General features: G+C 41.0%; 7 protein-coding genes across 16 annotated transcripts; 3 read left to right on the top strand and 4 right to left on the bottom strand.

Annotated features, from left to right (window-relative positions):
- Positions 1-1707: 1707 nt before the first annotated feature.
- LOC109998514 (short coiled-coil protein B) lies at positions 1708-6413 on the bottom strand. Its single transcript, XM_020653394.3, has 4 exons — positions 6296-6413; positions 5603-5671; positions 5439-5519; positions 1708-4994 (listed from the first exon to the last, which is right to left on the bottom strand). Exons 2-4 carry the CDS (start codon positions 5616-5618, stop codon positions 4852-4854), a joined length of 240 nt encoding a protein of 79 aa, XP_020509050.1. The 5' UTR covers positions 5619-5671; positions 6296-6413; the 3' UTR covers positions 1708-4851.
- Positions 6414-28615: 22202 nt separating this feature from the next.
- On the top strand, positions 28616-36027 carry ctsf (cathepsin F). 2 transcript variants are annotated; one of them, XM_020653393.3, is made up of 14 exons: positions 28616-29015; positions 29516-29626; positions 30120-30201; positions 30775-30836; positions 30980-31052; positions 31523-31636; positions 31792-31940; positions 32952-33048; positions 33199-33279; positions 33423-33542; positions 34675-34739; positions 34827-34917; positions 35095-35153; positions 35418-36027. In XM_020653393.3, exons 1-14 carry the CDS (start codon positions 28770-28772, stop codon positions 35490-35492), a joined length of 1425 nt encoding a protein of 474 aa, XP_020509049.2. In that variant the 5' UTR covers positions 28616-28769; the 3' UTR covers positions 35493-36027. The 2 variants fall into 2 exon arrangements, with proteins under 2 accessions (XP_020509049.2, XP_020509048.2); XM_020653392.3 differs by having other exon boundaries at positions 30977-31052.
- Positions 36028-37566: 1539 nt separating this feature from the next.
- Positions 37567-41961, top strand: eif1ad (eukaryotic translation initiation factor 1A domain containing). Of its 2 annotated transcripts, none has more exons than XM_020653368.3 (5): positions 37567-37721; positions 38024-38145; positions 38230-38338; positions 39928-40036; positions 40152-41961. In XM_020653368.3, the coding sequence occupies exons 2-5, from the start codon at positions 38059-38061 to the stop codon at positions 40387-40389; spliced, it is 543 nt and encodes a 180-aa protein (XP_020509024.1). In that variant the 5' UTR covers positions 37567-37721; positions 38024-38058; the 3' UTR covers positions 40390-41961. The 2 variants fall into 2 exon arrangements, with proteins under 2 accessions (XP_020509024.1, XP_029136920.1); XM_029281087.2 differs by having other exon boundaries at positions 37571-37772.
- A 530-nt stretch (positions 41962-42491) lies between these two features.
- On the bottom strand, positions 42492-47771 carry LOC109998506 (N-acetyllactosaminide beta-1,3-N-acetylglucosaminyltransferase 2-like). The gene is made up of 2 exons (XM_065958949.1): positions 45992-47771; positions 42492-44136 (listed from the first exon to the last, which is right to left on the bottom strand). The coding sequence occupies exon 2, from the start codon at positions 44130-44132 to the stop codon at positions 42729-42731; it is 1404 nt and encodes a 467-aa protein (XP_065815021.1). The 5' UTR covers positions 44133-44136; positions 45992-47771; the 3' UTR covers positions 42492-42728.
- A 148-nt stretch (positions 47772-47919) lies between these two features.
- LOC109998515 (pro-neuregulin-2, membrane-bound isoform) lies at positions 47920-97379 on the bottom strand. Of its 3 annotated transcripts, none has more exons than XM_065958945.1 (12): positions 95994-97379; positions 70296-70458; positions 68563-68681; positions 67416-67539; positions 63234-63292; positions 59635-59658; positions 56205-56307; positions 55415-55544; positions 53726-53853; positions 52795-53010; positions 51383-51566; positions 47920-51197 (listed from the first exon to the last, which is right to left on the bottom strand). In XM_065958945.1, exons 1-12 carry the CDS (start codon positions 96403-96405, stop codon positions 50706-50708), a joined length of 2154 nt encoding a protein of 717 aa, XP_065815017.1. In that variant the 5' UTR covers positions 96406-97379; the 3' UTR covers positions 47920-50705. The 3 variants fall into 3 exon arrangements, with proteins under 3 accessions (XP_065815017.1, XP_065815016.1, XP_020509053.1); XM_065958944.1 differs by lacking the exon at positions 59635-59658 and adding an exon at positions 59261-59284 and having other exon boundaries at positions 95994-97378; XM_020653397.3 differs by lacking the exon at positions 59635-59658 and having other exon boundaries at positions 95994-97376.
- Positions 97380-98842: 1463 nt separating this feature from the next.
- purab (purine-rich element binding protein Ab) lies at positions 98843-107221 on the top strand. Of its 5 annotated transcripts, none has more exons than XM_029281085.2 (4): positions 98843-98989; positions 99531-99603; positions 99917-101044; positions 106950-107221. In XM_029281085.2, the coding sequence occupies exon 3, from the start codon at positions 99998-100000 to the stop codon at positions 100841-100843; it is 846 nt and encodes a 281-aa protein (XP_029136918.1). In that variant the 5' UTR covers positions 98843-98989; positions 99531-99603; positions 99917-99997; the 3' UTR covers positions 100844-101044; positions 106950-107221. The 5 variants fall into 5 exon arrangements, with proteins under 5 accessions (XP_029136918.1, XP_029136917.1, XP_020509031.1 ...); XM_029281084.2 differs by having other exon boundaries at positions 106031-107221; XM_020653375.3 differs by having other exon boundaries at positions 99917-101072.
- Positions 107222-110323: 3102 nt separating this feature from the next.
- Positions 110324-139816, bottom strand: psd2 (pleckstrin and Sec7 domain containing 2). Of its 2 annotated transcripts, none has more exons than XM_020653378.3 (15): positions 139245-139816; positions 132230-132773; positions 130610-131362; positions 121150-121347; positions 119703-119783; positions 118580-118692; positions 118187-118245; positions 116284-116373; positions 116031-116074; positions 115734-115924; positions 115546-115616; positions 114206-114363; positions 113720-113864; positions 113310-113453; positions 110324-112949 (listed from the first exon to the last, which is right to left on the bottom strand). In XM_020653378.3, exons 2-15 carry the CDS (start codon positions 132718-132720, stop codon positions 112728-112730), a joined length of 2760 nt encoding a protein of 919 aa, XP_020509034.1. In that variant the 5' UTR covers positions 132721-132773; positions 139245-139816; the 3' UTR covers positions 110324-112727. The 2 variants fall into 2 exon arrangements, with proteins under 2 accessions (XP_020509034.1, XP_020509033.1); XM_020653377.3 differs by having other exon boundaries at positions 118556-118692; positions 139245-139815.
- Between the last annotated feature and the right edge of the window lie 1743 nt (positions 139817-141559).

The following is a 141559-nucleotide window of genomic DNA, read 5'->3' as shown; positions in this document are numbered from 1 at the left end:
TGATCAGACATTAAGGAAACTATATTGAAGCTTCTCTGTCAACAATGCAGCAGCCAGTATGTCCTCCTTCTTAGATTAGATTCTGGTCCTGAATGCTGTTTTTGTTTGGACCAGAGAAGATAGGCAGTTTGAAGTTACCCCCACACAGCAAAACAGCAAACCAACAGCTGATGCAGCAAACTGGTTCAGGTAGAAGTGATTGTACCCGACCTAAAAAGCCTCTGCATGTTTCTAATAAGCTCCACGTGCAGAAACGTGCTCAAACTAAGATCAATATTGGAGATGCTTTTGAAAAATGGAGAGAGGTTAGAACGCAGAAAGTTTTTCTGTTTTACAACGGATGCAAATGCTCAAAATGTTTTAGATTTCCATGTTTTATCATCCAACAGAAGGAGTTTGTACTTATGGTCCTGTGTATAAACATGTTGATGTTAAGATGTTTCTGAGAAACTCGAGCATGAACGAGTTACATCTAGAGAGCCTAATGCTAGTTTGGATTCATCCAAACAGTTTAACTAGAACATAAACACCTACACCGAGTAAGAAATGAGAGGAATAGAACATTGTCCAAAAAGGATGTTTAGTACATTAAAACCAAGACCCTATTTTATTCTGTCCAGTTGACAAATGAATTTGTAGGATTTCTTCAGTAGAGTGCTTTAGTCCACTAAGACGTAGTCCACACGTAGGTGGGTATTTTGAAAAGTAGCTTTTTCTGTGCTTTTTGGCCTTTTGTACACACAAACTGCGTTTTAGGTCACTGAAATGCACCTTTTGAAAAACTCCAATCCAGGGTGAAGATTTTCAGAAACTCCTTAAGGTGTTCATGGGTAGACGGGGAAACTGAGTTTTGGGCTAAATCCACTCTGATCCTGTATTTGATCATGCCTAAAAGGTTTCTCGTCTGTTTGAAGTCATTGTGCGATGCTGTCACTTTTGTTGACATGAGATCAGTGTGAAAGCAGGCAGGCATAACTGAACTAGTGTTGGTTTTTATGTTGCTAACTGGACTTTTTACATGTTGAAATAAACATAACCAGTTACTCTCCCTCTATGATGACAAGCAGAGGCCCCTGAATGGACAATTATGTAAATGATACGGTCAGAGGAATAGCGAGGAATAAGTTTGCATATGCCTCGGTGTGGACTAGGCCTAAAAGTTATTTTTTCTTCTACTATACCTCCCAGTCTACTGGTCACCACCTGTCATGTTTTGTTTTTGATCCAACACAGAAAAGCAGCATTTAATGATTTTAAAAAGCATCTTAGTTTTTAATAAAAATCTCTGTATGAATCTTTCTTGTACTGAGTAAACGCTTTGTATTGAAAAACAATCTGAGCCTCACTTTAAGTGGACTTTTTTTGATTGGCTGCATTTCCTCTAAAAGCTTTCGTAGTAGACGTTACAGCCTGTTTGGTTTCTGCCGGCTCAAACAGTCTCCTGGAGAAATCTTCAACTTTTTAACTGATTTAGTCATTCAGCTTTAAGTCTCCTCAAAAGGAAGGAACACCCAGATTAAAGCATTTTATACAATCTTCTTCTTTTACTATAATAAAGCTTTTCCTTTCATTTGTCACCCGCTATTTAATACCATTAAAAAAAATCAAAGCAGTGTGTCACTTGTCCTTGCGAGCACCCTTAGTGACTCTGTGAGCGTGAGAAATATGAAACAGAGGATTAGCTCAGAAAACATCCCAGACAAACGCTTCATCAAAAAGGATCAAACTTTATTCAAACAAAGTCAGTTAAAATGAGCAACAAACAAATAAACAAACAGTAAAATGTAAACAGAGGGTTGTTATTCTTCCCCAACATGTCATATTTGTCACTGGTTAATGGAGAGGCGAAGCTAGGCTCTGCCACTGTAACAGTTAGCACATACACATGATTGATCACCACCTGATCTTATTTGACACATGGTTTTAGCTTTAAAGGTCACATATTATACTCCTTTTCAACCAGTTTAAATAAGTCTCAGAGCTCCAAAAAACATGTCTGTGAAGTTTCTTGTTCTAAATCCACTCTGATTCTGTATTTGATCATGTCTATAAACCCCTGTATTTCAGCCCTGCTCAGAACAGGCTGTTTCTGTGTCTGTACCTTTAAATACAAATGAGCTGTGTCTGACCACGCCCATTTCTGGAGGGACTAGTGTGGCTTGGGCTTTCTCTCTCCATGATTGATTGTTTACGGTTAGAAGGCAGACTCAGAGGCCAGAACAAACACCTAGATTTGGGAGTGTCACATACCTGGGGGAGGGGTTACTGCCCTTTGTGATGTCATGAAGGGAGAATCTCCAAACAGCATGTTTGAGCACACATTTTCTAGAAAGTGGAGCAGGCAAAAGACGGAGGGGATGGACTCTCATCCTTTGGGGGTTTGTAAACAGGCTAAGGACACATGTTGGTGAAAAACATGGTCAAGTGTATTTTGCATAATATGTGACCTGCTGACCCAGCTGCTAAGGTGGGGCCATTTACTCCCATAGTGCAATAAGCAGCAACAAAACGTGACATCATATTCAAATAAAGAATTCTAAAACGGGGCCTTTGGACCCTCCTCTCTTCAGAGAGGTTTCAGCAGTAACAATACAACATGAAATCAGATCTACTGTGCTCATGGCAACTAATGCAATACTGAATAATAAATATCAAAAAAATAAAGTTAAGAAGCCAAATTCTCTTGAAGCCTTCTCCTTGTATCAGTTTATTCACTAAAGGACAAAGACTGAATTACTGGAGCTTCTAAGGACCAGGAGAAAATTGGTTTAACGTAAACATTTTAACTCTATAAAAATCTGAGCAGGGTTTTATCAGTATGGGGGGGGGGGGGGGGGGGGGGCAGTATCATCACCAGTTCTGAACATCTCTTTGAGGCAGTGAACATCTAAGAACCTAAGAGTAAAGGAGTCTGTTGATCTGTTGTTGTTTGAGTGGACTTTATGTCTCCCAAACTAAAATTGAAATGGATCAAATATTTTCACAGGGAGAAAATCTTTAGCATAGGGTACAGAATTAGCTGTTAGCATGTAGGTGTCTGGTCAGAGCGCAGGGTTAGAATAACTTCCACCAGATGCATATACGCTGTGTCAGCTCTGCTCCGGTACAGAGCAGCACCGCTCGACAGCCGGAGTCATGACTCCAAGCAGTTTCCAAGGAATGAAAACAGAAACGAGACATTCATTCAAAAATGTCTCGTCTCGCGTTGCGTGCTGTTAGGACATGCTGTTGAAGACATTTCTATAATAATCACTTCTGTTCAGTTTCTGTTTTTACTTCCTTCACTGCAATCTCTCTAATCTGATCGATGCTATGATTTAAGCACCAGTCCAGTTTTTAGCCAACAAGCACACAACAAGAGCACGTAACTATGTGAACATTTCAGGCTGTCGTCTATTCCATTGATTAATTTATAAAGTTTTGTTTTCTGTTCACCCACCTCACAGCTGTATGTTTAGAACTGGTGAATTATTTAAGGATTAGATAACTGCACATCTCTGAACCCCAGGTCCTGAAACATGGACATGTGATGAAGCCGATATTCTAATCTGGGTTGTAAATGTTCTCACGGTTCTCATATTGTGTTACATTTTTATAACATGTCTGTTGATATCTTAGCTGAAAGGTTTAGCTTAAATGTGGGTCTTTCACGTTCTGACAGATCTTTCAGAATGAAAAAAGGTTTCATTGAGATAAATTCAACACTGCCAACTAGTGGACAACTTCTCTAATGAGATTTGCAGACTGAGAAACATCTTTGAGGCTTACACCTTATTTACACCTGCTTCAAACTTCTGATCACAAGTGGACATGTTACAAGTACAGGTGTGGATGCTCCTACGACTCTTTAAGAGATGAGAGCTCAGACCAGGAGAGCTAAGCTGAAGAGCATAGAAGGATTTGTAAGTGTGTGAAACAAACACTTGCAGTCTACCCTTTGAATACTTATTGATGAAACTGTCTGTAACGTCTTTCTATTCTGGACAGCATGTATCACGGTGCATTGAGGTTCATTACAACCTGTCGTTTTATTACAAACCTTCAGTTCATATTTGACGCTGAATTGGCCGGCTTTAAGTACACGCCCACTCTCGGACATCGCAAGGTTTTAGTTTAATGAGCCATTTTTTAACGAACTTGCATGTTGTTCTAAAAAAAAGTTTCGTTTTTCTGCACCTATCACATTCACAATCTTTCAATCTTATAACCCTGAGTGTTTTAAAAAGCCGTATTAAATATTTTAGGTCAACACTGTCTGTGTGTAGATATTTGATCTGATTGTTTTTATGTTACTCTTCCTATTTGTTTGCTTTTTTATAGTTGGAATTAAGTGATTAGCAGTTTGTAACTTGAAAATTAAGGTTATCATCATGCCCTTTTTTGGCCCAGGTTTTCCTTTTTAAAGATATCTCATCTTAAAAAAAAAAAAGCTCCAGTCTGCATCACAGGTCTCACACATCACTGTACTGCATCACACTCTTATAAAATGAGTTCATTCTTTCTTAATTGAAAAGAATAAAAAGTTTATATGAATATAGAACGAGGAAATGGGATCCAATCAGAAGAGAAGTCTGATTACAGGTGTGAAGTGAGCTGTCCACCTGTGATCAGACCAGCCATGATGCATGTTAACTTGAGGTGTTTGAGGCAGCTCTAAAGGGTGCATGACGTAGATGTTCAGAATCCATCCTCCATGGCGTTGTGGGTTCAGGTTTTGGAATGTGTGTCAGCATGCGTGTGTGTGTGCGTGTGTGTGTGTGTGCGTGTGTGTGTGCGTGTGTGTGCGTGTGTGTGTGAGTGTGTTTGTGTGTGGGGGGAGCAGGGTCAAGGGTCAGACTCTCCATGTTCTCCTTACTTTCGTTTGCTCTTGGTGTCGGTGGTCTGGAAGACACTGGAGGCCGACATGAGGTTCTCGATGTACTGACCTAGAACCTGGTTCTCCGACTTCAGCTTCAGGTTCTCTTCTTTGACAGCGTCCACTCTGGCAGACAGATCTGAACACACACACAGCAGCAACATTCAAATCATCAGAAATCTTTACAGATAAGAAGTTAGAATGATGATGCAACTCTGATTCTAACAATTAAATGACATCTTTACAAGCAGTTTTTCACAACTACTTATTTTCCAATTGCTTTACTCATTTGTTTTGTTTATTTGCAAGAGAAGAAGTCTACTTTTGCTTGATGTCACTGATTCAATAAGTTTTAAGAAGGTCAAAAGTTACCATTTACTGTCTGCAAGCTGCATGCATGCTGAGGATCAGAAATAGTTACTCTTATTTTTCATACCACTGTCATCTGTGGAAGTTGCACACCATAATGCCAGACATGGAAGAAGGTTGACGCATGCAACCATGTTTCATGCTGCTGTAACGATCTGGATTGTAATTTCATGTCTGTGTGCTGCATTGCGATCAATCATGCAACTGTGTTTACCCTCTAGAGTGTGTTGCAGCTCCAACACCTGGTTGATGAGCCTCGTCTTCTCTTCGAGCTCAGCCTGGTTCTCCATGTCACCTGCAGAAATGTAAAGAAACGGTCAACAGTACTCATCAGTGACTCACACAGTGGGAACAGAAAATATCTGTGAGCTGTCTCACCATCGTCTGAGCTCATGGTGAAGTACTCGTCTTCCTTTTTGGAATGCAGGGCTGCGACGTCTAGGGACACTGTGAGGTGTAGGCGATGTAAAACATTCAATTATTCAAATGTGTGTTTGCAATACAGTGTCGAGTTCAATGGAGCTTTAATGTTTTTTTTCTGATGGAACAGGAACTACATCGTTAACCATATAACTCACTGAATATGACTGCCAAAACTCTCTTAAACCCTTAAGCAAAAATACACAAGAGGAATTCCCCCAAAAATCTTAATAAAACTTTGATGTAGCCTGTAGAGTCACGACTTTAAGTATATTCTCTTTGCATGTTTGCAGAAAGTCAAAGTTTTCAATGTCAGACTTAGTCCCCTGATTGAGATGTGAGCGTGCAGGGTGGTGCACAGCGGCTGGATGACGTCACATTATGTACAACGTTATTCACAATCAAGAGATGTTATGAATTATTGACCCGAAACTTATCCAAACTGAGCCGAGTAAATAAACAGAGTAAACACGTCGCTGGCTTTCTGAAACAATGTGAGCAACTGTTAGCTTTAAAGCTGACTAGGCATACTAAACAAACCCGAAAGCAGGCCCTCTGCTAACTAGCACTTAGCATGCTAACACACAGAAGCTGTAGCTGCCACACATAATAAACGGGAGGAATACCCCGTTAACGTTGATTTCCACATACCTTACAACGTGAATAAACAATATTTTCTCCGCAAAATATCGCCGGCTCTAATCCACGTTAATTTGTGTTAATTCGTGCAGTTCATTCCCACAGCTTGTGTCGGACACCATCTGTGTTCTGTTATGTCCACTTCAGCCTCCAGGCGCTAGAGGGCGACATCACACCAGGACCAAACAACACCTACCTGGAATAAACTGTGCATAGGCCTATTCATCAAACACCTGTACACTGGTTTAAGTTATCAATAATACACATTTAAATATTATTGATTAGAGTTTAATGGCATAAAACAAGTGACTACTACTGTTTTAAAACACTTTCATGTGTTCATAACTTGTTACATTTCATGTTGCATGCTCCATTCTAACTTCACATTTAGGCTACCTGTCACCTGTGTGTCTGAACCAAAGACTGTAAATAATAATAATGTAATATACAGTCTATGGTCTTTTATAAAGCCCAAGTCCCTCACTTCCCAAGCAGCCACGGACAGTATTTAATGTTTTCACCAGAAGGGAATTTATTTAACAATAAAGAAATAATATTAGTGAAAATATGAATAAGAATAAGCTTCAGGGTCAATCAATCTCATGAACATTGAACCACGCTAACCTTATAAATTAAAAAATACAACCAACTTACCTCCCGACCCTTACGAACCAAAAACATGAGAATAAGGTTAAATTAACTGGCAATTCACTCCTACAACACCTAACCATACGGCTCCACTGCTCCAGACGAGGAAGGAATTTTGCCGGAGCACTCAACTCACCACTTGATGGGCGTATACACACTGAAAATGAATTGGGCTTTTTCTGATTTTCTCCTGGACCTCTCCACACACTCTTGATAGCCAAGTTGTAAATAAGAATGAAAAACCCTGGTTCCTTCCTGTTTCTTTGGAGGTTTCATGACATTCAAATAAGCAGTGAGTACAGTTTGTTATTCTTCTTTTCTCTAGTCCCTCAATTAAACTACTTTTATACGCGAGGGGATGAGCCGGCCGTCCTGTCCATGTAAACACGATGTAGATACAGCTCTGAAAACATCACAGACAGTGGGACTCGGGTGTCGCACTCATTGTAGACAGTCATGACTCAGCGTTATTGTCTTATATATATATATTGATTTCTGCTATATTTAAGTGTGAAAAATCACATATTCTTCCTTTAACCCAAAGATTAAACCTACAGGACGCATATAGGACTAGTGAGAGAGTTCCCGGCGTTTGTGTCCGGCGTGATGACGTTTAATGTCTCTGACAACCACTGTAGTTTCATTTAGCCACTTATTAGCAACCGCCTTTATAAGGACGCCTAAAAACTTTAAAATTCACAAGTGGAAGTATTACCTAACATTGTTTATATTGTTTAACAAAACACTAACATTTCTTTAGCTTGTGTTAACCACAGACCTTATTTTATGCGTCTAACCACAAACCCATTCAAAATCCCCGTTGAGTTTGAGAGGATAGACCCCATGATGCTACAATGCTAACTTACTTAAGGGTTTTAGGACTCACTCCTGTGACGCCTATATAGGTTACATTTATACTGTACATTATACACTACACCTGTGCTATCGTGTATTCAGATTTATAATTCTGTATCATAGTATCACTCGTATTTTTATGTCTGTATATCCTGTGAGCATTGTTGTAGTTTGCATGAAGCCTAAACATTTTATTACCATCTTGATGATTGTACTGTGAATCATATGATAAATAAACTTGAACATATTTTTTGAAGAGCCTCCAATCTATACGGTGAAAAGATAAAACTTGCATCGTCATTCAGAATTAGTAATCAAAGCATGTATTTTTCAGAGTTAACAAACAGGCAAATAAAATAAAAAAATCTAGACAACAATAAAGCTATGTATGTTGGGAATGGAGAACTCAAATTTAAAAAATACAGTTAAGTTGTTAAAAGATGAGCAGGAGGGGACCTACAAATGTGTGAATGCAAATAAAAGATTTAATGCTACAGCAGATCTCAAGAAGGAGCTGAAAAACATTGTGGAGACTCAAAAAATATATATCATTAGACTTAAACGTAGACTTAAACAAGTTCAATCCCCTTTATGAAAAGCTGGAGAAAAAGGAGAGAAGAAGAACAAGTTTTAGTCAACGATAAGGAGATCACATCCCTTTGGAAAATGATGGAAGAGGCAGAGAACAACCAAAGAAGGCAAATCATTCAAACTGAGATGATCACGGCTGAGAGAAACTAAAGTATTAGAAACCTGTTCCAAGTTCAGGAGGAACTGAACAAGAGCAACAAGGTTTTTTTTACGTCAAGTTTTACCTCCCTGCCCCCCCTCTTGTCTCAAAGGGTTTACCCCTGTGAGGTGCATACATGAACAGCCAGGTCAGGAGAATATCTAGAGCTAGTGATGGGAAAAGCAGTTCTTTTCAGTGTACTGAACCTTAGAATCAGTTCAGTAAAAAGATTCGTTCACCGAATAATTCAGTGCTTAACCTGAGCTCTGACTGCGAATCAGAACTCGATAAATTGAACGGGGCAGAATGTTAAGTTCTGCTCGTGATCGTACTGAAAATGTCCGTTCGTGAATGATAAGCCAATGAGCTGAGAATTTAGTTGGATGAAGAGCTCACATATATTTTGGCGAAACCTAATTATTGTTTTTGTTTGATGTGCTGTAAAGGGCATACAACTTATCCATGAGGATTTTAAAATGATTAATTAATCACCAACTGCGAGCTCAAGCCAGTGTGCGGTGCAGTGCCATACTGTCATGTTTGGGAAAAGTGTCTGCAGTCCGGCCGCCACTCCGCTCTTGCGCCCCAGCATGACAGACGCCCCGACACAGGTGAGGCCGATGAGCGTTTTTTGAGAGAAAGTCTCGTTTTAATGAAGCAAGCTCTAAAGAGGCCATCAGCTTGAATACCCTCTGCGCTGAAGTCATCTAGTTCCACAAGATCAAAAAATATGTTCTCCGGTGACTCCATCTCTGGCAACTGAAGCCTCAAATAGACAATTAATGCGCTCTTTTTGTTAATGTCGGTTGCCTCATCCAGCATGAGTCCAATTTTTGGAGCCACATCGACTATTCTCTCAAGCATTTTTTTTTAAATTTCAAATTAAATGTGTTGTTGCATGCTGAAACATGCCACGTTACATGTCCAACCCATTAAGTTCCTGGCAGTCTATTTCATGCTCAAAACCGTGAGCTGGTCTGTTGCGCTTGGCCTCTTTGTAAGCTGTACGGAAAACTCTGCAGTTGTTTGCACTTGGTCGGATTTGTTACTGTTTATCGTATTTGTGAATGTGTCCTCCTTTGCCTTGTGCAAAATGTTTGATATGTGTGTTAGTCTTCCCGTGCTCGAAAACCTTTTTCCTTAAGGCCCTCTGTTGTTTCTTTATTCCACTTGCAGAGGATGTAACTGAGCCAGAGGCCTGTTCTTTTTGCCAGTTTCAAGCCTACAGTTTTTTCTGGACAAGGTACCGTATTTTCCGCACTATAAGGCGCACCTTCAATGAATGACCTATTTTAGAACTGTTTTCATATATGGGGCGCACCGGATTATAAGGCGCATAGAATAGAATGTGTTTACAACTGAACAAGGCTGGGAGATATTGTGAATATATAAATATAAATACGTATAAAACTACGTTTTACGTATAAAACTACGCTTTATACGTAGTGCATTCACAATAACTCAACGTTGTTCAAACGTTAATGTGCATATTCACAATATCTCCCAGCCTTGTTCACTCTTCTCCCAAACGTGGAGGGGAACTTTTCCCTGATTCAGTAAACATGTAACAGAAACAGTCTGATACCACTAAATCAAACGTTAGTGCATTCACAATAACTCAACGTTGTTCAAATGTTAATGTGCATATTCACAATATCTCCCAGCCTTGTTCAGTTGTAAACACGTAAAAGAAACTCAGTCTGATACCGCTAATTCAAACGTTAGTGCATAACTCAACATTGTTCAGTTACGTATAACACATAAAGCTCACTTTTTCAGTTCATTCCCCGTCCACGAATCCCTCGAATTCTTCTTCTTCAGTGTCTGAATTGAACAGTTGGGCGAGTACGGCATCCAACATGCCCGGCTCCCTCTCGTCATTATCCGAGTCAGTGTCGCTGAGCGCCGTGTACAACCAGTATGGATCAACCAATTAACCAATTGATCATATATAAGGCGCTCTGGATTATAAGGCGCACTGTCGTTTTTTGAGAAAATTAAAGGCTTTTAAGTGCGCCTTATAGTGCGGAAAATACGGTAATGCTCCTGTTTTGTCCATTGTAAGCCAGGGATAATAACCTTTTTTGGCTTTGAACTGAGCCTCGGTCCAAATTCCCCCTGTCTGTGTCTCCTCAAAAGCTGTGCTTTCGTCCTCTTTATCTTCATCAACTGTCCCTGACTCCAATTTTTCCTCGTCGTCTTCCTCTGATTGTTCTTTGCTGGTGAAAGGTGCAACTAAGCTAGCATCCCTGCTGCTGCGAGAAAAGCTACCTGCTGTGCTGTTGCTATTGATAACGTTGTTGTCACTTACTACATCCTCTGCAGAAACTTCTTTAACCCTCTTTGGTTCTGATTGACCCACCGGTTTGAAAAAGCTGATTAAACTTGATTGCCTTTTGGACATTTTGCTTTCGTATGTGCTAAATCAAAACGCAGACAACAACAACAATTAGCAGTTGTGAGTGACGTGTGCAAACTCCCGCTTCTGGCGTGTCGACGTGACCTGACCGCGATCGGACCTCTCCCTTCTTTCACTTAAAAAAATATTTTAAAACACTTAAAAGAAGGAAAGCGAGAGATTCCCCAGTAATTCAGAGGCAAAATAAAAGTGACAGAACAGATTACATTAAATATTACACAAAATTTATTAAGACATTTTTAGTGACAAAGGAGGTGCTGGATCCAATCAAAAAAAGTTTTGGTCACGATCTGGGAGGTGCCAGATCCTGTTCCGGTAGGACCCGGCACAAATTAAGCCCTGTGCATATGTGAAAAAGGCTAAAGAGAACAGCACCTACGTCCAAAAGCTACAGACAGAATTAAAAGATGAGCAGCTTCTGAGAGCTCAGGAAAGGAACACTTCAGGGGAGACGATTCATGCTCTTCAGAAGACATGCAAAGGATTGGAGGACAAATTCAATATATAGAGAAAGGGATGAGAGAGCCACAGAGCATACAGAGAGAGAAGCAAGTGCAGGCCTCCATTTCTTTTCACAGCAGGCAATTTGAAGCAAGACAAAGGGCATCATGAACACATGATAAACGAGCAAGGTCCTTGGCCAACTACAGAGGAGGCCAAGGAAAATTAAAAAAAGTGAATGGACCAGAACAGAGATTTTCAAAGAACCAGCACAAACCTTGTTAACGTAGAGCTGTCTTTAAAAAAAAAAAAAACACACCTCAACAACAGCTCGAAAATGTACAAAAAGTGGTCAAAGAGATGAGCACCTCTAAACTAAAGCTACAGACAGAATTAAAAGATGAGCAGCTTCTGAGAGCTCAGGAAAAGAACACTTCAGGACAAAGGATTTGAGGACAAATTGAAAATAGAGAAAGGGATGAGGGAGCAGAAAGAGTATAAGTTATCAAGTTTTACTTCAAAACAGTTGCAGGTAAAAGAACTGACGCTGACCACAGAGACATTCACAATCAGGTGCAAAACTAAACAGGATTTCAAAATCATGCGTCCAAAGTAATAGATTAGCAAAGAGAGGATTTAAGACACAAAGACAGGGAAATGGAAGTTACATTAGATGAGTTGAAAAATTCAACAGTACAGGCAAAATGTACCTTTCAAGGTTGGATGAGATACCACTTCTTAGAGATAGACTAACTGCAACACAGGAAACAGAACTTCCACCAGATACGTGTGCTTTGCGTGTCTGCTCCGGTCCGTTACGGCTCCGTGCACCCTTCTCCATCAACACCCACCGTGGAGAGCACAGCCATCAGCCGGAGTGCCGAGACAAAGGAATTCCTGCTGTAATTTTACAGATTCATATTTGTTGGGAATTGAGAACTCAAATTAAAAATACCATTAAGTATGATATGGCAGATCTCAATAAGGAGCTGAAAAGTAAAAATATGTATCATTAGACTTAAACGTAGGCTTAGCAAGTTCAATTCCCTTTGCTGGAGAAAAAGGAGAGAAGAAGCATAGAACAAGTCAACGATAAGGAGATGACATCATTCAAACTGAGATGATCACGGCTGAGAGAAACCAAAGTATTAGAAACCTGTTCCAAGTTCAAAAGGAACTGAACAAGAGCCACAAGGTCATAGAGGAAATGAAGACCAATTACAACGTGCTGAAGGTAGAAACTGATGCAACAAATGAAGAGCTGGCAAAGATGAGATGGAAATATGACTCTTCCTAGAATAACCTTGAAAAGCTCAAATCTGAGCTGGGACGAATAAAGGCATTGCAGGAGACCTCTTTAGTGTCTTTTGATAAGAAGCAGCTCCTGTCGAAGAAAACGCTGCGTAAGGAGGTCACAGAAAAAGAAGATTACTTAACCTTCAAGAGCTGGTAGGTCAGCTACAAAAGAAAATCCAAGATCTTGAATCTTGACGGGTAGCGCAAGAACAGACAAAACGAGAGATTTCAAAGCGAAACAATTGTCTGCAGCTGCGAAAGGCAAAGCTTGAGGTTGAATCTTATACCAAAGGCATGATAATGCCGAGTACCGTTTACATGTTGCAAACGGCAGGAGAAAGCAAGGGGCAAGATTTGTTCAGGTGATTTATGAGCAGCAGAGGTATAATTGGTTTGGGGGGAAAAATCAAGTGCTTTCCTGTAAGGAAAAGGAGCTCGAGAGGCTGAAGGAAATGCTGCTCCGCCTAGTTGACGCTATAGGGAAGTTCCAGAGGTGTAGATGGAGGAACAGTGAGCTTAAGAAGGAGCTAATGTTGACCAAAGGTTTACTTGATGCTTACCAGACGAAGTACGAGAGTGTTAAAGAAGAGAAGACAATCTTGATAGGTGACATAAGCTCAAGCAGGAGCCTGGACACAAATCAAAGTCTACACCTTTGCCTCCTATCCCTAAAAATCCCAAGTCTGAGAACAAACCAAAGGACCATGTAACAAGACACGCTCACTTCCCCCCTAAGGCCAACTCTCAGATTCAAGTCCTGCCAAAGTCACCCCCTCTACCTCTCATCAAAAATACGATCCAGTGTCTAAGGAGTCAGATTAAAAAAAAAAAAAAAAACCTTCCACCTCTTTAAACAAAACAGAGATAAAGCTAGAAACTGTGGATTTAGAACCAAGTGGAAAAAAGTAAACGGCCTGATTTTACTCCTTTCTACGGAGCCCCTCTGGTGACATTGATGAACATTTTATAATTCATGGCCACAAAATAATAATTATTATTTCGTGGCCTCAAATAAATACAGTCGGCGTTGCATCATAGTTGGGGGCGGGGCCTCCCGGGGCGGAAAAGAGTCTTTTCTCCCAGCCACCAATGATGCAAACACGGGGATTTTACGCCGATGCCAGCGCTTACAAGCTGTCATGTCCCATATTGACGAATTACTGTCAATTGAGAAATAAATGTATATGAATAAACTGAAGAGTGAATTGTTGTCCGATACGTTTTAAAAGACGAATGCTCCAACTAAACGGCCCGAAGTTTCGTTCCCAGATGTCTTTTGCTACAGGTTGAATCAGATAAGCCGGATCACATTTGTTATAGATATGATGAATTACACCTAACATAATATCATATCCTACATACATGGTCCCCCTGAAACAATAATCTTACACGCTTTGGATAAGGTGAAAATAACATTAAAGCCAACTGTACTGCAGTGCTGACTACAGACATACACATTTGAATTTTGGATCCAACTGGTGACTAAGCTTGTCCTCTCGTCTCTCCTACTCGGCTCTGTGCTTTGGTTGGGTAAAATATAAAACCTTAGATTTAGATTTTTTTGTCAGCAGTGTGTCTAGCGGTTTGTTTCCACCCTCAGTGCTAACAGGATCTGACGTTTTGTGGGTGTTCCCTTTGATGCCTCAAAATATTATTTTGTGGCCACAAATTATTATTTAATTGAGTGAAATTTGCATTTTGTTTCTGCATGGTTCACTCCGGTTTCATCCTTAATCCTAAACATGCAGATTAGGCTAATAGGTCAAATAAATATCTTTTGGTGCTTAAGTGAGTGGGAACAGGCAGCTTTTTTACCTGTGTGCGTGCGTGTGCGCGTGCGTCTTGTTTTTGTGCTGTACTGTCAGTCATGTAAACTATAATAACTTCACCATGTTGCTCTCATGTTGTCAAAAAGTCTTTACATATACTCCAGTAAATGTTGGAAAATAAATCCACTAGTATTCATGTAAATATGAATCATGGTGGTGGAAGATTCTTGAGTGATAGATGAGTGGTACATGGCACTGGCCTGCTTGCTGGCAAGCTACTGGCTAATGCAGATGACACTGAAATGTGTGAGGGCACTCAATCTTTCTGCTCAGTGAGAGTGGTGAGAGAATCAACTCATTGCAATCAGGTGTGTGTGGCACTGATTGGCTTTGATTAAGCCCAGGTGTGGGGAGTTTTTATATACTCTTGAGTCTGCAGTGCTGACTCATTATCTCACCTTCAGAGGTAGTGAGATGTTTGCTCTGTGCCTTCTCGAGTGGTTGTGTGTATCTATAAACACCAACTCAGAACCTTGTGTGTATTTGATGTCAATTGCCTGGTTCCCAGTGTATAACTCCTGGCCAGTGCTGGAGAGTTTGTTGTGACTCCAGCCTTTTGGGTTATCAAAGGTCTCCTGGACAGTTTTTTGTTTTTTTTGAGTCAGCTGTTTCATTTTAGTGCTTTATTTCATTAAGGGAGCCTGTTGTGGCTCTACACAGTTTCGTTGTTTTTTCTCCCCATTCCAAGCTATCGCTATCGTGATTTTGTGATAACTTTGAGACACCCCTCCCCCCCCCCCCTTTTTTCCTGACAGAAATGATTGTGCCTTGTCACTGTTTCGAAAACACGAAAAACAGCGACATCCCTGTAGCTCACGAAGCAGCATATTCACGTGACGTGTGTTACAATAACAACGGCACGCCACTGCTCTGGAACAGGGACGTTTATGTGCCAGGGCATGTGTCAAGTGTGAGATGCCTTCCAAAATTTTTTGAATTTTAAGTGCATATTTAACCCATTATTGTATAGATACATAAAGAAATTTGATTTGAAATATAAATTTCAAAAATGTATTTTGTTGACCCAGGATGTAACGACAGATTAGCAGCAGGCAGCATCAGGTCCATTTACAGCCAGTGTTGCCAACTCCTCAGTAAGGAAAGTAGCTATTGGCTGTCCCCCTATGTCCCCTTTTTAGATGCAGTTCAAGATTCAAGGTTGTCTTTATCATCCCTGCCAGAGGGCAATTTGCTTTTCAGAAAAGTTGACATCTACAGTCCAGCAGTAAAGACAGTGGCATTCAGTCTAAATGCATTTGTTTTGTTTTTGTCCCCATTCCCCCCCAGATCACTACATCAATTATTCTATCCTGTTTTTCCCCAGTTGGATGAAAGTGAGCGAGACTGCAGAGCCAAGAGGTGCATTCACAAGGCTAAATGTGATATGAAAACACAGAAAGAGCTAAACAAATGAGTCTTTTTATTTTCATTATGCCCCAGAGGAAGGCATTGACACAACTGTTAACAATTTAACAACTTTAATTATAACATTGGTCAATAAAATTGAATAAAGTCTAAGTTACATGAAACTACTACTTTTAACAAACAACTGTGCCACTACTTTGACACCAAGGATGTTCTGATAGTATAGCACTGCTGTCACATGTTACCTTCCTAAAGCTAGACTAGGAACCTTGCAGTCCTTTCTTTTAGCCAGGCAGAAGAAAATATGTGTGTATGTGTTTTTTTTTTTTTTTAATTCTTGGTCATGTTGGATGGTGAGGTTGACTTCCGTAGAACACCTTGTGCAGATGGGTAAGGACTAAACAGCTTTAAAATCTCTGCTGGAAGACATATGGAAAGAAGAAAAAAGATTAATGGTTAGACAAAGTTAGAAAATGCAGTACAATTTTATCTTACAGTTAATGTTGATCTCCCATATATTTCTTTTTTTTTTGATCATTTCTTTTAGATCATGCTGAATTTGTAATATATACAAGTTTAACTATAACTTGCATGTAACCATAACTTTAATTAAAGTTTATTAGGCTGTGTGTTGTCTTCAGCTTGTTATCCTTGAACTGCAAGCTTGTTAAGTAATTAAGTAAGAAAATGAAGGATTCCTATTTTAATTCAAACATTTTATTTACATAATTTTTCTATTAAACACTCCAGCAGGAAGAACATCCTCTCCATCTGTGCCTTGCTCTCCTGTGTCCTCTTCTCCGCTGCCGTCCTCTTTGATTAATTGCATCAGTTCATCATGATTGCCCCTCTCTCTCTTTCTCTTTCCTCCTGCCTGGCTTCCCTCTCTTTCCTCTCTCCCTGACCTCTCCTCCTCCTGGTCACCCACTGCCTCGCTTCGCCCTGGTGTGTCCTCAGGGATGGAGGCAATTAGGACAGGGGGTGAGGTGGAATGCCTCTGTCCCGACACCTTATCCATGAGGACAAACCAGGGCCAAGTTGCGGCAGTGGGTTTCCCACTCACGCCCTCTCCTGACCCTGGACACTTGCAATCCTAAGGCAGAGGAAATCAATCATGGTAGTTGACAACAACAGCAGCAGCAACACAAATGTTAGAAAAAGTCAGTTTATTAATTTGTATGAATATAACATAAGTAACATAAATTCAATTTGAATGCACAAATTACATACTTCGTATTTCTTTTTAAGATTGTCCCTTTTTTTTTGCCTGTAAAGGTGACACACTGCCAGCCAGGCTTATGGTCTCCAAAATAGTTCTTATTACAGAGAGAAAACAACAGAAAAGGGAAATAATGTTAACACAGGGTTATAAATTGACACACATCCCTCAAAAATAATAATTTATTTTGGATTTCAAAAAAAAAAAAGTCAACAGTTTGCATCCATGTGACAGCATTTACTGGGTGTCTTACTATATAAATATGGTGATAGCTATGTCCATCATTAGCCCAGAGAGCTGCACAGAGTGGTTGGTTGGTTTGCTGGTGGTGGTGTGTTTTGTTTCATTCTTGAGTTCTGTGTGTCTTTAGTGTTTCATGATATAGTTTTGTAGTTGTCCTCAGTGTTTCGTATTGTATTCCTGCCTCTGTGTGTTTCCCTCAATGTTGATTGCTCTGATTGTCCTCACCTGTGTCATTAGTCTCATCTGTGTCTGATTACCCTATGTCTATTTAGTCTCTGTGTTTCTTCCCCCTCTACTAAATCATGAAACAAAACACACTAGAACACAAAGAAACACTAGGATACGAAGTTACAAAATAACACATGAAACACTAAAGACTAACCTAGAAAACATACAAGGGAACAACACCATCAGGGAAGAATGAGAACTAAAAACAACAAGAAAATCTAAACTCTGAAAATAAGAAACCAAATCATGACAAACTTAGCATTTATAGAGTTATCCCCAAACGAGCGGGAGCAGGAAAGATGTACGGGGTGGTATAGAGCAGCCGTTAGCTATCATAGACTGTTAGCTATGCTGTGAAGTGGACTGCTAATGCTGAGCTAAATGGGCGGAGTTTAGTCCTGCCTTAATGCTGTTGCTAGGTTGATCCAAAGTTTGTTGAGAGAAGCAATTCCAATATGGATGCGGCCTTCGATTAGACTCATTTGCCGCCTCTGTAACACGCGGGTACACAACGTTGACAGTCTTCATTCAGGAGAAATCCAGGAGTTTCATGGCTGTATCTGACTAAAGTGACTCGAAATCAGCCATAAAGTCAGTGAAGTAGCTGCCATGGTCTTTGTGTTGTTCTCCGATGTGCGGACTGCCAGCGCGTCACTTTTTTTTTCTCAAGTCTGCCTGTCTTGTAAACTAAGCACGCATCATAATTGGACTACGTAAAGTCATGTGCTGTATTACGACGTTATGTACAAGAAATGACCGTGCTCAGGCCTGGTTAGTAGTTAATAACTAAATAGGCAATGTCTCATTATCATGTAAATATAAGACATGAAAATGACAGATCATTATAGATTATGACGGACATTTTCAACCCTGTCCGTCATAACATGAAAGTCTAGCGCAACCTCTGATCACAGTAGAGATGATGAAGAGGAGCAGGGCCTTGAAGAGATGAAACAACAATCAGAGAGTGAATTTCATCATTCCTTTAGTTATTAATGCAAACAGTAATACCAGCAGCACTTTTAGTAAGTTAGTTTGTTATCATCTTCTTTTGACGGATTAAAGTACATGTTTACCTTTTGAGCAAAGCCTGATGCTACAGTGAGGATGAACCTTCAGTCTGAGTGATGACAGATCTGCAGCAGTGTGGGTCACATCACTCGTTTAAAGTTCATTATCAGTTAGACTCTGCTGGGCTGCAATGGATACATGATGGATGCACAGATGGTGATGTGGAGGTGAAGGGCAGAGCATGACTCGAGCGCCTTCAGCGACATTCATCATCAGAAAAACATTTCTGCCTCCTTTTAATGGTGCACCTTGTCTTGTCATGTGTCCAGTGTGTGGGTCCTTTTTTAAAGTCCTCTGCATCAATGGTGGTGACATGAGAATGGAGCTGGGATAAAGTTGCAGAGTTGTCTACTTGTTTATTAGTTGAAAGTTTTTCTGCCACAGGTGAATCTCAGTTGGGTCTTAAACACTAAGTGGTTTGGACTGGTGATAAAAGTCTATAGCAGCTATAACTGACATGCCTCCGAAGGGTCTGTGTCCCTGTGATCTGTTTCACTCTCAAATCCATATGCGAACAGGGGCTTTGACACCATGGACACCTCGTCAATCATAAGGATTTCTGCATTCAAAAGCTCACATCTGACTTCATCCAGTTGATTGCCAAGACCTTGAGATGGTTGGTTTAAGGCTTCTTCTGGAGCAGCTTGAGGAGAGAGTTCAGTGTTGTACCAGAAATGTTAAAGGCTGCAGTTCCAGTGAAAGCAGTCAACAGCACAGGAGGGTTTGATATGTCCACTTCCTCAGCACGTGTGGGCAGTTTGCACAGTATCTTAGATGCCTCTAATAGATGCATTTACATAATAAAAAACTGCTCTGGGTTTAGTCCACATACACGCTTGTGTCCGGTTCAGACTCTGATACATCTGACTTAACAGTGTGGGATAGATCAAGGGGGGCTCTCTTGTGGCTCTGACTTCTGTAGCAGCATCAGCCTGTCTACTGTAGTCAGGTACATTCTCTTTTACATTTTCATGATCGGGCTGTCTGGCTTCCAGTTCATCAATACACTCCATCTCCACCATTTCAGATACTTGTGCTAAATTAGACCACTCATCTATCATGTCTATGTTCTGTTCATAGTCCTGGAGAGCACTTTCAATTTCTTCACAGTTTTTTTTACATCTCTGTTTGTTTCTGTCCACGATGTATTTACACACTCAGGATGGGGAGAATATGGCAGCTGAACTACAGCACTGTTGTGGAAGGACTCGTATGTGGGTAGAGATGGTCTTTTCAGTTCTTGGTCTGATCGGTAAGGAAGATACAGTTTAAGCAATATGCCATAATACTGCTCAGGATATTTCTCCTCAGATATGCAAGGAGATCTGATGACTGCCGGTTTATCAGCCTTTCTCCTCTGTACATGGCCTATCTCATTCAGCAGAGGCACAACATTTGTACCCCTTGTCTGTTGTCCATGCACATCTGCTCAAACTCTGGTATTTCGGGTCTGGCTTTGAATTTGTCTGTGAAAGATGTCATCCACACATTCAGACTATCTGGTGTTGTGTTGTCAAGGCTTGAGCGTGGGAGACTCTCTTTAACTGGATTATCATCTGTCGGAATGAGCACAACACCACGGGAAGACTTCTTCATGTTAAGTCCGGTGCAATGGGCAACAGCTTCCTGTGCGGAAACCTCTCTCTTTTTGGAATATGCCTTTCTGATTTCCCTCATTTCAGTCTCTGTTTGAGTTTTCAATGAGTGCTTTCAGATATCGACTCACAGAGTTCTCACATTTGCACATACATATGCAGATGTAGTGTATCAGACCGTAATAAGAAAGAATGACCTGTAGGTCCATGTTTGCTGACCACACGTCCAGCAGGTAAGGGTTGTAAGGATTTACCCAGCAGTCCTTTGGATCACGTTTGAGTATGATATTGCTGGACAGGCTCATCATGTGGAGGTGTTGCTCAAATTCATTCATGGTTAAATCACATGGAGCGAGGACCTCTACTAAACTCAGGGAGGCAGCTACAGTTTCATTCAGCATCATGGTGCTAGTTTTGTCTTTGCTGTTTCAAGCCTCAATCTCTTTAGGTCTTTATATTATTGTCTCTCTGCAAGGTTGCTTAGGGGAACCAAACCTGCACCCAGATTTTGCACCTTTAAAACAAGTCTTTGAGTGGCTTATGCTGAGAATTCCCTCTTCTGTGACTTATTGTACAGTTCAGGTTGTGTATTTGGGTCAGGCAGCTGAGCAGTGATGTATTTGGACACAAACTCGCACACAGTTTGATCACTGTCTTTCTCGAACAAAGGTGAACCTTCTACCCATAGTAGGCCATGTATGTGAGGACTTCCTCTGGGTTGGAACTCAAGTCTGTAGAAATAGTCAAAAACATTGCCCAGAGGTTGTGCAGGAGACAATATCAAATCTCTGAACAGTGCCTCGACATGCTTATCAAACATGCGCATTGTTGTCACAGGATTACTTCTCAGAATGTCACACTTTGTGGACCAATCCAACTCATCAAAATTCACTTCCTCACCCTGCTATGCTTTTATGGCTATAATCACCTCAGGCAAGCGCATTTCTGCTGCAGAAAACATGCAAAAGAACGTATAGGGATTCCCAGCTGTCTGATCATGGCAAAAAGATCTTTGGTTGTTTTGTCCCAGTATGCTGATGTTCCTCTGAGTGGCTGCATGAATCTATTTGCATCGCTGTTCCTCACAAGTTTCTCGACCTCATATGTCTCTCAGCATTCTTGATGTTATCTTACGTCCATCTCTGGTCAAAGGTTTTCCTTTGTATAGCTGTATTGTAATGCTGGAAGTGGCCAAGTGTATCTCTGTCACAAACTGTGCAAAGAACAAATTATTTGTGTCTCTTGCAAAGCGATCGTCAACCCCAAAGAGCTTTGCTTTGAAATAACTACTGTTAGGCTGTTAGTTGAATAAGTCTGTTTTCGTCCAGTGTATTTTGACCGGTTGGAAACTGAACAGGAAAAACTTTTCCCTCCAAGTTCTTCTCCTTAAAAAAAACTGACTGGATTGCTTCCCTCTGCCAGTGCTAAAAGTAAGAGTAAATCCCTTCACTAACATAATATCTCCTCTGAAACATCACGTGCAGCTAAGGGAAGGTTCCAGACCACTATGGTCACTCTCTTGTTGTTTCTCATCATCAATATCATCATCACAAAGCATCGTGTTGTTTTGTTGCTCATTTTCAGGACCATTTCAGGCTCACACAGCGCATCGATCTCAAGCCTATTAATTTCCATCAGGTCATCATCATCATCATCCATTGTTTCATCACCTGCAAGTGTTGGGTCACATAACTCCTCATCTGTGATAGTGAAATCTTCATACTGTGGGTGAATCTGTTTTAGTTCATTTGTCTCTGTTAACCTTTAGGAAGAGGAGGTATATGAGGTGTCTCTCAAGAATGTTTAGGTCACAAAGATCAGTTGGTATGTCATCCAACCACATTTTGTTTGCGACAGCAAGTTTTGGCATGGATCCATTTTTCAGATGATTATGGCAGGTGTGACAAATGCACTCTTTCTTTCTCTCATCGGGCACTTTGCATTACTCCTGCAGTCACCGTCACACACGTGAACATATTTTCCTGTGAGGCAGGCTGCAACCACTTTAGGATTCTTCACATAGTTTGACCTCTTGCAAGGTTTTACTTGATCAAAGCATTGTCACTCTCATGGGTTTGACTGGTTATGATTTATCTGTATTTTCTTGTTATTTTCAGGGCATACCTGTCATACCTGTCTCGAATAATTTTTTTCATAGTTGTCTGTGTTTGACATGGAAGGCTTCGTCATGCATAATATTGAGTGATATAAGATCGCTGCCTCAGCCTGAAACCAATATTGTCTATATGTTCTTGTAATATTTAGATTTTGCTTCAGTCGAAATTCAGGATCAACAGCATATCTACTCTTGATATAGGCTTCAGTTGAAATTCAGGATCAACAGCATATCTACTCTTGATATAGGCTTCAGTTGAAATTCAGGATCAACAGCATATCTACTCTTGATATAGGCTATCTTTTTGCTGAATTCAGTGTTCTCCCTGTATCTGGTTGTTAATGTTTTTATTTTCTTCTGTTGTATTTCAGGGTTGGTAACATATCCTTTGTGTGAATTCTTCATCAGAATGTTTTTTACATAAGATTTTTTTTTGCCGTAAATATTTCATCTGAAGCGTAGCCTATGTTTTTCTTTCTCATTTCTTTGTGATACATTTTCAGATAGCAATAGTGTGACAGCCTCAAGGTTGGCCTCTTCCTGTTTGTTTCCCTTTGCTGGCTGTGGTTCTCCTTATTGCAGGTAGATGTGGGTGGAGTCAGGAAGGACTCTAATGCAGCACACCTGAGCTGGCTGGTTTGGGAGTCTACAAAGCAGACCTACTCAATTTACTCACCCCCTCTTCTCTAACATTTGTTTGTGCTTTGGTTGGAGTTTGATACTCATTTATTCATACACACACACACACACACACACACACACACACACACACACACACACACACACACACACACACACACACACACACACACACGCACACACACTGACCTCCTCACAGGGGTAACACTGTTTAATTTAATAGTTTAATTAAACTCCTTTGAATAATGTTGCCGACTATGTGTGGTCTCCCTCTTTTGTCACTGCTATGTTGAGCCAGGTTGTGACAATAGACTCCTCTTATATTGTTTCCTTTGCTGCTTGTTCATTTTTGATGATGATGCAAGACATTATCATTGGAAAAATAATTTACCAAAGGAAGTTACAGTTAATTTTGACTCACTCTGATGACAAACGTGATGAATACGTAAGTGAAGTAGAGTTCAGGAACTGGTTATGTTCAGTTTGGGTATCAGGGAACATGATACAGACCTGCGGTTGTCTCACACGAGTGTAATGTAACGTTATAGCGCTAGAAGCGCTATTGTAAAGTGCGAATTTGCACTGTGTGATCCTCCTCAGCCACGGTACCTGATAGAGTGCATTGTCGTTACGTGCAGTGTGTGAGTTCAGAATAAAGCTACACAGTGACAAGTTAACACAGCCTGATTCTTAAGCCACAGTTCTTTACATGGTGTCAGAAGTCTGTCAAGCACAGCATAAAAAGTGATGTTATGGCGATTCCGCATTTTGAACACCCGAAGATTGACTGGGATGCAGCAGACTTATATCAGGAGTTTGATAGATTTAGAAGTCACGTTGCGTTCGTTTTTGACGGACCTCTGTCAGAGCTAAGTGCTAAGCAAAAAGCTGGATGGCTGGGCACGTGGATAGGAGAACAAGGCAGAGAGGTCTACAAAACACTTGATTGGGCAGATGGCGAGAAAGAAGACCCTATGAAAGTACTGGATAAATTTGCCGGCTACATCAGGCCGAGGAAAAATAAAAGAATAGCTCGTCATCACTTCAAGCAGAGGAAGCAAGGGGCAAGTGAGACTTTCGACCACTTTGTCAAAGATCTAAAACTACTGTTGATGGACTGTGAGTACGCTGACACTGACGACATGCTTGTGGACGCCATTATAGCAGCTGTCCGTGAAAAAAAAGTGCAAGAAAGGCTGCTAGACAGAGGGGAAGACCTGACGTTAGCTAAAGCCTTAGAGATACCACAACAATATGAGATGTCTCAGAAACAAATGAAAATATTCAGAAATGATGCTGCCTGTCATCAAGTGTCTCAGCTATCAACTAAACCCAAGAAATTCAGCCAAAACCAAAAGACATTTCCAGACCGTTCAAAGCTAACTCAGCAGAAATTTACGGCCAACTGTACAAGCTGTGGCAAGCGAGCAGACCACTAGTGGAATAACGGCAAGTGTCCGGCTAAAGGCTCAACATGCTCCTACTGTCACAAGCCAAATCATTGGATGGCTGTGTGCCGTAGACGCACATTGAACACGCTATGCTTGGAGCGTTCTGATGATGAACAAACGGATGAAGAAATACTGAACATCAACATGAACAGAGTTGTGGCTCCTGTAAGCTCATTGACACAGGATGATAAGTGGTCAGCATGCGTCACTATAAAGTCACAGGAGGTCCAATTCACAATAGACACAGGTGCAAAATGTAACACGCTAACACTGGACAGTTATCAGCAACTGATGCACACTGGTGAACTGAGACGCTCCAAAATACTGTTACGCTCATATTCCAACCACAAGATCAAACCTGTTGGTGTAGCAGTATAAGAACCGAGTCACTACTGCCGAGTTTGAAATAGTCAACATAGTACGAGAGTGTACTCAGTGGAAAAACAGCAGAAGCATTAGGTCTGATTGTCAGACTAGATTCATTGCAAAAGATGGCTGTAAAAAAACAAAGCAATACAGACACTGTGTGTTCCGGAAGGTCTATCTGATTTTCCAGAACTGACACGTACCACAAGGACTTTGCCAGGTAGATACACCATTAAAATAGAGGAAAATGCAAAAGGTGTTGTGCATCCAGTGCGCAGGCAACCTGCTGCATTAAAAGAAAAGATTGTGCAGAAACTCCTTGAAATGGAAAAAGATAGCCACATAGCCAAAGTTGGACAGCCCACAGAATGGGTCAGCTCCATGGTGGCAGTCTCGCGTGGAGGTAAAATAAGGATTTGCATAGATTCCAGTGATCTTAATAAAGTCATCAAGAGAGAACACTATCCCATGCACACAATCGAAGAGGTTGTGTCCTCCATACCTGGTGCCAAGGTGTTTTCTGTTTTAGATGCAAAGTCAGGATTTCTCCAAATAGAACTGGATGAAGAATCATAATTTCTCACCTCATTCAACACACCTATTGGTAGATACAGATGGCTCAGACTACCATTTGGAATAAAGTGTGCGCCAGAGATTTTCCAGCGCATCATGGATGGCATGCTGGATTGTGTAGTAGGTGCTGTGGCTATGATGGATGACATCCTGATTGCAGCGCCTGACATGAAAACACATGATGAAATCCTGCATAGAGTCATTGAGAGAGCCACAAGTTACAACCTGAGACTCGACTTCAAGAAGTGTTATATTCAACAAAGCCAGGTGCCATATGTGGGGCACTTGCTAACAGCAGACGGCCTAAAGCCAGACCCAGCAAAAGTGGAAGCAGTCCAGGCCATGGCTGCGCCGACAGACAAGGAGGGAGTGCGACGCTTTCTGGGCTTTGTCACATATCTGTCCAAGTTCATTCCTAACCTCAGTGAGGAAGACGCACCCCTTCGCCAGCTTCTCAAAAGCAATGTGGAGTTTTCATGGCAGCCAGCACAGAAAAAAGCATTTGACAGACTCAAAGACTTGTGCTCACAACCACCTGTACTAAAGTACTATGATCCAGCAGAGACTGTAGAAATATTTTGTGATGCAAGCAGCAACGGATTAGGAGCTGTGCTCCTACAGGACAACCGTCCAGTTGCCTTTTCCTCCAGGTCCCTGACTGATGCTGAAACACGCTATGCACAAATAGAGAAGGAAATGCTCTCAATCGTCCACGCATGCATAAAGTTTCATCATTACATCTTTGGAAAGCAGGTTACAGTCTATAATGATCACAAGCCGCTTGAGGACATCTACAAGAAGCCAATGCTTTCAACTCCCATGCGCATGCGGAGAATGCGCCTTCGCATGCAGTGGTATGACATAACTGTCAAGTACAGAAGAGGGAAAGACATGGGGCTGCCTGACACACTGTCAAGAGCACAGCTGACCTGCAACACACCAGAGCTGCATGGATTAGAGTGTGTGTCAATGCTCAACCATATAGCAGTAAGTAAGGATAAGTATTCAGAGCTGCAAGAATGCACACAAAAAGAACTCAGCCTGCTGCAACACATAATCCAGCAGGGATGGCCAGAGCACAGAAGAGATGTTCCTGTTGCTATCCAGCCATACTGGGATTCCCGGAGCCAGCTAACAGAAAGTGACGGAATAGTGTATAAAGGGCTGCGCGTGGTAGTGCCTCCCACCTTGTGAAACCACATGCTCGGGCTCATACACCAGTCTCATCTTGGGATTGTGAAAAGCAAGCAGAGGGCATGGGAAGTGCTTTACTGGCCAGGTATGAGTGCTGAGATTGAAGACATGGTGAGGAACTGCGGTAAGTGTGCAGAGTTCCAAAACAGACTGCCAAGGCTGCCCCTCAAACCAACAGCCACTCCTGAGCTCCCCTTTGAGCAGGTTGCCTCAGATATTTTTGAGTGGGAGGGAAAACACTATGTAGTGTTAGTGGACTACTATTCAAAGTTCATTGAAGTAGATGAGCTTAAAGACCAGCGTAGTTGCACTGTTATTGAAACGCTAAAAGTTCAGTTCAGCAGACATGGAATCCCCACCGTCCTACGTACTGACAACGGCCCACAGTATGCTGCAGAAGAGTTCAGAGACTTTTGCGAAAGCTATGGCATTTCTCACCGCACATCATCACCTCACACTCCTCACTCCAACGGTGAGGCAGAGAAAGCAGTACAAACAATCAAAAGACTGTGGCACAAAGCTTCGGATCAATATCTCGCACTGCTTGACTACAGAACCACCCCACTCGAGTCTGTGGGTCTGTCCCCTGCACAGCTGTTAATGGGCAGGAGACCCAGAAACAAACTACCCTCAGCTCAGCAACTGCTTATGCCAAGAGCTTACGACCCTCGCAAAGTAAAACATCAGTTGGACAGGTGTAAAGCTTCCCAGAAATTCTACTATGACAACAGCAGGGCATCTAAGCATCGCCTTCCACTAACGCCAGGTGAAGAGGTCAGAATGCAACCATATCCTGGTAACCCAAACTGGTCCCCAGAAGAAGCCGAGGTCCTACATTGTGGACTGTGGCGGAAAAGAGTTTCGCCGTAACAGCCAGCATCTTCGCAGAAGCATATCAGTTGCAAATCAGTCACGTCACTTCCCAAGTGATGAGCCTTGGGCGGAGCCAGATGAGGCTGCGCCTGGTCAGGAGATGTTTCCCCCCACCGCAGACAATATGATGGTTCCACTTCTTGAGAAACCCCCTGACTCAGGCCAGATGCTGACATATACCACAAAGAGTGGCAGAGTAGTGAAACCCCCTCAAAGACTGGATTTGTGACTGTTTATTCAAAGTTAACTGAGAGTTTATCAGCACGATTTATTTACTAGTTCATAATCTAAGTTTGCACACAAGATGCTTTTAATTTTGCAAAGAGTTGATAGTTTATTTTGAGTACTGAAACTAAAGTAAGCTAATATTATTTGTAGAGTTTCATATATTGTATTTCCGTTGAATTATTGCACATTGTTTATAGAATGTCTCTATTTCAAGAAAGGGAGATGTAATGTAATGTTATAGCGCTAGAATCGCTATTGTGAAGTGCGAATTTGCACTGTATGATCCTCCTCAGCCACCGTACCTGATAGAGTGCATTGTTGTTACATGCAATGTGTGAGTTCAGAATAAAGCTACACAGTGACAAGTTAACACAGCCTGATTCTTAAGCCACAGTTCTTTACAATGAGATTCCTTTAATGAGTCATAGAATGTTTGGAGAAACTCTGAATATGACAATAACAAACCATTTTTGTTCCTCTCGCTGCTTCTGCTTCTCTCTGCTCTGATGCTGCATTCATGTGGTGTCGGACAAATCGGAATGACGAATTTCCAAGTTGTAAAATGCACATGAACACCAGTCCTGCTGAAGTCGGAACAACAACTTGGAAAGTAATAAGGCGGACGACTTGACGTCAAAATCGTCATGAGGGGGCACAATATGCGTTGTCAATGTTAACATACTTTTTATTAATTCACGTATTACACATCATATTTTGGCTTAAATATAAAATGCGACATTTACACTTCACATCTCCTCTTCGTAGCGTCAACGTTGTTTTTTGCTGGTGTTACAAAATTCCGACTTTCCGAACTGAAATCACGTGAACAAGTTGGAAGAACGACTTCCCAACTCGTAAACTGTGAAACCACCCGAGCAGCACCTGAATGCAGCACGAGGCTGCGGCAGACACTTTTCACAGGCTCCGCCCATCAGCCTCGAGTCTCCTCCCACTGCCTGTTGTTTGACAACAACATTGTGCTGTGGCCACAGCTGAGAGGACCATATCCATTTGTACTGTGCGGAAAACAAACACTCGCCTTTTTAACCGAGAAAGAAACGTTAACCAGCCTCTTTTCTTTATCGGCGACCCAGTAGTGGTACGAGCATGAGGACGGGGTTCGGCTCTTCGGTAATCTTTTGGCTAGCATTGGCCGCCGTGCTCGGCTTGGTACTCGGGATTGATGAGGACATCGACCGGCCTCTATTCGGGCCTCCGGGCTCTCCCATCAGGCTGCATGAATCCGACCAAGGACTGAAGAAGGCTTTAAATTTTGCTGAGGAGCGCTACAACCGGGGCTCCAACGCGATGCACTTTCGCAAAGTCAGCCGGTTTATCTCAGCCACCAAACAGGTAATAACTGCACCTGGCATATACTGTTATTGTGTTAAGGACTCCGTCATAAAAGATGCGTGTGAACCGATAATGCTGGCTTTACAACAGCCTACAGTTTGACGTGCTGAGTTGTGTAACATTGTGCCTGAGCTGGTCTATTTAAAGCTGCGTCAAAGCAAGATAAAAGCTAAACACAGTGAACAAACAAAATGTTGACCTTTCCTTTCTTTGTTTACTATTTTCACGAACCTCTCATTGTGTCTGGGGGCTTTGCTTTATTTGGACAGTTCTGTTTAAACATTTTGTCCATGAAGCAACAAAAAAAGAATTCAAATAATACCACATAACCATCGTTCAAGCCTACTTGACTAGTATGTGACACACAAGTAGCCTCTTTTATGCCTCAGGTAAACAAGGCAAGACACAAGTTATGTCCTGTTAAATGCTTTTTCTAAGGATCACATGTTTGTGTATCAGAAATGACTGTGGGTTTGTGTGTTTTCTGTTTTGTTTTCCAGCTGGTCAAGGGTATTCGCTACAATATAACAGTGGAATTGAGTAACACTCAATGTAAGAAGGCCACCATGCTCAGGACATGTGACTTTTATCCCGAGTCACAGAAACTCAAGGTAGGTTGTGTATGTTTGCATGTGTGTCAGTGAGAGATGTTCTAAGGGAAAAGGAGGCTAGCTCATATGCATGGTTTTTAAATGTTATATTTCAGTAATCTGTGGACATGTGTGAGCATCTGATTGCAGTGGATATGTGGGGTTTGTTCGGCAGAGTCGTGACTAATGTATCTTGTGACTTGATTTTCCTCGTGCTTTCAGGCTCATGCATGTACATCACTAGACTTCAGCTTTTCTATGTTTTTTTTGTTCGTCTAATCTCAAGACCTATTTGTTTTTTACATATCATCCTAACCAAGGAAAATACAAGAGATGTTTCACTTGTAAAAATGTAAAAACATGCAAGAGTTAAAAAGATTTGTTTAATGTTAGTAACCTGAGCTACAGACAGTATCCCGCTTGTTAGTGAATTTTCAACAATGTTTAATGAAAAGAAATCCCTCCGTTATAATTAACAATACCTGTGTCTTTTCTGTGTCTTTGTTTATGACAGACTGAGGTGTGTGTTTTCGAAGTGTGGGACATTCCCTGGCAGGGCACTTCCACTCTGCTCAAACAGAAATGTCAGCCTAAAGGTCAGACTGCAGCTGAAATGTTGACCCCTCGACCACCTCGTTCAAAATCATCGCTAAAGAACACAAAATGACTGTGGACCCCCTGGTGACTTGTTTTTACAATCACACTAGTTGTGATGTATTGCAGTTAACTTTCTTTGGATGTGATTTCACTGCTTCTTTTAATTATTTGTTGTGGAACCAGTGCCTTTAAAGGTTGCATCTGGTTAAAGCAGTTTTTATACAGAAAACAATCATAGATAAAATGATCTGCTTAAAGTTGTTGTGGAAATGTTTAATAATTCAACAGCCAAGTAACACCTGAACCAAAAGGACAAAGTATAGGTGAGAGGTTACGTCGTTATGAGTTTACCTATAGATGTTAATATCTTTCTCCTCAGGAATGAAAAAATGTCTATTGGAGGGTTGAACCTTGTTAGGGTTATGACTTAGCCTATCCTAGTAGTCCTAATTACTTAACTAACTTATATCAAATCCTAGTCTTTAAAAAACCTGTTACATTTACAGAGCTGTTTCTGTCAAAGGCACTTAACATGTTCTTCTGGATGTCTCTCTCTCTTTCTCTCTGATCAGTTTACCTTACACAAGAAGAGACCAACAGTGTCGTGGCTGAATCTGCCAGCTCACCTTTTGAGGTAAAAAATATATATATATTCAGACCAACAACAGTACTGACTACTTTTTTGATTCTTTATAAATGAGCTGGTCTTCTGTGAAATGTCAGTTATTGCGTAAGTGGCTTTCATTAATCAATTGCTTGTCTGCTCTTCCCCAGCAGGAGCCTGTGGAGCTGTTGGGAAAGTTTAAAGAGTTCATGGTGAAATACAACAAGGTCTACAGCAGTGAGGAGGGTGAGTGTATTGTGTAGTTTGTCTGCTCTGAACTCTACTTATAGGCTACTCTTAGCATTTAGCCTTCATGAAAACCTAACCATATGTGAATCAGAACATAATGGTTGCTTTCACAAAAATAAAAATGCCATAAACAGTGAAAACATGTTGGCAAGTTGAACAGCAATCCAGCTCTGTGTTATTTGTAAAAGTGCAGCTTTGTGTATTATTGTATACAAACATATCACTCTCTCCTTCTATATTCCTGGTGGAAACCAAATATAATATTTGTTGGCTGAATCTGTTTCTGTAAGTGTCAAATATTTGTGTTTTGTTTGTATTTTTGTCATTACCCTCGCCTGTACCATTACCAACTCAAAACACAGAATATGTCCACTCACTCATTGTTTGAAGGCTAGCTTCAGAAAGAGGAATCTTACAATTGAACAATCATATTCAAAGTATATTTTTATTTCACTTGTATCTTGCAGAGACAAACCGTCGCTTGCGTATCTTCCATGAGAACATGAAGACAGCAGACACGCTTCAGTCGTTGGATCAAGGCTCAGCGGAGTATGGAGTCACCAAGTTCAGCGACCTGACTGGTGTGTGTGTGCACACACATGTTCTTGTATTTCTTCACATTTTCCGATGAACACTGTGTGTGTTGCAACAGCCTTTCTTAACCTATTGTTACGCTTACTTATTACCACAAACATTCTCCTTCTCTCTTTCTGTTTTTCTTCCTTTCCTTCCTCAGAGGAAGAGTTTCGCTCCACGTACCTGAACCAGCTGCTGAGTCAGTGGACTCTTCATCGCCCGTTGAAACTGGCTTCACCGGCCCGTAACCCCGCCCCTGCCGACTGGGACTGGAGGGATCATGGAGCTGTTAGCTCTGTTAAAAACCAGGTACCAGTCACGGGTGGGAAGTGGCCTTTGTCATTAAATATGTAACCAACCGTTATGATGATTTGGTTTTCTGCTCAGCTGAGTAACGTCCTGGCCAAATGTATGACTTAGAATGAATAATTGGTTGGGATTTGAATGCCATGGATCCACTAACCCTCAATCAACTAGGTCATCAAAACATTTACTCTCGTTGTGAATCTGAGGGATTTATGAATACTTGTATGTACACACAGTCTAAAACAGACACCACGGTCACGACCGCATTTCAGCTGCTTAGTTAGCCGATCAGTAAAAGTCACAATCAAAATAATCTTGCAAGCCAGATAACATTTGCAGAACTCTAAATGGCATGTTAACACTATTATTTCACAACTGCTTATTGAGGGAGGAAAACCATTTATTTCACATCAGCAGCATAAGTCAGGTAAACAACGCCTCCGAGATATAATGAATACTTCTAGTTCAGGATTGAAGGTACAATTATTACATTCCATCCAGTCCTTTTTTTTTCTTGTTTAACAATTGCGGTCTACAATACACACTGCTGACAGGCCTCTTATTATTTATCCAGTAATGGTGTTAAATAAGAAACTTTCACTGCGTTGAAATAACCCTAGACTGGGCCAAAGAAGTTTCTAGATATTCATTACAGAACGTCTATCTGATACATTTGATTTGAAGATGAACTCCTCCCCACAAATGATGTGAGGTGGCACCGTGGCAACCACCACATACTCTTTCCACACACCAATGGATTAACTCATTAATAGACTTTTTATCTATGGAGCTCTCTGTGTGTCGGAACAACCAGTCAGGCCAGTCTGAAATTGACAGTGCTAGAAGTGCTCAGTGCTGCCAGGGTCGTGCTATATATACACCTAGTTATGTTTGTACTTAATTACTTACTTTCTTTTTTCTGACTTACAACCCTATATGAACATATCCTGCATCATGCACTCATCAGTTACTGTTCATGCCGATTCAGGGATGTGTTTTTTTGTTCTCTTGAAGGGTATGTGTGGATCCTGCTGGGCATTTTCTGTTACGGGTAACATCGAAGGCCAGTGGTTCCTAAAGAATGGCTCCTTAATCCCTCTCTCAGAACAAGGTAAAACACTCACACACTGATATACACGTGGACGTAGTTCCAAGAAAACACCATGATACAGTAAATCATTCATTCTCCTGCAAACAAATCCTGTTTACATGCACAGATAAAAGCCATTATTTAATTGGTCAATTGATTTGTTCCTCTCAGAGCTGGTTGATTGTGATGGACTGGACCAGGCATGCAAAGGGGGGCTGCCGTCAAATGCTTATGAAGCGATTGAAAAGCTGGGTAAGAAAGACATGGGTAGAAGTTATGTTTGTCAACATTTAAAAATGTTTTGTTTTCAGAAGTATTCTTGCATACATATCATTTCTGCTGTGTAGAAATGCATACATCAACACTTCTGTTTTCACTTTTCATCTCTTGTTAAGGTGGTCTGGAGACTGAGTCAGACTACTCCTACACTGGACGCAAACAAAAATGTGACTTCACCGACAGGAAGGTGGCAGCTTACATAAACAGCTCTGTGGAGCTGTCCAAAGATGAGGAGGGTAAGTGTTGTATTCAGATTCAGATTCTTTATTGTCCCACAAGGGGAAATTTGCGTTGCAACAGGAGCACACAGAAGACAAGAAACACAAGGACAACATCAACATAGAACATAAACCAAAACCAATTTTAAAATATCAGACAACACAGCAAAATATAAAACCAACGCAATAAAATCAGTCAAGAGCTCATACCAGAATGGAAATTGAAGTTATTAAAGTGCGAATTGGAGGTGTGCAAATGTGCAAAAAGAGCAACAAATGGCTAATTGTTGTTTAACATTTGGTAAAAATGAGACCTGTCGTAGCAGTAGCAGCTTCCTTATGCAGCGGTGACATAACATCCGCTGTTTCCTTGGCAACGATAAGCATTTTGTGTCTGTTGTGGTGGCTCATCTTGGCGGTTGCCGTGACAACACAAGTCCTGTAAAAACTATAAAATTATGGATTTCTCTGGCTTTGATAACTGTTGGAAACATTTGAGGTAATGAAAGTACTCAACGAGAAAACCTATAACATACCGTATTTTCCGCACTATAAGGCGCACCAGATTATAAGGCGCACCTTCAATGAATGGCCTATTTTAGAACTGTTTTCATAAATAGGGCGCACCGGATTATAAGGCGCATAGAATAGAAGATACTGCAGTCAAACGTTTGACTGGGGTTGCGTTATGCATCCACTAGATGGAGCTGTGCTAAAGGGAATGTCAACAAAACAGTCAGAAAGTCAAACTTTATTAAGCGTTCTGACAACTCCGTTCACTCCCATGGTAACGATGTTCAAACGTTAATGTGCATATTCACAATATCTCCCAGCCTTGTTCAGTTGTAAACACGTAAAAGAAACACAGTCTGATACCGCTAATTCAAACGTTAGTGCATAACTCAACATTGTTCAGTTACGTATAACACGTAAAGCTCACTTTTTCAGTTCATTCCCCTTCCACGAATCCCTCGAATTCTTCTTCTTCAGTGTCCGAATTGAACAGTTGGGCGAGTACGGCATAGGTTTAGTAGGTTTAGAGTAGGTTTAGTCCATTTTTAATTAATATAGATATTTTGATGTAAACATTCTCATAAAATTCTACATATTTGGCCTTTAAAGGACTTATTTAGTTTTTTTTTCTCCTCAGAAATCGCAGCCTGGCTGGCTGAGAATGGGCCGATCTCTGTGGCTTTGAACGCCTTTGCCATGCAGGTATCCAGATTTGTCGTTACTATATTAATCCACCACAGCAAACTAACCTTATTTAATTGTTTTTAATCATCTTTCCAATTTGTATAGTTCTACAGGAAAGGTGTGTCTCACCCTCTGAAGATTTTCTGCAACCCCTGGATGATCGACCACGCTGTGTTGCTCGTGGGATACGGAGAGCGTAAGTGTATTCATTCATCTTTGCTGATCTGATTCCTACTCCTGTAACGGACATATTTGTTTGTCCAGTTAGCCGTCAAACTCTTAAAAACAAGCATATCAACTCAAAAGTACAATGTTTTGCAAACAACAATACAAGGCTGCCGAGTGAACTGTATGAATGTTTCTGTGCTCTCAGGTAAAGGTACTCCATTTTGGGCCATCAAAAACAGCTGGGGAGAGGATTATGGAGAACAGGTAAGACCACTGTATCTAATAATCATCTTTGTGGATTAGAGAAACATTTATGAAGAGGTTGAGATGGGGTAATTTAACAAGAGATCCCACATTAATATTTTGTTATAACAGTTTAATGTCTTACACTTCCTCAGTGTGCTGCTGCTCTGTTTGGTATTTTTAACAAAACTATCCACTGTTTTATAAACTACATTAAATTCAAACCTTTAAAGACAGTAATAGGTAAAGATCTAACTGTTTTATGTCCTTTTCTTTCTCATACAGGGTTACTACTATCTGTACAGGGGTTCCAATGCGTGTGGGATCAACACGATGTGCTCATCTGCTGTTGTCGACTAAACAACTCGCACCTTATATTGACAGAGACATACATTACATACACACACAAGGACCCACACCATCATACTAAAGCTGACTCCACATTTACACTACTCTCTAACACACATTTGATCCAGACAGCAAGGAGATCACAACCAAACACACATACACCAGGCTAGTCCTCATGTTCAGATTTCACACCACCAGTGTTTAACTGCTGAGTTTGCAGACATGTTTTTAGATTAGATTTTACTCCTGCATCTCTTTCCGTTAGCCCAGCAGGTGTAAATGGTTGCTGTGTTTTAACTCATTGCATGACCTCATCTTACCCCAAAAGTTACAGTTTCCTCATACAAATGAATATTGTGCACTAACCGTAGTTGGTAACTGTTTTTGTGTACATGCTATCTAGTATTAAAGAGGACTTTTGATGTTTGGGGGTTTTAATTTTCATTGTTTAGCACATGACTACATAAATGCACTGTGATTCTAAAGACTGCTGTGAGACTGTGAGAAATGAATTCAGATTACGGTAAATAAAGGACTTCAGGAATCATGTTATTTGTTCAGGTGATCTTTTGCACACATACAACCATCAAAAACTTTATTCTCATAAAATAAACAACAGTTTAATATGTTTAAAAGTGGTTATGTCACAAATGATATGGCATTTAATGGGAAACACGCCCCCCCCCCCCCCTCCCCGTACATATTTACTGCAATTTTGGTGTCTGGTATCTTTTCCATTCTGCTGATGATTATTTGAAGGTCATATATAATCCTCCTTTTAATCAAGTTCAAATAAGTCAGAGCTCCCAAAAACGTGTGTGAAGTTTATTGTTCTAAATCCACTCTGATCCTTTATTTGATCATGTCTATAAACCCCTCTATTTCAGCCCTGCTCAGAACAGGCTGTTTCTGTGTCTGTACCTTTAAATATGTAAATGAGCTGTGTTTGACCACGCCCCCTCTCTGGAAGGACTTGGGTGGCTCTAACTTTTTTTCTCCATGCCCATTTTTTTCTGGTGAGAAGTCAGACTCAGAGGGCAGAACAAACACCTAGCTGTTGGAGTGTCACCCACTTGGGGGAGGGGCTACTGCCCTTTGTGATGTCATGAAGAGAAAACTGTTAGCGGCCTGTTTTAGGCAAAATAAGGAAAAGATGGATTTTTCCCATAATTGGGGGATTTGTAGACAGACTAGGGTTGCATATTAATGTTCAAAAAACATGGTGATCATTTTATTTTGTATAATATGTGCCCTTTAACAATTCTTCAGACATCACCCCTGGGTTCTGGTTTAATTGGACAAGTTAACACAGAGTTTCACTTAAAATAAGTTTGTCTTTTTCAACTGATTGTCTCGAGGTTTCTTCACTGTGTCTACATGGGCCAACACACAATTTATACACAAAGTATTTTTAATTTATATTTTCTTTACAAAACCCCCATTCACTTGCATCTGAGTAAATTATACAAACACTGCACCCATCTTTTTGGCTTTTAAGAAAATCTTCAGGGAAACCATAAGCGTGTGGTCCGAGAATCATGTGTACCCGATAAATACAGGACAATTTTATGTTCAAGTTTGGAAGTGGAATATGGGAGGAATACTGGGCACAGAGGGAGAAGGAGAGGGGATAGTAGATGGGCTCTTTTGTCATTCTCATATTACACAAGGTTGGCAGGCAGAATTTACAGTCTAGGGAAGGTGAAAGACATGATGATACACACTCTTGTACAGTAGGTGACGGTCTGCACCTTTAAGCTGTTTGCGAGCCGCCAAAAAAAGAAGAAGACGGAGCTTAGGTTTGGTTTGGAATGGATTTTAGGAAGGACTGACAAAATGAGGCAAGAAGACTACTTGAAGACTCTTTATTTTTATGAAAGATTCAGGTTTGGATTGTAAGATAGATATTTTTAATTACTATTATTTTTTAGGGTGTGTGTGTGTGTGTGTGGGGGGGGGGGGGTATTATTATTAATCAGCAATTTTGAGAATGTAACCTCAAGTACACGATGCCCTGAAGTTACACACCGGCACAGCAAGGTGGCGATATGCACATGTAAACCATAGAAGAAGAGAGAGTACCGGAAGTGTTTCGTTTTGCCCTGTCAGAAAAATAGGGACGCGTGGGAAAAGGCACTGGAAAGATAATCTGAATTGTCTTGTTTCTGAAGTGATTTACCTCTGCTGTAAAGCTACCAGAACACCTTCAGCATCGGAGAAACGCAATAACCACATTACAAGGTTTTCATGAAACAAACATCCTTATGGGGTTAAGTGTCTGAAATAACGAAAGTGAGCTTAGCTTGGATAATTGTGTTAAACTACTAGACATTTTAAGATATATGTGTTCCTGCATAGCTCTTATTGCGAACAGAGGAGATATGAAGTGTTTCCATCACTGAGATAATCAGCGTTTGTTTTTAAAAATGCTAGGCTAGTTTATTTAGCCAGTGTGTTACTCATGATCGGATCTCCTTTTTGTTTTTGTTGTCTCTTCAATGTGTTTATCACCACGATGACCTCACTCTGCCCTCTTCATGCAGCTGGACAAAAGACCTGAAGAAGCTCACGTATAAACATGTCACAGGCCACAAAACGTAAACACGTCGTCAAGGAAGTTCTTGGAGACTTCGTCACTCCCACAGAAACACAGACAATTGTGAAGGTGAGCATTGGATTTATTATATTATGACATATTTATGTATTTATTGACAGCAAACATCCACCTAACAGAACTCTGTGTTTGTAGATCATCAGTAGCCGTGGAAACAACCTCCATGAAAGCGTCACGGCGCAGGGTGAGAGCTTCCTGGTCAGCATGCCCACCAAGTTCCGCAAAAACCTGTGGATCAAGAGAGGTACTGAGAGCGGGATGATTAGATTTATACTGACAGATTATCATCTGTTTTATGATCTGAATGTCCCAGACTGCTGAGTTATGAATCACAACATGATTGCTTAGTTCTTTAGAATTGATTTTATGAATTATTTTAATTAACTATTTATCTGAATTTCCCCTTTAGGGATCAACAAATACTTTTTTTCCCAGATTATCATAAATCGATGCTTCAAGTAGTCATGGAAACAGTCCTTTAAGGCTTAATATACCATTGAAGCTCAAGTCCAACTCCTTCTCAGAGCTGATAAGAAGCTGCGATGTTTAAGCCTTTGTTTTATAAGAAGGCAGTTGTCTTCTTTAGTGTTGTCGGCGGTGAACACACTGACAGACTGTGAAAGCAATAGCAGGACTGTTCAAGTGCACATGCGTCCTGGTGCATGTGAACAAACACACATAACACCCATTCATGAAAAAAGCCCCTCAGTAGTGTTTGTGCTCAAAAATTGACAAAGAACCTTTTGAAATATAGCCAAAAACATAAACTAAGAAACAAGCTGCAGCGTTTAACAAAATCCATCTGTGAATACTTTATTGAATATTTTTCTTAGTGATGGAAAACGAGATTCGCTTGTTTCTCTCTTTGCTGAATCACTCAGGTTAAATTATAAATGTTCATCATCTATTACCCCTCTAGAGATGTAGCTTTACGAGACACTGACGTTTTTATCCCAAGGAAACACAGGAGCAGCACCCTGATGAAAGAGAGAAAAATGTCATAAGTCTGTGATCTTTAATTGTTGGACTAAAATCTTCTTCTGCTATATATTTTTTTCAAACTGTTGTGTTCCTACAGGCCTCTGTGCAACCACAGTGGCTATACAAGTTGATATGTTCAACTAGGGTTTTTTCGGAGCAGAAAAGCGCTGGCTGAGCACTCGGGACGGTTTGCATCAAGCGTTTGTGTGCTGAGAAGAAAAGTGCTGCATGTGCACATCGGTCCTGTCTCTATGTCAACAGTCTGTTGACGACGGCCATTGTATGACCAACACTGCTCCGTTCCTTTTTACTGCATGTTTTTTATTTGAGGTCGTTTATTTCACCATCCGACCCGGAGCAAAGAGGATGTGTCACGATCCGTAGGCGGCAAAACTACAGGGAACATCAGACGTTTGGAAAAGAGTGCCTGTGACGTCGACAGCGCTTTTCTGAAAAGTTGATTCCGAAAAATTTCAACTTACTGCCGCACAAAAAAAAGTGGAAGATGCTTGGCTCTGCGCTTTTTCTCCGGGCGGCGGCCTGCTGCTGTGAACGCTCTCTGCTCATTAAAACAAATCGAATAAAAGATGCCAGCACTTAGAAAAAAAAAACACTAGGTGGACACTTGGCCCAAGACAATTTTTTTCAGTCAGTGTTGAAGTGGCCTGCAGCTGTTCTGTGGGTTGGATGTGTGGCACTTTTAAAAAGGAAAAGATAATACGATGGTATCAATGGAAGGGCCGATATAACTCACTGAAGTGATAAGTTATTTATTTGTTTGTGAAAAATCTATATATCCTAGCAGTTATATTGAATGTAATTATTTATATTGTCTTCTTTGTGATCACCAAGGGGATTATGTGATTGTGGATCCTATTGAGGAAGGAGAGAAAGTGAAAGCAGAGATCAGCTTCATTCTATACAAAGATCACATTCAGTACCTGCAACAACAGCAGCTCTGGTAAGTAGGAACATGCGCACTAATACATGTAGAAAACACATCACACAATTAGCCCCCCATCCCCCAGTTATACCAGTACCTGAGTGTATCATGTTTGACCTTTGACTCTCTGCAGGCCAGAGGGGTTTAAGGAGGAGCTGTCGGAGCGGGATGTGACGAACAAACAGCAGGAAAAAGACGATGAAAAAGGACAGGAAGAAGAAGATAGCAACTCTGAAGAGGATGATGACAGTGACCTGTTTGTGAACACCAACCGATGTAATTACCAGTACATCGAAAGTGAGGAGGAAGATGAGGAGAGTCAGGAAGAAGATGATGATGACAAAGAGGACATGACAGAAAATGGTTCATAGTGGCAGCGCTGACGTCATGGACGATGGAGAGTTCAAGGTTTGGTAGTTGTGCTCAGCTGCCCTGCTGTTGTCACTTGACTGAACTGATGACTATCTCACTGATGGTCCTGATGCAACAGCTCCCCCTGCAGTTCATGTTGTGTATGGTGTGCTTTGGGATCAAGAACAGCTGAAGTCTAGTTTTGTGTTTACAAAAAAAAAGAGATGTTGGAGTTTAACTCAAATTGAGTAAGAGATCCAGAGTATTTCCATGTAAATTGTTTAAGATTCAAATGTTATATAGTATTAGATACTTAATGCAGATTAACTAAAAACTCAAGCATGTTTGTATACTGACCTCCAGTGCAGCCACTACTACATTACAATCACATTACAGGGTGAACAGCATTTGTAGGCAAAGTTGAAAGGTTAATGTTTATCCATTCATCCGTCTCCACGGGACAAAATAAACTCTTTAGTGAGCTCTGATAACTCTGAACTTGAATACAAATTCTCCTACGTCATAGTTGATGAAAGACATTTCTGTTATGCTTGATTCTAGAGGAGTCCGGGCGTGGCGAGAATTTTGACCACAGTCTAGTTTTACCGGTTCTTTTGAAGGTTTTGTTGCGAGAAGCTGGATTAGCTCCCTTGTTTGGGGCCTGAGTGAGATTATTGAAGTACTGAACATGGCGTCATTACGACAGCGTTGACATTCCTTAACAATATAATGGTTTATTTAATATTGGACATTTTTCATAAAGATTCTTTCTTCAGCTGTTTTCATCATCACTTGTCCTTGAAGTCCTGCTGCCCATGTCCTCCACATCAAGCATAAAATGTTTCTGTCATTCAAAGAACGTCTTTCTCTTTCACCGTGCGTTCTCCTCTTGGAAATATGCAACAGTATGACGAGCATGGCTTTAGAAACATTTTGAGCTCACTATGTTTAGCATAAAGCCAAGAGCAGTACAGAGCTACTGCCAGCGCAACCAGTTCTATTGGAACGTGGATCTGAACTCACAGTTTACCCCCAAGGTGGCTTCAACAGCTCATCTTCAGTGTTACATTTGCTGCCTCAGGAAAAAGGAAATCTTCTGAGAGCTAATAATTCATAGCAGCTTAGATTTAATTCACATATCTTGAGACTCCTCTCTTACATCTTACTCTGTGTTTAATAAGTTCTCTACTCGAGATGCTCGTATTGGATTTGATCAACAGATGTTTGTGTTCATGCAAGAGTTTGTATTTGACATTTATGACATTAGCTTGACCTTTTTTAGCAAGTCAAACTACAGTTAAGTCAAGACTGACTGTATCACCCTAGAATATGCATGGATGCTGATTTGAAACAGCAGCAGCTTTTCTATGCAAATGTAGACCTCAGTTTCAACACCACAACCAGTATAACCACTTAAAGCCCAAAACACTGACAAACTGTCTGTGTAAACACAGGAGCATCATAGAGTTCATACATGAAGGCTGTTGCAGGTTTATAACTCGTTGGAGAACTATCACGTGTTCAATTTCAAGCTGCACTTTTTCTTTGTTTGCTTTTGTTCAAAAAAATAAAAAAAAACCACTTGTTCATGATTGAAGTTCAGTCAGGACCACTTTGTCAAGAAAAAATACTTTGTTGCAATTATTTACATTTGGCGGTATGGCTCTGTTCTGGGATCTCCCTGCCCCTTCACTTATTAGGTGGAAAGCTTTAGGCAGGAGCAGAACAGGTTCCCGCGCTTCCCGTGCATACAAAGAAAGCTTGACCAAGGGAGAGACGCAGCAAAACCCAAACAGAGCAGACCGCAATGACAATACCGTGACATTGTCAGAACAGCATAAAGGGAGGAGCTGGGGGGAGGAGGAGGAGAGGTGCAAAGGGAGCAGCAGATAGTTTCAGCTGGCCGTCAGCTGATGAGGCTTGTGTGAGATCAGCTGTTACCAAAAACTCTGACATGATAGCAGAGTGTGACTCGGCGGCCCGCCTGAACTAACGCTACGCTCAATTTGAAATAAACAAAAAAGCAGTGCTGAAGCTGACAACATATAACAGGAGACACTATGGTCATGAATGTTTTTATTTTGAAATAAAATAAGTCATTATAATTATGTACAGTATAAAAAAGATGCCTAATGGAAGAATGTCTAATCTGTAAAAAAAAAAGTGACTGAAATGTGCAACAAAAAAGTTTCAGAATCATGAATAAATATTGGTAAAGCATTTTTAACACCCGGCCTCCAGGGAGCACACGTTGTCTCAATATGGATGCCAATTCATAATACTACAGCTGCCTGCAAAAGTGTTTGCTTTGGACCAGTTATGGCTTCATTCCTTCAGAACACATGGCTTGCGAAAGAGATCACTGTGAAGTTGCACTCAGTGTTTTTTTTTTTTTCTTGTTTCCATCTCTGAGGGGCACGTCCCAACACTGTCTCTGTGTCTGTTTCACATCAGCCCAAAGTCTGACTACCTGGACGGGGCTTCGTTTGTGAACCAGTAGGATTCTGTGGTAAGAACACACCGCCTCCTCTTCCTTTGCAGGGAAGTCAAACGTGAGGAAGGCTGGGTGGTGAACAGGGTGAGCGTTAAGCCGATACATACACATCCCGACATAAACATCGTCAATGGGGAACATGTGAACCCTTTTAGAGATGCTGTGCAGGCGTTTGACCAGCAGTCCTGAGTAAAGCACTCCTCCACCGCCTGCATACATAGGATACAGGCCCTTGTAGAAGCTGTCAGGAATAAAGTACTTGGACTTGTTGACTCTGCTGGGTAAGGCTGCCCCTATGACATCTCCAACCATGAAGTCTTGTAAGGTCTTGTGTGCTTGTGGCATATCGAGCTGGTCCTGGAGGAAGGCTATCATATTCAGGGAGTTGACAAAGACGTCGTCGTCCCCCTTAAAGACAAATTGGATCTGGTTACAGAATTGTGTGAACCAGCTCCAGAAGAGCACATCCTTCAGGGTGAGGTTAAAAAACGTGTCCTTGAAGTCCCACTGCAGAATGTCTCCATAATGTTTACTCTCCAGCTTTAGTAGCTCTGTTGTATCCACACCCAGCTCTTGAGGGTCTTCTTTGCCTATCAGAAACACCCTACGAACGTACCCTCCACTTTCTTTTCCCTCACTATTGTTCCTCTTCCCTCCTGCTATCCATCCAACTTGGCCCCAGGTTTGTCTAATGGCCTGCCGGCTTTTAAAATTGAACTCAGTTGACTTGATGGCCAGTAGAAGCAGAGGTGGCTCCTTCTCGCCCTTTGCCCCGGCTCCACACACTCCGTCTGGCTGGTTGAGGATTGGATAGTCCCTCCTTTGCATGTGGCTCACAAAGTCCTGCATCTGCTGCGGCAGCTTTTGAAACTCTCCACTTTTGCTGTCCAAATCGCTAACTTCAGAGAAACTTTTCCACAGCAGGGACTCGTGAAACTTACTGTTTTGAAATCGCCTCTTCACATTGTTGTTGGGGCGCAAGATGGGGTTGAAATTGCGGTCTATCGCCAGCTGGAGCCGGTTCCAGTAGGCATCACCTTGCCAGTGGAGCTCCCAGAAAGTTTTAGGGAATGGGGAAAAGCTCTTGTTTCTATAAGTTCCTGAGGCTATGAAGTGACTGCTACTTTTACCCACGATCCCCGGGGTTGCATTGTTATTCATGGACAAGCAGACCACGATAGTTATGTAGAAGAATAGCAGGACCAGCAAGATGCATGGGGTGCACACACAGACGATCACTTTACGCAGGCAATAGTAGCGCCGCGCCATCAAGCTGTGAATGAATGAACAAATATGTTAAATGATAAAAATCGTTTCTCTGTGTAAAAAGATGCTATTGAGGAAAAACACACTAAACACTGAAAGACAAGACCTGGTGTTTTGATATGGACTTTTAAATTGTATCAAATGTTCCTTTTTAACATTTCTTTTTTGCCAAGTTTGACTAGAATTTGTGAGCAAACTTTGCATCAGTGGATAAAAAGGATGCATGAAATAAGCTCAGAGTCGAATACTACATAGGCCTGGTGGTGAAACTGTTGTGTCGACTAATGAAAAACTTTCAGACTCAGACATATTTAAAAAGATGAAAAGGGTCATTCCAGAGTTGGAGGACAATTTAGCTATCAAAACTTTTGAAAAATTACCATTTGTTTTGCAAATTTTTGTTAAACATTTAAAAAAAAACCAAGCAATAAACCATCAAATAATGTGATTCGTCCAGCTTAGGCATCAAAGACTCATTTTTTATTAGATGTTTTCTTTGCTGTGCGCTGCATTGGTGCAACCCTGTTACTGATACTCAGGAACCTGTAAAACATGTATTTTAAAATATTGCTTAAAAAACCCTTCACATTAAGTAAAGAGAGACACATTTACATTGAATACTGATTTAAGAAAATCATTTAAGATTATTTTGATAAACATTACTTTAGACTACAGGCCTAAGTCATGACATAAATGTAATATATAAACACAGGATAACAGGAACGTTGTTGATTTTATTTTATAGGTTTAACAATAGGTGTAAAAGAACTCTGTAAAAAGCCTGTTACTCTTATTTAAGTGACAGGGTTGCAAATCTGTGCTAATGCTCAAACTTTTTCTTACTGGTAGATGCTAGCTGTACTAGCAGTTATGCTAGCTGGCAAAGGACAATCTAAGATATATAAAGAAAAAAATGAAATGAAATGATCTTATTCTGATAAAATCAGTAACAGGGTTGAGTTGGTTTCAGTGACACACTCAATTTAGGCTGAGAATGTCAACAAAATGTTAAAAATAGAAGAGAGCACTTTTTGGTCTAGCCATGGTGTTTGCATATAGCTTAAAGATGTCATTTCTGCTGAATCTTATTGTTTCCTGTTCTTAGTCTTCTTCTGCATTGCTTAAATTGTTTTGGTAACAGGGTTGCACACATGTTGTGGGACACAACTTTGAGGCGTAATTACTATTATTAAAAGTATGTTCATGGTTAAACAAACAGTATCAGCAATAACAAGAGAAATACATTAATGTAATCATCAAAAAAAAGTAAATTAAAAACTTATTTTAACTGTTACATATGATATTAAAACTGGCCATTGAGAGGGTGGGACAAGAGAATACAGCCACTTTTAGGGGTGCTTGGGAGATATTTGGTTTTTAAAATAGGGTAAAACCACTTTCACCACAACTATCTTTACATTTTGCCTCAGGACACAATTTGCACAATAACTGTGTTTTGGGATTTTTTGCACAAGTTATTTTAATTTTCATGGGTGGGACAGAAAATGTCCTCCGATTCTTTGAACTCTTTGAGCTCATAAATCTCTTTTTCCTGGCCAAGACAAGCAGCAGCACATTTACAAAGATTCGCACATGCACAAAGTGCTATATAAATAAAGTCTTACTTAACTTACTTACTTACAAACAACAAGCTGTCAAACATTCAAATATGTCAAAAATACATTAGACATTAAGAGAATAATTTTCTAACATTTATAAAACACTAAAATAATGACAGCATATTTTTAAAAGCTAATTTAAAGAGTCAGCTGTTGTCTTAGCTCACCAGTATGAAGCTACGCCTCCCATATTAACTTTATACTCGTTATGTTTGACTGTAACTTAAAATCATTTTGGCTCACCTGTTCTCTGAAAAGTCTGCTGTATTCCCTGGAGATTTTGTCAACAATGTTACAAAGTCTCCCAGAGCAGTTTATTTTAAAAGGAGTCAGGTTTGCCCACAAGGAGTAGGTCTACACCCACTGAGGACAGACAGCAAACTGGAAAGACATGTTTTTTTGTTTCTTTAATGATGAGGGAACGTGGAATCAGTAACGGACCTGGATGAACTATATAATCTACAGGAGAAAGATGTCTATGGATCACTGATTTCTATCCCCTCCTCCTTATGCCATCAGAACAAGGCAGAACCTGACATATAACGTTGTTTATGTCACAGAACAAACTTTTAAAAAATGTTGTCAGGCAATACACCCATCTGTCAGCCTGAAATCAACAGCCAAGTGAAACTAGTGTGGAACAGGTTTGGCAGCTGGTTAACATTTGGTCTTTAAAACACAAAATAAGCCCTGGTTTTTCAGGTGAGCTGTTTATTTCTTTACATGAGTCATAGATTCACGGCCTTGTCATCCAAATTCTTGGCAGAGGAGGTGCTTGAAACGCAGTGCACGCAGTGCTTCTTGCAACACACACGGCAACAATCAAGCCTACTGTTGGTTTCACTCAATGAAAGAATCAAAAGCTAGCAGATGATTTCTAATTGCAGATGTGATGCCGGCACTCTGCTGTCGAACACTTCAAGTTCAGTTTGCACTAAACAATAAAGATTAAAGGGCAATGGTTTGTTGTCTATGGTGTTATTAAACAGGTTTATATATCTGCTGTTTATCATAAGAATAGCGGTGTATTAACACATTATTTTAATGTTAAGCTGCAGCTGAAGTTGATGTTGTTGTGTATATCTCTGTATAAAAATCAGTCAGTGCACCAAGGTCTTGATATTAGTTTTTTTATTCCAGCATTCCCAATGCCATATCTGGACTCTCAATGTATTAACTGAGTGAAAATCTGTTGAAATGTAACACTTGAAAAGTAGCCTGAGCTTCATACAGAGATGTCCTTTTATACTTTTTCATTTGAAAGACGTAGGTCAGATGTTTTTTGAGAACCCGCCCTGCACTCCCCTCTCTCTTGGATTTGTATTAAACCATAAATGAGGCAACGCATACATGGATCTAGTTATATAACAAATCTAATGCAGCCGTGATTCAATATTTTAAAACCTTCCCTTTTGATTTTCTGGTTTGTTTGTCCAGATTAAATGTTGTTAAAAAGTCCAGTTTAAATGATGATATTATTTTTCATAAGAGATCCACAGGTGTATTTTTGTTTACACCTGTGGATCTCTTGTGAAAATAAGTATTTTCTTTGTATATAGTTATATGTTACTGTGAAATTTAATTTAGTTTAGTTTAAGTTAGTTGCTAATACAACTCAAATGTATTAATCTTACAACTTCTTTGAATTACTAACACACAGAAGTTCATCCATCCAATATCTATACTGCCTTTCATTGATCGTGGAGGCTGGAGCTGATCCCAGCTGTCTTTGGACGAGAGGCGGGGTTACACCCTCACCCTCACATTGCCCCTGCCACCATCTGCAATTTTAGAGTCACTAGATAACCTATCGAGCATATCTTTGAACTGTGGGAGGAAGCACCTCTAACTGGAGAGAACCCACCCATGCACGGGGAGAACATGCTAACTCCACACAGAGAGGCTCCTGTCTGATGGGGAATCGAAACCAGCAACCTCCTCGCAGTGAGGTAACACTGCACCCCATAGAAGTCAAAAATTACTAAATAAAAGGTGAACTCTGCCATCTAGTGGAGCCATCTTTTCAGCTCCATCTGTACCTCTGCAATATGTTTAATTGATTTGAATGCACTTTCTTTGTATTAAAATGTATGAAAACTAAAATAATAATTGTACACTAAAAACAACAAACAGTTTTGTTGTGTTACAAAGATGACAGTATTGAAACCAAGTGGTAGGAATAAAGTTTTATTTTTCATATGAAGAAGTGGATTTGGATTTTTCTTCTTTAACAAGTAGTATGTCTTTGATAAAACTTGCAAAAATCCTCTAGCATATTCCAAAAATGATGGGCATGAAGAGAAGGGGATTTATTGCTGGATGTTAAAATGAAGACACTTTTTTTTTTTCACTGATTGGAAAAACAATTTGCTTGCTGCTTTATCCATGCACCCAACTACCAGTACCACTAGGACATGCAAAGGGGGGGGGGGGGGGTGAGAAGGAGGGGGGAGGTAGGGAGGGAGGGAGGGGAGAAGAAAGGGGGACGAGGAAGGAGGGGAAATTAAGAAAGTTGGTCGGTGAAAAGGACAAAGGCAAACTGTGACAAACACAAACATGGTCGGGCTGTGTGTGTGTGTGTGTGTGTGTGTGTGTGTGTGCGTGTGTGTGTGTGTGTGTGTGTGTGTGTGTGTGTGTGTGTGTGTGTGTGTGTGTGTGTCATTTGGTGTGCTTTATGTGTTCCATGTTTACTGTATGTGTGCATGTAGGGTTAGGAGAAAGAGGGCAAGGTATTATTAATTCAACTAGCACTAAAAGCACACTACCCTCACTTGCAGGATTTCCACATTGCAAACCCCAGATTGATTACAGTGATATTAAGACAAAACTAGCCAGACCATTTGGCCCAAAAACACATTTTCTTTTAAATAAATGTAGTTGATTTGCCATTGTTACGATACTTTATATCAGTGACCCATGCATCTTCTGTGTGAAAAACAACAAGCTCTGCTCATTTTAAAATTAACTCTAATAGAGATACACATTGTATCTGACCTAGTTTCAGTTTTTCCATTGAGCTCGAGAGGTTTCTAAACCTGATGTATATCTGAAGTGGAAGAGTTTCTAACATGATCAGCTCACTGTCAATATGCCGTTCACTATACTCGTCAGGAAATGGGGCCTAAGATCTTCTACTTGTTGCTTCTAAAGGGGTGAGAAAGGCATGGAGGTGGGTGGTAACGTGAAGTGGAAGGGGGCAAACAGAAACAGACACGTAACAGATCATTCAGTCGATATGAACAGGCAACAGAAATTCAATCAATAAAGGTATAGGAATGCAAATCAAGGATGCAGTAATCAGTATTATCATACCAGTATCATGTAGCAGTGTGAAGCTGCACATAGTGACTCACAAGAATTTTTTTTTGTTCACTCAGAGGTGGTTGTGATTCCAGGGACCCACCACTTAAAAAGGGCCTGTAAAGCGCTCAGTAGGATAACATTGATAAATAACAGATAATATAATGAACAGATGTGGTCTTCATCACTTCATCATCATCATCATTGTTATTAGGGTCATCATCATCGTGACTCATACACAGCAACACAACAATAAAACACATACATACAATTATTTAAAGTGGAGAAGAAAAAAAGAAAAGAAAAGAATCTGCTCTCTGATTCCAAGAGTTTTTGCCCATGCTCTCTTAATCGTGGTCACAAGTGGAAAAAAAAAAAAAAAAAAAAAAAGAAACCCAAAATAATGAGGGAAAAGAGAGAGTTCCGGGTTGCGGATCTGACTGTGGACACGACTGTGACTGAACTGTGCGCTCACTGCTTTAAGTCTTTTGGCTGTGATGTGATGGGGAAGTCCTGAGACAGTGCGGCTCTAAGCTGCTGGCATAGGAAACGAGTGGGCTGGGCAGCCCACAGGAGGCCAGAGTCAGGCTGGATTACAACGGTATTATGTTCTGTTTGGATCAGCAGCTCCCTGGCCAATGACTGCTCATGGAGGGAGGTTCTAACAGTGCAATGGAGCTTCTGGCAGCGTGAGGATTGGTGGTAGGAGCATGTCAGTCAAACAAGAGACCATACCCTCCAAGGTAAACAGACGAGAAAACCAAATGAGGCTTAATGAGGTTTGTGTGTGCGCATACAAGCATGCACACACACTCACACACACACACAAGCACACTTACACGCACACACACGGAAAGCACACGCACACACACACAATACAGACATACGTACTGTAACCATCACCAATGTCATGGCAGCACCCTGAACACCAACACAGGAAATTGGAGTCACTTTCCCCTGACAACAGTAACACTCTTTTTTTTCAGGAATTACGACAGATGACTGAGAGGCAGCAATGAGAAAATAAATAACCAATTTGAATCATTCAAAAATCAGCAAAACTACCCTACACATCGGGTCACATGGGCGACCGATGTCCAAGTAAAAGGAGGGTATTGCATGGATGATACTCATGTAAACAGACACATTTACACAGAAATTAATATTGCATGATGACATAATCAGATCACAGTTCAAAAAAGAGGAAGATCCCAAATAAGTGAAAAAAAAACACAAAGCAAAAGGAAGGAAGAGGGTTCGTCTCTATAAAAAAAGGAGTCTTTATAAGAAAGGCTACAAAACTCAATGGGACCTCCGACTTCAGCATACAGCAAAAGGCACCACAATATTATTCTATTTATCTAACTTGTGAAAAAATTGGCACATAATCCTCTTGTATTTTCATCTCTTACAATGCTGTAAATCAAAAAACTTTACATATAAATACCCCCCCGTTATAAAAAAAACTCTTTGCTGTTAGCCAGTAGACAATTTTTGCTGAAATGAAAATAAATATTTCATTTGTTTAGAATATCTGTCTGTTATACAAAATAAAAATATTTCTCCTAGGTGCAGATCCCAAGTCACTGGTTGGTGTAGGAGCAAGGGGAGTGTGTGAGGTGGAGAGAATGGGTGACTGTGAGGGAGAGGCTAAGTCTTAAAGGGGAACGTTGTCAGCCTTGGAGCGCTGTGACTGGTAGCCTCGGCTTTGCCCGTTGGTGCGTGTTCCCGCCCGGCTCTGCGCGCGGTGAGTCCGTGTGTCTGCACCTGATGATGAACGGTAACTCTGGACCGTTAGGGGCGGGTCCATGTTCATGTTCTGCATACTTAGGAAAGGGGTGCTCTCTCCATGAGCGTCCTCTTCCTCCTCCTCCTCCTCTTCCTCCTCCTCTTCCTCCTCCTCCGACTGGCTAATGCTCTGTGAGCTGCAGTCCCTTAGGCCTGCCGAGCGCTGGGAGATGTGTCCATTGAGTCGGTTGCGTCGTGGGCGGCGCCGGCTCCGTATGGGTTCCCGTGAAGAGGCATACTCTTGGGTGGTCTCGTAGGCCTCGTCGTCAGGGAGACGGTAAGGGCTTGATGGTAGACTTCCTGTGCTCTCTGCTAGGTACGGTCGCCGGGGACGCCGCGGCTGCCTGTATAGACTGCTATCCTAAAATACGAGAACATGAGAAAGAACGGGGGGCTTGATAAACACTTGAAACAATCACAGGTGAAGGATTAGGTTAAATAATACCTGGTTATATACCATAAGTTTCCCAAAAAACAGCTTTTACACCATTACCATGCTGCATGAATTATATCACAGATATTATTTTGTGTTCTACTTTTCCGTACATCAGGGCAACGTAGAAGTGGCTGGTCGTCCTCTCTGCTGTAGGCGGCAGCGGCAGGAGGCAGGGAGAGGGCGTGGCCTGTGTTGGGCGAGGTGATCTGAAAGGTGGGAACCTGGGGCGGCAACGGGGGGTAATGGAACTCCACAGGAGACAGGCGAGCTGGCGTAGTCAGCGCTGACACATACCTGAAGAGGGAAACATCCGCAGTTCATGACAGTGTTTGAATCTCACCTTGAACACAGCTTCACAAACGAAGTCCAATGACAATTAGCCATAAAATATAACGGACAATTATGGTTTGTAAAGTGATGACACTCTGTTTGAATGCTGTACTCAAAGCTTGAAGTAGCATCAAGCTTTTGGAAACACATGACTTCAGTATATTTATGATTAGCTCTTTCTAACTGTGCTGCTTGGTACCAAACGGTAACAGAAGATGCTAACATTATAATAAAGGGATGACCTACCCCTCCCCCGTTTGTCACTATCTGTCCTGTATCTCTCTCTATCCCATTTTTGAAACTGGCGCAGTTTTCGGCAGATGGCTGTTCACCATGAGTCTGGTTTTGCCCAAGATTTCTGCCTCTTTAAAGGCTTACTATGCGATTTTTTGATCCAGCAGATGTCGCCCTTGAGCACCAGCATGAAACCAAAACAACTCGCGGTGCATTATCACTAAACTCATGCTCATACATCTGGACCAAAAAAATACATTTGGATGCCTAACCCGCCTAGCCATACACCTGCCTGCTAGTGCACACTCATTGTGAATGAGGGTTGTCTGTCTTTAACAAATGAAAAACAAGCTAGCTAGTGACACAAGCATGACGAAGAAAAGAAGTTTGATACAGTTAGTAAAGACAATGACATGCTGCACTCCTCTCTCACGCAGGCTTCATCCTGCAGTTTTAGATTAGATTAGATAAACTTTATTGTCTGTCTCAACAGTGACTCCTTTGACAAGGCTCAAACAATAAACACAACTCACCTTAAAACACATCTAAAAAATTAAAGGGGGACTGTTAAAAAGAACAGATCAAAAGGGTCTATTTGATTTTGTTCAGGGTGGTTATTGCAGGGGGAATGAAGGATCCAGAGGGACTTTGTAGCGTCTGCCTGATGGCAGTAACTGGAAGGAGTGGTGGAGAGGGTGAGAGGGGTCCTCTGTGGCTTTCCTGATCACTGAGTGGTTATACAGTTCAGAGATAAACCAGTTGTATGTGTGTTGTCGTACACATCTGACAAATGCAATCCTGAGTGCGTGCCATCAGCTTGCACTTTTTTTGACAGTGATGTTAAGTTTTTCACACATGAAATCCTTAGTGACTTAATGATGAAGTTCACACACACACACACACACACACACACACACACACACACACACACACACACACACATTTCTACTGTCCCCACCTGTCACTGTGAGGCGAGTCTCTTAGAGAATCGTAGGAATCCCCGTACTGCATCCCTGGTCCAGATATGTCCGCACAGCCCCAGTGGGCAGCTCTTCTTGCCATGCATGCCGGGCTGCTGCATTTACTGGTTCCCACTGAGCTTGACAGCCCCCCTGACTGGCAGTCTGAGTTCATACTTTCTGTTCGCTCTATGCTCCACGTCTGCTCCTCATGTCTGTGTGTGTAAGTAAAACAGGTGAGAAGTAAAAAGAGGAGCAGGAGTACACAGAGGAAGAAGACATCCTGGGAGAAGAGACTTTACTTCAAAATGAGTTCAAAAGGTGTTGAACTTCCTGTACTCTGTCTTTGACAGTGATGTTTTCCCTTTGACTAAATGTATACTATAAGAAAAACCATAATGAAATACATTTTAAAGGTATATTTTGTCCATGAAGTAATGCTTAATCATAAATATTTCATCTATGAAGCCAAGTACCTCCAGCTGTAGCTATAGCAACGACTGCGACACTTGTAATTTAGTTTGCTAACTTTAGATTGGCAAGAAATATAAAGACCTAAGTTACCTGAAATGACCCTGTGTAACATCTTCTTAAGTTCCCTTTAAGATTCTGTGCATACAGATATCATTGTGCCAACTATCAAGATTTTAGGATCGCTGCCTCTCTATGACTTCTGTTGCAACCCGAAAAAATAATGAAAGTAAGTTTAATTAAATAGCACTAAAGCAAAAACAATTAAATGAAGCAGGAGAATTTATTTTCGAAACAACAAAAAAGGTTTCTATGAATTCAGACAATTCACAGTCCACATAACCAAAAGTCATCATCGTAGCTATTTTCTACAAATGAAAGAGTCCCTAAAAACAGTTTACAACTTGTAATTTTTAATATTTGAATATATCCCTCTGCATGTGTGTGTGTTGGGTCTACCTTGAAGCATGTGAGGCAGTGGTGGAGTGATGGGAGCGGGTTGACATTCGGCTCCCTGCGTAGTTGCCCGCACCCTCAGCTCCATGGCTGATCACACACTCTGTTGTTGGGATGCTCTTGGAAATGTACTACAATAAATTCACATACATATAAAAAGCAAATGTTAATACATTTCATGTGTTGATTTTAACATAGCACATAATACTATACAGAAAGGAAACAGGAAACATATCGACAAAAAACAGAATCTCAACAGAAAGGAAATGTACTAAATGCAGGAAGTGACCCGGAAGAGAGCGAGTGAGCGGTCAATCGGTTTGTTTTGGCGGAAACACTGTTGATGGATTTTATAGACTAATGGTGACCAAATTATGTTTTGTCCGTTTTATGGAAGCCACCTGAGACAGTTTACATGATTTAGCTTTTCGTCTAAACGGTCTCTGGAGTTTTTAAAAGATATGGACGAGACAGAAGGTCTGGAAGGTGCCCTTGGTCCTCCCGTCTCGACCATGTCCTTTAAATAACGGACAGAACATCGTTTGGGGTTCGTAAAAGTGTTTTGCATCTTTTACATTTGTTTTCTAAAGTGTACATTTGTTTTGTCCTCGGTAAACGTGTTTCACTTATGTTGTTTTTTCTCAAATGTAAAAATGTTTTCCAAATTGTAAAAAGTGTTTCACACTATAATTTTGGTTTGCACTTCCCAGCCACCGTAGTTTCTTCCCCCTTTTTCAGTTATGTGTAACAATAATTCCTCATAATGTCAGTAGACCAAAGTAAAAGAGCCTCTTAGTGGAGTTAACTCTAAGTATCAAAGTTAAAAAATCCTGACACTACCTCCACCTGAGGATTCATGAACAGGCCGAGGCTCTGGTCCTCTTGTGGACTTTACTGACTATCCTTATTTGAACATTTATACTGATATAAGGGAATTCTTAACATTTAAACCAGCAAATTTTATTGGACAATAACATGAGATGAATTTAATTTACCATTGACTTACAGGAAACTAAAATAAGACCGGAAATGTAAAATATGATTTCTATCAGTTGTGATTGGTAGTTTATAGAACACTTTCAGTGACTTGCTATTGTTGTACTTTATTGTTTTACTTGTCCCTGAAACAATACAGTTGTGACGGCCTCAAGCTTGGCCTCTTTGGTTTGTTTCCCTTTGCTGGCTGTGTTCTCCTTGCAGGTAGATGTGGGTGGAGTCAGGAAGGACTCTAATGCAGCACACCTGAGCTGGCTGGTTGGGGAGACTACAAAGCAGACCCTGCTCAATCTCCTCGGCCTCTTTTCTCTCCTGCATACTGCGGTTAACCTTTGGTTGTTTGTGCTTACGTTGGAGTTTGATACTCCTCACAGCTCTAACACTGTTTAATTTACTGATTTAATTAAACTCCTTTGGATAATGTAGCCGACTATGTGTGGTCTCCCTCTTTTGTCACTGCTATGTTGAGCCAGGTTGTGACACAGTAAAGACTGTGGACAAAGAGTTAAAATGTCTCTGGTACATTACAGCAATAAACCCTTCTTCAGCCTTTGCCCTACAAGAGTTTCTAAAACAAAATCTAAATGATTTTATGAAATCATTTGAACTTTAAGAGCTGCTCAGATTGAAGTGCAGGGTTTCAGGAAGTGGTATCAAAATCATCTTTAATAGTGTGTTTCTTCACTTTGGACTCACGTCGCCCATCGGAATCTCCTCAAGACCAGGTCCAGGGTGGTTAGGTCCATTGGCCATCATGCGGTTGGGTTGCTCCACACACTGATTCTGGTTCTGGTGTGGGTGACTGTGCATCTTCTTCCTCTTCTTCCTAGAGACACAGTGGTGGAGGGACAATAAGACATCTGGCGAGTTAAACTACAGACTGACACTGATGCTACTCAGTTTACTTAAAGTCCCTTTATAAAGTCCCTTTAATATCTGTAGATTTCATTAAATAGCCAAACCAGCACCATGACTACCTACCTACCTACTGCATGAATGCACCCTATCATAACACTGATCCCACTGGCTGTTTGTTTCACCATGTTCTCTGACATGTTGTTTTAATGCAGCAACTCAAAGCTCTAAGTAGGGTTAACTATTGTAAACAACACTTTTTTTTCTTTTCATTACATCCTATAAAGCTGTGTAATCTTTACATTCTAGCTGCAAACAGGACAAACAGATGAAATAGTTGGTCACATGACCCTCTACTCGGCTGCACATTGAAGGTTTCCAGCAAATAGTCAAAGCTCCTTGTTAGGCAGTTTTCTAAATTCCCCAGATGATAAATGTGTGAAAGGATACATTTTAATTCAAATCAATTTTCCCCCCAAAAAGCAACAATTAAGTATTAATTTCATAGTTAAAAAACAACAACATTTTTGTCAAACGTTTACTGTAACTGAGCATGAGCATGAGCTTAATTTGAAGTTAGGAGCATCAAAAAAAACAGTGAATCAATAAACCCTCCCTCAAAGACACATACTTAGTTTTGCAGTAGGCCACCACACACACAATGCCGACCACCAGTAACGCCACACAGATGCCAGTGATCGTCAGCACACGTTTTTGGTAGAGCTCCTCAGCCTCTGTGAAAGGAAACATCCACACACACACACACACACACACACACAAACACACACACGCACACACACACCCATGAGCACTAATCCATTGATGGTTACTATAGAAACATGCAGTATTTCTTACTAATAACCCCTTGTAGCTGTCAATGAAGCAACACTTTCCCTACCATGCCTTAGCTTTAAATGGACTACAGTGAAACAGGAGTTGTTGTTCAGTCTTATAAATATGTTGATAAAAAGCAGAGCTGTTACTCTACATGCTGACAAAGACTTCTGTTCCTAAGCACATGTATTCACAATGGTTATGGGGATGAGATGCTACGGGTGGTGATGGAGGGAGTCTGAAAGCATTCCTGTATGAATATGGGAAACAACAAATAGGTCATCCAAATGAAACATTGAATAAAGCATTTTCTGTTCTAACTGTTAACACCACAATGGCCAGGGAGTAAATCCGTGAAGCTCATCATACCACTAACTGTCACAAATGTATATTTTAATTTTGACCTTAATTAGAAAGGATAAGACATTTCCCTCCCCATATATGAACAGGTTAAGTTGTTTTATCAGGTTTGACAGACCTGGTCCTGTTTCAGGTGACAGTCTGGAGGTCTTTTTGTTTTTATTGTCAAACCATGCAGCCAAATCTCTTCCCTGTGTCACCTCTGCCCAAGACAATCATTACTGAAGGAAATGGTTTGGTTGCTTTTTTTTGCATCTGGAAAAACACATAGTAATTTTGCTCCTACTCCTCAACTACACTTCTACATGTCTACAGCAAGGCGAGATGTTAAACCTGAAGAAGTATGACACAAAATGTGAAATAAGTTTATAAAGGTCATTTCAGTAACCTAAAACTTAATCCTAATTTCATTACCTGAGGTTCATCCTGACTATCTCTACTTTTAAAGGGAAAATATATTCTCCCAAGCCTACGCATATTACTCTTTGTATGTGTGTGTGTGTGTGTGTGTGTGTATGATTACTTGTGTGGTTATTGATGTTTTCTTTGCGGTGTGTATGCCTTTATTGATTTAATTTCTGAATCTTAACTATGACTGTGGAAACATTTTGTTTGTTGTACGCAGTGTTTTTAACCTCAATGTAAAGCACATTGAGCTCACCTATTTATTTATAAATAAAATAGCAATTGCTATTTTCAATTAAATACAATTAGCAAAGATATTTTATTTGTATAAAATAATAATGATGACGTTAAATACATTCTGACATGGTTACGGTGATCATGTGTGAATAAACGATTGCAAGTCATCATTATGTAGAATAACGGATTAGTAGTGACCTGGTTTAGTTTGTTAAGGAGCTGAAACATAATTTAAATTCATATAATATCTGTATGTTCTCATAGTAACAGTTCTTACCAATCCAATCACAGGCTGATCCGGGTTTGACTGGTCAGTCATGAATTTCAGAAATTGCTTAAATCTTTTTCCATTAAATGTCCACTATTATGACTAAAATGTTATTTATTAGTTGTTAAAATTAGAACGATATCATAAGTGACAAAAGCAATCAGTCAAAAAAGCATCATGGATTTGTAGACTCGATGCTAAAATGTCATTTTCAGAAATATTGAAAGCCAATTTAAAAGTAGGTCATGGTGAACGTGAACGATCTTTGTTCAGGTCTGGGCCTGTTGTGCTATTACACTCTGTGTCAGAACAGCAAGCGCCACCACAACATGACAAAGGGAGCAACAAACACGGCACAACATGAGGAAAGGAGGGAGGGAACGAAAGGAGAAAAAGCAAAGTGATGAGCAAAAAGAATCATGAGGTCATACATTGATTAGGGTAAGGGGGGGCGGGCTAGGGTTCAGGGGTGAGAGGGCAGTAGGGCCATGTCCAGGAGAGAGACCCTGACACCAAAGACCTGACTCTGTCCCCTTATAAACTAAAACTAGATTGTTTGTCATGGACTAATAAATCCTCTAATGACTATTACATGGTTACTTAAATAGTTGTTAGTTCCATTATTTCTTCTCAGGTAAATAAATACAATGACATCTATCAACAGATGAAGGCTATCAGTCAGAGTATCTATAGCTGATTTTTTTTATGTAAAGTTGTTTAAAAAATCAGATGTAACACATCAGAAATATATTTATTGATTTATTTCTGAAGTAATCTTGAGAGAAGATCAGTCGAATCAACCGATCGTTACTTTTACCAAAATCGTCATCTCGTCTTTCCCCTCCCTTAAAAGCTTCAGACACGCTACATAAGGTAAGGGGACTGCAAAGGTGTTCTAAATAAAGGGTCTGTGTAGGGATTTTAAAAAGCCTACAGGAGCCCTGACTTGGCTTTGTGAGTGTGTCACAGGGTTCTGATAAAGAAAGGCTAAGGGGAATGGGAAGACAGGATCCCTGGCAGAGTTGGACTCACAGCCATCTTGATTGGGGACAGGTGAGCATCTGAAGAATAAGGACTGATTACGTGTTCAGGTCTTTGAATGGCCTTTGGCAACAATTTGCAAAAATGTTTGCTGCTTCCATGTTTTTGTCTGACAGGCTGTTTGAGACGGTGTGCACAAGGCCAAAGCCCAGATGAAGAAGCAGATACTTGTTTTCTTAAATGATGTAATAAATTCTCCGAGATGAGATCTTTGATTTTGTGTTTGAATAAACACATCTTTGTTTGGTGTTAGGGCCATTGTATTGTGTTTTAATTAACCCCTGCACTTTCATTTATTAGTGTGTCAATTTGTGTTTTCCTCTGTCTCCCGTGAAAAAGTATAAGATTGTAAAAAGGTTGCATGCAGAGAAGGGATGTAACATGTCTTAAAAAGCAGGATTGTGGGCAGGAGAAAAAGAGGGACAGGTTGAGGGAGACCCAGTTGTTGGTTTTTCGAAAGAAGATGGTACATTAATGTGTGACTGTGAGAGTATCTTGGCAAACCGTTTAAGCACAGCAAAATGAATATTAATGATCCATACCCATAAATTCAATTCTGAGAAGCTCTGCCAGCGCAGATGGTAAAAGGAAAGAGACAGATAGGGTCAGGAGTAATGTCCACTTTGTAGCAGATATTTATTTTCATGTCCTGTATACACAGAACCAGGAAATGAGTTAATTAGTGCTTCAAGCCATGGCGATTGAAATGTGTATTGTCCAGTAAGAGACAGACAACTCAGACAGCCTCAGCTCTGTAACCCCCAGAAATGAAAGGACAAAAAAGGAAACGTGCAAAAATCAAGAGCAAAGGGATACAATGAAAAAAAAGGTAGAAAGAACGAGAAGCCAACAGGCAGGAAATTGCATGCAGAGACAGACGGACAAAGACAGCAAGACAAGAAGCCACATCACTTACTGCTATATTTACTAGACCTCATTTCTGGAGTAACAACACGGGACAGAAATATAAAACAAAATGAAAAAAAAGAAGACAAATGAAAAAGCATAAGAAAACAAAAGACACAAAGCAGTGGGTTACTCTCCAACATAAAAACACAATGAGGCTGCAGATGGTGTCGGGTGCTCTAACTCATTTGACTAAGGGGAGTTGTGTGCCTTTGTATTGATTATAGAATACCCCTTGTAAAGCACTCCCCCCCCCCTTCGGCTTCATATCACTGTTATAACCTTTCATATGATTCCAAAGACATCATCTGAGCATTCAGCATTTCTATTGCATTGCATGCATTTTTATGTAAATAGAGAGAAGTCAATCCTAAGCCTGTCGTCCCTATAGAGTTCCCTCAACTTACTGAAGGAGCATCACAATGCCAAATAAAAGCACAACATCACACGGACATATTGAAGCGTGTAGTTTTTGTACATTTTGCTTAGTTTAGCAGCGTGAAGCCTTTAAACTAAACACAAAAAGTATTAGTATATATTCATGGTAATCATTCGACATTATGCAGTTTGTAAAGGTCAAGAAAATACAAATAGCAAAGCAAGACCACATGGCATTGAACAAAAGTTTTCAACAATATAAAGCCCTGTTTCCACCAAGCGGTCCGGTTCGGTACATTAACCCATGTATTGGTGTTTCCACCGTCAAAAGTAGGGAAGGGTACCAATTAAGGCATATGTACCGTCCTACTTTCTTGGTACCCTTCTGTTGGTGTGCCAAGGGTATCAATCCGACCCTAAAGGGTCCGTTGTTTACTATGTCCCGTAATAGTGGGCTACACTGTGGTGGGCTGCTATGATGTCACACTATTACATAGCTGACGCGGCTATCTCCATCTGGATTACACTCCGCTTACCACATAAGGGTACGGTTGGCTGTGGAAACGAGGGCAAGTTCAGGGTTTACCGTACCAAACTGAACCAAACTGTACTGAACCAAACCAGACTGCATGGTGGAAACGGGGCTTAAGGAGTTATATTTCATACCTCCTCTATTTCCCTATGATTGCTTGGCCAGTAAAGGGAGCCTGCTCCATCAACTCTCAGGAAGCTTCTGTGCTCAGCAACATTTATTTTTCACATGTACTATTGAAAAACGTACTATTGGTGTTTTAGTGTCACTGCCCAAGCAATCATAACAGAGAAACAATAAATACCCCATTTGCATCCTTGTGCAAAACGTTGGGAAATCTGCATAATTTGGTCTTTGCCTCGTGTTGGATGAGGAGATAGATAGTACTGTCTTGCTGTACGGTGAACATAAAGCTAGAGCCAAGAGACTATTAGCTTAGCAAGCATTAGGACAGGACGTAGGGTGACACAATTTCATAAATAACAAAACACCTGTGGTTTCTAAGTGACCTCAGGCTGAAGAAATATGACACCTGGAACCTCCTTTTAGCACTCAACTTAGAATGAGTCGACAATTTAAGAAAATAGATGAAGTCATAATCAGAGAGGTTTTTAGTTGCTGATAGGTTGATTTTGTTGTATACGATTTCACTGTTTCCAGTCCTGCAGCTAAGCCAAGCTAAGCGTTTCCTGACTGTTATGTACTTATTTCCTAAAAATGGATTACACTATGTGGAGGAGAAGGTGCAAAACATGTGGCACCACTTTGACTATATTGGAAATCAACCCTTAACGGTTGAAGCAGCATTTGGCCCCATGCAATTTTATCAAATGGTCCATGGATGCACAGAGTGAAACAACACTCACTGCTGAATTTCATTGACATGAATAAATTGTCTGTATTAGTAGAAATATCATAAAGGCAACATGTTGTCTGAAATGCGAGGCACAAAGTGATTGGGGGCGTGTCTTACTATATTTTGGAGGCACAATCTGGGCATTAAATTAAGCACAGTGTGCAGAGGGGTTGGATTAAGTCGCCTGATTATACAAAGGTGTGTATTGGGCTTAACATGAATCAAACCAATCAGAGTGTCAGCTGTCATTCCCTTTAAGAGCCAGGGGCGCAGACAAGCTGGTGTGACAGCTATATGGTGAATTTCAGTCTCTATTCCTGGATAGACCGGACTCCGACCAGCTCATGTAACTTCTCTCCTTTCATTGTGCCCCTGAACACACAGAACACACACAGGACACTGTATCAAATATGTTCATGGCGGTTTGAACATCAGAAACGATCAGTGCCTTCCAACATTAATAGAGAAGCAGTGAACATTTCTGCATTAGGGAACTAAAGTGTATCCTCATTAATTATTAAAAGCTTATGCCACGCCGCCAGGATCGGACTGGATCTTATTTAAACTCATGTTCGCTGTGCTCAACAGAACTGGGTGTCTGTGTTCAGCTGGAGTTTCTGGCCCTGAGCAGGATTAAGGTGTAACAGGCATCCAAGAGGACGACGTCACCAGATCAGCCTCATGGAAAAGGAATGTAGCCCAACGATGACAAGAGACGAGGAAAACAAAAAGCTCGCCATTTCTCCTGTCCCGGTAAAATCTCAACTTGAATGTATCAGCAAATGCAAAAAAATATTCATCTGAGCAGAGTGAGCGGCTGTGCTTCACTTGTGTCTATTGGGCAAAGGAAGTCCGTTATCAACTCATTGATGTATGCCCATCTTCCTGCCGCGCCCTCTATAAAGCAGGAACAGATAAAGACTTTAGACCAGGTTTCAGGTGGTCTGAGCTGAGATGACTTCTGTGTCCCTGATGACACTTCATTTTAAGACCAACACACATGGGCACTAACCAGGGAAAGATTCTTTTGTGGGCTCTTGTGCCTTTATCGGAGAGACAGGACAGTGGATAGAGTTGGAAGTTATTGGGCAGGAGAGAGTAGGGAATGACATGCAGGGAAGGAGCCACAGGTTGGAAAGGAACCTGGGCTGCACGCTCTATACGGGGGGCGCACAAACAAACCAGTCGACCACCACCGGCCCACCATCGGTAATTTACTTTTTACACACTGGTGAGAAAATGACAACTGGGTTTGGAGGAAAATAGTAAACGCACCTGTGCTGGAGCGTAAGATGCTTGGCACCTAAAAAAGGCATTCCTTATTCATAAGCTTTAAATGTTTGTCATGGTAAGGACTTCAAACTTTACTGTCAGAAATCATAGACGCATCAATGGACCATCAACTAAGATATGTGCACAATAAAAGCTAAGAACTTTAGCCTCTGCATCGTGGTTGTGCTCTGTCTCCTCTGTTTCTCTCAGATTGTCTGTACAGTTTACAGTACGGTAAGTGGAATTAAAAAATGTAAGAGTAGATTCATAATCGAGGAAGATGGTGCTTAATATTAAGTTTTGAATTGTGGTGTCTTTTTTAGCAGCTAAATTATGTGACCAAATGCGCACCAAAGAGGAACCAGGGGAGACAGTGAGAAGAAGGGGGAGGGGGGGGGGGGCACAGAGGCATGCAAACTCACACTCAAATACACCCATCAAACTTAATTTAGCATGAAACATATTAGCAGGTGTTAAACACACACGAAGAACACTCCCTCAATGCAATCCCTCCAAAAGTAGCATGCGTCATCTCAGTGAGGAGGAGACAGACGAGAACAAATGGACATACTGTAGAAACCGGCCATTACGGAGTTTTGACAGCGGTCCCCCGAATAGTCATTGGGACACCTGATGGAGGGAAAACGAGACACAAGAGGGGGAAAGGGAGGTTGGGTTAAACATACAGTGGGAAGAGAGGCGGGGAAGAACACAAAAGACAGATAGGAAACAGGGGGGAGGAGAGGGGAGGAGAGGAAAGGAGGAAGAGAGGGAGACATAAGAGAGCAAAGAGATGAGGGATTAGAAACAGCACAATTAACCAACTACAGAAAGAGAGAGATGACCTGCATACTGTGAAATCACTTCTACAGTTCAGTCAGACAACTCACATTTCTATCTGTTTAAAATATTTGTAGCAGCAGCGGAACATAGTTTGTGTTTATGTGTCTATGCTCCGACCTAATCACTCCTCACAGTTTCATTTTACATGCAGAAACTTTAAGAGTGAAGGGGTGATATCTTAAATCTCCCAGTCGGAGCCAGCTGGTGGATTGCTGGTGTTAGTGGTGGGGGCCGAGCGAGAGATCAGTACTGGTGCAGGTCAGAGCTGGCCATGAGAGAGCAAAGGGAGAGACCTCAAATCTTCCATCTTAAATAGAAAGCTAATTGGAAGGAGGTGTTATCAGTTGACTGCCTGAACAGGCTCGTAGGAGTCGTCTCATTTAAGAGCGTCATATGATGGTGGTGCAGGAGTTAGGGGGGTTAACAGATGTATTCTCCAGCCTTCAACCCATCTCACACACAAACACAGATGGACACAGACACACATTAACAAACACACACACTGTATGTGTATGTATTGATTGTGGCACGTAACCCAATGCATACTTTTTAACCCCTGACCACAATGATGAGATACCCATAACAAAGTAGAAGTAATAATACAGTCACGGGGGTGCACATTAGAATAGCCTGTAAGTTTACAGACACAGACCTTTTAGAGACTCTGGAAAAGCACAATATCAATATGCACATAATATCAGCTCATTGAAATGATAAGCTACCAGACATCAATCACCAGGAGTAAAGAGAAACAGAGAAACTTTATAAAATCGAATGAATTTTTACCCCACTCAGCTCAAACAAATCCTGAACAAATATCTGGCTTGTTGCTGCTTACTGTGTCGTTCTGCTGTTTGGATATAAGCAGGTAGCAACATAAGGATGATGAGAGCTGTGAAACTGAACCTAAACATTAAAGTTTGAGGTCAAGAATTATGAAAGGATTGACCCTTTGTTATAATAACCTTGGGAAGAGCTGAATTCTCCATAAATAACAGAGTTGTTGCTCTCTGTAATGCTATGTTTATGCTGTGTTGTGTGTTCGGTGTGAACGCCGGGAAGAAGCCATAAATGAACACAGCTAGCTGAGCTTAAAACAATGAATGAACATCTGGCAGATGCAAAATGAGAGATGTAGAAGATATTATAAAGAGAGAGAGAGTTAGAGAAGAGAGAGATAAGGCCTCCACAATGTGAGAAAAATAAAATTGTTTCCAGATTTTGGATGTTCACAGCACCTTCAGTTTACATGCAGCTGCAGAATGTTGTGTTTTATTTCTGAGCTGTCAACTGAAAGAGGCTGGAAAAAGTTTTATATAAGGGCATCCTCCATCAAATTCTCAACATTAAAGCTAACAAACCAACTCTCCTCATTGCTTCACAACACTAATAATAGCTGTTGCTCTTACTTGAGTTGATACTTCCATTGTTTTTGTTAATCCTCAACGGCTCTTTTGTCAGTTGTCCTTGAAAATAAACTTTCTTAAGAGAGTGCTTCAGGTTCCTAAATGTCTTAAACTCAGAGCTATGGCGGGTGTCACTGTCAAGTCTTTTACCCAATAAGACAGATCTTATTTCACCTTTTCATTGACGCCATTGAAAGCAGCTCAGCCTTATCGGCAGTCTTATTAACTATAGGCATGTTTTAGAAAATCATGTGCAGCTGCAGCGCAAAAAATACTATTGAAAATTCACAACAACTGACAAACAGTTTTAGGTGTAGGTATTGCCCCATTACAGTAACTAAATGATATCAGAAGCTTTATCTCTTATGACACTACTGTATCTGTTAAACTCAAGTCATGTATAACTTGCAGGACCTTAGTCTTACCCTTACAAACGCTGCCCATATAACTACCTGGGTATCCTCTGTCTTACCACTAAAGAGACAGCTTGCATTTTGAATCAATTACAGGAAAAAATCCTCCAAGAGCCAACTCAGCAATTTCCCATAGAGTTAAAAATAGAGCAACTAGGGAGAGGTTGGAAACACTTGGAGCAGAAGAAACCCTATGTCGGCAGAGATTTCACTGTATACCATTACTTCTTTCGCCCCCTTCTTCTCTTTTCTCATCTTCTTGACAACCTTTTTTTTTTATCTGCCAATTTTTGCTTCCCTTTCTTTACAATCTGTTCTGTTATTTCAGCCACAAGACCAAACAGAAGAGAGAAAAACAGCCGACTTTGTTTCCCAACCATCCGGATGGGAAACAAAGAGAGCTTGTAATTCAATTTGTTCTGAGTTATACAAGGCTCTTAAAACTTCAGAGACAAAGCAAAGACATTCATGAACATTATGATCAGACATTGATGCTAACCTTAACACATGGCATTGGAAATGTAGCTGGGAAAACATGGGCTAACGTTTAAAAGACTGGGTGGTATCAACAAGGTTTAAATTAACAACATTTTTGAACAATCTGCAGCTCTACTCATAGGTTGGAAGGAATACGCATCAAGATTTTATCTGCCAGTAGCTAGCCAGGGGGTGTTAAGGTATGATGTAATCCGCACATTATTATTCATATTCCGTTTTAGCCAAGGTGCATTTTCTGTACTGTCCCCAACTTTGACCAAACAGTCATTTTGTAGGACAGTTTTAGTCAGTCCACAACTTCTTTTAAAACTCAGTATGTACGCACCTTGACCTATAACTTTTTGGCCCTTGCAGCGTTATTTACCTTTAAGTTATAAATATTAGATACCATTATCAAGATCTGGAGGGAGCACTTTATCCTTCTCTTTGTCAGAAACTTCCGATTTGATCCAATGTCTCAATGTCCAATTTTTCCTCATTATTTTTTCACTCCCAGACAGATAATTCCTCTTAACTTTTCTTTTGTCTTTGACAAACTTTGGTTTTCATAGGAATAATGCAGTTGGCTAGGGCCCTCTTAGGGAGGTTTCCTAGTGTCATTGCGAAATGTGCACCTTTTGAGCCGCTGCTTTGGTTTAAAGTTTGTCAGCCCTCGGGAGGGGGGGGGGCCCTTACTGGCCTGGGGCCCCAAGCAAATTAATTTATTATCAAGCAGCACGTCCTGTCTTTTCTCTACACCAAAAAACGAGATGGTCGCTTAGAGAAGCCCAAGAACTTTGTCTGTCAGGCCGACCTGTGTACGGATTACTACTAAATACCAATACATTTGTTCAAAGGGATAAAAAAACACTACGAGGCTACTCTGTGTCTCAGTAGAACGCTCATGTAAATGTGAAAACCAGAAATTCAAAACTTCAATGTCCGTTGGCAACAGTAGAGCAGTTACAAGGTTTCTGGTCACAAAGTTAAAGCAGGAAAAAAAGTAAAAGAAAAAAAAAATTAATACAGACATTATTGGGATGACTTCGATTGGGTTGATTCTCACTGCTTATTTGGATGTCAAGCAAGCATTTTAGATCACAGTCCTTCCCTGTCAATTTACATGCAATGTGAAGCTACGGGCTAACTAAAGCGTGCTAACATTAGCCTACTAACACAACAATGAAGGCCACAGGGAATTGCAGCTCGAGCTAAGGAACATTTTGTCTGCCACTTGCGCTTTAATTATGGTGCGTTCCAATTTATAACTCCTTTGTGTGAATGTGAGGAGAAGGGGGTTGGTGGTGTGTCGCTGGAGGAGAGCTGGGGTGATCAAACTAGATCAAAAAGTCACACATTCTTCCACTAATGAAAAAATGTTTTCCTATTGTGATAATAGTAAAAGATGTAAACATCAAGCCTGTGAGACAGAGAGTGGCTCTACGGGCTGCAGGTGCATGTATGTGAGGAGGCTACAACCAGGGAACAGAAGATAAAGTGATGCACAGTGTCTTCAGAACAAACAGAAAGAGAGAGAGGGGAGGGGTAAGAGACAGTGGGAGCCACTACACAGTGATGACTGAGGGGAAGAGGGCGAATGAGTGACCGACTTACTTGCAGGACAGCTGGTTAATACCATGTATGAAGTAACAGTCTCCTCCGTTCACACAGTAAGCCTTCTCTGAGTCGTTGCAGCGCCTTGCATGACTCACACCTGACGACGGGCTGGTTGTGGTCACTACAAGGGGGACAGTTGGACAAGACAGTAGTACAGCATATTTTGTAAGCTCTTTGTTCAAATAACATTTTATGGCAGTTATAAAACGTATTTTCAAACTACACTGTCACATACTTTTTAGAAAACTTAAATACATTTCAAGAAGCTAAAGGTGTGACAAATGTAATGTTAATGTTGTTGAGCACTGCACAGAGCAAAAACATGGAGCCTTTCAAGGGACAGAGCTGCTGTAGGGACTAAATCAAAGCTTCCTTTATGCAGACGTTCTGATGTTACAGCGCTGTATATCACTGAACATCCTGTCTGTGCTGCCTGGTCACCTGACAGGTAATCTATCAATTTACATGGCAGGAATTACAGCAATCCATGTCAATGCAAATCAATACCTCTCAGCAGATTCTGACAAGAAGATGGACTATTTTGAATGTGATTATGACACATTATTATATCCAATAGAGATAGTTCTGGTTTGTTTTTTAAAAGTATGAGAGAAGAAGAAGAAGAAGAGACGTGATCTATTTGGACTGTGAAGACATGTAAAACCATGTATTGTTCAATTTGCAAACAATATGGATGATTCATTTGCCTGAATAAGTTTTGAAATGGTAAACGTTAAGTCAAATGTTTTTTTTTTTACATCTTCAACTGACAATTGAAAATTTACCAAAGCAATCGAAAAAAAAAGGGTTTAAGGAACTTGTGATTCACACTAAAGACGTTATTCTATTATAATCAGTAAAAGGTAAAGGTGAATTAAAAAGTTTTTTTTACAAACGATTATCTAAAGAGAGCTAACAGGAGAATAATGAGAAGAATGTTGATCCAGTTTACTAGCAGATACATCAGTTGATACCTGCAGAAGTTTAAGGTTTTCTAGGGACAAAGGGAAGAAACTCTCCATGAAAAATACAATTAGAAATGAAGGCCTGAAGAACGAAGCATATTTAAAGGACATTAGTATTGGTATGCTACATCATGATAGACGGTGACAAATAGAGAGACAAAGACTGTGTCGTTGCTTACAGATCTGTACACTGATTATACTAGTGGTGTTTTCTTGTCCTAATGAGTTTTCAGCCACGCAGGTGTAGTTGCCAGAGTCTTCTTGACGGACGCGACCGATCTGCACCTTTGAGTTTTTTCTTAGGGAAAGGAGAAAGAGAGGCAGAGACAAGAGAGGAACAGAGGAGGTCAATAAGACAATGTCAGCTGACAATCTTCAAAAATAGAGCAGACCTGTCTATGACTGACTCTGGTGATTTCCTGGCAAGACAAAAAAACTAGTTCATCCAGAAAAGAGCACTACCCTCACTCTGTCATCTAATAGTGAATGGGAAGGTGTGTATGATTACAGAACAATTGTTTGATCTAACTTTTAAGTGCAACAACATAGTGTATACAACTACCAACTAATGTTCTACTTCAAGGCAGATTTTGGATTCCGGATGATGTTTCCCATCGTCAATCATTTCCAATTTAATGAGTACGGTGGCCAGAAGGTGCAAAGGCTTGGCAACGGCTCAAATGACGTACCTTTAAGAAAAGGTATGCTGCACATTCAAAAGCAAATGCAAACTTCTAAAACAAGTGCAGCGGCTGAAACGTGCTGCAGATGAAACAAACGTGCTGAAAAAAGCAACTAAATTCACATCAAAGTAGCTGCAAATACATAAAGGAAACATTTCAAAAACAAAAACTGCTGCAACAGTACAAGTACTCCAGGGCTGTAGGGGGCGCTGTGTCGAACAGTTTATGTGAGAGAGTGAGCGAGTCCAGTCAAGGAAGGTTATGTTTAGATTGGGGAAGTTGCATCGTTGAACCACAGAATAACGTCAATATTACAGCAACAAAGAGATTTAAAGTGCTTTGACAGATGATGTCTGGTTGACAAATAGCTGATAAGATAGCTGCCTGTGCGCTGGTACTGCTGCCCGGGATGGGCACAGGACTTCTGACCATCAGGAGATTGAACTTGTCAGGCCCGGGGCACGAGGTTCTCGGTGGGGAAGGTGTAATTGTTTGATGACAGGGAGGAAAGTTAAACTGTAGCCCTGATATTTAAAGCAAGTTCAACCTGGACTCTGACAGCGGGGATGGCAAAAGCATGATGGGTAAGGTTGTGACTGTGGGGGGCAAATGGATGTGTTGGAGCCGGAGCTCATTAGGCCCAGATATCCCGGGGCTGCAGCAACGGATCACCCGCTCAGGCTGTCTTGTACCCGACTTTTAATTGTGCAGCTTTTCTGAATATGCTGTGGGTTTTTCTAAATGTCGTTTCAGCCGTGCCAAGCCTTTGCACCTACCGGCCACCGTACATCAGTCACTGTAGTATGTGTAACAATTGTTTGAGTAATGAAGTTATCCATCTGGATTTGGAGGAATTTCAAACATTTTTTAACATAAAGGTTCAGTAAAATGAAGAAAAACTTGGACAGAGCTATAACCATGACAGCAGTTATTGTTTGCACACAGAGACAAGATTCATGCTAAAAATGTTTATCATTTGTTGTTGTTGTTTTGTGCCTTGACTGTATTAGTCGTTTGTTTGTTTTCATTATTGGTGGATATCTGTTTTGATTAATCATATGCACGGATTCTAAACGTAAACATGTATACAATCATTTTTTACAATTGTAATTCATACCGGGACTGTTTCACTCTAAACATGCACAAAACATTACACATTGCTGATACAACTTTCAGTGTTTCTCTGCTCTTGTCCCACACCTGGACTAAACTAACAAATCCATACTCACTTATTGGTCTTAATTTTAAGATCTCTGCCTTTTTGTAGCTCGTGTCCATCTTTGTACCAGCGAAAAGAAGGGCTGGGGTTCCCAGATGACTCGCACTTCAAGTACAGCTTGTCCCCTTCCATCAGAGACTGGCCTCGCATCAGCCGGAGCTTAGGGGCAGAGGCTAGACGGAGAAGAAGAACAGGACAGAGGGAAGAGAAAAATCTAAATCAAAGATTTCACTATAGAAATGACGTTTCTATTTAAAGTACATCTTCATGTATACCTGTGAGACTTTTTTATTTATTTGTGTGGCCCTCAGAATTTAGGACAATAAAAGATACAACTTGCAGAGACACACACACACACACACACACACACACACACACACACACACATACACGCACATACACACATATGTGCATAAAGAGTATAAGTAATTTGTTTATTAATAAAATAGGTAAATGTTAACTTTAACTGAACTTTAACTTTAACTGATATCGAAGTTAACGTCTTTGGTAAATAGAGTTTCGCTTTTGAATAACTGTGCCCACCTCTGCCAGTAGGTGACGTCACTGAGTCTATGACACTCTTCCAGGTCCTGCTCCTGATGTTTCCCAACATGTGTCCGCCCCGCCCTCATTACACTCACCTGCGTCTCATTATCCTCTGATTGACTGTGTGCTTATTTCTAATGTGTCCTCCCTCATGTTAATTGTGTATTCCTCTGTGTAACCTCTTTTTTGGTTTGCTCGTGCTTTTTGGATTAACCATGTATCCAAACCAGACTGTGATTAAACCTTCTCTTTGTACTCTGCCCCTTGAAGTCTGCATCTGAATCTTTTCTGAGTGTGTGTCTTTGTGTCTGTCTCTGCCCTAAATACTCCAAAGAGCACCAAACATGTATTGCTCTGCCTCTAAAAATACTCCAAAAACAATTCACTTTCAACTCCAGTTCTGTCACCTTAGCAGGTTCCAGTTGTGTCTGGAACATCATTCAGCCATTAAAAAGAAGAGAGAATGTATATGTGATTAAACAGGTGTTTATGCTTTGGTGGTTTGTGGTCATCAACTGTTAACGTGTTAATCTTGATGCAATCAAAGTAATGCAGTATTTATTTTTGATTGCATTAATCCCATACCATTTTGTCCCTTTTGGTGCACCGTAGTTAATCCATTCCGTTATGGAAATAAATGACACTGTGGCGCCTTGCATTGGCTCCAAACAACTCACAGACAGTTCAGTGGTCGAGTCAAACATTATATCCACCTTGTGACATCAAACATTTCACTCTTTTACGCTAATTTCATAAACTCATCGATCTGCAGCAAGGTCCTGTTTCTGTGGTTAAGTTAATGTTGTAACTTTTTTCTTTCTGAGGGAAGTTCATATCTTCTTCAAACAGGAAGTACAACAATGTAAAATAAAAGCATTGAAAAAAAACGTTTTGAAATGCAAAATAATGGAACGTTTTTATATAAGTAGTGAAGACGTATAAAAGACAAAAAAAAAAAGAATGCCCTGTGCGTGAGTGTGTAAAAGTTGGTGTTTACATGTAAATGTAATGGTCTTTTTTTTGCTTGGCTTCTTTATGTATTGTCAGCTTGTGTTTATAAATGTAAAACAAAACACTATAAATAAAATGTAAAAAAAAAAATTGATAAGGTTACCAATGTTTTAATTAATCATTTACAGCCCTGGTTTAAGGTCTTTTCATGGGGTTTCTTAGTATGATAACATAATTCAATGCCAGCCTTAATCCTTGAATCACACTTGGGTGAGTTGCTGAGTTAAAGAAAAACGTTTTTGTGCAGAGAAAAAAGGGAAGAACCTCCATGAAGCACCATCAAATCAGCGTGCAGTTAGGACTTTTGCACTCACAGCAGAACAAGCAGCACATCTTAATATCCAGTTCCCACACTTTAGAGGGATTTAGTCTTGTCAAAAACCCACAATATTTATACATATACACACTATAGAGTCATCTCAACATCACCAGATGCTGACTCTCTCTCTCTCAAGGGCTCCTGGCTTGTGATGGTTTAGGCTAAAGAATAGCAGTGTCACGACCATCACATATATTTGTTAGAATAACTTTCCTGCTATTTTAGCGATATATTTAAAATAGCTGAATATATTCCTTTGGGGGGCTTGAGGTGCCACAGACCCAGTTTGAGTAGATTCACTGTTCATACTTGAGTCAACAAAGCTAGACTTGGTCTTATCTTAAAAATGAAAAACAAACACACACACACACACACACACACACACACACACACACACACACACACACACACACAAACAAAAACAAAACAAGAGTATACTTATCAAACCAACTGCAGATGAGACACAGCACGCACACAGTTGTTTACCCTCTGTACTGGCAGCCCAGAACCAAACAGCAGAAAAGTGAGGGAATTAATTTAGCTCTATTGTAGGAGTTTTCTCAGGAGTTGCTGTTGACGAGGTGAATGTTTGTAAGGTCAGCATGTCACAATACAAGCACAACACAGAGGGCAAGGTCACAACACATTTCCACTCTGCTTCTTCTCTCCGCTTCCCCACTTCAACATCAGAGCATTTGTTAATACAAATTTAAATTGATCTTTTTGTTGCCGAGAGCAGGCAAGCTTTTGATTGCCACGTCGCCTAACTATTCTGCCTGTTTACCAAAGAGAGATTCCTGCTCGAGCCCCGTAAGGTCTAAAAATTTCCAGCTCGAGACCGACACAACAAGCCATGCAAAACTAGATGCATGTTCATCAAATCATACACACACGCACACACGCACACACACACACACACACACACGCACACACGCACACACACACACACACACACACACACCATCACACACACACACACACGCACGCACACACACACACACACACCATCACACACACACACACGCACACACGCACACACACACACACACACACACACACACACACACACACACACACACACACACACACACATCTAAAGCAATTAAGTTTAATCCTCAAACAAATCTAACAGTTCAACAGATGATCATGAAATCAGAAATGAAAACAGACTTTCCAGTGTCCATTACGCACATCTTAGAGAGTAAAGCTGTGGATTTCAGCAGCAAAATAGGTAAATATTAATTAAAATACTTAATACAATGTGTGCCTGCGTGTTCAGGGGCAAAATTAAATTAGAGAACTTAAATCAATCAAATAATTAATCTCTATTTTGCATAGCACCTTTTCATATCAAATGTTATCTCAAAACACTAGCCTAGCCAAGAGCTTACTCTGGACCTTACTCTTTGTTATTTACATGAGCTGTTCAGAGTCGGGTCGATTTATAAAAAACGGCTGAACTCCGCTGTGTTCATAGCAACATGTCTGCAGGAACACCTGGCACAGCTGAGACTGAGATTGGTTTGATTCATGTATAAATATGTATAATCAATCACCTTATCTAACCTTTTGCACAGCTTAACTATCAACATGTAGCAGGACACGCTCCAATACACTGCGCCTCCAGTTTTAGATTGGGACCATTAAGTCTCCCAAGACTTATCTTTCTTGACAGAAAACACAATTACAATTGGTTAAATCACAATTGCTTTCAAAATCAGACTGAGTCAAGGTGTTGCACAACATTTCACAACATAAACTACAGTTTACATATGGTTTACATTTCTAAAGCAAAACTGATAAACCAATCATAAACCAGGCAGATCTGACTGACGTTTTCTAAAATATGTGTGGGAGAAAGAGGGTGAGGTGTTAAAATGAATTTGAGGTATCTGCAAATTGGAAAAAGCTTGGCAAACCACACACAAGCAGGATGTTCAGACAAGCAGAAGATGAATGAAAGGACGTTCAGTTTGTCTGTACATGTAGTGTGAAATAACAGTCAAGCCTTCAGTCCATCTGTTCACCAGTCCTTCCCAAATACCTGAAGTGATGAGTTATCGAGTACAACATACCTCTTCTTTCTTGTTGTTGTTCCCACTTTGTAGCAGGAGCTCTGAAAGATCTCCCCACAATAAAATAACATGATTTCTTATGACAACAGTTACCAACCAAATGCTGTTAACACCCTGTACTATACTGAGATAATAAGAGCAGAAGGGACCACATTTTAATTTAAGAGAATGCAATGCCAGCTCTGTATGCCAGTCTGACCAGTACCTGCCAGCAGCACCACTTCCATCACTTTATCAACATTACGTGGAAACAGGCACCAAACGAACAACAAATCAACCTCAGAAAGACAAAGTAACGTGTTGTTTGCACATTTTTCTCTTTATTCCCCCATATTCTGATCACTCTGCGATTGTCGGCTTCATCACTGATGGTGATGAGAGTTTGTCAGAGCTGAACCAGTCTAGTTCCAGTGGAACTTCTCAAAATCCACGCTGGAAAAACTAAAGACCTGGTGGTGAACTATTGCAGGCTTTGCTTTGGGGTTTTTTGCTGCTGTTAACACTGAACATTTTCCTGCTGTGGAATATTACAAGTGCTTTCATTATAAACTAAATTGAGATAATTGTTCAATAGAGGCCTTACTGATTTAAGGAGGTCATCAATTAATAAAGGACAGTTGAATTATGATTTAGTTTTTTAAAGGGTTATTATTTTATTTCAGTTATTAAACTAGCAGTTGTTATTTTCAAATGTGTGTATGTGCATGTATGAAGCATGTCAAATAACAGAGTGAAATTTTCCTTGGTGATTAAAAAATGTTAAAAACTGTAAAACATTTGAACAACCTTGCTGTACACTCTACTGTTTCTGTTTGATGTTTCAAAGCCATGACGAAAGAATGAGAGGAAGGAGCTGTTTTGGGTTCTACATCAGGGACTTAAATCACCTTCTTCAGGTCAGAAACACACTTAGGTACCCTAAGTGTGTTAAGGCTGTTAGAAAGGTGATTAAAAAAGAGAATGTGGTAATTTATTTCATCTCAACTCATTGCCAGGAACATCTTTCTCACTATATTAATGAGCAAAAGTACCAACATGTTGAGAAGCATTCAAACTCTCACTACAGGGCAAGCTACTGCACTGTTCAACATTATATGCACATTGAAACTATACTAATTATGTCACTTAGTACAGGGACATAATTAGGTGTACCAAGTGAGGGTTAGTATGATGAGGAAATACTTAAACTCTTGTGAACATTTAAAAAGCAAAAGCCTGCACAGCCATCTTCCTCCATGCATAACATTAGTGCAAGAAACTCTGAAGTATGCTTGCATGAAAACAATTAGAGTATTCACACATCCCACACACCACCGCCAGCCTTACAGGTCTATTTCTGCAGCTGCAATTCAAACACAGAGGTTTCCACAGCATTGTGAACGTGCATAAAGGGGGTGACATAGAACGTCTACATGAAAAAATGTAGGATACACAGATATGCATATGTGACCATTTATCTACTATTATTTCTGTTTATATCTGTGTGTGTGTGTGTGTGTGTTGTGTGTGTGTGTGTGTGTGTGTGTGTGTGTGTGTGTGTGTGTGTGTGTGTGTGTGTGTGTGCGTGTGTGTGTGAGCATACACACACTGTAACTTGCTGATCCAAGCCTTCTGTATCACTGAGTGATGGGAGAATTCCTCAGTGAGACCCCAGAGAGGTGGGGGTTGGGGTGGGGGATGGTTGGTAGGTGAGCCACAAATGTACAGCAGCATTTAGGGAATAGCCTGTGACCGGCCCTGCTCCAACAGCCAATCCCACATGACCAGCGCTCCCATCAGCCGTCCATCAAGAGGTCTTTCTTTCAAGGTCAGCTGATGCTCACTCCCTCCACTCCTCCCCTCTCTAACCGTGACTCTCTCCCTCCCCCCTACCTTCTCTCTCTGACTAAACAGGCATCAACAAAATTAATCTAATTTTTGCTAAGCATGATTCAATAACAGAGAGTGATACGTAAGCCAAAACAACTGGGTGTGTTTTCACAGTGTTTTTCAAAGGGGGGGGGGGGTCCATCCCTCTATGGGACTGGCTGAACGTGGGGGTCCATCCCAGCCACAGATCAATATCCAGCGTGGTACAAACACACTAATGCCCACAAGGTCTGCCTGGAACTTGAGCGTCATGATTGATAACCAGCTAACTTTTAAGGTTCAAGTAGCCTCGATTGCCCGGTCATGTCGATTTGCCCTGCACAACATGAGGAAGATCAGACCTTACCTGTCAGAACATGCTACACAGCTCCTGGTACAAGCTCTTGTGATATCACGCATTGACTATTGCAACTCTCTACTGGCAGGTCTTCCTACATGCAGTAGTAACTAGAGCTCTGTAAGGTGACAGCTTGCTTGAAAAAGAAGTGTAGACAACAGAGGAAGTGTTAGGATTTTATGCTGTTAGGCTTCTTACCCAAAAGGGACGCCCTTTCTACAGAAGCGCTGCTTGTCAACAGGCAGCTGATTGGGGCCAAAAACCAGTAGGGGGCGTCTGAGGTCTCATAAACTTAAGCCAAAGCAGTAGCCCAAAATTTGCAATTTTTGCAATGACAGTAGAAAACCTCCCTAAGAGGGCCCCATATGACAGCTCTCACTCTTGTTGCCCTGCTAAGCGTTGCATGCATTACTGCTGTGAAACCAGTTTGTCAAAGAAAGTCAACACAGAAAGATGAAGAGGAATTATCCGTTTATAGGAGAGAAAAAAGAAACAGGAAAAAGGAGTAAGTGTTGGCTGGCAGACATAATGGTGATGAACGCTGGTTTGAGGGCCTTTCTATGGATTATTCCCCTGAGGGGAGGGTGGTGAACAGAGAGTGTCCAGGATGTGATGGGTCCTTCATGATGTTTGAGGCTCGGTAGGGTCCAATATATATATATATATATATATATATATATATATATATATATATATATATATATATATATATATATATATATATATATATATATATATATATTTATATATATATATATATATTTATATATATATATAAATGATCACTCTATGATGAAGTGCAGTAAACTTTCTGTTGTAAAATATGACAACAAAATGAAACCACAGACTGCAAATATGAATGGATGAAGCCTGAGTGTCGTCATCCATCTGTTACTGCAGGGGGTCTGGAGGCTCATCGGCAGCAGCCGCCATGTTCGAAATCCTGTTTTAGCCTAACTTTCAGTCAACCCAAAGACAGACTGAGAGCTGGAGCTGAGGCAGGTTTAAAGCCTCTTGATGAACCTTTACATCACGCCCACCTGTCAATCATGTCAGCTACGCGCCTAATAATGGATAACATGTATCGTTTTCAAAAACAGTGTGTGTCAGGGATAACAATAACTAATCAGACCTATTTTGTTTTTTGTACCAGGCTGTAAATATGTTTGTTTATGCCGTAAAAAACATTTTTTTTGCCAGTCATGTGTATGTGACTTCCAGGGTACCTGGAGCCAGCCTCAAGCAGATACTCAAGGAACTGCAGGATTTTGCACTTACACATTGGCTTCATTTTTCAAGACAAGAGGGTGCCGCTTGAATAAAACATGATAAATAGGCCTTCTTATACATATGAGGATGTCATAACATAGTGAAGAGACTTAACTGTTAGAAGAGAAATTGTAACTGCCTGCCTCACATTACTTCAAATTAAAATAGGCTATTTATCGGCTTTAATCTCCTTCAGTTTTTTAATAATCATATTATAAACACATCAGCTTATTATTAAAACATATTAAATGAGCTTATTGCACTTATAGGCTGCACTATAATATTTAAAGAGGGAGTTTTGAATGAGATGTGTTTCTTAAGAAGACAGCCTTAACCTACAAGTGGAGACTCAATGAGCATTATTTTACTCAAAATGTGATTCCTTCACCTGTCCAACTCCCGTCTTTACTGAAATCGTCAATAGCAAGTGTAATTAGGATAGGATGTTCAGTATTCAATAATCACTAAATTGCTTAAACTGGAAGTGACTACCCAACTTTATATTGAAGTATATTGGGTGCATCCCCTGACAGGAGTTTATAAATGAATGAAACCCTAACCGGAAGTGCAACCCAATTTTATTTTGAAACTTTTTGTGTGTATGTCCGGTTTGACAGTGAAGGTCTACAGCCAGACTGTCTTGTGACATTTCAATCAGGAGAGACTTAATTAAGAACGAACAATTATGACGACTTAATGTACTCTGAGGGGTAACGAGGCCGACAGCAGGATAGGATCCCCCCCTATGAAGTCTAGACCCTGGTGGTGGTGGTGATAGGAGAATGTAGGATGTGAGGAGGAGTGGGTTTCTGAGGCTGTATCTGAACTCTGCTGAGCTGGTATGGAGGTGACCGGGGCGAAGGAGGAGGGTCGCAGCGATCGCACTGAAATGACAAACTGACTGTGGCACGCGGCAGAATGATTGGTTGAGAGAGGCTGTGGCAGAGTCGGGTTGGATTATTCCTTAGTAAACGCCCCAAATCAGCTGATCACCAGAGCAGAGAGACGGAGGAAGGGTAGGGAGGGTGTGGCAAAGTTGAATGAAGAAACTGAATAAATGTGTGAGATAATATTACCATTCTTCCTGCTTGAATTTACACTGAGTTCCATTTTCCAGCAGTTTGGGAACCCCTGTGTTAGCAGACAGGTATAGCACCTTTAGAAGACCTGATCAGCAACACGCCTGCACACGTGAGCAGGATGTGTGTCAGCTAGTGTCTGTGGGTCAGCTGACAGAGTAGTGAGAGAGAAACGTGAGAGTACATTCATAAAATGTACAAAGACACCAGGAGAGGAACTGGTTTGTTCATCATGAATTTTGTAAGCTGTACAGTATGTGCCATGCTTTTAGTTGTATTGTGTGTGTGTGTGTGTGTGTGTGTGTGCGTTGATGTGCGTGTGTGTGTGTGTGTTTGAGAGAGAGATAGAGAGAGAGAGAGAGAACAGGCCTGCGTATGTGCTCATGTATAAAAGAGAAAAGCTCCCTCCGTCTTACTCTCTGATCAGTGTGATTTCTGCAGCGCACAGCAGTCACCATGGAAACCAGGGAGGGAGCAGGAGATACAGAAAGACAGGATGTAAGGCAGAAAGAAAGGGGAAAAACAGATTGTGCAAGAGTTGCAGTGAGAGACATTTAGACTGAACAAGAGAGGGAGGAAAAGGGAAAAAGGCGGAGAGATAAGAATTGGTTCTCAATGATAGCAGCCACAACAGACATTCATGCAGTATAAGCTAGCTCACCTCTGCACAGCAGCAAAGCCATGCTACAGGCCATTGGTACGTGTGTGTGTGTGTGTTTGGGGGACACACACTTTTGTATATGCCGATCACAAGAAAATTATGTTCATCATCATGTATGGAAGAATGATTGTCAATAACACATTTAGCTTCATCCCATTTTTTATTGCAGTCACACAAAATCAATTGCTCAGGAAAAAAAACAGACACACAATGACTTGCCCTTGTTTGGCATTTTTCTGCTGGCTACATCGAGATCATTTCTTGTTTAAATACATCCTAATGATTCAAACGACCTCAGGCATTCTTAAGACACACGCATACGCGCTCACGCACACACACAGAGGTTAACTAGTACTCAGAGACAGAAATGTGTGTGGTTTAGTGATCTTTTTTATGTAGGGATGTATGTAGCCTATGTATTAATGTACACTCAGCACCCCATCTTGACAGAAAAAAAAACAGAAATGTAGAAATTTTTGCAAATTTATTGTAAAAGAAAAACTGAAATATCACATGGTCATAAGTATTCAGACCCTTTGCTCAGTATTGAGTAGAAGCACCCTTTTGAGCTAGTACAGCCATGAATCTTCTTGGGAATGATGCAACAAGTTTTTCACACCTGATCCTCTGCCATTCTTCCTTGCAGATCCTCTCCAGTTCTGTCAGGTTGGATGATGAACGTTGGTGGACAGCCATTTTCAGGTCTCTCCAGAGATGCTCAATTGGGTTTAGGTCAAGGCTCTGGCTGGGCCAGTCAAGAATAGTCACAGAGTTGTTCCGAAGCCACTCCTTTGTTATTTTAGCTGTGTGCTTAGGGTCATTGTCTTGTTGGAAGGTGAACCTTCGGCCCAGTCTGAGGTCCTGAGCACTCTGGAAGAGGTTTTCTTCCAGGATATCTCTGTACTTGGCCGCATTCATCTTTCCTTCAATTGCAACCAGTCGTCCTGTCCCTGCAGCTGAAAAACACCCCCATAGCATGATGTTGCCACCACCATGTTTCACTGTTGGGATTGTATTGGGCAGGTGATGAGCAGTGCCTGGTTTTCTCCACACATACCGCTTAGAATTAAAGCCAAAAAGTTCAATCTTGGTCTCATCAGACCAGAGAATCTTCTCATAGTCTGGGAGTCCTTCATGTGTTTTTTGGCAAACTCTATGCAGGCTTTCATATGTCTTGCACTGAGGAGAGGCTTCCGTCGGGCCACGCTGCCATAAAGCCCCGACTGGTGGAGGGTTGCAGTGATAGTTGACTTTGTGGAACTTTCTCCCATCTCCCTACTGCATCTCTGGAGCTCAGCCACAGTGATCTTTGGGTTCTTCTTTACCTCTCTCACCAAGGCTCTTCTCCCACGATTGCTCAGTTTGGCTGGACGGCCAGGTCTAGGAAGAGTTCTGGTCGTCCCAAACTTCTTCCATTTAAGGATTATGGAGGCCACTGTGCTCTTAGGAACCTTGAGTGCTGCAGAAATTATTTTGTAACCTTGGCCAGATCTGTGCCTAGCCACAATTCTGTCTCTGAGCTCCTTGGGCAGTTCCTTCGACCTCATGATTCTCATTTGCTCTGACATGCACTGTGAGCTGTAAGGTCTTATATAGACAGGTGTGTGCCTTTCCTAATCAAGTCCAATCAGTTTAATTAAACACAGCTGGACTCCAATGAAGGAGCAGAACCATCTCAAGGAGGATCAGAAGAAATGGACAGCATGTGAGTTAAATATGAGTGTCACAGCAAAGGGTCTGAATACTTATGACCATGTGATATTTCAGTTTTTCTTTTTTAATAAATTTGCAAAAATTTCTACATTTCTGTTTTTTTTCTGTCAAGATGGGGTGCTGAGTGTACATTAATGAGAAATAAAATGAACTTTTTTGATTTTAGCAAATGGCTGCAATGAAACAAAGAGTGAAAAATGTAAATGGGTCTGAATACTTTCCGTACCCACTGTAGTATGTATATGTCTATGGCATGGGACATGTCCTATTATTTTATGATAGTCTCACACATGTGGGGCGCCGGTAGCCTAGTGGTTAGTGCGCACGCCTCATGTACGGAAGCCATGGTCCTATAAGTAGTTGGCCCGAGTTCGAATCTGGCCATTCCCCACTCTCTCTTTCCCTGATTTCTGACTCCATCCACTGTCCTAAAGGCATAAAAAGCTCCAAAAATAAACCATAAAAAAACATAGGTGGCATACGTAATAGTGGGGTTTTCAGCCCGCCTCAAGCTTTCTCACATTACTCATTATGTTTGGTACTCTGTATTATGCATCTGATGGACATGTTAAAATTGCTGAAACATGGATTATTCACACGTGAGCTCGTTTTTATTTTATCCAGGGGCTTGTGCTTTGGCTAAGAGAAATCCAACAGACAGCTGCTGCTGCAGCTGGATCAGGATCATCTGTCACATCGCCAATGTCATTGTCCAATCATGACCTTCACTGTCCAATGTGACATTGGGAAAGCTTTTGAAGTAAGCCAATCAAACATTCTCTACATTGTGAGGCAAAACTTGTAAAAGTGAGTTATTTATACATCTTTATTATTTTCTTCTGACAGTATAATTTACTGTTGGTGACATTTAACGGCAGGCTTATAACAAGTTAGCTACCACTAGCTCCGTCACAGTAAGAAGATAGTCATCACAAGATAACAAAGCTTATAAACAATAATTCAGAATATCTCTGAGTATGTCAGCGTATTTAATTTCAACCAACCATTAAAACGTCCAGAACTAGCGCCTGTAGTTAGTAAGAGTCTACCAATGGGCGTAGGAAAACAACAAGTATTCACTGTCGTTAAAGTAGACATGAATGTATCTGTAAATTAACAACTTAAGTAAGATCACAACCTGTTGATGACGGCTGACAACGCTTGTAGTTAACATTACAACAAATAATATGCCAGTGTGAAACTGTCCAAAGTAAGGATTAGTGAAGTTACAGATTCAGTTACAGATTAGCTTGTTATCATACTCAACAGAATGCACTAGTGAAGCAAACCCAGGGGTGGAAGTAGTTCTTTTTCTCTACCACAACCTTCATCACTTCATATTGCTCACCTCTCCTCGGCTTCAAGCATCCTTGAAAAAAACGTTTCAGTATTTGAATAGGCTACCTGTATGGAGTAGAAAGTCATTACAAACACTTGACATTGTGTATTTCAGTGGTTCTGAAACTTTTTCTATCATGCCCCCTCTATGAGGAGAAACATTTTTGTGAGCCAAGTTTACCTCGGTTTATGCCATTGAAAAGTCTAATAGGCCCTATTTGCTGTTTTTTCTTTTTGTTCTAAGAATCAAATTAAGTACAATGTGTCTTTTCTGCACAACTTTATAAATGTGTTCAAGTCTCTTTGTCCTTTTGTGTCTTTTTCGAATATCTTGTAGTGTTCATCAGCAGACTCATCACACTGAGGAATGCATTCATTTAAATACTTATGACATTATTTCGTTTTCTTTGATGCACTTTGTAAAAAAGGCAAACAAGAAAAAAAATTAAGCTAAGGACTTATATTTCTGCGTCTTCCTCAGAGTCAAACCAGTGCAGAGGCAGTGCATCAAAACATTAGTCCTTTGCACCAAAATAAATATGCCTTAAGTGATTTGTGTGCTCAAGTACTTTCTTTGGATTCTGCCCTGAGAGAAGGAGTCCATTGAATTATAATTTGAACATCTAAGGTCCTTCTCTGAGAGCACCAATCTCTATTTGTGGAGCGACTGAAGTGCAAGAGTTTCCTTCTACCTTGCTTTCAGAAAGGGAAAATATCCTCTATATATTGACAACAGCAGCACTAGTGAAATTAAAAGGCACTTATGTCCATCTGTAAGTCCAGCTGCATGCACTACTTACAGACACATGTACGTATGTGTGAACACGTTTGTTTCGAGTGTCTTTTCCTGCTCCCCCCACACACACCATCCCACGTCACGACACTTTCTATCCATTCTCTCCTCTCATTTCCATCTTTCTTCCCTCCCCCCTCTCACCTCTACCCATCTTGTTTTCATCCATCATGCTCCCATGCCTCCCCTTACGCAATTATAATTATCCTTCAACCATCACCCCACCCTTTCTCACCACTCATCTCTTCCCTCAACCTTTGTCCCCTAACATGCTCACACATCATGAACTACGATCTGTAAAGAAGAATAACAGACACAATCTAATCGGGAAGGGGATTAAAACATTGATCAAATCTGTCCTCCAGAAACAGCTAAAGATTCTCCAGGAGAAAGATGGATTAAAATCCCCTGGTGCACCACAGGGATCTTTCCTTGGTCCCATTTTTTATCTGGCCACATATGCTGTCATCTTTCCCTATAAACAGGTAACGCACTCTCCACATTTCTGTTAACCCTTATATCAGAGAACAGATAAGAACCTTTGACTTTGATGATATCAGTGAGGGGTTTGCACAATAAATTTCACACTTTCACACAAAAACGGGATGAGGACTAAACCTTTGAAACATCTTCTTAAAAACGCATTATGATTTCTGAAAATCATAGAGGAGTCTTTTCTACTCAAATGGTGTATACACTTATCCATATTTGGCTGTAAACTAAAGAAATGATTCAAGGTCCTGTGGACTCAGAAAGTAGCAAAATATCACTGAATTAATGTCAAACTGAACAAGACGCAGACAAGACATCCATACAGGTTGACATCATATCCTCAAGGTTGTTCAGCAGTGACTATTGGGAGTACAGAGTTATCTTATTAATTATCAATTTTTCTGAGTTATTATTATTTTTCTAACAACAAAAAACGAAAACGAAATGACATTAACATAAGAGATATAAATGAGGCAGTTTAACTTTATAAGCACTGCATAACATCCAACTTTTGTATTACAAAAAATTTATTGTGTCACTAATATGTTTGGTGTTGCCTGATACCAACTCAAATGAAGAATGTTTCACTGGAAGGGTAATATTTCAAACAATATATATATGCACAATCATATGGAATAGATTCTAAAAAAAACTGTGATGAAAAATCTAATACCAACAGGGACACTTCGGGATTTTTCTCTGTATAGGTGGTCTCCAGCAAACGATGTGGGCTTCATAGATAATTGGAAGTCTTTAGGGGGAAAACAAGGTCTGTTAGGTAGAGACAGCATCCATCCCACTTTAGATAGTGCCGCTATTATCTAGGAACGTTGCAGAGTTTATTAGTCCAAAACCATGACAACGCAGAGTTCAGACCAGGAGGCAGAGCTGCAGTCTTACACGCTCCTTGACTCTGGTTTTGGCCTCAACTAAATGTTGCTTAGTGCTGTGCTCATGATGGATAAATGTTCGGTCTTTGTAACATAATACTGTATAACAAAGAGTAGGGAGTCTTTTACCTGCATTTGTCATTAATTGGCGCTATACAAATAAAGATTGATTGATTGATATATATGCCAGCTTTGGGTCTCTCAAGGGTAACAGCACAAGTTGTTTTTTCAACCGTGTATTTTTATAATGTATATAATTATATAATATAACGATATAACAAGACTGTTCACTGGATGGACATAGAAAATAGGGAGCAATGCTTCAGATGCTAACCTGAGTGGAATACTTTGTACCCTGTAAGTTCATTTCAGTTTCACACACTTGGATTTCTCTTTCTTCTTACTGAGGCATAATTTACATTTTAATAATAGAATTAAATTAACGATTTAAAAAAAAAAACCTGTCCTACTCAAATTTCCATATTCAATTAAACACACTGACAAAGTTATTTCAGGATTAAATCTTTACAAGGCAACGTTTCCTGTTGGTCTGCCTGTTGATAACCAGAGACCAGAGGCACTGCTTGTCAACAGGAAAGGCAGGCAACTGCTGACAAACGTTGAATCACAGCAGCCCTAAATGTGCAAATTTTGCAATGACAGTAGGAAACCTCCCTAATGGGGCCCCATCTAACAACATTCACTCTGGTTGCCCTGCTGAACGCTGGTGGGAGGGCCCCCTAATTAACTTTTGCCTAGGGCACCGACAGACTCTAGAATCGCCATTATTAATATTATAAATGACTCCAAAACTCACAGCATGAAATGCACACTTACTGCTAACAAGACTGTTTGACAATCCCTTTATTGTCCATAGTAGTTTACAGTGAGAGGAAAAGACCCCACATTTCACACTTGTTTCTTTTTGATAATACAATAAATCTGTGAAATAAAAATAAGGGTGATGTGATTAAGGCGGCAAAATGTATTTTCACAAATGTAGTCCAGAGATTAAAATCAAATGTGCTCAAAGAAGTGAAGATAGCCGTGACTGCTCCAAATAATAAGCATGTTTCAATGTGCAGCTACTTCAAAATGTAAAATTAATTAAATTAGCTTCTTTTTTTGGTATCACTGCATGAAAGGTAGGACGATAGGGTGAACAAGAGAATGGATGATGCACATACACAGCCCTTACCTTTACAGAATGATTATAACAACACATAATGTTTTGATGACTCCTGGTGGATACTAATGATTAACAAAGTCAGACTGATAAAACACATGAAGGCAACACATGGTAGATCGATCAGATGCCTTTAAATCACCAGGATCCTTACACTCAACTGTAATCTTTCCAGGGAAAACGCATTGGCGAACAAATACATAAATGTGTACAGTATGATGAACACTAAACAAGCTGAAAAAAAACTTGAATAAACTTTAACACTTTAAAAAATAATTTTCTGTAGCAATAAATGGACTTGCAGCTGACAGCAAGAGAAAAGAAGAAAGACTTTCATCAGTGCTTGGGTTGCTATGGTGGCAACAGTCTGTGTGTGCTCAGCAATAAGTTTAGATCAGCCACTCAACACAACCAGCCATACCAATTTTATGGCAGAAAATAACATAGAGTACAATGTATTGAAAAACAGGGACACAGTGTCGCGTGGTAAGCATGTTATCTCTTCACCCACAGCAGAATTTATGCAGAATAAACAATCTCACGAGATTTTTCATGCCAATTATGTGATTTATCATTAATGAAACATGTTCTCTGGTCAAACACAGCTGCGACTAACTTACTATCAACCTGTGGTAATGTTTAATGGACATAAACTTTCCGGTTGAGAGATGACATACTCTACAAACTGAGCCACAGTCGACCCTTCATGGTTTTTCTTTGTTCCCATCCTTTTTCATGCATCATACATTTTCCTTATTTGGCTTCAGATGACAGTAATAAAATATAACTAAGTATGGGTCAGGGTTTCTAGAATTATGACTTGAATTAGGGGTCAGTATAAAGTCTTGTGTTGATGCTCTTTTTGGTGCAGAGCCATATCTTAAAAATATGTTCCTGTGCATATCAACCAAATGTTTGTTTTATTATTTCTGTAAAATGTATTGAAAATATGAAAATTAGATTCCAACAACAGGTTTTTTCTCTTGCGGAAGACTAAGGGCTACACAAAACAACATGGCGTGCAGTGCAGGTGTCTTTACGATTTTCGACCACTCAGAGTTGTTATTTTCAGGCCCAGCACCCACGTTGTGTAAATTACAAGAAAATATGCATCGACGTTAATGCCTGTGGGTGTGTTGGTCTTAAAATGAGGTGTAGTCAGACACACAGGTGGCACCTTCCTTTCTTTAGGACGCAGCCATCGACTTAGCCTTAGATCACCCAAAAACTAGCCTAAAGTCTAAAATGCTATTTAGAGGGCAAGTTACAAAGATTGGCTTGATGAACTCAAAGACACACGAGTTCATAAAGAATGTCAACTCAACTCTGTAACACACACAGCAGCTCCCCCACTGCTCAATGATTTATATTTTTGCATATGCTAATACAATCAAATTTAGATTTTAATTTGACAGAGGGGGGGCGGGAGACGGCAAACTTTTGTTTCCCTTATCACTTGTCATCTTTGTATTCATTTTGGAATTAGCTCGATCTAGTGATGTCAGAATAGGGGGAAACATTCAGCACCACCTTCAGCAATCTGTGTGAGCCACACACAGCCAAAAACGAAACTTCACTAGTGGAACTGGACCTTCACAGTGATAGGTCCAGTTGAGATTGAAGAATAGACACTGGTCCATTAGGATTTCTCTGAAGAGTTGCTCTATATGGTAGGAAATGCCAGATAGGGGTCTGTTTCTTTTTTAGAAGATTTTTCACAGTCTGAACTGCTCGTTCCGCTTCCCCTTTGCTCTGTGGAAACCTTGGACTGCTTGTTAAATTGTCCAGAAGTCTGTACTCCTTTATCTGACATCAGGATCTCTTGAATGCCAGGCAAAAACAGAAAATGACATCTGTGGATTTGGTGTCAGGCAGGTATTTGATCTTGCCAAACTTGGAAAATAATCTACAAGTAGGAAGGTTTTTCAGGTCTGCCCCCAACTTTTGCCATGGTCAGACTGTAACAGTGGTCTTTGAGATTGTGGTGCGCTTGTATGCAGGTTCCACATTTAAGCTCCATTTCCATTTGTTGTTTATGACCAGGCCACCACAATGACTGACAGACATGCTCCTTAGACTTCACCACATCTTGATTTCCTTCTTGCAGGTTATCGAGGACTTCATTACACATTGCAGTGGAGATCACAAGTCGTATATCTTTCAGTAGTAGTCCATCTTTTACTCAATGAAGCTTGTTCTGGCCATTCGCATTTAAGCATTGGCCACCCTCTTGTAGTTCAGCCCACTACAAGAGGATCCTCTTGTAGTGGGCTGAGCTACTAGAAGCATCTGCTGAGCTCCTCCCCAGACCCTGTGGTAATGACGGATGAGGTCTTGGGCCTTGAACTCTTTCTCAACCTCGATAGAGAGAGAAGGATGATAGCCATAGACACACTAAAGGAGGAAATACCAGAAGATGAGCCAGGACTTGTACTATGAGCATTCTCAACTGATATGAGATACTTCTCCAAGTTGCAGGGTTCAGAGCAGTAAGGCCGCAAAGTCCTACATCCAGTGTCCTGATTGAGATATTCTGTTTGACCATTAGTCAGACTGACTGTTGCCTCCAAGAGCAAACCAAAGCCCTTCCAACATTGGAAATCAACTGGGGCATCTGGTTAGACTCTACATCTCTGGGGAGGTAAGAGGCACTGGGACAAACAGGTGACTAGGACAGTCTGGATCCCAACATTCATAACTCTTAAATTGACCATTGAGGGTATTAAAAGCGGTATTCAATTTGCACAACAAGCAAGCAACACAGAAATCACAACATTTCCTGATTTGAAAATTAAAAAATAAATACTATGTAAAATAAATAATAAGATACATGCCTTTAGGAGCAATGTTTCACATATATGATTAACGTGTGGGAGATTATCATGCACCTCTTAAAGGTACATGATGATCAATCTGAGTTGATGTAGTGAGCCATCACTGTGAGATACCTGTAAGTGGCACAGGAGCTCTATCCATCTGTTTTGAGTGCAACAACATGTGCAGCGGAAATTGTAAGAAGGTTTAAGCAGTTTTTAAAAAATACTTGAAGCCACGGTCCTCTACAACTACAAATGTGCACAAAAAGTTGATAAGGGGGCGCAAGATAGCCTAGCGGCTTTGACGAGTGCCCCATGTATGCAGGCTATAGTCCTCGTCTCAGCGACCACGAGTTAGAAACCGACCTCGGCTCCTTCCTGTGGGTCATGCACCGACTCTCTCCTCCCAACATTTCCTGTCTCAGTCCAGTTCTCCTATCCAATAAATGCAAAATGTCCCAAAAATATATATTTTTAAAATAAATCATTAGCTTCGGTAATGTCTTGGACCCTCTCTGCTTTTACACCAGAAGGCCATTTAAAAACAGTGCAGATAAGTTGTTTTCTGTTGCCGAGCTCCAGTGATTGGCATAATATTCGTGTTTGTGGTGTTTCCAATGACATACTGCACTGTGAGCCTGTAATTTACCCACAACACTGATTTAAAGAAGCAAGTCTTCTAAAGATAAAGATAAAGATAAACTTTATTGATCCCCCGTGGGGGAAATTTGTGCAAATTTTCTAGCTCTGCCATGTCTTCTTGCTACAATTCTACATCATCATTACCATCATCATCAGCATCAATAATATCAAAACCCTCGTCATCATCATCATTAAGGTCGTAGGTTTTCATGAAAGAGCTGGGTCTTTAGCTTTTTCTTAAAGGTGCAAAGGGACTCTGAAGAGCCAATCGAGTTTGGCCGTTCATTCCACCACCGGGAGGCGAAGAGTCTAGTTAATGTCTTATGTTCCTATAGTGAAGGTTGGATCAGACACCTTTCATTGGCAGAGCGTAGTGGGCGGGAGGGAGTGTAGACCTGGGTTTAGGTAAGGAGGAGCCGTTTTTGTTTATGTTTTTTAAGCGAGCAGCAGAGATTAAAATAGCTATATCACTCTTCTCCTCTTCTCCGCGGTTTGCAAACAGTTTCCAGAAATACGCCAACTAAATTGGCCAGTGCATACTATCATGTGAGATTGCCTTTTTTTCTATACTTGGAAGTATTCGTCTAAAATTGCCAACTGTGACTTCCATACCATGACGGACTCACACACACAAACACAGGCAGGCATCAGAGGGGAGAAATCCTCAGCCTTCTGTAATTCAGTGTGCATAATTTATAGCAGCCCCAGATCTTCCTGCAAATGACAGCACTATGGGGCATCTGCTGCATCTCTGCTACTGCAACAACTAACTGGCATAGCTTTGTCTAGTTTCCAGGGCTGTGTTTTAAGGATTTGTGTGTAAGTGTGTATTGTGTGTGTTGGTTTGTGTGTTTGTCAAGGTACAATGCTCTGTCAATGCATGGACAGTAATTGAAACAGAAGAGAAAGAGAGACACAGAGACTGTCTGAAGTAGACACAGATAATGCAACAAAGAGGAAAAAGAAAGAGGCAGACAAAAGACCTCTTGCAACGCAGACACACACACACACACACACACACACACACACACACACACACAGACACACACACACACACACACACACACACACGCCGTCATATCTATTTACTGATACAGTCAGGGTATCTCCCTGGATGTGCATATAGTATGTATGTTTGTTAGTTTGAGCACCACATTCACTCTGTTATAAAGTGTGATGCCTGTTGACAATTCACTAAGTACTGTTCCGAGCACAAACAGCAGTGTGAGCATGTGTTCACATGCACTGAGGAGCCTGAAATTCACGACTCAGCTTCTTTCACAGCACCATATACTCTTCTCTCCCATATCCTCCTGACCTAGAGGTGTTGGCACCAAAAAAAGCCATAATGAAATCTTAAATTCCCCAGGACTGGTTTCACAGTTTGTTGAAGGCTGTGGCTATGGATTTATTTCCTTTTGCAAGGATTGTTTTAAACATGCTGCCTCAGATCAGTTTAAAAGCTTAATATATGAAAGCTAATGTGCTTATGTACTTTGCTTTGAAGGATGAGATCTGAAGCCACACCAGTCTCATGTTTGCTTGTGACAGTAAGAACTGAGCTAAAATCATGATGTGGTTAGCCTAGTTACAAATAAAGCTTGAAAAAAAGGAATAGATAGTTACTCTGACTTATTGACTGAAACTGTGGTGCCTGTGTAATCTGTAGCTCAACAAGAAGTATTTCTGGATGTTTTACCAGTTACCCTAGATTAGCATAGTATCTCCAACCATGGCAAATTAACATTTTTTTGTGAGTGTTTTGTTGTTGTTGTTTTTTCTTTCTTGTCTCGTGCTGTCAAACGTCTTGTCTACTTTTGTCTCTGCATTGTACATTTCTGTATTCTAGGACCCCCTCGAAAACGAGATGACACATCTCAAGGGGTTATTCCCAATAAAGAATTTCATGAGTGTGCAGAGAGAAGTTGCTGGTTTTGGTCTCTATACGAGCACAAGTTACCAAACTTGACTACAGGACTTAAAAGACAAATAGCATTGTTGCAACAACACTAATAACTGTTCTCTGTAGACCTTTTCATTTATGAGTTAGATAAAGGAGATAACGTCTGTCGTTCGGTGAGCTAAAGGGAAGACTGTCAGCATATTCTTGAACTTAGAACCGAGGGGGGGATTTGAGGTATGCAACACTAGCTACAGCATCAGTGACAGGAGAATGTTTGGGCTTCAGATAAAGCTTAGGAAGAAACTGGCAATGCATCTTAAAAGGCATGCCAACAGCATTGATCAGAGAAGACCTACATTATGCCAGAGACTGTTGGGATGTAAGTCAGGATTTGTTTTTTACGTTTTAAAACAGGGGGTGTTAGCAGTTCAAACACCTTTTTTTTTTACTGACTAAAGCAGGTGATGGTAGTGAAGGAGAAGCTGTTCAGGCCTGTTCAATTTTTTGGGGACATGTAAGGTGTTTTGTCAGTCTTGTAGCCTTGGTCCTAAATATAATTTGTAAGCAATTCTTCATTACATTTATTTTTATCTGATCTGCAAAGTGTACTCATCCCGTCAGTAGTCTGTGCTTTTTGAAGAAATCACGTGAGAAAAACCAACAAATGTAGTTTAAACAGATATTAGTAAAGAATGCATTTATGGTTTGTATTATAATAAAAACGTTTATCTGGAGCTCAGCGTAAGTTCAAGCAGGAAGACTGGTTATATTCACTCACATATTCATTCAGTTTTCTTCATGATGATGATCAGCTGACGATGGGCGTTTACTCTTTTAGTAATAATCCAACCCGACTCTGCCACAGCCTCTCTCAACCAATCATCCTGCCGCTGCAAAATTTTAAAACCTGTTCTCTCTCTTCCACAGTCAGTTTGTCATTTCAGTGTGATCGCTGCGACCCTCCTCCTTCACCCCGGTCACCTCCATACCAGCTCAGCAGAGTTCAGATACAGCCTCAGAAACCCACTCCTCATCACATCCTACATTCTCCTATCACCACCACCACCAGGGTCTAGACTTCATAGGGGGGGATCCTATCCTGCTGTCGGCCTCGAGTTCCCTCTGAGTGCATGAAGTCATCATGACGGAGTCATTGCACATTTGTATTTTCCTGATGTGTTAAATAATTAATCGTTAACTCTTACTTAAGTCTCTCTTGTTCGAAATATCCTGTGCTGATAGTCAATAAACAATATATCTTTACAAAGAATACCATTTTAAACACTTTTTTGGTGGATAAAAAGGGTTATAAACACAATAAATGCTACCTGTAATGTGCTATTCATTTCTGTTTGTCACTCTGGTATGTCCGTTTGCTAAGCTGCGTCCTTCGAACACCTACTAAAACTAAAGAAAATTCTTGAACAGAAATAAGAAGAGATATGTAAAAAGGTGAGTGTTTGAAAACTTTCCCTTAGGTTGGCCAGCTTTGTACAGACTTCAGATTGTGGATTGGTTAGGCTGAGGGTGTGTTGTCTGCTGGCATGCATCCTACCACAGCCTTTATAAGTGGCACTTACTTACGTCTGAAATGTGCCCCCTCTAATGAACATCTCCAGCCGGCCCGTAGCAAGCTGGAGATGTTCATTAGAGCTCCGCTGTAGATTTAGTACTCTGACATTACTGTATCCACCCAACAGTAAGGGACAGTGCAGTCAGTTTGCTACGATGACTTTGAGTCCTCGCCAAACTCAATCGGAGGCAATTTACAAAGTGGGAATTTATTTTGAAATACATCACTGAAAGTTTGAGATTGAAGACAGCACATTCAACTGCAATTGTGCTGCAAAAATATTTTAAATCAGTATTATACCTAGGGCTGTCAAACAATAAAACATTTTAATTGCGATTTTTCGTTAAATTTCAATAGTTAATCGGCTTTAATTGTTTTTTTAATCGCATGTTTGAAATTTCATTATATTGCATTTAAAAATAAAAAAATCTTTAGGCTTTTATTTTGCATTGTTGTACTGTCTTCAGCTCAAAGTATGTCGTGTTTGAATTTAACACTACTTTTATTTTGAAATAAAATAAAGGTCATCTGGTAGATCGAAGCTTACGACATTACAACCACAGAAAAAGGAAGCGTTACGGATCACAAACTAAAGTAAAACAGCTCAAAGAACAGTAACAACGTGAAATGTTTGATTTCAGGAGGAGGATAATACTTTTGTCTCGTCAGCTGAGCTGTCTGAGAGTTTTTTATTGTGAAACGAGACATTCAAAGACGCAGCATTCTTTGCCAGCACTGTAACTACAGGAAGATGCTGCAGAGGCTTATCTACGTTGAGCCTAAAGGGACAAAATATAGCATGTGATTTATTGGAAAAAAAAAAAGATTTATTTCAGTCTTTAATTAACTAACTCAACTAGTTAATGCTGACAGCACTAATTATAACACTTAAGTGTGATGTGGGTCTCAGGGGTAGACGCCTCTCAGCCGAAAGGTCGGACATTTGGATCTCTAGGTCGTGCGGCCACATGTCCAAGTTTTTATGTGCAAGAAACTGAACCCCAAATCACTCCCACTGCTACACCAGTGACATGTTAAAGCAAGTGAATGGAATACTACTGGGGCCGCCATCGTAGTGTGAATGTGACGTGTAGTGTAAAAGCAGCGTTGAGTCAGAAGACTAGTTATCCCTGCCTCTGGGAACTTCTGCAACGTAAACACAGTCATTTCTTGATCATAGTAGCTCCAGCTGTCAGTAGTATGAGCCCAAAAAAACAAACAAATTTTCTTGTGATAAACTAACACTTAAACACACAGTATGTAAAATATGCCGCCAGGGGGCTCTCAATCAAAACAATAACAAAAGATGACATCCAGGCTAGTGGGGAGTCCTGGGAGTGTTCTCTGCTACTACTAATGTTTTATCTACAATGGATTTTTAGCTACACTTTTATGCAGATTTCTATTTCTAGAGACGTATAGATAATTATTAGAAAACCATCGACAGGAGCTAGTATGTCATGAGCGCAGATGACGCTCCGCTTGTATTTTGCTGTCCACACGGACCGTTTTCCTGCACACACCAAAGTCTGCTGATATGTGATTGGTTAAATACAGCACACACTACAAATGTTCAAATTCCATTTTGAATATCCAGACCCCTGTGTGCAGATTCTACATAGAAATGTACATAGGTATATAGAGATAAGAAGAAATAGAAAAGTGCTTTACAGGTCCAGGTCCATTTACCGGTGCTATGCTGTTTAGACCTGCATCCCCTCTTTACTGGAAAAGAGCAGCGTTGTAAGAAAAGTGAGTAGAATATATATATGTATTAAGCATATCCTTACTATTACTACTTTTGGCCATACATTTGAAATTCCCATAGTAATTTAAGTAGGTGAATCACGTCAATGCTCAAAATAAAGGATAACAATTACACAGATGTTATGATAATGACAAATATCAATGTTCTTACAGCAGGAGGAAATTTGAACTGTATCAAAACAGGCTCTGCAGTGTCTAATTATGTTGAGTTTCCCTTCATTGTGTGTGTGTGGGTGTGTGTGTGTATGTGTGTGTGTGTGTGTGTGTGTGTGTGTGTGTGTGTGTGTGTGTGTGTGTGTGTGTGTGTGTGTGTGTGTGCTTGTACATGTGTGCCTGTGCACTGGGTGGCTGAGCTCACTGAGTATCTTCTCTTTTGCTTTGAAAATGTGTTTCAGACAGGTGTGTAATGCCACAGCACTGTCATAAATAAATGACTTGATAATTTTAGCATGATGTTGCTGAGGTAAAAATAGAAATGCATTGCCAGCAATGCCATGCAAAGCTGGTTCATCCAGCCGGTGGTGAGTAAAGGGTTCAACTTTTATCCTTTAAGCCCCATCAATGATAAATTAAGTGAGGAAATGTGAACATGAAAATAGTAAACGTGCACAACTCCCGTCTTGATCTGCTGCCCTGTGTATTTACCTCGGGTCATGTTAAGATTGAGTATTTATGCTTTTCTGGTGACAATGAGTTAAGTCAAGATCTCACACACCTTTTCAGCTGCTGCACACAGTTTCAGCTAACTCTTACAAACATGAGTTTTAAAAACAAGACCAAGTGCTCCAGGAGATTGTGTTGTTACACGGGGAAACAGTTCAATTTCAGATATCCATGGTGGAAACTTGCAACAGGTTGAGAGATTATTATTGTTACCACTGCTCACCATCAGAATGTTATACTGGCTGTAGAAAATTATACAAAGTTCAGAAAGGAGGTTACCTCAATAAAAGGCTGCTGTTCCTGCCTTCTCATGCTGTGGCCCCTTTCTTCTCTGAGCTGCCTGGCTTTTACTTGTGTGTTGCACAAGCTGACTACTTCATGCAGATCTTATTTTAGTTGCAATATCTCCATTAACTATCAGTTCTTGTCTAATCGTCAGAAGAAGCCAGCTGTTTGAGGCATAACCTCGGGTTTATTTAAAATATTAAAACTGTCTCTGCCTCTCCATCACTTGCACTCACACACTAACATACACACATCCATTCTCTGCAAGGCTTCTTATTGCATTATGGGTGACCGGGTTATGGAGGAGGAAGTTTCAGGAAGCGCATGCATGTTTTTAAGTATGCTGAAACATTGTATAGACCACACACGCGCAACCAGGGAACGGTGACCGTCTCCTTACATCACCATGGCAGTTTCAGTGTCCCTGGTGAGTGTGAGAGCATGGCAGGTGAAACGAAAAAAAAAAAAGCCTTAAACTTACCGCAGTCCTCGCACAGCACTCTCTCTACATCCTTCTTCAGCTCCGGCTCACTGGCGTCAACAGGGGCGTAAGATGCTTTAAATACCAAGGGCTCAGCAGTCGGGTCCATGAAAAAGATATATCTATGGTCCTTCTCCACCGTGGTGCAGGGGGCCTCGGAGCCGAAGTCCCCGACGGTCACGAGCTGCTCCCTCTCAAGGCCGCCGCTGTTGACGGGCCACACGTCCAGCACTTTGACATTCACACTGTAGGGCTCCCGGGAGGAGACGTTCTCCGTGGAGGAGCGCACCTCGCCCTCGATGACCACGGCTGATCGGTACGCCTGGTCCTGGAGGGAGTTGAGACTCGGGGCGTAACAGGCGAAGGAGACCCCGATGACCAGCATGGAGAAATGCACTGGATCAAGCCTCATGCCGTCAGCCTGTGCTGTGCTGCAGTGCTGCTGGGCGGCGGAGCGAGCTGGAAGAGAGAGACGGCGGCGAACGGGCTCCGGCAGAGCAGGCAGGGCAGGGCGGCAGACCTTGTGGAAGTGTCCATGCCATCTGTGTCTGCCGCTGCTTTCCCCATACGGCTGCTGGCCTCGGATGGAGGGACACACCAGCCTAAGAACCGGAAACGGCCCGCTTCTGCATGCTTAAAAATGTGTTTGCTGCATTCTCCATTCTCCTCAACCAACCACCCCCCTCTTATCTCCTCTTTTCCTGAAAGGCAAAAAAAGGACTCGTAAATTAGCCTCTCCTCGAACCTAGCTCTAAACGGCTATCTCTCTCCCACTCTCTCTGCCTGCTTCCCTCACTCTCTCTCTCTCTCTCTCTCTCTCTCTCTCTCTGTCTCTCTCTCTCCAGCTAATAGGCTAGCATCGCATGGGTGGGCGCATTGCCTCTGTTGAAGGGAAAAAAAGCAGTTTGCGCGTACAGAAGAATCACAAGAAACAATACGCACTCCACTCACACGCAAGGTCGGGTCCTTTGTCCACTCATCTCGGTCGTCAAAAGAGTCCCACAACTGCAAATGTGTTAGTCGAGAATCGGATTTAGAAAAAGGCGAACAGAAAACGGAGGGGGGGACAGACAGGATAAGATAGCAGCGGTTGTCCGGTGAGGCGATGCAACAGTAGCGCGCACCCTCCAGCCGCGTCCCCTGCGCCCCTCATCAAACGCGAGCGGCTTACGTGAGCAAACATCACCTGCCCGGTCATTGGCGTCGGCTCGCCACGTCCTGCGCAAACACCCTAATGACCCGGCACCCCTCCGGCACACCGCCACAGACCCAACCCGCATGTGACCATTTCAGTTGACGGTGTAAAACCTCTGCGGGGGATCCAACACAGGCAGAGTACAGACACCCAGCGTTGAGTGCGCCTGTAGCCAAGCCCTGCACAGCACCCACTGAGGATCTCCAGTGCAAGAGGTGCAAGGGGGGCTATAGGCGACCACACACACTGCGGATAGTTGTTGCGATGACTAACGCTGCGAATTTCTTTTCCGCGGATTCGTTACTACGGCGCGGCAAATCGGAAGTTTCAACACTTCAGCCTTTTGCCGTCAGCCCGCTGCAAGAGATCCAAATCCTGAAATTACCCACATTTTAATTCATGACAGTTCAATATTGCTTTTGGACACCATAACAGCCCATGTGTATGATAGGCTACTGAGAAGAAATACCCAAATATGTTGCCAATCCTGTTCAACTACAGCTTATAAAATCACTTTTCACTTGATAAAACCTCCACATTAATTCGACTTTCTCCACAATATGCTCGTGCTTTTTTTTCTTCTAATGGCCACAAAAATCCCCTCCTCCCCCAGCAAACTAGCCTCTATATCCATCTGTGTATCCATCAATCAAGCCATTCACAAGATTTGCTTTTCTCTCCCTGTCAGGAGTTGTGCGTCCTTCACTAGAGGTCAGAAAGCCTTCCATTGGCCGTGCTGAGAAAGGGATAAAATATAATGTCATAGGGGACAAGTGGAGCGCTTTTTTTCTTTTTTTTTTGTTACAATAAACGATTTAGATGACAAAGAAAAATGCATGAGGTACTATTTCATCACAGTATGCACCTACATCATGGCCTTACTCACATTTTACCAGCAGTAGGGTCAAACAGGGACCAGTCCATGGTGCTGAAAGGCTTGACAGGTTTACTGCTATGTCCCAACCGGCCAGTCACATGAAACCTCATCTAGAGTGAAGGCCAGAGTCAGATTTTTGCAATAAAGGATTGTCTCCTCTCTGCATGTATGTACCCTTCCTCGCTTTAATATATTGACACAAGTTCCAAAGAGTTATCTTCTTCTACTGGTAAGTGTTTCATACAATTTCACTCCTGTGTTTGCCCCTGGTGCTCAATGATTACCAACATGCAGGTTTATATTTTCTCTTAGTCAAATGTTCAAGGTCCTACATTACTGGCATTGTTTCATCAAATCACTTTAGGAAAGCAATCCAGCCCAATTTAGACCATTGTCTCATCTTTATTCAGCCAACCTCCCATCTATTCATTAGAGCCCTTATTCAAAGACCTTGGACACGAGTTAAGAGTTCCCAAAGCCTTAAAAGCAAATGATGAGTTGTCAAAGCACAGGAGTCCTGCTGACTTGTCCAAAAGACTGCCATGAACTGCTTCATGATTCCCTTGATACTGAATTCATGGGGATGATGCATTTAAATAATGCACATGGCATGTCAGCAGGGTTTTGATGTTATTTTATATTTGTGATGCTAAATTAAAAATGTTTTTTGGCATAGCTGCTGTTTTTTTGATAAAGTCAAATAGACAGTGTCTATATGCAGTTCCCCTTACAGTCATATTTACCTCAAATTTACTTGAATTCAAACATGAATCCAATTTGTTGTTATGTCCATGCCTCTGCTGGTTCTGGTTATAAAATACAGAAATGAATGGGCTTTTTGAAATAGATCGGTCTAACCTTTCCTTTTCTGATCAAAACCCTTCTTTTACAGGTCCCTAAGTCATATAAAGCATACTTCTAGAGGTAAATCATTCAATCAGCTAAATTGTATGTGTACATATAGCAAACCAAAAATGGTGAAAATGATTCGGATAACAAATCTCTTAGTCATACATGTGGTTATAGATTTATTCTATGCTTGTGCGTTTTGAAGAAATTCTGCTTTTTGGGGCTTGTATCATTTCATGGCCTACAGTGTGAACATAACCGACTTACAAAACTTAATATGTGCTTATAGGACATAAATGAACTACCAAGGAAAATGCTTTTCCCTGATGTTTCCCTACATTTCTTTTAAATAAACAACACACAAACAACTATTAGTTAACAACTAAGGAATGTGGTGTTGTGTTCCTTTTTCAGAATTTGTCAATTAAAAGTAGGCTATCAATATTTCACACCTGTCTAGAATTTGACAATTAGCTTTTTACTGCTTTTCACTGAAGAACCCTTACACAGTCATTGAGACACAATAGATTGCAAGCAGATCCAGATAGATAGATCATTGTTTATTCAGATATATTTATTTCCCCTTCTCCCCCTGTCCCTCTGTCTCCTAAAACAGGGACTGTCCAAGTGCGCTGTCCGTGGTGCTGAAAGGCACAAAAACTGTCCATGGTGCTGAGACACCCAAAGCAGTAACACTACTCTTGTTCCTTTTCTTCTATCTATCTATCTATCTATCTATCTATCTATCTATCTATCTGTCTGTCTGTATGTATGTATGTCTGTCTACCTATCTATCTATTTATCTGTCTGTCTGTCTGTCTGTCTGTCTATCTATCTGTCTGTCTATCTATCTATCTGCCTGCCTTTTTGTGAGTTAACTTCAGTATTAAGCTACACTTAAGGTCAAACAGAAAACTCTGCGACACGTTGCAAAAACAGCGCTATTGTCTTGAACGCAGCCTGCTTCTTTTCCTCCTCTCCCACTCTCTCATCTCGCGATAGAGCGGCGGAGTGGTTTGACGGGCAGTCGAGGTTGCAGCAGGCAGAGGGAGACGGTGGAAGGTAAAGCAGGGAGGCAGCATCATGGCGGACAGAGACAGTGGCAGTGACCACGGCGGGCCCACCGCAGGCCCCGGCTCGCTGCCCCCGGGTGCGTTGGGTGCCATGTCACGGCTGCAGCACGACACCGAAGAGCTCGCATCCAAGCGCGTCGACATCCAGAACAAGCGTTTTTACCTTGACGTGAAGCAGAATGTTAAAGGCCGCTTCCTAAAGATAGCCGAGGTCGGAGCTGGGGGAAACAAGAGCCGCCTCACTCTCTCCATGTCGGTTGCCGTGGAGTTCCGCGATTATCTAGGGGACTTTATCGAACATTACGCCCAGCTGGGCCCGACTAACCCGGACTTGGTGCAGGATGAGCCCCGGCGGGCGCTTAAGAGCGAATTTCTGGTGCGGGAGAATCGGAAATATTACATGGATCTGAAAGAGAACCAAAGGGGGCGGTTCCTGAGGATCCGACAGACCGTTAACCGGGGGCCCGGATTGGGAAGCGCGCAAGGCCAGACTATTGCTCTGCCGGCGCAGGGTCTCATTGAGTTCCGTGACGCTTTGGCAAAACTCATTGATGACTACGGCGTGGACGAGGAGCCGGCGGAGCTTCCGGAGGGCACCTCGCTCACGGTCGACAACAAGCGCTTCTTCTTCGACGTGGGCTCCAATAAGTACGGAGTCTTCATGCGGGTCAGCGAGGTGAAGCCCACGTACCGGAACTCCATCACGGTTCCGTGCAAAGTGTGGTCCAAATTCGGCAACACCTTCTGTAAATACGCGGAGGAGATGAGGAAGATCCAGGAGAGGAGTAGAGAGAAACGGGCCTCCGAACTGCTACCTGAGGGCCCGCTCGGCGGAGATGACGGCGAGGATGACTGACGCGGATTTTAAGAGAGCAGGAATGAACCAACAAAGAAAAAAAACTGAACTCTGAGTTAACGAGACTTTTAACTGTAAAATAGAAAGAGATTTTCCAAGGGAATCACCCCACACACACACAACCTCCACAGACATGGCAGCACTTCTGCTGTCTCCTCGCCCATTCTACTGGATGTCACCCCACTTACCACCCATTAAACAGTAAGCCGCTGCTATCAAGGATTGAACTGTAAGATATGAACTGTTTCCTACTTGATTTAAATGACAATGAAGAGTGTTTGTATCTCTATCAAATGACAGATTTTGCATACATCAAAGCTATTTCGAAAAAAAAATGTTGAAATGTTTTCAAACTGGTCATATGCTAAGTTTTAATCAAACATAAAACCAGAGGTCTATTATATAAATAACAGTCTTCATGTAGAACGAATTTTGAAATCCGCACAAAGAGAATATATTATGGACTTTATGAAACCAAAACGTGATATCAGATGTATAGTTTAATATAAAGGTACGCATAAATAATATGAAAGTGCTCTAAAAGTGTATGAATTGCAGAACGTAGCAACGTTAGCATGGGGATAAGCTCATGTTTTGAAAATAAGCTTGGCAGAAATGGGCTATAGTCTGTAATTTGACTTTAAACATGGTAGGCTAATGAAAGCATCTCTCTCATGATATTATGAATAGTTGGAGACTTATAACTAAATTGCCTATTTTGTGCGCCTCAACAAATGGGATTAATCTCTCTGAACTACTCTACTAAATATCAACCCTCTTGCACCATGTCCATATAAACTTTAATGAAAAAAAGAAAGTGCTAACTAAGATGTAATAATTATGATTTTGTGAATCAGCTGTAAAAAAAGACAAATCCTTATTAAGATACCCACGTTTTCTGTGGGTTAAGTATTTTCTTTGTTACTTTGTTTTTTCCTCTGGGGGGGGGTTGGGGATGCAAAAGGATAAGGTCCACTTGTGGGAGCGCTCGGCGCTAAAAGAAAACAGATATGTCAGGACAGCACGCAGCGGGACAATGCATCCTCTCTGACATCATTACGACCCGTGCCTTATACACTCCACTCGTTTACGTGTTCTCACGTGGATGGTCTGTGACCTTGACCGCTGTACGCTTTTATTTACGAGTGCTGTTATTAGGCCGAAATACACTCACCCGGGCTGCAGGATCACATCCCTGTGTTGCATGAAATATAGGTGACAACAGCAAAAGTAAGCTGAAAAGCTGCTGGGAGAATGAGGGCCAAGGATGATCGTTAACACAAACAGAGCTCTAATTCGTTTAGGCTCTTCAGAAACATGGGGTGCCACTGTACAAACGTACAATTAGGAAACAGGAGGGGGGGGGGGGGGGGGCTCAATGTTATGGCACCCTCTGCCCCCTGTATCCCTAGCAACAACCCTGGCCTGATGGCCTCTCATGGAGTAGAAATATGGCTCCCTGGAACAGGAGAAAGACCCAGGTTGCACTGCCTGTGGCTGCCGACATGGATGCTATCTAAATGCACCATGATTATAACAGCAGCAGCAAAATCAATTCTACACCAGGAATGGCTGGTTGAGGCTACGTGTCGGAGCTAAGAAGGTTGCAGTTAAAAAGCCAGGCAGTCAGCCTGCCAGGCAGTCGTGCCGGGCTGTCCTACGCTATCAGTCTATGTGCTGTCCAGTGGAAGTGGAGGCCTCTCAGTGCAGGGTCGAGGTAGTTTCTTTCTCTTTATGGTGCTACAGGCCATCGATCGCTCCAACGGGCCTCACTGTTTAGAATGTGTTACTTTCACATCATTTTTTTTTCTAATCCTCTTTACTTTTGTCAAATTCCTTTGCTCCACATGATGTTGTCCACAAGGTGTCAGGTTTCTCCTTCCCAGGCAGAGAGGAGGCCACTGACTTGTGTAGGACATTTCATACTAGTGTGCAATATTGTGAGTGCCAAACCCGGCATTGTATCACGTGTATACACTATTAAAAGAGAAAAATGTATAGGCTATGTGTTCAGTAGATATTTGAAAGCATGACAATGAGGTTGTTGGACCTGCATTGTATATCCAAAATGTGAAGTCTTTCTTCTCATGCACTTGCTCAAAGTGAAAAAAGGCAGACTTGTAGTGAGGTATTTTTCCTGTCATGTTCTGTAAACCAGTTGGCTGCCTTGTTTGTCTATCAGTATGCGTAGACTAGTTCGGGTGTTTTACGTCCCCCTATAAGTAAAAGCCTCTCCCTCATCGTTCCTCTGCTAACAAACAACACAAACATCACTTTCTGTCTCTTTCAGTACATTTTCATGCACAAATAAATTGAGCTATAATTATAGCTTGATTAGGGCCATTTAATTGGACTTTGGTCCTCGTCCTAGAATACAAACAGTGGGGGAGAATCGTGGACAGACGTATGTCCAGCCCTTTAGTAGGTGACGATATGCCCCTTTCAGCTCGTTACAATTGAAACGTCTTCTGGTTGACTTATGTCACATTCAAGACAATCAAAAAATAACTTAGCAAACCTAATTGTACATCAAATGGTGTAACATGGACAACCTTACAGCTCTGTAGATTTTTGTACTTTCTTGCTCGAGCACTCCCAATATAGATTCCTGCTTCACTGTCACAGCCCTACGCAGGAACTGTAGAGCATGCATGGAACGCCTAGGCCAGTTTTGGGCTCGTTGAGGTGTACACATGCAAGAGTTAATCGACCCCAAACCGCATTATCTAGGTGTGTTAGATAGATAGATCGATAGATAGATAGATAGATAGATACTTTATTGATCCCGAGGGAAATTCAGAAGTTAGTTTGAGGAATTCAACTTAATCTCTTTCAGACTAACATGTAAACATGTATTTGAAAGTCCAGTTTTAGTTGGACTAACACAATAAATCGACCTTTTTAACTTCATGTAAACGTACTGCTCGTTAGCCCTGCAGACTGATGTTGAATAGTATCTCAGAGCTTTGGTCTCGTGTTGGCTTACACAAACAAACACACACAGACTCTCTCTCTCTCTCACTCTCTCCCTGTTTATAGGCCTCTTGTTGCTATCCGAGTGTTTGGAGGCCTCTGAAGTATTCAGGACGGTATCTAGAAGTGCACTGGGTCACCTGTCCTTAGAAGTCTATAAACTGCAATGAGCCTGAGCTCTCTTGCTTGGGACTGCCCATCACAGGACAGGTGAACTACACTACATTGAATTCATCTAGTTCAATATGAGTTAGGAAAATGTGATCGGCCAAAGGACATCCACAGAAAAAAAACCGAGTTTGATATATTTCCAATGAGGATCACAGTCCTTCTCTGGAATACTCTCTGTCAATCACAGCCCTTTCCTTCTTTTGACCCTTTAAACATCTTGGTTTCCACTATTAACAAATAATTCCCCAAGTGGTTATTTCACCTACTAGCTATATTTAAAGCAGGTTGGCCTACACCTGTTAATACGTCTGAGCCTGGTCATAGGCCATGTCAGAGTTGAATGCCATCTAGGTTGCATGATGAGGAGGACTTGTGGCTTGCGGCTTAAGAGACCTCAGGTGGATAAAATGTACCAATGTGGTCATAGCCTGGGCTTGCCATTAATACGGGATATACGAGGCTACACTTAAGTAGAACACACACCTGAGCTGAAACAGTGCCCTTTGAATCGCTGCCAATTAAAGTTGATCTGTGTTTGATTAGGCATGCCTGTAACAACACGGCCAAGGAAAATGTTCAAAGAAAATCCCATCTGTTATGTGCAGGACTTTTTGGCTAAATTGCGTCTCTGTGTATTGTTGAAAGGCCTCATGAAGCCTGGAAATGTATAGTAGAAAGCTTACCAGCAGCCTAGCTTGACCTATTGACCCATCTGTCAGACAGATCCAGTTTTTCATTTTCATCTCTGTTTGGAGAAATGATATTATATCCTCACACTGCCCTTTGGAATATAAAAAGACCATCCTCATCAAACACACGTACAAGCCACCAATGACTATGTGCCCAACAAAGCACATCTGAGGTCGTTCTGAGTTCATCTGGAGTTCAACATGAATCTGGACTCTATGTTGAGATACAGCACTTACTCTCCTAAGTGTCCTAACTTGAGCTTGATTCAATTCAGGCCTCTTGGAAGCTCATGCTACATGAAGACTGGAAATACTATACTTCCTTTCCCTTACAAACAAATAAAAGGAGAGCCTAGACCTGGTCATAGTTAACATTGGTAATGCCTCACTCTGTTTAACGCACACATTTTCTAAAAGACTAAAAGACGTGTCTTGTTTCGTTCAGAGTCTGTAATCGCCATGTGCTACTGGGTCAATTGTGTTTGTAGTGCAGAATGATTGTGTTGTGAAGCATGACTTATCTATTAAGGAATTAGCTTTATCTGAGTAACGGTGGAGGGGGCACTTGGGATTTTTGCAGAAAAAAAAAACCATGGGACAGATTGGGATTTCTCAGCTTTTGAGACCTTAACCGAGTGTCCCAGCTAAACGTGCAGTGACCTTGCAGCCATGTTGTAACAACACCAAATGGTCATTCATTTCTGGGACCCAAATGCTAAAATGGTTGGCTGATGTTTGCTGTCTTGCTTTCTGCATGAGGCTTCAGTGTTGAAGCTGTTGGCTGTCTTCAGATGTTTTCTGGCTAACTTCAGAGTAATATTTGATGTTTGACTGAAGCACTGACAAGAATAATGTCTTGATTTATTATACAGCTACAGCCATCGTAGCAATCCTTAATCATGACCTTATCCTGTCTTTCTCTGATATTACTGCTGAGTTCATCAAGTCCCGTTTTGTTTAAAGCAGGGATTTTTTGCTCCTCAGTAAAATGTGACCAGACCATTTCTTACACATTTGAATAGATGATGAAATAAATTTTAGATGATACTCTTAATGCAGCAGTAGTTACTTGTTGCATGTAAACATAATCGATTGTTCCGATCTTAGTGGACTGCTCCGATCTTAGTCGATTGCTACGATGGCTCCAATGGCAGGTGCTTGGTCAGCTTGTTCCCCGTGTCTTAAATGGGGAGATTATTCATGTCGTTGACTGCAGTTCAACAGCCACAGGTGCAGGACTGATAACAGCAAATGTCAGCTATTGAAAAGTGGGTAAACAAGTACTGACTTTAAACAGACTGAAACTTCCATAATGTCTATTAGATAACCAAATCTGTTCTGTTTCTGGTTACAGTGTTGTAGTCTTTGATTGGCCGTTCAGAGTTCCTGGTTAATCACACAGCCAATTGCAGCATCTGGTCAGAGCCAAGCACTGACTCATCCCAAACTACTGACAGAGAGAGTCATTCAGCACGCCTTCTGTTTGCACAGCAACCAGGTTGTAGGGTCCATCATGTTTGCAGATTAGACAGGCTACTGTTGTGTTTAGCTATAAAGAAGTTCTTTCAAATGTTTGGAACTGGAGTTTAAGGGGAGGGGCCAATGCACAATGAACATATCCCATGTCACCGTTTGGTCTGTATCCCTTTACCATCCCCATATGAGATAATATGTTGTATCTTTCAAAAAATATTTTATCTGTGGTGTGTATGTATATATATATATATATGCGTGTGTGTATGTGTGTGTGTGTGTGTGTATATATACATATATGTATATATACATATGTATATGTATGTATGTGTATATGTGTGTGTATGTGTGTGTGTGTGAGTGACACACACACACACACACATGGTTTGTTTGTTATATATGATGCTCCTCCTTTCAGAAAAATATAACATGTAAACAGGAAAAACATAATGCTGTTTTTTTCCTTTGTATTTTATACTTACAGAGAGCATTGAATAAAAAAATGGATAACTACTTGCACTTTAGATATATTAAGAAAAATAAATATCTGCATATTATTTTTTATAGGGATCTCACATTCAAAGAGTATAAATTACAGGCTTTGTGACTATTGCTGGACAGAGATGTATTGAGTTTGACTTATTGAAGTACATTTTATCCGTGTTTCAGGAGGTTTACTAAAGTAAATTGCATGATAAAGTAGTGCTACACCGATATTGTTCCTTTTTTTTTAGTTGTTAAAAATGTCTGAAAACTGTGATAACAACCCTCTTGTATCATGTTTAATCTCTCCCTTATAGAATATTTCTACCTGAAATATGGCCTTTCCTGACTACATGACAATGGTGCTTACTTTGGCTTTGACATCGAGCTCATTCTGTACATCTCAACATCTTTATAACGCACATCCTTACACTTCATTACTTTCTGTTATGTACTCTCACTACCTTATTAAATTTCCGTTGATGGACTAAAGGTGTGCTGTTTTGTACATTGCTGTTTGTTTTAATGTTCGGGGAGCCTTGTTGTCTGAAAATGACTAATCGCGCAATAAAAAGTCATTCCAAACGTCCCCGTCTCTGCACAACTGTCTCAACTCTACAATCCACCACTTTTAGCAGCTTAGGTTGATCGATATAAAGATCATTTATGAATTGGAGGTTAAAATGTTTTTCTCAAACAACGCTAACTACCTGTGACTATTTATACTATATTTTCCCATTATTCAGCTGTCCTCTTATTGTGTTCTTGAATACACTATGTAAAGATTACAATGGTGGTTTTTATATAAATATCAGATTTTAAACATCAAGGGTAGAAGGCCAGATTGTTGCCAAATTAATTTAGAAAACTTTTCAGCCTGTGACCCCCAATATGACGCTGCTAGAGACTGGATATGGTTAAAAAATGTAACGTTGTGCACAGCCTGCGAACCCTGGCATTAGAAAACCACAGCCCGAACACCATCACATTATTTTTATAAATTATTATAAGAAACTACTTTTTTTTTATGTATTTTCACAATAATGGGTAAAATATGCTATTTCAATCAATTTTCCATTTTTGTATGTTTTCGGAAGGAATCTCGCGTCCACCCTAACAGTGTTTTGCAACCCCCAGTTTGAGAACCACTGATATAGAGGACAGCACCTACTATTGTCAGCAAGGTGATGATTTTTAACTCTGCACAAGCTAACAGGTCAGAGCACCAAAAGTGATAAAAACTTAAGCCACTTTTCGACCGCAGGAACTTTTCCTAGGAACTAGGAACCTTTTGAGGAACTATGCACATGTACATTTCGACCGCAGGAGCCAGGTACTAAATTTAATTTGTGAGTAATAGATCTATTGGTGCATTCCATTTGATCTCGGAAGCAGGAAATTCTGAGTTGCAGGTCTGATACGTCATCAGGAACGCCCCCATGAAGTCCAAATAACGACTCAGAAACTTGGAGAACCTTCAGTTAAAATCCAACATGGCTGCTGTGTGCGACAGTAACTTTTAAGCTGTAACTATTGTGTTTATTAGCAAAGTAGTCCTCTTTTTGTGTAATAAAAACAATCAAGCTGATAGTATCCTGTAAGTTCTGTCTGTGGACTTGTTGTCGTGTCATTTTTGTGCACAAACTATCACACAGTGTGTTCTTATCGTCTTGTACTAGCTTACAAAACAAAGGTACTTCTGGAGGTGTCCGGTGGCCTCAGCTCCGAGATCCGAGAACCGAGGTCCGAGGTAAATAGAACACACGATATCCCCTTAAAAACACTCTGCTTGGGGGGGCCTTGGTGGCCTGCAGTGCTGAAAGTCTCTGATTGGTCAGCCACAGCAGGGTTTTAGATCAGCCACAGTGTTTAAAAGTTACAAGCTCACAGACCCCCAGAAAAAAAAGGAACAAAACATGATATTCTAATAGGTTAATTCCGGGCAGGTTTTTACAGATTTTAGCTCGGCCATCAAAGGCATCATCTCAATTTTTCTTTGGCTAAATGAGTATCTTGCTTTATGATATGATCAATGATCAGACTTTTAACATTCCAGCCTTCAGCATTCCTTTAAGAAAAGCCAGAGAAGAAAGATTGAGATAGACCGACAAAACGGAATCTGTCAATAAACATTGCCTTGAAGGTCACTTTTTTCTCTAGACACTCAAAGGTGCGGTATTTCATTTCAAATATATACTTTTTCCAAATCTTAATTTGAAATAGCTCTGTGGCTGGAAAGCAAAGCCAACATGGCAGTGCTAAAGCTTGCTGTGCAACCTCTTGTGAGTTTGGTTTCATAATGAGGGACTCTTTTCTGTTTAACGTGTCTGTTTAAAATGTGATAAATATGACTTAGAGTCATGGTCACATCTGTGGCAGCTCTGACTCAGAGGTGACTGCTACTGGCTGTCCTGTTAGGTGTCAACCTGGCTAATTCACTCCCTCTCAGATAGGTTTGTGCCATGCAAATATCAAAGATGCTATCCTACGTCCGTTCCATTTGTGGGTGAGTAAAAACGTGATTATTATTAGAGCCCGACCAATTAATCAGCCAGACGAAAATATCAGCCGATATTAGCATATCATGTGACGACTGGTATCTAATTTTATCGCAGATATTACTAGATTTATTTACCAGTCAAATAGCATTTCATTTGAGTTTCATAGAATTACACGAGCAGTTCTCTTTCTGGCTGCCACCAGCAGGGGGTGCTATATGGATTACACCAAGCATTGTCACTATCCAGAGTGTCAGGTGATGCACTTACATGCACAGTTACTTCCCATTTGAGTGACCATCTTTTTTTTCATTATATTTCTTTTCTACAAGTGTATATCTGCATCTGAGGGATTAACAGTAAACATGTGTAAATCTATATCTACCAATCTCTACAGATCTAAGAAAGATATCGGCCGATATATTGGTATGGTGTCACATTTTTCTCTCACCGTAATATCGACGTCGATATCGGCCTCTAAGAGCCCACATCGGTCGGGCCCTAATTATTATTCTAACATGTTAACACAGGTCTATGTAAACATAACTGGCTGGTTAGCTCTTACAGTGTTTCTCATACTGAATATTTGTTTTGTCCTTTGCAGAGAAGATGGTGAGCTTTTAGTGGAGAGAAGACTTGGTGTTTCAAGTTAACCTCCTTGTTTTGTTTACCTGCGGGTTCCACATGTTTAGCTTTATAAGTCGGCTATGAGCTACTCCTCTCAGAATTTATAGCTTCTTACTGACTCCAACCTCTCATCTAAAAATGATCACTGCTGACTCCAGAAAAATAACCTGGCCTTAAGCGTTCTTCAAGCTATCAAAATGCCAGTCAACAAACGAATAGGTGGCTTTGTCAACATCCTGTATACAGTCTTTTATATATCCTCACAGACCTCCTGCTAATGTTCAAGGAGTGTGCACAAACACAGCCCAGGGTTCATACTCTGAGGATAGTCTGGGCTATGCCAAGTGAACAAAGGAAGAGGTGTTTGCTGTTGAGTCGAAACCGTCAACTTTAATAGAAGTGTGAAGACCGTGTACTTACCGATGTTGGAAATGCTGTATATTGCAGCTTTGAACTGAAATAAAAACTGTTCATAAGATTACACAAAGCATTGTGTATATACAAAGACACTAGTGGCATCCTGTTCCTTCAGTTTATATTCACAAAAAAAAGATCAATAGGCACAGTTATCTGTATAAAAGTTGACTTTATGAAGCACAGACTTAAACTCAGTAAATACGTCCTTTATAGTGTGAGCATCCTGTCAGAAAAGTTCCAATATACAAACAAAAAAGCAGACCCAACACCGACATCAAAGTGCCAAGGTTGTACTTATTTAAATAAACATATAAACAATCCTATAATACAGCACAGACCTACCCTAGAACATCGGGAAACACTGGTTATCACAACAGCCAAAGTGACTATAAGGGGGCAAGTCTCCGTGTAAGAAAGCATTTATTCATCCAAACAGTTCAGCTTTATAAAAAAAAAAAAGGTACTTTCTTTTGAAAAACTCAGCTCCACTTCAGCATTTTAGTCTCTACAAGCATTCAATTCCAGGATTCCAGTTGTGGTTCCAGGTTTCCAGCTCAGTCTCAAAAGGATCCCAGGCCTCATTGGAAACTATAAATGTGTTATATGCTGTGACAAGCGGAGATGTTACTGTTCATACTGTCTATATCCACCGGTCCAGTTCTGTGGATATACTTCTGAGCTACACTGGGACAGAGGAAGAACTACACTTACTGATCTACAGTTGTGTCATAAGCAAATTACATAAAAAGAGAAATGTGTGTGTGTTTAGTTGGGTCTGTAAATATTAAGGTGCTCATAAATAGCAGTACCACCATCCCTCCCACCCCATCTCCTACTTCCTAAAATTACAAAAAGTTTTCGTCCAATTAGAAACAGGCTTAATATGACATGTTCTGCTACACTACCATCCTCTCTAAGATTTTGGGAAATAAGTGCAATCTTCCTCAAAAACATCTTATTCTCTAAACACAAACACTAGTTGATTTCCAATATGAGGCCATGCCAGCTACTTCTATGTTTTTAAATTGGAATTGAAAAGATATTTGTTGGATCTGTTTCAGTTCAATATACAAATGTTATCAGGAGGAGAACGGCTGCCTGAGGGCTGAAGATGCTTTTGATCCAGGCCTGTTTGTGAAGGCTGTGTTGTTCAACAGAAGGCCATTGTATTGTTTCCTCACCAAACATGCTCAATAAAGTCCTGTGAAACATTTTCTGACTGCTGTGTTTACTCCCCAATGCCAACAGCTTCAACATCTTTTCACTGGAACCACCTCACCTTGCATGCCATTGAACAAGCCTGTGCACACACGCTCACACACACTCTCACACACACACACTCACACACACACTCTCACACACACACTCTCACACACACACTCTCACACACACACACTCTCAATCAGCTCAGTGCACATGTTTTTGGTATAAATCAAAACATGGCACAATGAATTTATTTAGCCACATATTATTCTTTTCAGTTCAGGTTTAAGTTGTAAAAAAAAAAAAAAAATAGTAATTGAATACATGTGAATATTTGGAGCACAGACAGCTTAAAACAAACACAAGGAATATACTTGATTGCTTTGTAAAGGAGGTGACTTACACACCCCAATCTCTCAACAAGTAGGCACTCCACCTCCAGTATAGAGAAACAGCATATTGAACAATTCAAACCAACGTTGTTCCACTTGGCAGCTCGTTCACAGGTACATATAAATGAGACTGAATGCATGTCAAGAAGGAAATGCTGAAAAAGAGTAAGCATGCTCTACTGCTGTGAATAAAGGATTGAAGGAATAAATAAATAAATATGCTATACATGGCAGGGACTTGGTCCTTCTTAAAGGCTCTTATCAGAGTTTCTGAAACTCCGATAAGAGTATGCTGTATCATAAACATGTCACACTCCACCCGTACTGTAGGTCCTTGTGTTTTGTTAGGTGCGTAAATGAGAGAAATAAAAGGCCAAAATGCTACAGTAGTACCATCTCTTTCCGAGACACTGCCTGACTCATGGACTGCATGACGAGGACAGGACAGAGAGCACAACGGCAAAGCAGCCGCCTCTCTCTCTCTCTCTGTGAGTACTATATCCGGCCTTGAATTAATACTTTTTTATGACTCAAAGTTCTGCTCATAACAAAGAACACATTTGAAATAAAGAAAACTGCATTGCTCTGAGATTCATTTCAAAATAATACTGATGATATTTTCATAAATAGGGATCACAGTTAAGATGAATGTAATGTGCAACACTAACAGTTCAAAGAAATGAGTTTTGGCAGGGTCACTTGTTGAGTATCAAACATTCGGTCTACATCTTTATCTATTGCTTATAGATAGCAACTCGTTCTTCACCATGGTAAAAAACAAATCTGGGAAGGATTATGTATGGAAATCTCTCTTATTGCTGCCCGTTCTCTTACTGAAACAGAAGCTACAGAGAAAACAAAAACGAGAAAATACTAAGAGGAAAGCCAGATAGAAGTGGGAGGATCAACTGCAGGATGTTGTTTAGTGGGTTGTGGTCTCTGGTCTTCCTTCCTTGCCTCAGCTCCTGTGTCCTAGGGCAGCTGCCCGCCCATTGAGCCCACCATGAGCCTGACTGATGGACGGAGATGACTGTGTCTTGCGGAGGAGGCATTCCCGGCCAGCCAGGCCACCCTCAATGATCAGGCCACCCATCACGCTGGCCTCAATCTTCTCAAGGTCATCCGTCTCTGCACAGAGTTTGGCCTGCAGGAGGCTGATGTACGTTTCATACCTAGTTTTCTGCTCAGAGAGGAGACAAGGAGAAGGAGGAGAAGTGAGAATATAGACGAGAGACAAGATTTATTACCTGATTTTATATTGTTTAGAATTGAAATGTACAACTATGCTGGCTTGACATTTTTGGACAGAGGTTGTGTGAAATGTATTCCTTAATATCATTGAAGTGTTAATCCAATGATTTACAGTTCAGGACGCCTAAAAAAGAAGCTTTTTATGTTTCCATTTCAATGAAGTGAATTTGGCAAAAGAGAGCGTAAAATAAAATACAATTATGAATGATGATTGCATTGATCTGACATATTGTTTGTGTCCCCATAAAACCCTCCAGACAAATTAGCTGAGGATGTATAAAGCCTTTACCTCGTACGTGAGGTAGTGCTCTTTGAGCCGGAACTCCTCCCACTCACGGCTTTTGGGGTCAGCTGAGGGCGAGCTTTTCCGGTGCTCTTCCAGCTCCAGGCTCATCTGCTTCAGCTTGCTCTCATGACTCAGCAGCTGCTCCCCCTGCACCAATCACAGCAAGGAGAAAAAACCGAGAGATACCCCAAACAGCCAATCAGATACCAGCAGACACAAATAGAAAATGTGTTAAGTACCCAACCCTGCTCAGAGATTTTGAAGAAGGATTTTGCATACTGTTGTATTTTCTTGTAAGAAAAAGCATCAATCATTGCCATAAAGTACTGACAGTATTAATAGATGTTTCATGATTAAAATATGACATATAGTGCAATGGCTGTGCCTGCTCCTGTGGGTATGTGTGTGTGTACCTGTTTGAGTCTGGTGGAGGAGGACGGCAGAATAGGCCGACAGAACTTCTTCATGGAGCCAATAGCAGCAGGAAAGGCCGGAGCAGAGAACAGGGCTGCGACCAGATTTATCCTGAAGATCCAAGACATCATCTCCTCCTCATCACTGGAAGGAAAGCCGGGTAGAGCAAAATGCCAGAGATAGAAGGATGAATCATACATTTTATTTTTCAATTAAAGCTTATTTAACCAGGAAAAATTCATTGGGATTAAACTGTAGCTCTGACTGTTGTTGTCACAGCAGCCCTTTATATGTCAGCCTAAATACCACCTGTGACTGCCAAACTCTGCATAGGAGAAGGCTACGCAGCATAATGGGACAAAAATATATATTTCAAATGAAAAACATGAATCACGTTTTTCTTCTAATGTCTACCCTTTTGCAGCATAACTAATAATACGTAGTATAAGCTGATGACTGATGATATTGTGACTTCAGTGACTTACGGAGCCTGCAGTAGGAAGACTCTCCAGTCCGAGGTTTTGAGCTTCAGTACATTGGCTTTCTTGCTGTAGTCCATGGCTCGAGTTGCTAATGCATGGTGGATCCGCACTGCGTTCTTCAGGTCCACCTCTGAAATGTCAGCATCAGGCTTGTACTCATCCTGGGTAACAGAGGTAACAAATAGATTTAATGTGATGTTGAATTCATTCTGTTACATTTAGCAGATAAATGCAAGAGTACAAACTTCCAACAGCAGAGGGAGACAAACACACCGTAGAGCAGCCATGTCTCATTGCTTCCCTTAAAGAGGACATATTATCCCCCTTCTCCTCCTTTTCAGACAGTCCCCTGTGGTCTAAATGAAACATCTGTGCTGTGATTTGGTCAAAATATAACATGAATCAAGCACCAGAGGAGGTTTGTGACCCTGTATAAACCAGCTCTCTCAGAACGCTCCGTTTTGGTGTGTGTGTCTCTTTAAATGTAATGATCCCCCCCCCCCCCCCCCCCCCCCCCCCCGAGTTTTCCCGGTAGACATCACTCCTCTGAATTGAGAATAAAAATGGTGGACCTGGAGGTGGAGTCCATGGGTGGAGATATCAGGGAGGGGAGGGGATTTTTACACCTGAACCCAACTGGTGACATCACAGGTTGAGTCATTAAGAAACACTTCAGACATTTATGATCTTAAAAAGCTTCATCGAATGCTGATCATTAATGACCGTCACATTTGGTAAGTGCTCTTTGATTTTTATTATTTCCTGAAAGCTAAAACTGCATGAATCATGTCCAGTGTTCATCATCAAAGTATCTGTGTTCACGATCAGATAGTAGTAAATAATAATCAAGTCATGGATAAAAATGATCTGTATGCCTCTAAGTGGGACACAGAATAATAAACAGACTGCACATTGTTCTTCATGTGCTGCTGTTTCTTATCAGGTAACATACAGACACAAAGCTCTGTTTCAGTGTGTACTCGATCACAACTGACAGCGGATCCAGCTGTGATCAGCTGATGCCGTCATCACAAACAGACGTTCCTTCATGCGAGACGTCTTGTGTTTCTTAACACATAATTCCTCTTTGGTTCTCTACTTTGCTTCAATTCCTGGTGTCTCCATGCGTCTCTAGTGGGTGGGACTAAGACGCAAAGAAAATACGCAAGTGTGGGATGAATGGTTCTATCTTAAGAGACATGGACGAACCCTCTATCTCACTCCCTCTCCAATAACACTCATACACTCATACACACACAGCAGAGGCGCTAACAGCATCCACACAAAGACAGAAATGGAGGATGTGTTTCTATGGTAACAGAGCAGAGGACGAGATGTGGTACCTTCTGGAGATACAAGATCATCCCCTTTAAAACTGCATAGAACTTCTTCCAACCACGGCGACCCCTCGGGGCTGGAAGAGGGAAGAGTGATGCAAAAACATTGCATGATAAATTATTTGCCGCTACGGTAACTTCAGTAAAACATTTGTGAGTGTGTGTTTGTGCAAATCTGGGTGTGAAACACTCACTGCGTTTGCCGTCCATGTCAGCATGGCTCTTGCGGTTCAGTACGCCGTGTTTGTAGGTGACAGCATTTAATAGAATGGGAATGGCAATGAAAGGGTTACTGCCGTCTGTTACCCTGGCAACACGCTTACTTCCACCCTCACACTGCTCCTCCACCAGCTCTGACAGACTCTTCCTCAGCTCCTCCTCCTCACTGCACACACAAAAAATCCATTCAGATAAAGCTGAGCGGCACATTTTCAAGGGTACCCACATCTGAAAACCTTTTCCTTCTGATGAACACAGACAGGCGTACTCACACGGCCCACTCCAGCTTTTCATTCTTTATTGAGTTATACAGGACCTGTGTGGGAAGGCAAAGACGGGAGAAATTGTAAATATTCCTTTTGATTAGTATTTTTAACTTTATGACTTTATTATCATTACTTTATGATCGGGTGGTTGAATGAAGGATGAAGACATATTTGAATTAAAACCTGTAGATGGGAAAAAAAAAAAAAACAAGCTGACAGAATGGTTGGTGGCTAAACTCTCTCAGGGGGAAATCTGTACCTTTAATAAGTCTTTAGGAAAGTCAGCACCATTGTTGAGGCCGTCTAGATTGCTGATGAACTGCTGACATGACATCTTCTTTCCGATATTCTGAGAGGAAGGAGAGACAGACACAAACAAACGGTGAGTTCAAGTTAAAGGTGAGATTGTTCATCTTTAGCAGAGCTCCGTAACCAACAAAAGTAAACACATTCATCTGCTTCAACTTAAATGCAGTTCTTCAAGAGTCCACATGGTGGCAGTATGATGCTGCAGTTATAAAATAGAAACAAAAAGTATTAGGTTTGTGGCCTTTGAGTCACACTTCTTCCACCTCTGGGGAGATCGAGTTTGGCCTTCTTCACAGCAGCAATCCAACTACACAAACTACTGAGCACATTTTTTTATTCTATCAATCCATCAGTCAATAAATCAATCAGTCACTTAGATAAAAGAATCAATCAGTCACTTAGTCAATGAATCAATCAGTCACTTAGTCAATGAATCAATCAGTCAATATTTATTGTATAGTACATATTCAGTATTTCAACGTTATCTCATGACACACAAAAAGAGTTCTCCTTGGTATAGTATCGATAGAGAACCAAAACGAATCCACCATGAGCACACAACTTCAGCAGATGGCAACATTGACAAGGAAAAACTTCTCATGTTATCAAAAATGTGAATTTTAATTTTGAAATAATTTACATAATTTTCTGATTTACACTTATTTTTAGAGACATGCTTCTCACACACATGCACTAACAGGAGCTGTGGACATGCATTAATGGAGAGATGTCAGAGAGGGGCTGCTACACAGGGAGCGCACCAGAGCAGTTAGGGGTCCGATGCCTTGCTCAAGGGCACCTCTTCAGTGCTCTGGAAGTGCCCTGGCACCTCTCCAGCTACCAGAACAACTTCCCTCCGGTTCCCAACCCAAGTCCCTACAAACTGAGCTACTGCCGCCCATAATCCCTATCTGCTGTTCACTTTCTATATATCATTGGTTGATTTATTGTTACACTAAGTCTGAAATATGTCTTGAATCACAGAAGTTCCTTTTGCAACTTCAAATTAAGATAAGGAATATACATATGACATCATATTTTGTAACATAAACACAGGATCTCAAGGTCCTTTAACATGCCTTTGATCTGAGATCAAGCTTGAACCTTTATTTAAGGATGTTCTATTTTTGCTAAAAGCACATTTTTATTTGAACATCTTGATTGAAACAGATATCAATAAAAGGTTGTTTCTAACCTCTTCTCTTCTGAACAACTCTTTTCAGTGAGAAACAAAGATAAAAAAAAATGATATACCTCTGTCTGTTCATCTTTTACTTTAGCACTATATAACATTGATTAAATACAATGACCTTAATTATATTGCTAGCTGACAAGAATGGGAAATGAGTTTAACAAAGATTTAGTTCCATAATCACACTTACCACCTGCAGGAGCAGAGAGAGACAGGGGGCCATTTTTTGTTAGCAAGGGCAAGATGGAAAGGAGGAATTGGAATTCCAAAAGAGAGAAAAAAGGGATAGGGTTAGAGGAGGTTCATTCCCTAAAAGTACATTTGGCAAGGAGGGTCAAGGAAAAGCAAAGCACAGGAAAGCACAAGACCTATGGCACTGTACGAATAGGTTACGACATGTTGCCCACACCCCTGTGCTCCAGTTTACAAGTGAATAGATGTGACTATTTGAGCAGCAGAGAGAAGAGACAGAATAAGGTCAGGAAGTAGGCCGCAGAGAGGAGAGACAGAGAGCTGAGGACGACAGAGACGGGGGGAAATATAAGACAATGACAGAAAGGAAGATCTGCATGCCTGATTGTCTTTATATTTAGTTATGCAGGACGATTAAGAGACATTTGAAGCCTGCAGAACGAGAGAGAAAGGGTGTTTCAGTACGTACATGTCCGTGTAGATCAGTGTTGAGCAGCATGAGGGCACAGGTCAATGTGTGGGCGCCGTCTGTGAGGGGAAAATACACAAAGCCAAGGTCAGCTAAATGTTTACTCATACAGATAGAATCATCGAGACAGAGATGCGTACTGTAGATACCTGCAGTCTAAATTCATCTCAGCTTGTGCTGTATTTGAATAGATTAGTTACAATGCAGTGTATATGTGATGCAGTCAGTTCTGTTCAGACCTTCAGTGAAATTACGTACTTAAAGTCAGTTAGACAAACAGGTTTTTACTAATGATAGTATACATGAACATATTGTGAAGAACGTGTATTAATGATTCTGTATGAATGTAATAATGATCATCATCACTACCATCGTCATCCTCACATCTCTGACCTTCAGAGGATGCCGTGTGAGGGTTGCAGTGACAGAAGCGTCTGGAGAAATGTACGAGGACTCTCTCTCTCTCCTGGGTCTCTCCCATCAGGGGAAATGCCCTTAAGAAGTTTCTGTCAGGAAGACAAATGTTGACCGGTGAAGCATCACACCACAACTATACCACAATATGTCTGGCAGTGTGTAGAATTGGACGAAGAATAGAGTTATGACACTTTGATGGAAAATGTTATGAACCGTTACATGAAAGCCAAAGCTTCAAGAATCATCTAACAGATTGTTTAAATCCATTCGATCTTGTGTCTGTTTGCCATAGTCAGCTGTTTTCATACTCTTATATAGTACAGATATATGTAGACATTAATGTAGAGCTGAAACAGACAGTCATCATTCAATTAATCTACAGACATGAAATTAAAAAAGATCGTTTTTAAGCAAATGTGTCAAATAAAAGGATGATTCCAACTTCTGATATCTGAGAATTTTCAGCTTTTGTCATTATTATTAAACATTTTATGTGTGTGGATTTGGACATGGTCAGGTTTGATAAATTAAAACAAACAAGAGGAAATAGCCTTGGAGAAATAGATAGATAAAAACTAATCAGCAAAGTATTTAAAAATCAAGCTAATGCTTTGTTAAGCACTGGGCTGATATGTCTACCCCTAATGTGATAAAGTCAAGATCAAGAGAACTGAAGGACAAATAAAGATACCAGATAATTAAGAGGCAACTACAGACACCTTAATGAATCAGATTATGTGTTTATAAAATGTTGACAAGAATATAGTTCAAATCGTTTCCAAATGAATGCAGGACTTTTAGAAGTTAGCATGTCATGTTCAGCAACAGTTGGGCTTTTTGGCTCAGTCGTGCACACACACACATAATAAGGCCTATAGGCTGAACACACGGGGGCTGAAGCAGCACTTTGAGACAAGAACATGTCAGCTACAAGGCCGTGATTTACCTTGAAGCGATCAGCCATGCTGCCTACCTGGACCCAACACGATGAGAACAAAGCTAATGCCTTGTGAAGAGGTAAAGTGAAGGACACATACACTCATGTGTATTGATGACTACATCACATACCCATCACTTCCAAGTGCTGAGTGTACATTACCTCAGGGCTCGATCCAGCGACAGGCCGGAGAAATCAAAAAAGCCAAGGTATTCGGAGGCCACCAACTGGCTGAAGTCGTTACTGCAAAGAGAGAGAGAGAGAGAGAGAGAGAGAGAGAGAGCGCATCAACAAAGTGAGCTTGTGTTTAATATCTTGTTAATATAGCCACAAGATGATGGTAATAAACTACATACTACAAATAGTAATAAACTACATCTGTATATTTACATGTGTGCAAATAATGAACATGTGGAAGCAGTAAAACACATTTTCATCTTTTTTTCTGTTGTTTGTTAGTGCATCAGTAATTCCTCAGGAGGACTCCCTTATACCATAACCCAAACCTATAAGCCATATTGCTGACAGAATTAGAGCCTGACCAATTAATCGGCCCATTATAAGCATATCCAATGACTATAAGTATCAGATAATTCTATCACAGATCTGTGGCGATATATCTGGATTTATTTACCAGCCAATAGCATTTCATTGGAGTTTCTTTGAGTTACACTAGCAGTTCCCTTTGACCAGCAGAGGGCGCTATATGGATTACAACGAGTATTATCAATTCCCACAGTGTCAAGCTTGTGATGTTTGTACGCACAGTTACTTTCCAGTTGAGTGACCATCTTGTCTTCATTACATACCTTTTCCACAAGTGTTTGATAACTGAATTTGAGGGATCAATGCAATAAATGTTAATATCTATATCTATCTCTACAGATCGAACATAGATCTAAGAAAGATATCAGCTGATCTTGATATCAGATTTTCTTTCACTCCCCAATATCGATATCGGTATAGGCCCCAAAATCCCATATCAGTCAGGCCAAGACAGAATATAACAAAAACATCTACAAATACAACAGTGGGTAAAAGAGAATAGTAACACCAGGCATTGTTTCCCCAAAGAGAATCCCTTTGAAACATGCCTGCTTGATAGATCGTCCACAACAGGTAGAGACCTTATGTCATCCATATATGGTTTATTAATGACAAATTATCTGGCTACGACACAACATCTGTTAAACGGGAAAAAAACTAGGTTATGTTTACGACGAGGAGGATTGGCAACATCTTTTAGAGCAATCACAGACGCTATTAATCTCGACATATCGCAGCTATGTGCAGATACATGACAAACAAAAAAATGGTACTTTCAGGCAAGAGGAGGAATCCTCCAGTAAGGTCAAAGCTTTTTTTGCCTCTGCTGATGGCCACCTCATGTTAGCTTGTGTGTTCGGGCTGTCACCCTGAGTTGTTTTGCTGTGGGCATGGCATGAAACATGTGGCATGTGTGTGTTAATCTGAGATTGGCACAGATATGGGATATATTTGAGAGGACCGCCCACCGATCATGACTGGACAGGCTGAAATTCAGCCAGTTCCAATCACCTGCCAGTTAATCAGTGTCTCTCTAGTTACGATGTGTTTTTTTTTTACTCACTTCTTTCCCAGGTGTCTGGCCACATCACAGCGTTTGAAGCCCTCCAGGTGATAGAGGCGCTTGGCCAGCCTTTTAGCAGCCTCACTGTCGGCTCGGCAGCCATTTGTCAGAGTGTCCGTGCTACCCCGCTCCAAACGCTCCAGACTGCCCAAATCACACTCCTCTGAGTCAGACAGCACGTCTGCAAGGTTGGCATCACTGGAGGAGAGAAAAACACACACAGACACACACACACACACACACACACACACAATCAGGTGTTTAGGTTATAAATAAAACACATGTCCACACACCCTCTCAATATAAACGACACAGAGGAAACTGAAGATTTCAGGATAAACTCCATTATGTGCACAAACAAACAAACGAATATCAAAGGGAGGTTTTAATGACACGTTATCACACTGACCCAGATTCCCTTTCCCCCCTCATGTTCTACTTTCATTCAGTGAATCTAAAAGCTGATTGTGATGGACCTTTCACCTGCTCCAGTCTCTTCATAAAGCTCCTCTTATCTGTCAACTTCTTACATAATATGAAATTAAGTGCTGCAGTAGAAAAGGCCATATCTCAAATGTTGTCTTCTATGCAGCAATGACGACAATACAGTAAAAAATAATCCCCCCCCCCTTTTTATAGAAGTTAACAAAGGTTTTTTTGTTCTTTTTTGGGGATGCATATGAGGGAGAAAGAATTCTCTGTTCCATGTAGCTTCAATTGCCATGAAGACAAAAAAAAAGGAATCTCAAACTGAACAGCAAATTGTTAATTTCATGGTGATAAGTAGGCTGTCTATCTAGATAGAATGTGCATCTGTGTGGCAATGAAGCAGGGCAGCTGAACAAGTAAAGGAAAGTCCTCATTCAGGCCTTCAGGAGCAGTTCAAATAAGAAGAACCAGTAAGAATTTCTGAACACTTAAAGACACCATTTGAAACAATCGGGAGTTCATTGCCAATAAATGACTTCCAAGTCCTCATGAATAACAGATGTTGTTGAACACAGTGTGTACCCTGTTGGAAGTTAATCAAAAGCTTACCAGTGTAACAGATTAAAATAGTTTAATGTATTTCTAGGATCTGAGGATCTGTATTGAAGTGTTTTAAGTTGAAGGATCTTTATGACTGCTGTTATTCTCAACAATGAAGAACAGCTGTTGTAGTGAATTCTGTGTAGGACATGGTCATTATCTAAAATCAATGTGAATCACCGTATGTATCGTATCGTGGCCTCTGTATCGTGATACCATGGGATTGTGGGAAATACCCAACCCTAGTGTAACGTAATATTGTCTCAAACTGCAATGAATTCAAACTGTGTTTAAAAATACTGAATCATCAGCGTCCTCCTTTCAGACTCTTTCAGCTTTTATTGACTTCCACCAGCTGGAAGAAACATGTCAAAGCACTTGCAATGTAAACAGGAAGTGACTTGAAGAATGAAAGCACAGCAGCCATCACTGCAGAGTCTTAATGCAGGGCACTGTTTGATGAGCTGAACAATCAAGCAGAGAGCTCACACTCTATCGCTCTGCTCAATGGTCATCAAGAAAACCGAGAGCATCACTGCAGAGTAGTAATTACTGTCCTCCTGCGTATTCATTTATGACTTCCTACGTAAGTTGATTAGGATATTGAGCTGCTACTAACTTGGACTGTATAACTCACTGTACATCAGTCCTTCATGAAAAAATATTTTGTTGCTTTTGTATCACTTTTTTGTGAAGCAAGCAGATTCTTTCAGCTCTTTTTGATTTACGTTGTCTAAGATTAAAACTAAAAACCATTACATTTAAAACGTTGAAAACAAATTAGAGGACCAGCTGGCCGCAGTAGCTCAGTCTGTAGGGACCTTGGTTGGGAACTGGAGTGTCGCTGGACTTATTTACACATTTTATAAACATTTCTAAGTGTAACAGATTAATTGATTATACAGATAATTACTCACTGCAGTCCTTAGTTCAAATAAAGGCAGACATTTTTTTTTTTACAAAGCACCTGACGAGTCCATTTCTGTAGATCGTCTTCTTGTAAAAAAAACATGAAGTGCAAACTTGAAAACTTGGACCAAATCTGGGAAGTGGTCTTGTAGCCAGAGCACTGCCGAGTTGCCCTTGAGCAAGGCAGAGACCCCCCCCCACACACACACACACACACACACCCTCCTCCCACAAGCATCATGGGCAGCCCCCCTCACTCTAATATCTCTCCATTAGTGTCCATAACATCCTGTTTGTTCATGTGTGTGTATTTCAGCCTATGTGTTTGTAGCATGTCTCAATAAGAGAGTGTAATTTAATTTCCCCTAGCGGGATCAATAAAGTATAATCTTAACTGAATTTCATTGATCTGCTTTTTTTCTCAAATGAGCAAAAACTGCTCGTCTATTTCAGCAAATGCTCTAAAGAGACTGCACTTATTCACCCCTATCTATTTCCTGTGTTCAGCGTGCTTCGACATGGCACTGTGTCAGCATTCTGGCCAGTTGATTCAGATGTTTTTTACATAATCAGATCAGCCCAATTGCATTATCCTAACAAATTGAATACATTACGCACGGTTGTTGAGAGGGATATGCTGGTTACTATGGGAGCCAAGTGTTGTGTGCTACAAGGAGGAGGAGGAAAGGGATAGTACTCAACCTCAAGACTGCCTGTCATTAGTTTGTATTGTGTGGCCAAAAGCAGGTATCAGAAGAAAAGACACTGATGAAAAAGACTGACAACTACGCAAAAACAAAGTCAAAGACTTTCCATAACAAGGCGTCAGTCCCATGCCTTCCTCTGCTGAATGGCTGACTACACACTACAACCTTACAGTACAAGTCAATAACAGGCCCTGACTTCCCTGCTCCAGGCGAGGTTACACCCTCTTTGAAGCTGATTCACATCATCATACTTTTTATCTGGCCTCTGACCTTGGACTGATTTTCCTTTTCCTTTAGTATGTATTTCCCCCACGTCACAGTTCGGAGGATCAGTGGGATGCATTAGAACCTCCAACATGACATAGTAGCTTTTTCAAAAATCATTCACCCATATTGTATCTGAGCATCAGCGGCAAAAAATGACAACAAGATTGCAAATGCTGTCAGATAGCAGTTTCATTTTCAGGGAGCCTGGGTGGGGAGTTTGTTTATCCGGAAGAGTAGGACGAGGTAGTTTGTCTGAATCTGATTAAAATGCAGTCACAGGGCTAAATTGTGCGACTCTGCTCTACCACTGCTGTCTGGCTATAATAGGCCCATCACGCACACACAAACACACAGAAAACAATACGACAAAAAGGAATGACATATCGACATACATATTGTTGAGCCAAGATAGTTGGTGTAACTGCTGCACAAGTGGCACACAGTTAACCTATATGTCTATCTTAAAGCACACAGTCACTCACTGTAACCTGGCTCACTCCATGTGTGAGCTCGTCAGAGATGGAGAGCATGATTGTGCTTGCCAGTGACTCAAATGCTAATCTTTTCTGGCTGTGCAACACCCATTACCACACCTACAAGATGTCCTGTGTGTTAGGTGTGTTAGGATGTCTGTCTATGGGGGGGGGGGGGATTTCTATTCTATTATTTCACAATTTCTATTTAATTTTACACATTGGCTGAAGAAGACCAACATGCAATAGACAAACACAAACGGAACAGCTCCTGGTGTGTGTTTGTGTGTGTGTGTGTGTGTGTGTATGTGTGTGTGTCCACCAGGCCATCTGCTAGGACTATTAAATAAAATCTTTGCAAAGTAAACTGTTGCAATCTTGGACTCCTGGATAGTAAGCAACAAGGACACCTCAGACACAGATACAAAGATACATCCATCATGTATCCATGTTGCTTTTCCCATAGGATTTACTACCAACCCTATACCTCCACAAGAGTTAGACTTAAAACATACACACCTAACAAACCTGCTTTAAAATCCCTCATTTGTAAAATCATTTTCATATTTAAAGTCATCACTTTGAGCTCTGGACTTGTGAAGGCCACTACACTGACATTCTGTTAACTAAACAATATGTATTTTTATCTTTTTATATTCAAAATAATTAGAAGCAGCCCAATAGCAGCCCTCAGGCTACCTTAATTAAATCCTTGTGTAATTCTCTGCGGAGTGATCAACAGACGAAAAATGCGTTTATAGGCCTAACTTTCTTAATAACCTTTAAGTCACGTTTAATGCAATACAGCGTACCATGAATAAAGCCCTCCTGTAGGCTACGACTGAAGAAGTAGAAAATGACTTTCCGTCAGGGTAAAGAGTTCAACTACCTCAGACTGGCTCACAATTTAATTTGCCACGCAGCATAATGTTTATGTTCCCACCCTTTATCCATTAAGAGTTCTTTTTTTATACAACCATTGAACTCACAGCAGTTGCAGCAAAAGGTCGAAGTGAACATCATATTCCTCTTTCCACATTGTCCCCTCGGGTCTTGGAAAACAGCGGATATAGGCGCGCGACGGTCCGACCGCCTCATCATCCAGTGGTCGGTAAAATCTGCATCGCCCAGCTGCTCTTTTTTAACTCACACGAAGCAACTCAGAAGTCGGAAGTCACACAAAAAAATACAGACAACTGCACGATGCTAAACTCCACTGTAGCATTATTTCACGGTGGTGTCATCAAGCAAGGAGTGGGATTTGGCTTTTTCCTTGAACTTCCCTGACTGTCCAAAACGCTCCTCAGAGGAGGAAAAGTCAAGGGGGGCGGAGCTAACGTTTGACGACCTATGCTGTTCCTAGTGGTGGTTTTACAGTGACCATGTGTGTCCCAGGCAAACACTGCTTCATTTTAAGAAAGACTCCGAGGCAACAGATTCTGTATTAGTGTGGAGCTGTACTAAAGTCACTATACTGCTTTCTAGCATAAAGCTATTCTAAGTTTTTATATCCATGTATTTCTCAATAGGTTATTGTTTCAATTTGACTCAACTTGGATAAGGTCACTTTATCCTAATAATTATGGAGTAAACTAAGTGTTGAGCTCTATTGTTAAAATGAGGAAGTGGATCTAAGCTTTATGGTGAATAATAGCCTATATAAAGAGTCAATGTAACACAAGCCTACATGTCTCTGTTTTTTTATGTATTCTACCGCTGCATAAATGTTATGAATGGAGCCTATACTTATATAAGGATACATAGAAATAAAGAGAAGTATCACCCACAATGTGATGAATAGTTTCAGCACTACACAAAGAAACACAGATTTTTCAGGAAACAGTGACACATGGGTGCATGTGAACTTCACAATCTAATTCCTTCCCTCTTTCCTCCTTCTAATCCAGTAGAAAGAAGAATAAAAAAGCAAGGAGGTCCAGCTACAGAGTCTAGAATAATAAAAGACTGATAGAGGAAAAGGAAAAGCAGATTGGGTCAGAGTCTGAGAGAAAAAGAAAAAATAAGCTGAAAATATTTTATGATTTCACCTTTTCTTTGAAAAGTAACTTGGACAACATTAAAGGCAGCATGTAAGACATTTGACACATAAATACAGCAGAAATCAAGTATATACTGTGTAAACGTCTCTCTGGGGGGTTGGAGGTGTGCCACTGTGACAGAGGTGTCACAAACAGCGGTTTGTTTTGGTTTAATGCTGGTGCTCAAGGGGGACATTTACTGGATTAAAAAGTTGCACATCCTTCCTTTAATGATGGTGTCTGGTCTTCCTAGAAGTCTAACCTATAAGCCAGTATTCTGTATGTAAAAGCTCCTCTACAAAAAGGCACCAGATGGACAAAATGAATGGTAAGACACTGAAGGCTCTAGACCTTTTGAACAGTCTTGGCTGAAAAGCCTCTCCAATGTTGTGTGGAGGTTAGGGACAGTGCTAACAAAATGGTTGAATACTGTTGAAGTTGATACTGGTCCAAATTTTGTTCATCTTGTTCCTCCTGCTGTAGTCGCTGCAGACACTGGCACTCTAAATTAGCATTGTTGTCCTCTAGGACCTGGCGCGTTAGTTCCTTGAGCTCTAGGCGGAGGATACTCTCCTGAACGATGGCTTCCTGGAATGCGTGCCGACAGAGCATGTTGGGGGTATTCACCCACCGATGAACAAACAAAGCCAAACCTGGAAGCGGACCTGGATAGTGACCACTGTTAGGAACTACTACTCTCAGACCAGATGTAGATCATCCAAAGTCAACTTAAATACTCGCAGAAGTTAATTTAGCGTTAAAATATCATTACAATAAATATCTAAACTTCTCTGTTAATTCTCTGAAAGTGCTGCACCTTCTGAACATGCATACTTTTTGTAATACAGTACATACACACATACTGTACATACTCTGCTCACACATACATACATTAATTCACACATATACACATACTTGTGTCACACATCTATACATACTCAGCTCACATGTAAACACATTCCTAACTCACAAATGCATACTTAACTCACACATTACAGTGCATAGTGCATACATACTAATGTATGCAAGAGTATGTAGTATATTATGTAGTATATATATATGTGTATGTATGTATGAGAGTTTATATGCACTAGTATTTAGGTGGAGTATGTATGAATGTGTGAGCAGAGTATTCCTATATTACCTATACTGCTTCCCATAGTTCCTTGTCAAAGCGTCTTTGAGAATCCAGAAAGGCGCTATATAAAACCAATTTATTATTATTATTATTAGTGTGCATGTGCAGATAACAAACACCTAAGAGTAAATCTAACTACATTAAGCCCTCTATATCATGCCAAGGATAGTGATCTGCATTAAAAGAATGCAAATCACATAGCAGACTCAGAGCCAGTAAAGAATAATCTGGATATGTTTCAGCGGCGATAAAGAACCACGTGTCTGTGTGTAATTGAGAACAGAAAGGAGAAACGACTCAGTGTGTGTGCAAGAGAAATATGAGCATCTCCATATCTGTGTCACTGAGCGAGCATTAGGATAAATGAGCGTCATGCACATCTTTGTTTATGCACACATGCTGGTGGCCAGTGTGCTGTTAACGTGTGTACCTCTCTGCACTGCGTGTACTTCAAGTGTATATGAAAAAGATTAGTGCACGCCGCAGAGCTGCTTCTCTGATATCGACACAACTGCGCCTGGCTTTGATGTTCTCTGCTTGGGCTTAGATCTGGTAGGTACTCTATGTAAAGGGAAGGAACACACACTCGGCAAGTTTCCCACGCAGCTACCATACATTCAAATGTGCAGTAGATACGCATGTGTACAAAAGAGAAATACATGCACATGTGAAGATAAATTAATACAACACTTCCCTTGACCTTACTTTCAATATTAACTTGCTCTGATTGGATTTAGAGCATAATTTTGCTGTGAGTCCGTCTTCTTTCCCCTTAGCATGTTGTTTGTTTGTTTGTTTTCACCATAGGTCATATTGTCACGTAAGCAGCATAACTAGTTGACACGTCTGTGGTAGTTCTAGATGGTTATGTACAGTAGCTAGCTGCTAAACAGACAGAGATTGTCCCCTGGGGGATTTTGGATGAATAGATTATTGTTAAGCTTTAACCTAACCGAGGCCTGCAGGGCACAGAGGGACACAACTGTAAAAGTAACACATAGACTACCTAACCAAAAATACAAACATGATTAAATTAATAGTTTTCAGCCATGAAACTGTAGCGGACGGCTCAGTGGTAAAAAGAGCTAGGAAAGTGGCAGCCACTATTGGACACTCTGTGGAGCTGCAGCTTGGTTTGTTAATTTTCCATCTCATCAAACCAACGCATTAACATCACCTGACCATCGCAGAATAACTGAGATATTAAGATATACTTTAAGTATACTGTAAGGCACTTGAAACCCTTACAGTATACAACACTTTTGCAATCACTAAAAACAGTAAGGCATTTGTCAAAATTTCGCTTCGGTGTTGTTTACATATATCTACCAGAGTGTCCTTCCCCATACACTGCAGCCAGGATAAAAGCCTAGACAAGTACAGACATCTAAATGTGTTTCTGCGTGGCTGGGCCTATAATGTCAATCCATCAGGATCTCATAAGCATCTGTTCTCAATTTCTTGGGTAGGGAACTCATTAGATCTCAATCTCGTAAAGTGATTAGCGGTCCAATTTAAATTTTCTTAAATGCGGTAAATGTTATGTGCTTCTGTTGTAATCCAACCTACATATAGTCTATGTATAAACAAACTTGCTTTGTGTCCGTGTTCAAAGCTGCACATCTTGCAAGCAAAACATTGGCTCATTAGCGTTACCAATATGGGTATAATAGCATGCTGATGTAAGCATATAACTCAAAGCCCCTCTATGCTCGTGCACTCTTGAGAGAAAAATAACAAGAAGGGTATTTTAACTATTAGCATTTAATAACCTTGTTATTCAAGCTACAATTTAATTCAAATAGGCTGAAAAGCATTTCTATTAAAATAATGCACACTCCTTCAGGAGATTACAACCAGAAAAATATGTGCTTCAACTTGAATTTGTTTTGGAAATGGCATTTACCACCCTATAATTTGCACAGTTTCTCCCTTTAAATATCTTAAAATCACCAGAGGAATGGACTGCTGAGTGTATTTTAAAGTATCCCTTTACAGCTGATAGCAGATGTATAGTAAACATACACACAAACACACACACACACACACACACACACACACACACACACACACACACACACACACACACACACACACACACACACACACACACACACACACACACGCACACACGTAATCCAAGACCCTGCTGGCTAGAGGAGAGCTGAAGACGATGATGTCATGACCTGAACAATAGCTCATTCAGCTTGGCACTGGCAGTCAGGAAGCAAGACTGTGCTTTAAGGACAACATCTGAAGACGAGGGGAGGAGTAAGAGAAGGGTAAGAGAGTCTTAAATCACTGACAGCCAGATAATCATGTTTTAGTTCCTTACATCTATTTGGCGTTCTAGCAGGTAGGGCTCCATCTAGAGCTTTTGCTGTAGTTTATGTTACATGGCTTTTCCCATGTGGTTCCTGTTACCAAATCCCTCCTGAGGGGTTCCACATGTTCTTCCTGTATCTTTGTTATTGCTGATAAGGTAGTAAAAGACAGTCTTGTCAGTTGTTTCTGTATTCCCCCGGTTCCTTGGACTCTATGCATATCATGGACAGGAAGCATATATAACAGCTTCCTATCTTAGGTCTAGTAAAAACAGACTAAGTGTTTGTTGGTTGAGTGAAAAAGGGTCTCTGAAGAGGCCAACACAAAGAGATATCCAAGGCAAAGCTTTCATTAGTTCATGGCTACAATTTTAAAATGTGTGGCAGACCAAAGCCTTTCAGCTCAACAAAGAGCTAATGATGATATCAGAATATTTTCTATAATTGTATTGTAGTTACCCTGTAGTAAGCCCCTGTAGGATTAAAAATTCAGACTTTTGCAGCTTCTATTGGTCATTTGAAAAAAAGACTTCAATTCAGTAACATCTTAACATGTAAGAAATGGTCTTCTTACCTGACAGAGTTGATCATGGCTCCACAGCCTTCAATGGCTCCCTGGGAGTCTGTATGATATCCATTATGAATGGCCCAGCGCCCGGGCTGGCTCAACACAAACTCGGACCTGCTCCCTGGTATGGTGGTTCTCAGCGGGCTTCCTCCTACTCCAGCTCCAAGAGCAATACTCTCTCCAGCTGTGAGTTCACTACCTGGGGACTCTGGTCCAGCCTCACACCCTTCTTGCTCCTGAACAGTTTCCAGCTCCAGCTCAAGTGGTTCAGGTCCCTGAAACAGCGCCCTCTGCTGGATAAGAGGTGTTAGTGGCGCCTCAAAACTGACACAGCTGTCTGTCTCATCCGTGAGTGACAGAACATCCAAGGAGTCCAGGCTGCTGTAGCAGGTCCCGCCCCTCAGCAGAGCAGACTCTACAATGCGTTCAAAAGTGGAGCTAAAGCCATCTTTGTTGTCCACCCTACCTTTTTCCCTCTCCTCCTCCTCCTCCAACTCCTGATCCTCTTCATCCTCCTGAACATCAACTTGCTCAACAATCTGTTCAAACACAGAGCTGAAGCTGTCCTGATTTTCTGTTACTTCTCCCTCTTTATTTACATCTTCCTCTTCTTCCACTTCTGTGTCCGCCTGTTCCACCGTTGTCTCAAAGTTTGAGCTGAAAGCGTCCAAGTGTGTATGAGTCCCCCTCTCGTCTCCTCCTTCGTCCTCCTCACCTGCTTCATCATCCTTCTCATTTCCACCTATGCCATTTGCTAGTCTGTTAACATGGAGAGAGAAAAGTGTGAAATTATCTCCACCACATAGCTCAAACATATGAATTGCAAAGCACATGACTCATATTCATTGTTGATACAATTATTTATTCTGAGAAAGAACACAGAATTGTAGAACAGATCAGCCAAAATTTCATTTGCCAAACCTTCATGATTTTGAATATTTTGTTCATAAGAATATGAATCTATTAATTTGCTCTGCTTTCTGTACTGATGTAAATTAAAAAACACACAAGCGATAAAACACAAACACATAGCAATTAGAAAGATCTTAAATATCACATATTTCAATTTATCCAAATATCTTCAGAGTACACCATTTGATAACAAACATATTTCTTCTGGCACATTTTTAACTTGACTTTTTACATTTGAATATCAATTGGTTTAGTCATTCATTTTGCTATTTGAAAGTTAGACCATTAATTATTAATTTAAGCCTTTTACTATTAATTTGTGGAATGCTAATTTGGCAAATTATATACAGAGAAAACACTTTTAACATTTTAAAAAAAATCCAGTGGGGAAAATGTCACTCTGTTTTAATAAGACCAGAAAACATGGACACAGTCTTCCAAACCACAAGGACAACCTCACACACTAAGGCCGAAGGAAGTTGTGTGTATTGTAAATCAGTCTGCTTATCAAGAGCAAAGTTATGAAAAACCATTGATTAACCTGATATAATATCTTGAATATATGGATATTTGATGAAAGTATGGAGGTTGACTTTTTGCTGGATCTGACTGGACACTGGTAGTTCTAACTTTCAGCACACATTCAAGTTCAAGTTCAAGTTAAATGAAAGCAACAAATGACATGTGTCAGTAAAAATAAGTTGATGAACAAACCTTCCAGCCTGTTTGGGGGGATTTGCCTCCTCAGTAGATAGTAGCATTTCTTCATCTTTCTTCCCCTCCTCTTCTTCTTTCATCCTCTCCTCTTCATGTCCAACCTCCTCCCCGGGTGAGCTTACCTCCATAACCTCCACACATCCTTTCCCTCCCATCCCCTCCTCCTCTCCCTCCAACCCTCCCTCTGTCTGTGGATCCTCATCCCCACTGTTATCTAACCTTGCTTCTTCCAACTCACCTTCCCCTTCCTCATCCTTCACCTTCCCCTCTCCCTCCCCAGTTGTCTCCCGCTGTGCCTCCTCCTCTCCTTCTCTGGTCTCTACTTGTTGTTTTCCTTCCTCTACCTCGTTCACTGCCCCGGCCCCCTGCTTCTCCTGCTCTGCCTTGTTCTGTGTTTCTGCTAAAGTGTCAGTAAAGGTGGCTGAATCTGCGTTCACTGGGTTTTCTGGTGGAGTGGGAGACGGCAGAGCCTGCCCCTCCTGGGTCATGATGCTCCTCACTTGGGGTGAGGTTGCTTTAGATCAGCAACCAGGAGAAACCTCTGCAGAGAAAAAGAAACAGTGATGTTTGAATTGATGATTGTGTTGCATTCTTGTGTTAAATAAAGTTGTATTTGTAAATACAAAAGATTGAGATCAAATCTGGTGACCTGTGTGAAAAACAAAACACACCTAGTATTGAACCACAGACCAGTTATGTATTTCCTTCTTCACAACTTAAATTTAAGTTTTTTATTATTACAGTGGATTTTGATACGATGCTAGTGGAGCTTAAGAGCTGCTACAAATAAATTCAGCTCCTTTTTCTTCACAGAGTCCTGCTCTGGTGGAGCAGAGGGAAGCCAAGAAGAAGAAGGCTGTCACCTAATATGAGTCCTCAGCAACATTAGATCAGAGCTCTGCTGAATCATCTGCAGCAAGAGGCTTACATCACAGCTGCAGTGACATATTTACTGGCATTCAAGACTTTCTGATGACACTGGCATGCAAGTGATTTGCATAAGAAGCTCATATAAAAACAAAGTGATTTATCCATGGGTTATTTCAGCGTATCTTGAAGTAAAGTAGAAATGAACAGGATCATGATCGAGAGGACAGATTTGTGGCAGGTGCGGATGTAGGCTAATTTTAAATTCATAATGTTGCAAGTGCTTTAGCTTAGCCCTTAGAGGAATAATATGTAACTCTGACACCAAGCGTTATATAATGGGTACTGCAGGCCAAATTCAAAACACTGGAGAGCTTTTTCCCCCCACCCCCTCTTCCCTAGAGTTGATGTCTTGCGCACACTGAAGCTTCTGTGTTTAATCATCTCCGCATCAGTCTGCGTTCTAACCTCTCTCCAATTTCAGAAGCAGCTCCAATATTTATCCTAGTTTTACCACGTTTCTGCTCGTGAAGCTATTAGAAAAACGCAGAGACTATTTAGGTCAGTTCACTTGCCCGCTTCCATCGCTGCAACACCTGGTGGTTTGACGTTTGCCTTGCTAACTGAGGGGTGAGGGGCAAAACTGCATCTTCTCTGGTCCAAACAAATACAGACCATTCAGAACCAGAGGACATACTGGCTGCTGCATTGTAGACAGAGAAGCCAGCACTTCAACATAACCTGTTTCCTTAATGTCTGACAATATAGTGAGATCATTTTATATTTTAACTATGTAAATAGCTCTTACATATTGAACCTTTAAGCATGAGGACACCACAGGCTAAACTAAATGTTTCATCAGAACCAGAAAAAGATTATGTGAATTATGCAGACCCAAGAATTTCAGGAAGATTAATCTCCCTTATGTCAAGCCTGTCTCTGAATCACTCCTTAACTTTACCCTTTTTCTTATGACTTCATGTTTTCAAGCAAATGCAGCTATATAAGTCATGGAAGGTTGTCATTTTATCTCTGTGGCAAATGCCATCATTGGAGCACTAAAAGCCAGCAAAAAGCCTAAAATCCTGGCTTAACACTGCCAACCTGCCAAGCTCAGTGTGACAGGGGCACTGGCCCCTGTTGGCCCCTGCCTAGACCCGCCCATGCAAAGGAGTGCGGGTCTACTCCGAGCTTCCCCTGGATATCTGAGCTCCTCACACTGTTTCTAAGGCTGAGACTATAGCCTATAGCCGTTGGAGGAAATACATTTCAGCAGTTTGTATCTGTGGTCTTATTCTTTCTCACTTCACATAGCTCATGACCATAGGTGAGGGTTGGAACAAAGATCAACCGGTAAATCAAGAACTTTGCTTTCAGGCTCAGCACCCTACTCACCACAGCGGTTCAGTACAATGTCTGCATTACTGACAATGCTGAGCCATCCGTCTGTCAATCTCACGGTCCATCCTACCCTCACTTGTGAACAAGACCCTGGGATACTTTTGGTAAGGACTCACTCCTGACCCAGAGGGAGCAATAAACTGATTTACCATTAGAGAATCATGGCCTCGGACTTGGAGGTGCTGACCCTCATGCCAATCGCTTCGCACTCACCTGCAAACCTCCCAATGCCTGCTGGGGTTCCCAGCATGAGGAAACAAACAAAATCAGATCATCTGCAAAAAGCAGACATGAGATTTTGAGGCCCCCAAACTTGAATCCCTCTTCCCCTGTGCCCTGAGATCCTCCATTAAAACCTCAAACACAATCAGTGACAAGGGGCAACCCTGGTGAAGGCCAACACGTACCAGGAACGTGTCTGACTTTGTGTCGAGTATGTGGACACAGTTCCCACTTTGGTCATACATGGACTGGATTTCTCATAGCAACGGCCTCGGGACCCCCGAGCAGAGGTGCTGCTTGTCAACAGGCAAGGCAGGCAACTGCTTAGGGCCCCAGACCAGTAGGGGGCCCCAGAGGGCTGACAAAATCTAAACAAAAAAAAAATTGCAAATTTTGCAATGACAGCATTCACTCTCATTACCTTGTTCCCCCTGTATCCGAGGTTCTATCACTGCCTAAAGTGGATCTTATGGGATTTATTAACTGCATTCCAAGAAAGCTACATCCAAAAACCTGAAAAAATGATCTGATTTACATTTAATGAGCATTTGGTTTTTACCTTCTTTATCAATCAACAATTACATTGAGCTGAAATTATCCTAAATTTAGTAGACAAAATATCTGAAACACATTACACTCTAAGCCTATTTTAGTCCATATCCACACTTAAATCCATTCATGCATTTAAACATGTTTGCAAATGCACACAATGACACGTAGTCAGTCTCTCACAAACAGACACACACACACTCATACAAAAAAACAGAAACGGGACACATCTGCATAAGTGGAAACAGGGAACAGTTATGAAAGCAGACATGGATAATGGGAATTCTCTTTTTCTCTCACTGTGTCTCTAGTGTCCTGTTTCCTCCCACTCTTTCCTCTTCATCTGTTCCACATCATGTTTTCTGCTATCTCATAGTCTAGCTCTGCTCTCACTTTTCTCTGTCTCAGCCACTTATTTTGCAGTAATTAATGAAAATGGGTCTTAGCCAGCAGAAAAAAAAGCTGTGGAAATGAGCAACACTGTGAGTGCTGCTGATGCAGAGAGAGAGAGCAGATCTGCTTTGACACCCGACCATGAAAACAGCCAATGAAAGAGACTGGAGTGTGTGTGTGTGTGTGTGTGTGTGTGTGTGTGTGTGTGTGTGTGTGTGTGTGTGTCTCAGTATGTTGTCTCCTTGTAAAACTGTCAGAAGAGACTTGTTGCATTCCACTTTTGTCAGCAGAACACTGCAGCTCTTAAGCCTTATCAATTTCCTTTAACTGTGATCTGACCGTCTGCCAATCACGTGAACAACACACCAACACAAATCTAAAAACATCCATCCCATCCGACCATAAAGCACCAATCCATTGAGGAGGACTTCAAATAAAAGTCTAAGATACCATCATATAGCTTCTTTTGTCTCTTGTGTCTTTTATTTCTCTCTCTATCTCTCCCTGTCTTTCTGTCTCACTCAAAAACTGTAGAACACTCTCTGATTCACAAAAAAAGCAAACACCACAATGAACACACAGAGAAACACGTGGGTGTAATTTATTGATCACTGTGCACAGAGCCGAGGTCCACCGGGAGTCTCCAGTGATAAGCACGATTGATCTCACATATAGGCAGAAAAATACCAAGGAAACACTATAGTGAGATAATAAGACATGGAGGCTTTAAAAATAGAAAAATGGCTCCCAAGAAAGAGCTAGTCCAATTTCAAAAGGGAAGCACACAAAGCTTCTTCACTGCATCTACTTTCAAATTGTCTGTAATGTGCTTCCATGAAGGTGGAGGACCAATAGTAGATAGATTTGAAAAGAATGGTCAATATCAAAGCTGCACAGGGCAATCCTTATATATCGTCCCTGGTGAGAGCTACTAATTACCCGTAATAAAAACAATACTGTATCAATTATTCAGACTACTATTACAAGCAGCCATGTTAGATATTGTAAACAAACACCATCCAAAGCAGCTTTAGACCCTCCCAGTGAATGCCCATGCCATTGAAACTCCATATCTCTAGTTCACAGACACAGACTCACTTTTAGATTCTGTAATGGCAAAATACTAACTAAGGTTATTTCTTGGCTTGACTGAGTTACACCAGAGTCAGAAGACATAATGTGACAGTTCTCAAAGGTGATGAACTAAGCTTCTTCAAAGTCTAAGCTTCTTCAAAGTCAAACACCACATAAATAATGTGAATATTTGAATCACGTTGTGCCTTTAGTCATGCAAAGTTAACACCTTCCCATAGTTTGTTTGCACTTTCGCATTTGCTTTTTTTTTGTTTTTTTTTTTAACACCAGAGGTTGGTGCTTGGTAAAACATGATGCTGTGCAGGAGATTCACCCTCTGAGTTAAATGACACAAAAGGATGTCCTCAGAAGGCTTAAACAATCAGCAGATATTTCACCAGATAGGCATCTATATCGGATGTGGGAAAAGTTTGAGTTTGAAAAGTTTTAATTGAAGAGTCGCTCACTCTGTGGCTCACTTTATAGAGTCGATCGTCTGTCAACCTGAAGGTCGGGGATTTAATCCCCAGCTCCTCTAGCTCCTGCAGGGCCGGTGCTAGGAGATATGTCCGAGGTGTCCTTGGGCAAGACACCAAGTTGTTCCTGCAACAATTTGATGACTTACAATATTGCAGAGTATTGCAATATGAAACAAGCAAATTAAAGATATCTATGTATCTGTCTGTCTGTCTGTCTTTAACCACTAATCTGCTGCAGACAGTTGTGTTGTGCCTCACTGTCAGCCTCTTTAGTTGAAGTGGTGGATCACAGCAGCCAATTAACACCTCTGAGTATTTATAATTTAGAGTTAATTAGCAGTCAAAATGATTCATGAAAATTAAAGCTGATAGTGAATAGATAATGATATCAAAGTACTGAAGACAAGAAAATGACACCGCTTCTCCTCCCTCCTCCCTTCTCCTCTGTCTATCATAGCGACATGCATAGAAAAAAGCACCACAGTCTTATTAATGACCTACTGACCCTGTGCAGACTGGGCTCTGCACCATCACTGCAGCCCACACACACACACATACACCAACACAGAACAGAGATAGAGTCCACTTTCAAATATGACACAGATTGAGACAGAGGAGGAAAACATGTAGCCTGGTTGTAAGCCTGCGTACAGGAAAACAGGAAAATGAGGAGTTGGAAGGGGTCCACACTAGCATGACAACAGGGCCTCCAACCATAAAAAGCCTACTGGAGCATAACAATCATCCAGCTTCCCCAAATCACCCAAATATGTCACTTCTATGCCGACAAGCATTCTGTCACTCTGAACGCTTCATCTTAATACATGGATGCTCCAAGTAATGTGGTGCTTTATATTGTCTGGGCAAAGTCACTGGGCAGTTTGTCAGGTTAATATACTCCTTACTTCCCAAGCACAGGCACACACAACGTCACAATTCTGGCATTTGAATGTATGGTTGAATTAACGCATATGTTGAGGATGCCGTCCCAATATAGTGTCTTAAAGTGTTGTAATTGAACTCCTCATTGGGCTTTGCATTTAAATGTAGGCTGCATAGGATCCCATGCTCTCCAGAATGTGGGTTTGCAACGTGACTGGTTCTCTCTTGATTCTCCTAATAGGCCTACACCTAAAAAGACAAAAACAAACACCAGCCTTATTGTTCCCCTCTCCCTCTCTCTCTCTCTCTCTCTCTCTCTCTCTCTCTCTCCTCCAGAGACAGCCATGTTCTGATTAATTTAACATCAATCGATGCACCTATGCTTTCATACTCTTGTGTATATTCTGCTGTGAAGTCTTCTGATCAAAATCAAAGACCCTCATGATGTGTGCCTCTGTTGTATTTGAACTGGCAATACATCCTGCTCCTGTATGTGTGTGTGTGTGTGTGTGTGTGTGTGTGTGTGTGTGTGTGTGTGTGTGTGTGTGTGTGTGTGTGTGTGTGTGTGTCTGTGTGTCTGTGCAAAAGAGACAGCCATGTTCTCACAGCCTCTTCGAGCCAGTAACCATGACAACAGGATGGCTGAGAGACACAGCTCAAGCTCAATTGAGGCCGGTGTCTTTCTTTTCCTCCAAAATAGACCTTGGTAGCATTTCAAGATCGACTTGTCCTCTTAGAGGCAAAAAAAAAAGAAGAAGAGGAAACGCTTTTCTCATTCACTCCTCGTCCGCGGGAGGGAGAGAGAGACAAAAACACACATGCCTCCGTAAAATCCCACGGCCCGCACGGTGCTTTTTCTTTCAGCCTTTATTAGCTCAACAAACGCCGCTGTCTTAATGCCTGCCGGTGCGGATGTGTACATTTCAACACACAGAAATAGGACACAGGACGTGAAACCTGAACGAAGCCTCCTTGATAAATAGCCTACTTCTGCTAGCTTCGTTAACACATTGAAATAATGATAGCCTGTCCAAGCATGGATTCTATAATTGCCGGCTAAATATTTGTTGGCACTAACACAGCCCTACAAGCTGAAACATAAAACCAGTTTTAACCTTAACCAGTAGAATAATGTGTCGACTCACCAGTAAAATGTGTTCAGTTGGAGGCTGGAAATAGGGAGTTGTATCGGCGGCGTGCTCTCCCACTGTCTCACATCTACACCGGGGAATAACACTAACAGACGGGCTCTTCTGTCCTTCCCAGCTGCCCCCCCCCCCCCCACCCCCACCCCCCTCTCTCCCTCTCTCTCTCTCTCCTCCGCGCAGGCTGGAAGGGCAGGCGCGGGAGGTCCAGGTAGCTGTCCTCGGTTACTGTGTGAACTGATGAATGGATGGATGTGCAGAGGCGTCCTCCCGGTCTCATCCTCTCTCTGTTTGAATGGCAGCGGAGAAATCCTAATTCCGCTCCTCGGACTGCTCGGGTGCACCACCACCTCTCCTGTGGTTAGCGCTGTTTGGACGGGACATGTTGATATCAGACACTGTAGCCTGCACTGACAGTTGTGTTGACACAAACCTCTCTGTTGTGATATAACCGCCAGACGTAGACTAGTGAAATATTATTTAAATCTGTTGGACTCCGACTTCACATGGTTGTTCCTGAAGTCCAGAGCTATACCCTGAGGTCTTTTCCAGAGTTTCAGGACGTACTCAGAACAGAAGGATGGCTTTATCAGACATTTGACATTTCACAATATAGGACCTATCTACTTTGCCTAATTTGCTTTGGGATGCTGTTTGTGGGAACTGATATCAAATCGACCCCAAAACAAAGAAGAAACAATTCCTGCAGATGATTTACAGACTGTCAAATAGTGCAGTCCAAGGTCTAAAGTCCTGCAGCTGTCATATCCTGGATGTAGCATTGGTCATGCTCTGGTTTGGTTTAACTAGGAATGTTTGTCAGCAAGGGAATCTTCATCTATGAAGCAGTTATATCCTGTTTTTACTAGATGTTACTGTACATGCTCAAAGTGATTAAAGACTAAACTAGTCTATAGCCTACCTAAAGTTAAGAAAGGCTCGTATTACATCATGTTGTGAAGCAATGTACTGCCAAACAAATCTTAAACTCAGGGTGCATATAGAGCCATTTATGTTTCAGATATTAGCCTATGTATTATTTTTTGTATAGGCCTACTATATTTATATGGCCCTCATTTTGTAGGCCTACATGCAGGTCGCTGGAATAAGATGTGGTGTTCCAACAATACTGTCTTGACATAGAAAGTTATTGATGAATTGATTAAAGATCTTTGTGAGCTCGACCTTTTCTCCTTCCTTTGTGGCTGGGCTAAACTGTAATCACAGCTTATCCAAAAGAGAACCACACGTTATCAAACCACTGTAAAGAAGACAAATGGTAGTGTGGACTGGAGACCAATGAATAACTTATAGCTTTGGCTTAGATTTCTGAGAAACTCTTCATTATTATTAGAATATATACTTTTAAGTGTAACAGATATTTGTCTGTTTTAACTTATTTTCAAGCTGAGGAATGTTGGATCTGATTTGTGCTCAAGAGTGTTTCAAACAAGGCAGGCTTTCAAAGATTTGTGAATGTGCTGTCAGAAAAAAAAAAAAATCAGTTTGCTCAATATCTCTTGTGATTAAATTGTTTTTTTTTTACATGGCAGGGCTATCAACCAAATTTTCAAATTCTTGGCCTGATTGACCAATAAGAAGTCATTTTATCTGCCAGAGTCAAATATAAACTAGACCATGTATCGTCTGTCCTTCACAAAGCATAGAGGACATTTTTCTTACTCTACCAGCTTATGCCCACAACTCATTTCCCGTCCGTTCCACTTGTTCTTTCACTTCACTCCTCTGACATGTAAAACCACATGTATAGTGTTTTAACCATACAGTGAGTGCAGTGTTTTGATAATGTCAAAGACATTTTGATAATGTCTTACTGGTTTCCCTCAAGGTCATAAACAGAAGCACAGCAAACAATGACACATACGGCTCTCCTTTGTCTGCTGCAAAAGTGTTACAGTGTTTTTTAAGGGTACTTGAACACATCCTGAGCACCAAGTGTTTATGTAATGTCTGCATTGACTTAGAACCTAAACCTCCCAACCAGTGATCTGCAATGATCAATATCACACAAGGAGACAAAAGGAGGGGGGGGGAGGAGGCTGAAGAATAATCTATAAAAGAAGAAGAGAGAAAAAGGGAATTAAGAAAAGAGAAATGGATAAAGCAGGAGCTGGGATGTGGACAGAACAAAAGAACGTGGTGTGTGTTTGAAGACAAGGCGAGGAGAAGGTTACAGAGGCAAGGCATAAAGTGAGACAGGTGGAGGGGAGGGGGGTAAAGCCCTGAGAGGAGAGAGGCGGGGGGCAACAGAAGGTTGAAGATGACAAAGAGTTTAAAGGATGCACAGATGACCG

The sequence above is a fragment of the Labrus bergylta genome, chromosome 9 (genome assembly GCF_963930695.1).
Source record: "Labrus bergylta chromosome 9, fLabBer1.1, whole genome shotgun sequence".
In the NCBI taxonomy this organism is placed as follows: domain Eukaryota; kingdom Metazoa; phylum Chordata; class Actinopteri; order Labriformes; family Labridae; genus Labrus; species Labrus bergylta.
Note: the sequence above shows the minus strand (reverse complement) of the source record. Positions and strands in the feature narration are given on the sequence as shown.

Bases quoted from the DNA above. Each gene is read 5' to 3' on its own strand.
- LOC109998514 (XM_020653394.3), bottom strand. The intron at 4,995-5,438 runs GTAAACACAGTT...GTGTGTGTTCAG, and splicing joins GCTGCAACACACTCTAGAGG to ATCTGTCTGCCAGAGTGGAC.
- ctsf (XM_020653392.3), top strand. From the start codon at position 28,770: ATGAGGACGGGGTTCGGCTCTTCGGTAATCTTTTGGCTAGCATTGGCC. The intron at 29,016-29,515 runs GTAATAACTGCA...TTTGTTTTCCAG, and splicing joins TTATCTCAGCCACCAAACAG to CTGGTCAAGGGTATTCGCTA. The intron at 31,053-31,522 runs GTGAGTGTATTG...TGTATCTTGCAG, and splicing joins GGTCTACAGCAGTGAGGAGG to AGACAAACCGTCGCTTGCGT.
- eif1ad (XM_020653368.3), top strand. From the start codon at position 38,059: ATGTCACAGGCCACAAAACGTAAACACGTCGTCAAGGAAGTTCTTGGA. The intron at 38,339-39,927 runs GTACTGAGAGCG...GTGATCACCAAG, and splicing joins AAACCTGTGGATCAAGAGAG to GGGATTATGTGATTGTGGAT. The intron at 40,037-40,151 runs GTAAGTAGGAAC...GACTCTCTGCAG, and splicing joins CTGCAACAACAGCAGCTCTG to GCCAGAGGGGTTTAAGGAGG.
- LOC109998506 (XM_065958949.1), bottom strand. From the start codon at position 44,132: ATGGCGCGGCGCTACTATTGCCTGCGTAAAGTGATCGTCTGTGTGTGC.
- LOC109998515 (XM_065958945.1), bottom strand. From the start codon at position 96,405: ATGAGGCTTGATCCAGTGCATTTCTCCATGCTGGTCATCGGGGTCTCC. The intron at 63,293-67,415 runs GTAAGTCGGTCA...TCCCTCCATCAG, and splicing joins ATTAACCAGCTGTCCTGCAA to GTGTCCCAATGACTATTCGG. The intron at 56,308-59,634 runs GTAAGTGATGTG...TTCCTTTCACAG, and splicing joins GAGGTCTAGTAAATATAGCA to AGGCTGAGGAGCTCTACCAA.
- purab (XM_029281085.2), top strand. From the start codon at position 99,998: ATGGCGGACAGAGACAGTGGCAGTGACCACGGCGGGCCCACCGCAGGC.
- psd2 (XM_020653377.3), bottom strand. From the start codon at position 132,720: ATGACCCAGGAGGGGCAGGCTCTGCCGTCTCCCACTCCACCAGAAAAC. The intron at 121,348-130,609 runs GTAAGAAGACCA...TCTCTCCTCCAG, and splicing joins GCCATGATCAACTCTGTCAG to TGATGCCAACCTTGCAGACG. The intron at 119,784-121,149 runs GTGAGTAAAAAA...CTCTCTTTGCAG, and splicing joins GCCAGACACCTGGGAAAGAA to TAACGACTTCAGCCAGTTGG.